This window comes from Musca vetustissima, unplaced genomic scaffold (genome assembly GCF_032173495.1).
Source record: "Musca vetustissima isolate MV318-11 ecotype Yass unplaced genomic scaffold, APGP_CSIRO_Mvet_v1 utg46481, whole genome shotgun sequence".
In the NCBI taxonomy this organism is placed as follows: Eukaryota; Metazoa; Arthropoda; class Insecta; order Diptera; family Muscidae; genus Musca; species Musca vetustissima.
In genome coordinates, this window is record NW_026876003.1 from 11,275 (window position 1) to 155,453 (window position 144,179).

The window sequence follows — 144,179 nt, forward strand, 5'->3', positions numbered from 1 at the left end:
CAAAATTTCTTTAATGTTAAACCAGTAAGGAAAGTAGTAAAGTCGGACTGGACCGACTATATGATCCCCTTCACCACTTTGGGTATATTCTACATATTTATCCCAACAGACGACGCGTTTTAGTTATATATCTATATCTGAACCGATTTCAGGGAAACTTGCCAGAGACTAATTTATATTACATCAGTACGTTGTATCAATCGGCATAGCTATGGATCATTTCACGAAGCTTAGCAACATCATTCTAGACTTAATTCAGTACCGTATACCAAAATCCGTGCAAATCGAAATATATATAGGGACTTTGGTGCACCAATTACATAAAATCGGATGAAAATATATATGGGAGCTATATCGAGATTGTCTCGAAACTTTGCACACATCATTCTAGATTTAATTCATTACGCTATGCCAAAATTCGTGCAAATCAAAAGCTTTCCAGGGACTTCAGTGGACTATTTACCTAAAATCGGGCGAAGCTATATATGGGAGCTATATGTAAATCTTAACAGATATTCACGAAACTTTGCACACATAATTCTAGAATTAATTCAGTGCGCCATGCCAAATTTCGTGCAAATCGAAAGATATATAGGGACCTTGGTACACAATTTACCTGAAATCGGGCGAAGATATATATGGCAGCTATATCTAAATCTGAACCGATTTTCATGAAACTTTGTACACATCATTCTAGACCTTATTCATTACGCTGTGTCAAATTTCGTGCAAATCAAAAGATATATAGGGACTTTGGTGCACCATTTACCTTAAATCGGACGAAAATATATATGGGAGCTATATCTAAACCGATTTTTCCCAATTTCAGTAGGGTTCGTCCTTGGGCCAAACAAATGAGCTGTGCCACAGGTCGCATTTATGATCCAATTCGGATCATAAATGCGACCTGTACTTGGTTTACAATGGATGATTGTGAAAAGCGACTTCTAGAGTTTTTTGCAAATATAGAGCAGTACTTCTATGAAAGAGGCATTATGAATTTACCTTTGAAATCATGTAAAATAGAGTCCTATAGTCCTTTAGCGACATAAGAAACGATGTGTACCATTTTTGTACCGTACATTCCATTTGGATTTACAAAACGGATTTCGTCGAAAAAAAAACTTGTGGTTTAAAATTGATATCATTAGCCATTAGGATGAGGGTATAAAAATGAGCTCTGTCAAATTGTATCTCATTCGAATAACAAATTTGTTTACAAGGTATGCATAAATCGATTCAAAAAGATCTATTACTTACTTCGTACAGGTAACATCATCATCGGTTTTATATGAACCCGTACTACCAGCATCCACACAAATTTGATTTGGATCACGAGGTTCTGTAGGTGCTGCCGGGGTAGTAGAAGTAGTAGTTGTCGTAGTTGTGGTGGTTGGTGTTGTTGTAGGAGCTGCTGTGGTAGTAGTTGTGGTGGTGGTTGTTGTAATTATGGGTTCGGGTGCAGTGGTTGTAGAAGTACTAGTTGTAGAACTTCCCCCTGGACAGCCTGGAGGTATTTCTGTTGAACAAAATTTCAGCACTGGATCAAAATATTGTCCAGTGGAGCAGGTGTTCAGCATACCCTTCAATGGATTACCATAGCAGACAACGAAGCTGCAAATTTAAAAAAATGTAATGTATGTATTAGTAATGTATTTGTTTCCGATTAATAGTTATTCCAAATATTTAATATATAGATTCCATACATAAGGTCCTGCATAGTTTAGGTAATTTGATCCTAGGTGTATTTTCCGTGCCGAAGTAGCTGTAATTTTTGCGTTCAAGGTTTTGGTGGTTAAAACACTCTTTTTGCAGACAATTTTTATATATCCGCCTATTTGCGATATTTAAATAATTTTAACAAAATTTTCCAAGCGATATATGTAAAAGTAGACAGTTCAGGTGTTAATGGACAGACTAAAATTAGGGGTTCCACCTCATCATCTGTATTTTTGACACATACCCGTTATAAAGTCCCTCCCATTTTCAATATTTTAATAATTATACCCTACACAACTATGTTGTCCGGGTATTATAACTTTGCGCAGCCCAAAAGTTTGTAACGCCGCGAAATATTGGCCCTAGACCCACCTTTAAATATACCGATCGTCATATCTCGAATAGCTGAGTCGATCTAGACATGAGTGTCCGTCCGTCTGTCCATTATAATTTGTAAACACGATACAGGCCACAGTTATGGACCAATCTTCACGAAATTTTGCATGTAGGATGGGTTCTGGCTAATGAAGACCCCTATCGTTTACATCCGATAACTTAATAGTATATCCAAGGGGAGTGGTTGACCTTTAAATTGATACCAATTACAGTGATGTATCTTTTCGGATGTAGGAATTATACTTAAATATTTACAGGCGTCTACGTATTCTGATATTATTTACAAACCTATTTCCACATTATAGGGCGGAAATGTTGCGCTTTTCGCTTTGAAATTTTACATGAAGTTCCGGTTATGGTCGCCTGCAGTTTTCGGTGATGTTGAGATGATAATTAGGGGTTGCAATGAACCGAAAACTTTATTTTTGTCAGAGTTTCTAGTCTCTCTAGAGGCCGTTTTTATATGCAGATCCTCACATATTTTACACGGTGAAGGGGATCTGACCAAATACTTAGAAGGGTTGTTTAAATAATTATCGGTCAATATTTCGAGGGTCAAATCAACCAAAACCTAAAGTTACCATTTTTTTTATTTTATGGCGGAAATATTCACCTCGGGTAAACAAGATTTGGAAAATATGCCAAAATTTAGAAAGTAAAGCAGTGGACCTATAATCTGTCATAATACCGCGAAATATTGCCCAGGCTCAGAATATAGAACCGCAGAAACCACATATGGTCGGCCTGTCCGACTCTTATTTCCAATCGAAGTGGCTTTTATTTGGGAATCTGGTTTTGGTGGTTAAAAACTTTGACATAACTGACCCATTTTCGATGTTTGGATGTCATAGCCGACCCCAGAGTCAGTCATGTGGTATTTCGTTTGTTCAGTAAGGAAAAGCTCCTAACAGACATTATCCAATGTAGGATAGGATGTAGACATTATTCATATAGGACCCCGAACTATTCTAAGTATTTTGATCTAAATTACTCACTCTGTGGAGGATATAAATTTCCTGTGAATCGTGCAATATTTCTATTATAATTGAAACTTACTTGGTACACGTTGGATCATCATCGGGTGGGAAAAATCCAGGTACTCCCTCGTCGAGACATATTTCATTTGGTGTACGTGGCCCGGATGGTGTTGGCAGCATCGTTGTGGTTGTTGTGATGGCTTCAGTGGTAGTTGTTGTGGGAACTTCAGTCGTAGTAGTTGTTGTGGTTGGTTCGGTTGTGGTGGTTGGCTGCATCGTGGTTGTTGTAGTGGGTTCTAATGTTGTTGTAGTAGTCGTTGGCAGCATTGTGGTTGTTGTTGTGGGCTCTATAGTTGTGATGGTGGTAGTGGGTTCTAATGTGGTAGTTGTAGTTGGTAGCATTGTGGTTGTTGTTGTGGGTTCCATGGTTGTAGTGGTAGTAGTAGGTTCCAATGTGGTAGTTGTGGTTTCCAATGTGGTAGTTGTGGGTTCCAATGTGGTTGTTGTGGGTTCCAATGTGGTAGTTGTGGGTTCCAATGAGGTAGTTGTGGGTTCCAATGTTGTGGTTGTTGCAGTTGGTTCCAGAGTTGTTGTAGTGGTTGTTGGCTGTAATGTGGTAGTTGTAGTTGGCAGCATTGTAGTTGTTGTGGGTTCCGTTGTTGTTGTAGTGATTGGCATCATTGTGGTAGTTGTTGTTATTGTTGGCAATTCAGTGGTTGTTGTAGTTGCTTCTGTGGTAGTTGTAGTTGGCAACAATGTTGTTGTGGTCGTTGGCATTGTGGATGTTGTTGGAATCATTGTGGTAGTTGTGATGGCTTCTGTTGTAGTTGTTGTTGGCATCATTGTGGTTGTTGTACTGACTGTAGTCGTAGTTGTTGGCATCACGGTAGTTGTGGTGGGTATCATCGTTGTTGTGGTTGTGGTAGGTAACATTGTTGTTGTTGTTATTATGGGAGTGCTCGTTGCAACATCAACTTCGCCGTTTCCTGGAATACAACTTGGCTGGAAGAAAAAATAAAAATGAAATAAGTAAAAATGATGTGTCGTGTCGAACTTTTTATTCCCCTTCGCCATGAGCTTAACATTTAAAATATCTAAAATTATTGGGGCTCCTAGGAAAAAACACATGTTATGACAGAAAAATATGTTTTAAATTTTCAAAGTATCGAGTAGAGGGGCTATATCGAGCTATATAAAACGGGGATAGATATTGCTTTACGGTAGTTATATTTGACATCCAATGAGAATAAAAAAATAGCATTGAAAATTCTATATCGAAATCTCAAAATAAAATATATATCTATGAAATGTTGAGAATATGGTTTTCCGACCGGAGTGACTTCAATTTGAAATTCGGGGTTCTTGATGAGTAAATAAAACTTCTTCGCCGAAAGTTTGCAATATTGGTCCATACATTAACAGCCCTCATATAAAGATCTCACCACATTTTCGGTATGTTGAAGATCCTAACTAAATTTGCAATATATATTTTGTTGTCATAGAGGCTAAACAAACTTCTGGTAGTTTACATGTATGTCAATATTTTCACCTAAGAATCCCGATCGATTTTAGGTATTTTGAATGCCCACCTCATGGTAGAGGATATCAAAATTTCGTTCTGTCCGAACTTGACGATTTATTTACTTGTTATTCAGATCCCTTAAAGAGTAGCTCGATATTGTATGACATCGAAACATGTTAGGATGTGGAAAGAGTAGATCGTTATTGTATGTCATTGAACTTCTTATAAAGAAGATATTAAGATGTATAACGTTTGGATCAAATTAAGGTAGCAAAAGCGTAAAATGCGAAATAAGAGACCTTTACGGTCTTTAAAAGACCACAACCTGCCTATAAAGTCCAATAAAAGGACTTGTATAGAAATCGCACTACTTTTCTATTAAAAGTACGCGCAAATATATTTTTAAATCTTAAAAAATGTCCTTCCTCCCCATACTTACCCGCGCAACTGATTTATCATTACAGAAACCATTTTCCAATGTGATATCACACACTGTTTTCTCCGGGCAATAGGATATGTGTCCCTCCATTGGCCGATCTTCACCAAAACAAAAGGCAATTGTGGTTTCATTGAGGCAAGCGAAAACTTTATATTTATCACAGACGCCACAGTTTTTACCATCATCCGGTGCAACATTGGTTTCATCAATTCGTTGACAACTTGGTGCCAAATTATGTTCACGCGGATAACATATCAAAAGGGCCGAAGTACAAACGAAATTTTCGGGACAAGTTTTATAGTCCTTGGTGGGTTGGCCTTGAAAGAAAACCAGAGTGATATTAATTCCTTAAAGGAAAATATTCAAAATACACACCGTTTACACAAGGCGAATAACGATTTTGACTATGACAGGCCACATTATTACCCGGCTGGCAGACATTACAGCTGGCATCGATAACAGCAACACACAGCGCAGCACCAAGTAGCTGAATTATTTCAGAAAATAATTAAATTGTTTCCATTTAAATTTTTCGGTATATTTTTCAATTCCTACCAATTTCAATAGAGGTAGCATTGCCCTGCTTAACAAAAATTTAATAAATATTAGCTGTTTTTTTTTTTTAATTTATTAACGGAAGTAAATTTTTGTACGTTCGTAATTCACCAAGTTTATTTTCACAACTAATTCTAATCATTTCTCCAAAATATATCATAGTAAAATTTATATTACGTATTTAACTGTTATATCTTTATGACTTGACATATGATAATTTTTTTGTTGAATTTAGCAAAATTAGAATCAAAATTAAGGTGTGTTCCGATACAGTAGATTGCCCTTCATAGATAAAAACAAAAACATATCCGAAATTTTGTTTATTTTTTATGACGATTTACTAAAAAAAAATAAACTAAACTAAAATTTGGGGCAATGACGCATCAGAGAACCATAATTAAAGATAAGGTGCTCTACATCTAAGAATATTAGGTATTCTGTCTGTAGAGGACCTTTAACCTTTAACTTTATAGAAGACTAGTAGATGTTATTATACCTCTGAAGAAGATATCCAGTTTATAGAAGAAATATAAAATATATCCCTTCTCTTGAGGAGCTATAGATTGTGACCACTACCTAGAGAACCTGTGAAAGGAATTCTGTCTATAAAAGGCCAGTGAATAAGCCTGTAGTAAGTCTCTTTAGTCTATAGAAAATCAGTAGAAGATTTTCTGTCGATAGAAAGTCTTGCGTCTATAGAATTCTTGTAGAATTTTTTCTGTCTATAGAAAATCGTAATAAGGCCTTCTGTTTATAGAAGTCCTTTGAAGGGTATTCTTACCCATAGAAAACCTGTATACGTTCTTTTGTCCATATATGATTACGAAAGAGTTTTAAAATTACTTTTGTCTAAAGAAAATCCGAACCTGGTTTGAATCATATAGATCTGGAAGATCATGCCGGAATATATTGAATTCGTTCTTTCCAGCTACATAACATGGTCAGGGTTACTTCCTGTGTGCATGGAAGTGTGCCTGCGTGAAGAGTGATCTGCGCTCGTATAGGTGCGTCTTTTTATAGTTCATGGAAAAGTGCTGGAAAGGATGGTTGTACGTCTTAGGGAATGCTACAGCGAAGGCACGATCGTGTATCAGTTCGGTTTTTGCCGAGGGTAGAGGTACGTGGACGTGTGGTGGCATGTGCAAGATAGACTGAGCGGGTCAAATTCCAAATACGTCCTTGAATCATTTGTCGATTTCAAAGGCGCATTTGACTTCTTTTTATGGGATAGCGTGCTCACAAGGTTGTCAGAGATTGGGTGCAGGGAGATTGCTCTACAGAAGACTTCTATTCTGAATTTTGTCTATAAAAAAAACTTTTAGATTTTGTTCAGTCTGTATAAAATTTCAATAATGTTTCCTAGCTGTAAAAGGTCTGTGAAATGTCTTCTATCCATAGAAATCCTGTGTGTAGACCTTACATAGGAGTTTTATAGCCCATAGATGTCCTGTGTGTAGACCTTACACAGGACTTCTATTGCCTATAGAAGTATTTCTGCCTATAGGGAACCTATGAGAGATTTTCTGTTTGTAAAAAAAATTGTATAGGTCTTCAGAAGAATAGTATAGGACTGCAAATTCTAAAAAGTCTCATTCTCCAGAAAACACCTGTGTGAGTTTTTTTGTCTATAGAAGTTCTTTTGTCCATAGGACACCTTATGTCTATAAAAGTTCAGTAGAAAAATTCCAAATTTTAAGACCGGTAAAGTTTTTCTGTCTCTAAAAGATTGTAGATGGTATTGTTTTTATGAAAACCCCAATTCTGAAGATCTTTTTTCCATAAAGGACCTGTCGAAGGTATTCTCTTTAAAGAGGATCTGTATATATTAAAACGGTGAAGGGTCTCCTGTGTATAAAAAGTTTTCCGTTTCTGTTAAAGTTTCTCTGGCTGCAGCAGACATGTAAAATACACCTTTTGTAAAAGTTCATCTGTGTTCATCTCGAAAATATTTTGCCTATAGAAGCCTTGTAGAAATTATTTTATCTATAGGGGATCTGTTAAAGGGTTTCCCTTTCAAGGTTTTCCCTCTTCGTACGATCCATATTCTTTACTTTACCTGCAATTTTTAAAATCTCCCCATAAGGGTCTCCATCTTCACATGAGGTTCCGGTTATGGGCAAAGCGACTCTATAATTTTCGAAGATGATCGGGGAAGAAATGGGTCGAAATTTTTTTTTTAGTTGATTTTCTATATTCGCCACAATTAAGCCGAACATAGAAAATTGAACTGAATATAGTAGATCCGCTGAAATTTAGACCTCAGTGGTAGTTAGGTAGGGTTTCATTTGGTTGGCCCGTCCTTCTCTCCAGATTCACTCCAGTAGATGAGCGAATTGCTATAATCCGTATAAAAGTGAAGTTCTTCTACATCAGTCTCATCTGCGCCCATGCTCCGACCGAAGATAAAGATGAACAGACCAACGACATATTTTACGAGAAACAGCCTAGAAACAGCATATGACCGTTGCCCTGGCCATGACATTAAAATTCTGCTAGGAGATTTTAATGCAAAAATCGGAAGGGAAAATATCTTTGGCCCCACAGTCGGAAAATTCAGCCTTCACGAAGAAACATCCGACAACGGCATGAGGTTGATTGACTTCGGGGCAGCAAAAAACATGGTAGTTAGCAGTACCAGATTCAAGCATCTCGATATACACAAGGCCACCTGGATCTCTCTTGATCAGCAACGTGAAATCAAATTGATCATGTTGTGATAGACGGAGGGCATTCATCCAGTGTTTTAGACGTCCGATCGATCCCTGGAACGAATATCGATTCGGACCATTACCTTGTGGCAGCCAAGGTACGCACCCGTCTTATGTAGCAACAAAGGTGCGATCAAAAACAACACGGAAACTCGACGTCGAAAAGCTGCAAACACAACAGGTAGCCGAGGCCTACTCCGCACAATGGCAAAGAATTACCCACTCCCTACAAACTGCAGCAAAAGCAACACTTGGGTACCAAAAACCACTACCAAGAAACCCATGGTACGATCAGGGGTGTCGTAATGCTACTGATGTGAAAAACGCAGCGTATAGGGCAACCCTGCAGACAGTAGCAACACGTAACGTGAATTATCGGGAGAAAAGGAGAGAGGAGAAACGTATTTTCAGAAAAAGCAGAAAGAACAAGAACGTGAGCGTGAGCAAATCGAGATGTACAGGAGTCAAAATAAAGCCATCTCTACGTTCGGCATCCCTGCAAAATTGTAGGGTTATGCAGGATAACTTTAACTGGCACAAGATCAGCAGTTAAAGTCGGAAAGGACATATCGGAGTCCTTCAATACCGAACGAGGATTCAGACGAGGTGACAGTTTGTCGTTTGATCTTTTTAATATCCTACTGGAAAAGGTCATACGAGACGCAAAGGTGAACAGAAATGGCACTCTGTACACCAAACAACACACTCGCCTACGTCGATGACATCGATATAATGGGTCGAACATTGCGAGCGGTAACAGCCACCTTTGAACAAATTGAAAAGGAGTCTGCCAAAGTGGGTCTGGCAGTAAACGGCGAGAAGACCAAGCTGATGGTATCAACGCCCAAGACGTCCAGTAGACTCGGACCAACTGTGGAACTTGAAAACTACAGCTTCGAGGTAGTTAAAGACTTTATATACCTTGGCACCGCCGTAAATAAAACGAATGACATCACTATGGTCTGAGCAAACAACAAAAGCAAGGCCACCTCCAGCCAAACCAAACTCACACATTACAAGACGCTGATTCTACCCGTGCTATTATATGGATCAGAAGCATGGGTACTTGCGTAAGCAGATGAGGCAGCTCTTGGAGTGTTTGAAAGAAAAATTCTTCGAAATATCTACGGGCCGATCTGCGTCGACGGTGAATATCGGCGTCGAATGAACCACGAGCTCTATAATTTATACGCGGACATCGACATAGTATGTCGTATTGAGCTGCAGCGACTACGGTGGCTAGGCCTTGCTATGCGGATGAATGAGAATGCCCCATGGTTCGCGTAGAAGGGGAAGACCACGAATTGGATTGAAAGACCAAGTAAGAAAGCATAGTTGTAATTTGGCATTTCATTTTTTCTTAGAAAAGTTCGAAATACAATACCGGAAAAAAATCCAAATTTCTTAATTACTTTGATATATAAACATTTAAAAAAATTCTTTGTTTAATTTTAATCTATTGATTTTATATTTATTATTTAGTTTATTTAAAAATAAATTTAAACAATACAACAATTTTCACATATTTTTTTATTATTCGTCGTCAATAAATTTCACCAATACGGCCCAAGAAAATATTTGAATTTAATTTCACGTGGTTTTTCTGTTTAACTTATAAATGTCAGACCTTTGTTCTTTTAGATTTATTTTAATCCAATAATAATGATAATAATTACAATAATGATACCTTCAATAGAAATGTTATATAATAAATGTTGCAAAATAATATGTGTATGTATTTACGTATGAGTGTTACGGTAATTGATTGATATTGAATTTCCATTTGCAATAATAATATTAATAAATATAATTTAAATAATACAAAAAAATAAATTTTTGATAATAACATGTCATTACAATAATTTTGTTATCATCATTTTTTCCATATGTATGTGTGTATATAAAAAATAAAATTATTAATTTTACATTATTTTTTCGAATTTACTAATAAAAATACATTTTGTTCTTATTAATTCTGTTGTTGGTAGTTTTTTTCTCCTTTCACTAATTAAATTATATGCCTCTGATTTATGTTTTCATTTTCCCTCATTTTCCTTATATTTATCATACATTCGGCTTTACAAGCCTATAACCTGACACTTATAGAGTAAACCACATAATAAATTGTACCAGCTTGTATAGATTTACAATGGGGAATTTCCATTTGGATTTCTCTTGGCGTCGACGATTCGGCACCAAACTGGGATAATGCACCGGTTTTGATATGTGACAATTCGAAATAAGCGTACCGCCAGGATAGTCGACAGACACCGCATTGCCAAGTTTTACGCCATCACAATCGGTGACATTGAGCGTCTTATCGAAACAGATACGAATCTCCTCCAAATAGCTTATGTCCTTTTTACTGTCATACAAACAGTGAATGGAAGGATTTTTGCCCAAACCCTTTACCAGGGCAGCGTGTATGGCCACCACGGTGTTATTTGAATCCGGGTGTATGCCAGAATTACCCAAAATATTCGATAGTTGGAAATCTTCACGCCACGTTATACCCTGAGAGAAATATTTCAGTTCATTGTTTAGCTCCTCCAGAGCAGCGGCACAGGTGCCATGTTTCAGCCATTCATGTTTCCACAACCAATCACCTTTCGATTCACCATCAATGTCTGGCCAGAAATGATTCAACTCATCCTTGATATCGTCCAGCAGATTTATATCGAAATTTGCCGTCTTATTACAGAATGAAGGTCCAATGTGACCTTTCTTCGTCGGCCACACACCGTGTACAGTCCAAAATTCCTTGGCTGCCGGCAATTTGCATTCATGATCTTTATCTTCTTCTCTCCAATGATAGCAGGTGGTCACCGGCCATTGTTGGGTAAATATCAGAAGATCCCATTCATAGTTGCCACCATTTTCCATTTCAATATCTAGATCATCATGATATTCCGAGGAGCTCAACTCATCGGAAAAGAATATGTTTTGTTCTGATTCTGGGATGCGTTTTAGAGGATCACCTTTGCGAAATTGCAGATCGGCCAATTCATCGCTGTCCACGGAAGATTCACTGAAATGAAATGGAAAATGAGAAAATTATTACCACGGTCAGGGCCTTAAATCGGTCGTTACATATTAGTAAAGTCAATTATCAGACCATAAAGATTTTATTTTTATAAACACAGTTTCTATTCGATGTTTTTCTATTCGTTGTTTTATTTTTCTATGACGAATAAAATCACCTGGCATATAACATAATTTACAATATATCTCCAGGTTTTGAAATTGTCCTCATAAAAGGTTTCCGAATAAATTAATGTATGGTGGAGGGTATAGAACGTTTACACAACTATAGGTGGATCAAATATCCTAGGAGTAGTAGAAATGTAATCAAAATTCTATCATAAATACTACGATCTCAATCCTAATTTCAATTAACAGGGGCAGATTTCTTAATCGACATACATTTTTTCGCTGATCAAGGATATTTTATGGAGTCTCCGATGAATATTTCCAGATGTTTCAAACGTACGTGACTCTCCACCTTATGGTGAAGGGTATACACATTGGGTACATAATTGTTGCTTTTGTTTATTCGTCACATTTCCTACAACTAATACTGTGTGACCTAATTTCTTTTCCTTATAAAAGCAAATTATCAGCAAATCCAACTTCAACAACAACAACAAAGGCTTGCAATATTTCTTTTTAATTGACACACTGAATTTGATATGTGAAATCACCGACATTCAAATCTGACATTGTAGTTGTGCCTTTGTTTATTTATAAAATGATTAGTATTATAATAAAACAAACGGCTGATGTCCATATAAAAATATACAAATTCTATTCTAAAGGGGAGTAAAATTAAACTTTGCTCACTTGGAGTTGAATTGCCCCACTTACAGTGGTCTGGGTATTTAGTTAAACAGGCATTCCATTCGCCTGATATTAGATTTATAAATATTGAAAATTTTAAACATTTGTGAACAGGAGGTACCAGAAGTTGTGGACCATTGGGTCCCAGCTTCGGACTTAATCTCAAAGTTTGGTTCAAATGGGATAATCCTTTCGCATGATATTATAAAATTAATATTTAGCATAATTTTGACATTTTGTATGGGAGGTACCAGAAGGAGTTGACCGATATTCCCCATCTTCTAAGTTTGGAAGAAATATTAAGATGCGCAAAGTTTGGATGAAATCGGTTACTACCTTCGATATTTAGCGTGCGCATCAGACGGCCAAACAGACATTCGACTCCAAATTGACGGAAACGATTTGGTCCAAAGAAACATGGGATCTAAAACCAATATTTCGAAGACGCACATGTGCACCGTCCCAAAGTTTTTATACCCTCATTAGCCATAAGGCTGAGGGTATAAAAAAGAAAAGGGTGTTCCGCAAGATGGTGTCATCTAGCCCTTACTCATCAACTTTTATATTCCATAATTTCCATATTTTATTTTCCTCCAGATGGCACCATCTTAATCTCTGGAGTTGACGACGGCGAAATCGAATAAAAAATTAAGAGTTAAAAGCCACCTTCGATTTTTAATGCACAACTGTATTATTTTTTTAAATATGTTTCGAAGATCCAAATATAAGCATGGATATACTATGTTGGGGAAAAAGAAATCCATTATTTTTATTGTGAAAATGGTCAACACGACTGCTAACATGCCGGTCGACTTCGATAATTTCTCCAATTTAATCGACATTTTCGACGAGGTGAATCTTTAATATCAAAAATTCCTGAACGGTATATAATTGGCTGTTACAGCATCGGAACGATAAACGCCATTCAAAATTTTAGACGCTTGACTTGTACCGAATTTTCTCTTTGTTCACTTTCGTTATACCCTACACAATTATGTTGTCAGGGTATTATAGCTTTGTGCAGCCTCAAGAGTTTGTAACGCCGCGAAATATTGGTCCTAGATCCTTTAAGTATACCGATCGTCATATCTCGACTAGCTGAATCGATCTAGACATGTGTGTGAGGCAAGTATTATATACAGAACATAGCATATTTCACAAGGTGAAGGGGATGTGACCAAATACTTAGAGCGGCTGTTTAGATGATGATCGGTCAATATTCCGAGGGTCAAATCAACCAAAACCTAAAGTGACCAGTTTTTTATTTTATGGCGTAAAAATTCACTTCAAGAAAAAATGGAAAATATGCCAGGGTTAGAAAGTGGAGCTGTTGACCTATAATCGAACAAGAGGGTGCAAATAACACGAAATATTGCCCAGTTTCAAAATATAGAACCGCAGAAAGATAGAGTTCCGTGGTAGTTGTGGAGGGTATAATATGGTCGGCCCGTAAGTCTATACTGCTCCGCTCACTGGTTTTTAAAAATTCATCAATTTCTATATCCGACACAGCTATGTTATCAGGGTATTATAGCTTTGTGGAGCCCCAGGAGTTTGTAGCACCGCAAAAAATTGGTCCAAGTCCCACCCTTTTGTATACCGATCATATCTCCACTAGCTGAGTCGATCTGTCCGTCCATCTGTCCATTATAATTTGTAAACACGATACAGGCCACAGTTATGAACCAATCTTCACGAAATTTTTTATGTAGGATGGGTTATGGCCAATGAAGACCCCCTATTGTTTTTAGTAATGATCGATTAACATTTAGGGGATTAAATGGACCAAAAACTTTATTTTATCTGATTTTCTGGTCCTCCCAGGGGCCGCAATTATGACCCAAAAATCTCATGGAGAAGGGAATCGGGCCAAAGAATAAGCACACTAGCAGCAAAATTTAGCGCTGATTGCATAGAAATTTTCCATGAGGATCCAGGTATGGCCAAGGACAACGCCTATAAATTTCGATGATGATCAGATAATAATTTTTGGATGAAGTGGACCTATAACTTGTTTATTTGTGCTTTTTCGAGCCCATCACAACACAACCCTCGGTGAAGGGAATTAATTAGAAGGGATGTACTGAATATTAGTAGTATTTGTTGATCTCTAGATGGTCCAGAGGGTACAAATATCACGAAATATTGCCCAAGCTCAGAATATAGAACCACAGAAAGTTATATTTTCGTGGAAGTTGTGAAGGGTATCATATGGTCGGCCCCGTCGGACTATACTGCTCCGCTCACTGGTTTTAATATATTTTTGGGCCAAATATAAGCGTGGATTTTTAAAAATTTTCTTTGAAGGTCCAAACAAAAGCGTGGATTTTTAAATATTTTAGATGGTCCAAATACAGGCATGGATTTAAAAACAAGTGAATAAACCGTTAAGTTCAACCGGGCCGAACTTTGGATACCCTCCACCATAGGTATATTGACAGATATTTGATATGAAAATATAGGGAATATACCAAAAATAACCTATACCGATAATTCTACAAACGGATTTATGTAAACCATTATGTACACCAAATATAAATTTCAGCAATTTTTAATGGGGATTTTTCTAAAATCTGAAACCCCCAAAGCGTGGACTGATACTAATAACCTGTGGTAGAATATAAAATCCACAAACCACTGCAATTTAGATTGCAAAGTTATACGAGACTTTGCTATGTAACTCAATTCTTTCCTTCCGGAAATATCATTATATGGAGGAGATGCCTGAATGCCTGCCGATATACATGAAATACAACTTTCAGAAATTTTTATGTATATTTTTCTCAAAAACCCCAAAAAGTGGATCGATATTGACGACGCATGGTAGGATGGAACATCTACAAAATACTGAAATTTAGAGGTTTCAGTTATATAAGGCCATCACCACAGTTTTTATGGGGACTACCCCTAAAAGGGGGCGAATATTAATAATTTTTACAAAGAATTTTGTTGATACACGCGTACAAGAACCGCAAAATATCGAAAATGGGGTGGTACCCTTATATGGGGGCTACCCGAAAAAATGGACCTATAGATATAATTTATAGTGGAGAGATTTGCTACCAAATAAGAACTCGAAGTACTAAATTACAGTCAATTCGGTCGAAAAATACTGTCAGAACCCACAAAATACCGAAAATTTGGGGGTACCGTTATGTGGGGACTACCAGAAAAAGTGGACCTATATTTATAATTTTTAGTGGAATAATTTGGTACCCAATAAGAACCCAATGTACAAAATTTCAGCGAATTCAGTTATAAAACGCGCCCAAGAAACCAAAATACCAAAAATTCGGGGTACCCTTATATGGGGGCTATTCGAAAAAATTGACCTATATTTATAATTTTTAGTACGGAGATTTGCTACCCAATATTAATTCAAAGTACCAAATATCAGCGAAAAATGCGATCAAAACCTCTTAAAATACCGCAAAATTGGGGGTAACCTTATATGGGGGCTATCCGAAAATATGGACCCATATTTATAATTTTTAGTGGAGAGATTTACTACCCAATAAGAACTAAAAGTACAAAATTTCAGCGAATTCAGTTGAAAAACGCGCTCAGGAACCTCAAAATACCAAAAATTGGGGGGTACCCTTATATGGGAGCTATGCCTAAATGTGGACCGATGTAGCCCATCATTCAAAATTGACCTGCCTGTAGACAAAAGACTCTATGCAAAATTTTGGCGATCTATCTCAATTCGTTTAGAAGCTAGAGAAATTACAACAGGCTTAAATCGCCATAGAATTTTACGCTGATCAAGAATATGTATACTTTATAGGGTCGGAAATAATTATTTCGATGCGTTACAAATGGAAAACAAAACTAATATACCCTCCATACTATGGTGGAGGGTATAAAAATATTAGAAAAAACACCAAAAATTTTTTGCAAAAAAAATCAGGATTTTTTCAATGACTAGTGGGTCATTTAAAAATATGTTAAAAATATTTTTTTTTTAATTCCAACATTCTCATTTTTTACGTACCTAAATGTAGTACCACCTATTACTCTTCCTACAATATTCATGTTTTGCGCCATGAATCTTTTGTACGGTTTTAGTGTACATTTCCAAAAACACGTTGGTGCATTCCGCATGCCGATCACTGTATGGATATGGATCTACCTACCCACAACAAATTTTGTATTGAGCACTGTTACAAATTTTAAAACCGAATACTGTGTACAACGTTGGGTTATTTAATTGTTTGTGTTATTAAGGGGTATATAGTGAGTGTGGAAGAGAGGAAGGGAGAAAGAGAGCACAAAAGAGAGGAGGGCCCACATAATGCTAATGATTTGATTGAGTATTAATTTGACATTGTTATTGTTTACAAACAATATTTAGTATTTCCAAAAATATTTCTTCAGCTGTACCCTCCATCCATTTAAGCAAAAGAGTGGTTAATAATGACGGAATTGCCCAACACATAACTATTTGCCAAAAAAAAACAGAAACCAACTTACCTGTACACCGTGGCAAATGTTGAAATCACACAAGAAAATAGAAAAATATTGCAAATATTTTGAAACATTTTCACCGAATCAGCAACCAGCTGAGTTGAAAATATGTGGAAGAAATTTTCTTAATTTTCACTGCTGTTGTTGTTTTCTTTTTTCACTTTGGAAAAATGCGTATGTGTTTTGGTTAATACATTGTGTTTGTCGCTATCGTAGATTCTTTCAAGGTTTTTATGATGTTTTCGTATTTGCTCTATATTTTTTTTGGCAAGATATGTTTCTTCTTCACTTGATTGAAATTATTTGTGGATTTCGTTTGAAGAATCGCTTACAATTGAACTCTTCTTTTTTCTAGATTTATTGAAATGACGTTTTCTTTTAATATGCCGATTATCATCATATTAGCTTATGGATATGGTCTTTTTATGTTCCTCTTTTTTCTTTATTTATTGTTTGCTTTATTTGTTTAAAATAAATTAAATTGTTGAACACACACTCATTCACATACTAACACAAATCGTTATGCAGTCTTTTGTTTGTTATAATATTTTAAATGGTATTATTATTCTTTTTTTTTTTTGCAAGCGGGTACAATCTCTTTTTGATTTCCTCTTTCCTTTTTAATATTTTTTTCTTAATGTTTAGTTTCGAGTGTTGTTATTTGTCGTCGCTTCTTGCTTTGTAGCGTCGTATGTTTTGCTGCTATTATTTCTTGCTGGCAGTTTGAAATGTCACATGTGTGTGTGTGAGTGTGCTAACCTATCAAAGTACTTAGACGATAACTAGTCGTGCTTCTTCTTATTCCATTTTAATGCTGTCATTTGATATTATTAGGAAATATATCATAGGAATTTCTGAATTTATTTTTTTATTTTCTAAAGCAAATTCATGTATTTTTTAAATAAAACATTTATAATTATTAGAAAATTAATACACTAATATATTGGATATTTTTTATTGTATTTCCTACGTTAAATGTTACTGAATAACAAAGCAACGAGTTACTTAGTTACAACTAAGGCGTCACTAAATATTATTTTTAAGATACAGCACTGCCATCTGTATGTGAGTGTACAACTAAATGGTATGTGGATATGATAAATGAAATCTTTGCTGTCAGAGATGATATAAATAATATCGTACTTTTTCTTATGAATACGAAAACAGTTAATGAGTTCAACACCCAGAGGCGGTCCGATAATATAAGTTCCGTTCCAGAACATAAAGATATCTAAAATTTTTGCAACATTTTAATCGAAATCCGTTCCAATACCCTGGATATTAGAAAATCCTTCACCCAAATTTAAGAGAACACCAACAAAAATCGCCCAAATGTTTTGAGTAAATAGATCTCAAAGATAACGATCTTTGTGATATATTTACTCAAAACATTTGGCCGAGTAAAAATGGGAACCAGGAATGCCAACTTCTGATTGGTAGGGATATTTACTACCCACAAAATCAAAATGAAAAATTATAATAAGAAGATTTGTCACCCAATGGGAGCTCAAAGTACCAAATTACAGTCAATTTGGAAAATACGTGCCCAAAATACCGACTAATGGGGAGTACCGTTATATGGGAGCTATCAAAAAAAGTGGACCGCTAAAGATCATTTTTAGTAGGGATACTTGCTAATCAGCGAGAATTCAAAATACCAAATTACAGCCAATTGAAAAAACATGTCCATAACTCCCAAAATACCGAAATTTTGGAGGTACCGCTTTATGGGTACTTACTTACTTAGCTGGCTTGTTAAAGAACGGTTGTTCCCTAAGCCGAACTTAAAAAAGATTTCCAAGCGCGTCGGTATCGAATTTTTCTTTCAAACACCCCAAGAGCTGCCTCATATGCTTGCGCAAGTACCCGGGCTTCAGATCCATATAATAGCACGGGTAGTATCAGCGTCTTGTAAAGTGTGAGTTTGTCCTGGCGGGAGGTGGCCTTGTTTCTAAACTGTTTACTTAGACCATAGTAGCATCTGTTCTCCAAATTTCAAAACTGATGTCATTCGTTTTACTTACGGCGGTACCAAGGTATGTAAAATCTTTAACTACCCCGTTCACGCAGCACGCTGTATAGCACTTTATATGCGATGGGAAGGAGACTTATTCCTCTATAGTTGGCACATATCGTCTTATCTCCTTTTTTGTGAACGGGACGCAGGATGCCAAGGTTCTAATCATTGGGCATGCATTCCTCTAGCCAAATTGTACTAATCCGCTGGTGCATGCTCCTGACCAGCATCTGGCCTTCGGTTTGGTGTTTTACTCGTTGATAAAATTTCCGGACTTCATTCTGACTCCTGTACATCTCGATTTGCTCACACTCACGTTTTTCTTGTTCTTTCTTTTTTTCTGAAAAGACGTTTCTCTTCTCTCCTTTTCTCCCGATAATTCTCCACCACGTTACGTGTTGCTACTGTCTGGAGGGCTGCCCTATACGCTGCGTTTTTCACATCAGTAGCATTACGAGATTCCTTGGGTTTCTTGGTGGTGGTTTTTGGTACCCAAGTGTTGCTTTTGCTGCAGTTTGTAGGGAGTGGGCAATTCTTTGCCATTGTGCTTCTATACTATTATCGGGACAAGAAGTGATTTCTTCAAGCAGGTGGGTAAGTTGAGCGGAGTAGGCCACGACTTTCAACGTCGATTTTCCGTGTTGTGTTAGATCGCACCTTTGCTGCTACATTTAGACGCCACAAGGTAATGGTCCGAATCGATATTCGCTCCTCGGATCGATCGGACGTCTAAAACACTAGATGAATGCTTTCCGTCAATTTGATTTCTCGTTGCTTGATCAGGAGAGATCCAGGTGGCCTTGTGTATATCGAGATGCTTGAATATGGTGCCGTTGTCTTATGTTTCTTCACAAGGGTGGGGCCAAAGATATTGTCCCTTCCGATTTTTGCATTAAAATCTCCTAGCAGAATTTTAATGTCATGGCCAGGGCAACGGTCATATAGTGTTTCTACCAAACAAAGGGAGAGGGGTAGTTGTACCAAACAGAGTCGGAGTAATAACAATGGCAGTGCAAAATTCCAGTTCTCTATCTCAAATATTGCGATATCTATCACAATTTCAATACACAACCGTACATGGCTAAAACGAAGACTGGGATGTATTCCGTTTAGAAAACAGAAGCTCTTCTCTTATAGAAGATCAGATATTTTATAGGATATCAGATGGTCGTTTTATTTAAAACAAATAGTACCTATATATCTGGACTTTTAATATCAGTTAAGCTGATATTATCAATGAAGACCCCAAGTGTTTCTCTTAGAATACCATAACATCTCCTTTATAAAATACCTGACAGTAGTTCATAGAGAAGACAAAGAGGTATACATACTTTAAAACAGGCGTTTTTAAATTAAACCAGTAAGGAAAGTAGTAAAGTCGGACTTGGCCGACCACTTAGGGTATATTCTACATATGTATCCTAACAGACGACGGGTTTTTGTTACATATATCTATATGAACCGATTTCAGGGAAACTTGCCAGAGACTAATTTATATTACATCAGTACGTTGTGTCAATCCTAGCTATGGATCTTTTCACGAAGCTTAGCAACGTCATTTTAGACTTAATTCAGTACCCTATACCAAAATTTCGTGCAAATCGAAAGATATATAGGGACTTTGGTGCACCGATTACATAAAATCGGACGAAAATATATGTGGGAGCTATATCTAATTCTGAACCGATGTTCGCGAAACTCAATCTAGTCTTAATTCAGTACGCTATGACAAATTTCGTGCAAATCGAAAAATTTTCAGAGACTTTGGTGCACCAATTACCTAAAATCGGATGAATATATATATATATATCTGAACCGATTTTCGAATCTTTGTACACATCATTCTAGACCTTATTCATTACACTGTGCCAAATTTCGTGCAAATCGAAATATATGTAGGGATTTTGGTGCACCATTTACCTTAAATCGGACAAAAATATATATATGGGAGCCATATCTAAATCTGAACCGATTTTTCCCAATTTCAATAGGGTTCGTCCTTGGGCCAAACAAATGAGCTGTGCCAAATTTCATTCAATTCGGATCATAAATGCGACCATTACTTTGTTTACAATTTAACATGGACAGACGGACGGACATGCATAAATCGACTCAGAAAGTGATTCTATGTATATTCTCAAAAGGAACCATGGGTCTAACTCGATTATTCTTGCCTGTTACAAACATATGCACTAAGACATAATACCCTGTACCACAGTGTGAAGGGTATAGGGTAGGGTACAGTGTTAAGGTATAGAAGACCTGGAGGTTTTTTTCTTAAAAATACCAGTTTTTTTTCGTAAAGAATATTTGCAAATGGTATTTTTATAGAAGATCAAAAGGCATTCTTATAGAAGTACTGCTGGTGTTCTTATAGGAGATCGTGAAAAATTATTATAGAGAATCAGTCATTTCAGCTTATAGAAGACCGGAAGGAATACGAATCAGAAGACCTGAAGGTCTTTCAAGAAATGTTCTTATAGAAGATGAGGAAAACTGCTTATAAAAGACCAGAATGTAAGCTTACAGAAGACCCATAGGTCTACGAACAAGAAGACCTGAAGGCCTCTCATGTGTCATATAAAACTATTCTTATAGAGTAAAGGATAATCATCTCATAAAATACCAAAAGGTATATACCTAGAAGTCCATTGAAATATCCTAAGTGGAGGCTACATGTTATATATGTAGAAGACCAGAAGATAATGTCATATGCAACAAAAAATTGGACTTATTGTATTATTTTAGAAGATCAAGAAGACCAAGACATCTTCTTATAAAAGTATGACCTGGTCTTTTATAACGAAGTTCTGAAGGACTTCTTGTATAATATCTGAAGATCTTCCTTTAGAAGATCTAAATGTATTCTCCTTACACATTCTAGTCATATTTTTCTATATTAGCTATATTAACAGAATTCTCTGACGTATACCAATGTACGATTGAACTAAAATTAAATATGGAACTTACTAAAAGACTTACTCTAATCGTTAGCTACTGAACTAATCTCAGCCTTAGATAAAAATCACTAGTAGTAAATGGCGCCAGATTGGAACCCGAAGATACGAAAAGTTGAAAAACTTAACCGATTGTGGGAATAAGAGGAGGAAGCTAAAGATTCGGTTAACAGAGACGGCAAGTGCCTTCTTAAGTCAGGAATTCCTTACCAGGATAACTTGCTGAGACGAGAGAATTTAAACAAAAGGGCTAGAATACATTCCGAGGACTACCCGTAGAATATCTAGGGAAGAAACATAGTAAACATAATAGAAGGAAATGAACACCGATGAGCATTCCTTCTACATTCCCCAACAGCAAGAGCCTGCGATAATCATATTAATAATCGCCATTATTTTCGAAGTTTTCTTTATAAATTTGAAAAGTTTTACCACTTTCTGGGTAAGGGAACAGACCAGTCGTGATCCATAGATAAAATCTACAAACCAATGAAGGAAGCTTAAATATCACGCTCACTTGTTTTTCATAAAAAAAAATATTACAGTAATCTACCGTTACTTATCATATCAATATCCTCAAACACATGCATACATAAATATAATTAACTGCATAAATTCACCTAATAAATTACAAACACAGAACAACAATCATGATAATAATGATGGATAATATTTTTTAATTGAAAGATAATTGACTTCCTCTTTTGTGTGTGTGTGTTTTTTTTTTGCCTACCTAAATGGAATGTCCCCAAGCTAACGAGTGTTATTGACATTCATTGCTATCCCTACATATGTACGCGGATGTACACTTATGCCAATACATCTGTTCGAAATTTGTCTGCATTATCGATCGGACTAAATTATTAATAGAAATATCAACAACAACAAAATAAACACGACTAATAATATCACAAATTGACAAGATAACAAATCGTTTTAATCAAATTAGAAATGCTACTGCAGCAGGGTTGAATTTATGTGACATTCAACAACAAAGCTACATACATAATGCACATATAATATTATGTACATGCAAAAAAAATGTTAAATAAATACCAATGAATTTTTTATACCCTACACAACTATGTTGTCAGGGTATTATAGCTTTTTTATACCCTACACAACTATGTTGTCAGGGTATTATAGCTTTGTGCAGCCCCAAATGTTTGTAACGCCGCGAAATATTGGTCCTAGACCCACCTTTAAGTATACCGATCGTCATATCTCGACTAGCTGAGTCGACCTAGACATGTGTGTCCGTCCGTCCGTCTGCCTAGACCCACCTTTAAGTATACCGATCGTCATATCTCGACTAGCTGAGTCGACCTAGACATGTGTGTCCGTCCGTCCGTCTGCCCATTATAATTTGTAAACACGATACAGGCCACAGTTATGGACCAATCTTCACGAAATTTTGCATGTATGATGTGTTCTGGCAAATGAAGACCCCTATTGCTTTTGGAAAAGATCGGTTAATATTTAGGGGATGAAATGGACCAAAAACTTTATTTTTGTCTGATTTTCTTGTCGCTCCAGAGGCCACAATTATTACCCAAACATCGCGAATTTTTGCATGGAGAAGGGGATCGGGCCAAAGAAAGGGCATGCCTGTTTTGATAAAAATCGGTCAATATTTAGCGGGTCAAATGGACCCTAACTTTTGTGTGAAAAATGACAAAATTTGTATTCTATAGCGTATATATTTACCACTGAAGGACATACACCCGAGAAGTTGAAAATATACCGTAGAGGTGTAATTGACCTTTAAATTGATACCAATTATATTGCCGTAGGTACTCGTATGCGGGAGTTACACTTAAATATTTACAGTTGCTTACCTATTTATATATATTACTTAGTAACCTATTACCACACTGGAGGGCGGAAATATAGCGCTGATCGCTTTGAAATGTTCCAGGAGGTTCCAGTGATGGTCAAGGACAACGCCCAAAATGCTAAGTGATGATCAGATAACAATTTTTCGGATAAAGTTTACCGAAAACTTAATTATTTGTGCTTTTCGAGCCGAAAGCCGAACATCACAACACAACCCACGGTGAAGGGAATCTGGACGGGTAATTAGAGGGGCTGTACTGATTATTAGTAATAGGCTAAACTGATAATAGATAACATATTCAATGGAAATGCCAGGAAGGAAGGAATTAACGACAAAAGTCGAATGGGACCGACTATGATATGTTCAGGTGAATAATGAATGATGGATCATATATAAAAGCTAAATCTAGATCTGAAACCGAAACATGTCTCAAGACAGCTAGACTCTCTCGAGTGTATGAGATAATTCCCTTGTGTTACTATTCACACAAATCACTCATTGAAATTTGTACTAAAGCCAATTCTTAGAATATTACCAAAAATAACGCTTAAATCACCATCTCCGAACAAAGTTCATAAATAAAAACTTATCGATGATTAAATAAATGTGTTCTGTTTCATTTGGCAATTGGATATTTTTTTTTTGGTTTTGGTTCACTTAGCTGTATTAAATCCCCATGAGTTGTGTTTATTAAACGTGACATTGCAAAACTTAAAGATGACACTTTAATTATATTTTATCACCACTTAGGGAAGAAAGACGAGACACAATGGTGACAGTCAACTTCGAATCGACAAACAAGCGAATTGGATTGCCAAAAAATAATAACAACGACAAGAGATAATGAAACAATTATTGAACAACTTTGTAATTATCGATGTTAAGAGATTTGTTAATTAAAACATACACAGACACACACATCCCCTGAAATAAAAATCCCCTCCGCAGAAAATAAAATGGAAAGACGATACAAAGAGTTATACCACATAGATGATAACAATAGTTCCGTTCCAGAACCTAAAAGAGTCTACTAATTTTATATGTTTTGCAACTTTTTACTCGAAAACCGTTCCTCAACCCATAAAACTGGTAAAACAGTGAATCAAATTTAAGGGGACCCCCCATTCTCGGGGTCAAAAATTTTTATTCAAGAATGTCGCTACAAAATTTCAAGTGAAAATCTCAAGAACTCTTGAAGATATAGCCGATTTATAGTGTCAACATCAAGTGACGGCTGAAGGGCTTCTCAAACTTTAAATGCGTTTTTCTCTTTTGCGAATGGCGGGCACGATAACTCAAAAACTAATAACCCAATCGACTTCAAATTTTTACACGTTTCTCTGTGAGTGTACAGCTATCGTATGAACTAGGATAAAGCCAATCGGTGAAGATCTTCCTTATTTTTTAAATTGGTTTTTGGTCAAAAATCGGCGATTTTCCAAAAATATTTTTTCAAAGGTCCGCCATTTTGTTAATTTTAAAGTAAAGTCAATAATCCTCGTTCATACGAGAGCTAGACATGTACTCTTTCTAACACCGTTGGAATTTTCGAATTCCGATGTTCCAGTGAGGAGTTATCATGCCCGCCATCAAAAATAAGGACTTTTCTTTAATTACAAAAAACAACAACAACACAATAACAAAATTTTTTTGTAAATTATTTTTCTTCTCTTTTAAATCTTCAAATATATATATGCAAAGTTACAAACCTTAACGAGCACTGGTATTGATTTATCAGCCCTTTGAAAAGCTTGAAAAATTAAAATCTAGAATGGGGGGGTTCACTTTAGAGAGCACAAAACAAAATGGCTTTCTCTTTGGCCGAGTAAAAATGGTAAACAGGAATGCCTACTTCTGATTGGCTGTTATGTTGATTTTGTTTGATTTTTTACTAGATTTGCGTTCCCGAACTTTTCAAATTATTTTGTACTCTGAGAGCGTATTTGAAATGTTTCCCTTTTACTAGCTTTAAGATTAAAAAAGTACTGGAACAGACCAAATGGTTTTGGGGAAATACTATATTGACAAATAATAATAAACATTGTTAAGAATGGTCTGGTCGAAAATTTTTAACGCTCCACTATAAGATACTCATTTCTAAAACATTCAGGTTGGAAATTTCATTTAGGATACCGAAAATGGGGAAAATGGGGAGGCTATGTCAAAACACACCAAGTACACGGATTGCTAAATACAATCCCCACGATTGAAATAGACGGCAATAACCTTAAAAATTCTGAATAACAAATCAGTACTTTTTGGAAAACATTCTCCTGATTTATTTTTTCCATTGTTCTTATATTTGTCGGGTATTTACTCGGGGGCCATTTACAACGAGGTAAGATATAAAGTAATTTTTATATATTTTATGATTATTCACGACCAAGTAGCGTGAATTTAGTGATACATAGCGACATCGCCATTCTAGACTATTTTACGAAAATAATCAGATAGCTGCTACAGACTTGCTACTTGGCAATCGGATGTCTGGTGATTTACTCCTTGTTGTCGACTTGAGGATAGTCGTCTAGTTACTGTGGCGTAGTAGCAACATATATGTATAATTTCATAGAGAGGCATGACTTGAATCTGATCAATATCCGAATATTTCGAGGTGTTCTATTCGGACAAATTTGAATTTTAACAAATTAAAACGCCGAACTTTTTGTAACCTCCACGATAAAGGTGACATTCAAATTATCTGAAATTAATGAGGTATCCTAGGAGAAAGCTTATATTTAGGTAAGACTTGAACATATCTAAAAAGACGTGAGGAAGATATGACTAAATTCTCAAAATACCCAAATAGTGAGGTTACCGTTATATGTGGCTATACTAAAACGAGGATCGATATTGACAATTTTTGGTAGTGAGATTTGATAGCCAATGAGAGTACTTAATTACAGTCATTTCGGTTGAAAAACGTGTCCAAAATACGGATTATTAATAATTAAGAATTTTTAGTACGTATATGTTATATAGGGCTACCCTCAAACTTGTGTCAATATAATAATTTTAGTACAAGGTACAAAATTACAGCCAATTTGATTGTAAAACTTGTCCAAAATCTCCAAAATACCGAATATTGGCCGGTACCGTTATATCGGAGCTACCCCGAAACTTGAGTCAGTATTAATAATAATACCAAATTACAGCCAATTTAGTCGAGAAACGTACCTAAAATCAGTAAAATACAGAATTTATAAGGAGGCTTCACCAACACATGGATATCCCATTTGCAATACCAAACATTCTGAATTCCATCTTAAATATTGCGATCTCTATCGCGATTTAAACAGATGGACAGACATTTTTATATATTCCATAAAAAATAAATTATCAAAGCACTTTTTTTACTACGACAGAAACCCCTTCCTAGCTTTGAACGCTTAAAACACATATTATGGCAGAACATCCGTCCGTGTATTTTTGTTAACAAAATACATCGCATTTGTGATCCGATTTGGATGAAATTTGGCACAGTTCACTTATTTGGCCCAAGGACGAACCCTATTGAAATTGGGAAAAATCGGTTCAGATTTAGATATAGCTCCCATATATTGTTTCGATCGATTTTACGTAAATAGTGCACCAAAGTCCCTATATATCCTTCGATTTGCACGAAATTTGGCATAGCGTTCTGAATTAAGTCTAGAAAGATGTGTGTAAAATTTCGTGAAAATCGATTCTGATTTAGATATAGCTCCCATATATATTTTCGTCCGATTTTGGGTAAATAGTGCACCAAAGTCCCTATATATCCTTTGATATGCACGAAATTTGGCACAGCGTACTGAATTAAGTCTAGAAAGATGTGTGTAAAATTTCGTGAAAATCGATTCTGATTTAGGTATAGCTCCCATATATATTTTCGTCCGATTTTGTGTAAATAGTGCACCAAAGTACCTACATAAGTCTAGAACGATGTGTCTAGAACGATTTAATTAAGTCTAGAACGATGTGTGTTAAATTTTGTGATATATATTTTGGTCCGATTTTATGTAAATGGTCCACCAAAGTCCCTATATATCCTTCCATTTGTCCGAATGCAAAAAACATACAGAAATAAGTGTAATCTATCATGTGGCAAGTTTCGATGAAATCGGTTTAGATTTCGATATTTTGCTTTAAATTTATTTACATAATTTTGTGCCATTGTAAGAAGCAACTCTATATCTGACCAAAATTTAGTATAGGTTGCAGATTGACATGTTTAATTTCATGTCATTGGTCCTTCAAAAATGCGACGTATGTTAGGATTCCATCTGTTGGATATACCCAAAGTGGTGAAGGGTATCATATAGTCGGCCCCGTCCGACTTTACTATTCTCCTTACTGGTTTATTTGTGATTTTTTTTTGGATTTTTACACGTTTGTCTCCAGAAGGATGCCGCTTAAAATAAATATTAGGTTGGAGAAAAATTAATCCATTATTTTTATATAAACTATAGGACTTTATTTAACAAGCTTCGGAATGTCCGATGTGGGCCTAATATGCATCGTTTTGTTGTATAATTTGTTGCCATTTTAAAGGCATTTCTCGGTCATTTATCCGATTTTATCGACAGTTTCGACGACCGGCCTACCTGTGCGAGGTGCAACATTAAAAATTCCTGAACGGAATCTACGAAAGCAAAATTGCACATAATTGGCTGTTACAGTATCGGAACCATAAACACCATTCACAATTTTAGACAGCTTGCATTTTCGCCTTTGTCAAAGAAAAACTGTAAAATGTACGGAATATTCGCTTTGTTGGCTTTCATTTTTAAGACCCTGTAACTCACAATGAATGCAATAAACCAAAAACGGCAAAATATTTTTTTACTTTTGTTTGATCGATACTTTACGAGAAATCTACCAGTACAGCCATCTACCGAAAAAATAATGGATTTTTTCCCCAACCTAATATAAGACTGTACAAAGTTAGGTTCTAATCCGATATTCCTTTTGCAAATAAGTTAAGAAGTCACTATGTTCGGAAAATCGAACTTCATCATGAGCTGGACATTTAATATACATAAAATCGATCGGAGCCTTTATATTGGGGCCATGCCATGGTAAATTGCTGACAGGAGAAAACAGCAGACACTCAAGTTGGAAAATAAAAATTGAAAATTTAAAAAATCAAATTAGGACCAACTATGTTGAAAAAAGTACCCAAAATACCGAATAAAGGGAGTATCGAATTATGTGGTCTTCCCCAAAGACATAAACCCTTATTAATTTTCGTAAGGAGATTTTCTACGCAAAGAGGATCCAAATTATAATAAAAACGTTTCAAAAACGTATATGGGGGCTACCCTAAGAAGTAGAACAATATTGGATTTGGTCCCAAGAAACTTCGGATTTCTTTCTTTCGGCGAATCACATTTTTTGTCGCAGCAAAGTGTATATATCTTCATTAACCGTAAGTCTGGGGCTATACAAATTTTTAGAATAGATATTTCATGAATATCTGAGCTTCAATATATCATATAGACATCAGGTAAACCATCCGCAATTTTCTATGTTATAATTTCGTAATTGCCTTAAAATGCATCTTCTATTCTCTCAAGGCATTTTTATAAATTTAAAAATTAAAACGACCCTGAAAATATTGGTTTATATTGTCACAAATACATACACACATACATAGTATATAAACGTTATTATACAATGGTATTCCCCAATGCTATGATCCCTCAATTTAATATTATAATTGCAACAATTATCATTCTCATGCCACAGAAACCAACAACAAGGAAAACAAAATGACAAAAAAACACACACACAAAACAAATTAATAAAAATTAACGACGACAGCCAACAAAGATACGCAACACCAGTACACCGGCATGGCAGCGGAAGAAGAATAAGAAAAAAAATAAAACTTCACTTGTGTATAAGAAAAAGAAAGAACTATAAGATATCCTTAAGGATACGCCCACATTGGTGACAAGCTCGCACATTTAACAAAAGGATATGTAGACTCTGGTTTTCTCTTTCCTTTGCAGGTTAATAAGGAAAGGGGGAGGTTTTTTCTCATTCAACGCATGCGTTTCATATTTACTCTCATCTTACCAAGGGAGACAAGAATCCAAGAAAAAAACAGCCACTCATTTTCAGTTTTTCACAGCATGTCAAACTGCAATGGTGGCAACAAAAATAGCAAAACGCCAAACATTCATCAGTCAGTCCTCACAAATTGACATTGTCATTATGGAATTACAAAAAAGGAGAAACACACATTTACACACACACACACACACAGAATTGTTAACAAAGGCAGCAATATCCTGGCAGAAGAGTCGTAATGCATTTGGGTGTGTGTGTGTAAATGTCTACCACTTGCTGCTGCGGCCATTATAAGCTGTTGTTCTCTGCTATTACCGTTATTTAATGGTGGCACTGATGCCACCGTAATCATTAAGAAAATTACAACAACGACGCGAAAGAAAAAAAAACGAAGAAAGAAAATTATCCACTTAATGCTTCACAATTTGTTGGCACTTTTTGTTGTTGTTGTCGTTGGAGTTGTAGTTTTGTTTTTGTTGCTCACTGTGCCATTAGCGTTGACACAGATGATGATAATGATGCTCCTCTGCTCTTGGATAATTACAAATGCCAATGGTGATGATTATGGCGAGAGTCAAAGATGGCGTGTCGTGTGTCAGCAGTTTAATCCCCACAACGAAATGATGATGGCTCTGCTGAAAAAATGAGCGTCTCTAAAGTTTGGGGAATACCATTCGTTAATGGCGGGTGTTCTGCTCTTGCCTTTTGGATTTTTTGTTACTTTACTACCCATCCAACAAAAATTAATGGTGAAAGTTTTTATTTCTTAATTCGTTTCTAGGTTTTTTTGTCTGTTGAACCATTTTCTTTTTTGTTTTATTTTTTCTTTTATATCAGCAATTAAGTGGAGATTAGAAGGAGAAGAAAATCAATATTAAAGTTTTGTTTCCTTATTTGTGATGTTATTAAAGTTTGAGGAATTTTTTTGTATTAATTCCCAAATTGTTGGTAATATTGTGTTTTCTAGTAATAGAAATTATTTTCAGGGACAAATTCATTTTTTTATTAATGTTTTAACGACAAGAAAAAATGATATAAACGATCCCTTTATGACAAAACGTTTATTGTTAAGTATCGACCTGCATTAGAATACGGATGTATTTTATGTTTCTCGTTTTACAGCTGTTATTCAAACTAACTGGATTCTGTCCAAACCCAATTCCTCCTATTTGCTCTTCCTATCGCTTAAAACTTATTGATCTTCCAACATTAGAACGAAGACGTTTAATGCTTAGAGCTGTATTTTCAATAAGACTTACGTGGTCAAATTGACTCAAACTTTCTAATTGGTGAAATAAAATTTAATATGCCTTCATGTCTTACCCGTAGTTATATGCCGCTAAATCGTCCTTTAGTGAGATCTAATTTGGAGCTAAGTAATCCATTTAGATCACTATACATAATAACTTGTATAATCGTATTTCCATGTCTAATCGTGTATATATTAAAACCAGTGAGCGGAGCAGTATAGTCGGACGGGGCCGACCATACGATACCCTACACAACTATCACGGAACTCTAACTTTATGTGGATGTTTATTCCGAGCCTGGGCAATATTTCGTGATATTTGCCCCGACTTGCCCGATTAGAGGTGAACAGCACATCTACCTTACACAGAAATATTTTCCGAATATTACTAATATTCAGTACAGCCCTTCTAATTACTTGTCCAGATTCCCTTCACGGTGGGTTGAGTTGTGATGTTTGGCTTATATTCGACTAGAAAACACAAAAAGAAATTAAGTTTTCGGTCCACTTCATGCCAAAATTTTATTCTGATCATTAACGAAAATTATAGGCGTTGTCTTTGACCATAATTGAAACTTCATGGAAAATTGCAAAGCGATCAGCGCCATATTTCCGCACTCTAATGTGGTAATGGGTTACTAAATAATATCTGAATACGTAAGCACCTGTAAATATTTAAGTGTAACTTCCACTTCCGAATATATACATCAATATATTTGGTATCAATGTCAATCACTCCTCTTGGATATACTACCAACTTATCGGATCTATATACTTCAGGAGTAAATATATAAGCCATAGAATTAAAATATTGTAATTTTTCACACAAAAGTCTGAGTCCATTTGAGCCGCTAAATAATGACCGATCTTTATCAAAGCAGATATACTTATTCCTTGGCCTGATCCCCTTCTTCATGTAAAATTTCGCGATGTTCGGACCATAATTGCGGCCTCTGGAGTGACCAGAAAAACCCACAAAAATTAAGTATTTGGTCCATTTCATCCCCTAAATATTAACCGATCTTTACCAAAAACAATAGGGTCTTCATTGGCCAGAATCCATCCTACATGCAAAATTTCGTGAAGATTGGTCCATAACTGTGGCCTGTATCGTGTTTACAAATTATAATGGACAGACGGACGGACACACATGTCTAGATCGATTCAGCTAGTAGAGATATGACGGCATACTTAAAGGTGGGTCTAGGGCCAATATTTCGAGGCGTTACAAACTCTTGGGGCTGCACAAAGCTATAATACCCTGACAACATAGTTGTGGGTATAAATACTATTCTACATTCACAACTATAGATTACAAGTAATTGCCACATGTTTGTTTGAGTCCTTCCTGTAGTTAGTTGAAGTAAGTTTATTTATTTTACCGTCTCATGTTTTACTGTAGCCGGAGTTTCCCTACATCACTAACCCTCTATAAAAACGTTCTACTTAAGTTATGGAAAGGTGACCTGGGGGTTAAGAGTGGCGTTGGGAAGGATCGAAAAAATAATATAGGGTCATCTGTATATGGGACCTACGTTCAAACTTTGACCTAAATTGAATATTTTCTGAAGATATGCTTGGCACAGAGATAGAAATGGTATTAATCAGAATTTTTGGCACGCCGGGATTTCTGAACGGCACGGTTTTTTTTCCTGGCCAAATTCTATTTTTTCGGCACAGATTTTTAATTTAAATATGGTATTCTATAGTAGAAATATTGAAACGAAGTAAGCCAGAAAATTAGTTCACAATACCAAAAGTTGTGGGCGTGACAATCTGTTTAAAACGACAAATGTTCCCCATCTTCTGGAGAACGAAATATCTATTTCTCGAAAACTATTGAAGATTTCTTCCTAAATAATTGAAATACCGTGTCCGCTTGTCTGACTATTAAAATCACGATAGAGATCGCAAAATTTAACACAGAGCTCTGAAATTTTGCACAGGAATTGCTAGTACTCCTAGGATATTTGGTATTGCAAATGGGACATATTGGTCCACGTTTTGGTGTAGCCCCATATTATGGAACCCCCCTATATTCGATATTTGTGTGATTTTAAGTATGTTAATCATCTGAATTGGCTGTAATTTATATTTTCATTGCCTGTCAAATTTCACTATCAAAAATTATCAATATCGGTCCCCGTTTTGGTATTGGCCCGTATGTCCGCAGACCCACTATTCGGTATTCGGAGAATATAAATCATATTTTTCACGTCGTTTTCGGTGTGTTCAAGGTCCAATTATAACATGAATTTTCTCCTAGGAGCCCCATTAATTTCAGATATTTTGAATGTCATCCTCATGGTAGATTGTATAAAAATTTTGGCCGGGCAGAACTGAACATTGTTTTTAATTGTTAAAATTCCTAAAAAAAACTTTCTGCGATAAAGTTTTTTTGCTCTTAAATAACACGGAATGCCAATTAAAGTCCCTTTTGGGGGAGATTTTGGCTAAAACCTTAAAATTGGAAAAACAAAACGGAACCTTCAGGATCTACATTGAACATATTCTTCGAAAAAGTGTTATGAATCAGCAAAGTAGTAAAGTCGGACTGGACCGACCATATGATACCCTTCACCACTCTGGGGATATTCTACATATGTTTCCTAACAGACGTCGTAGAAATGACGACGAACTTTGACATGAAATTGAACGAATTTAAATATGCGATATTTATCTATAAGTATATTGAAGCTAATCTGAACCGATTTCAAGGAAACTTGCTAGATATTCATTTTTATTCATTTCTGTACGCGTATGAGTCTGTATGGGCCTTTAGTGTACCACTTACTTAAAATCGGACGAAAATATATATAAAAGAAATAAGTAAATCTGAAAAAAATTCAAGAAAACTTGACACACGAAAGGTTATAGTAACAGTACATTGTACAAAATTGTGTGCCGATCGGCCAATCTTTGGGTATTTAGTGTACAATTTAAATTAAATCGGTCGAAAATATATATTGAAGCAATATCTACATCTGAACCGATTTTCACGAAACTTAGCACGTATCATTCTGGACATAATTCTGTACCCTATGTCAAATTTCGTGCAAATCGAAAGATATATAGGCACTTTGGAGCCCCATTTACCTAAGATCGATCGAAATTATATATTGAAGCTATATCTAAATCTGAACCGATTTTCTCGAAACTTAGCACACATCATTCTGGACTTAGTTCAGTACGCTGTGCCAAATTTCATGCAAATCGAATGATATATAGGGACTTTGGTCCACCATTTACCTTAAATCGGACGAAATTATATATGGGAGCTATATCTAAATCTGAACCAAATTTCTCGAAACTTGGCGCACATCATTCTGGACCTGAGTAAGTAGTCTGTGCCAAATTTCGTGCAAATCGAAAGATATATAGGGACTTTGGTGCACCATTTACCTTAAATCGGACGAAATTATATATGGGAGTTATATCTAAATCTGAACCGATTTTTCCCATTTTCAATAGGGTTTGTCAATAGGTTCTAAATTTTCCCACTTTCAATAGGGTTCGTCCTTGGGCCAATTAAGTGACCTGTGCCAAATTTCATCCAAATCGGATCATAAATGCGACCTGTACTTTGTTAACAAAAATACATGGACGGACAGACGGACGGACATGCATAAATCGACTCAGAAAGTGATTCTATGCATATCCTCAAAAGGAACCATGGGTTTATCTCGATTATTTTTGCCTGTTACAAACATATGCACAAAGGCATAATACCCTGTACCACACTGTGGTGAAGGGTATAAAAATATGGCTACACTACCATCTCACTACGCGATTTCCCGTGTTGTATAGTAAAACGAAATATGACACACAATGGCTTAAATACTTCAATTTACTTTATTTGTTAATTCCCGACACGAATCAAGTTCTAACAAATGTCAACATAGAATTGTGTTTGAATATCACTCACCAAATACTTGCAACATAAAAACTAAAAAAGACTCCACAAAATCAAACATGCATACAATCAAATACACACATGACATGATGGTACTGCAACTTCAAATTGAAAATTAAATTTCGCCATAAATAAAACTACAATCAATAATTATAAAATACACTTTTTAATAAAAATTACTTTGCAATAGAAAACTAAATTGACAATAAGCAGTATCAAAATATCAACGAGTGATTTTTTTATAAAACAAATAAATATAAATAAAAAAATTATTTATGTGCATAATCAATGATGATTTCCCATTTTGAAATGACAATTTGACAGGCAATTTATCAACAACATCGATGAAATAGAGAAGCGATGCACAAAGTTCAGGCCAAACTGTTACTCCCACAGTAAGGTGGAGCTAGCTTGATATACAATCAACCAAAAAGCTAAAATAATATATTTTCCGGTAAAAAATAGAAACAAAAAACAATAAATAAAAAAAATATTTTGAATTGGAGATGCGGGGCATCGATCCCCGTACCTCTCACATGCTAAGCGAGCGCTCTACCATCTGAGCTACATCCCCACGATGAAGTGAGTGTAACGATGTTCGTTCCCCCTTTAGGGTATTTTCGTTGTTTTCTGTGTATGCATAGAATAGTTTATGTTGTTTGGCGTCCCCCTTCCCCCACTCTTCGCCCTTACACCCACAATCTATAAACGCACATAAATGCCAACACTCAATCGGTCATATGTTTTTAGGGGGGGCTAACGTGGATATTTTGCGTATCTAATTTATTGACCAGCCGAATAGTTTTGTGTGAAGGTGAATGTGTGTGATAGGTGAGCAAAGTGTTGTTGTTGGTGCATTACAGTCCATCGGCTATTTAGTCTCCAATAAGACAAGGTGTAAACTAATTGATGGTGTATGTTTGGAATTCTTAATGATATCTTATGTTGTGTTGCGGGTGGAATTGAATATCTCTGTACACACATTTGCATGTATGTATGTTTATATGTTAATGTCGTTTTGTTGAGAACGTTTTTAATTTGTTTTAAAACGTTGCAAAAATAGGGGTTTCTTTTCAAAAATTTAGCGATGCGGATCTGTTTCTTGCGGACTTTTTTGGCATAATTAGATATATTTATCGTACATACTTGAGGCGATAATAAGGTTTTCTGAGCGGATAAAAGTGGAAAAGGAATATGAATTCCTTGTCTGCGGGAACCCCATTGAAAATAAAGACGAAAAAGACTTACACGGTTTGGAGATAGAAGGAAAATATATTTTTGAAAACATATTCCTTCTTCGATTCCACTAAAAGTTTGCGGAGTAAGGATGAAGTAAAAAGGGGAAAAGGACGATAAAAAAGGAATATGTTTTATCTAAGAGGTTTCGGATTTAAAGTTCGCTTAAATTTTCAACATAAGAAAATATTGACGGTTTGTGGGGGAGGTACAAGAAGAAGTTTAACAATTTGTCTCATATTCGGATTTGATCTAGGCTTGGTGCAGATAATAGATTGTACAAATTTTGTTCAAATCAGACATTTCATTTACCTGATGTTAACTATATAAATATAGAAAATGTTGACCACTTTTTGGGGGAAGTACAAGATGGACTTGATATTCCGACTTGATCTAGGCCTAGTAAATATAATAGGTTGTACAACATTTGTTCAAGTTTGATAGTCCGTTTACATGATATTAAATACATTTTTTGGACAATTTTGACCACTTTGTGTGGAAGGTACAGTAGGAGTGGACCGACAATTCCCATATTACAACTTAAACGGAATTTGGAAGAAATACTACAATGTACAAAGTTTGGATAAAATCGGTTACTCCCTTCCGATTTTTGCATTAAAATCTCCTAGCAGAATTTTAATGTCATGGCCAGGGCAACGGTCATATGCTGTTTCTAGGCGCTCGTAAAATATGTCTTTGGTCTGTTCATCTTTATCTTCGCTCGGAACATGGGCGCAAATGAGACTGATGTAAAAGAACTTCGCTTTTATACGGATTATAGCAATTCGCTCATCTACTGGAGTGAATCTGGAGACAAGGTCTTTTATTCTCCTGTTAACCATAAATCCGCAGCCAAATTCATGTCTCGTTTCATGGTAGCTATAATACAGGGTGTAATCGTCTGATTTACTTACGCCTGTTCCTTTCCATCACATTTCCTGTAAGGCAATAATATCGGCTTTGTACTTCTTGAGTATATCCGCCAAAGTGAATACTGCGCCTGTTCTGTACAACGTGCGCACATTCCAAGTGCAGATTCGCAGATCGTGGTCCTTTATACGTTCGCGGGGGTCGTCAACATTAGGGGGGTTTGGTTTTCTTTTTCTTTCCTTTTTCATAGTAGGTTGGGTTTTCCCAGAGTGAGCAACTAACCCGACGCCTCAACCCATTTTTTATAGTTCTTATGGGTGAACTCGCGGCACATATTAGCTCACTATTTCATCGGGTGATGAGAATAGCTCCCCAGGTGGCACCGCGGGGAGGTCAGTGTCCACAATTGAGATGAAAGAGGGACCAAGATAAGCCTGGACTTCGCCATGTTAAAGCCAATCAGAGCCGTTGCTTGGTATCTATCATCCCCTACGCCACCCAATGGAGTAAAGAAACTATATGGACCTAGAACTATATGGATCAAAGGAGCTATATGGAGCAAAGGGACTATATGGAAAAAACGGAAAGAACGATGAAAGAGGAGTCGAAACTATGTGGAGCAAAAGAACTATTTGGAGCACAGGAACTGTATGGAGTAAAGGAATTATATGGAGCAAAGGAGCTATATGGAAAAAAACGAAAAAAAGAACTATGAACGAGAGAGATTCAAAGGAACTATGTAGGAGTCGAAACTATATGGAGCAAAGGAACTGTATGGAGTAAAGGAACTATATGGACCTAGGTAGGAGTCGGAACTATGTCTAGCAAAAGAACTATTTGGAGCAAAGGAATTGTATGGAGTAAAGGAACTATATGGAGCAAAGGAATTATATGGAGCAAAGGAACTGTATTAAAAAGGGAACGAGAAAGATCGATCCGCTAAGTGAACTAGATTGTCCAACTCTACGCATATGTATTTTCCAAATTATTTCGATATAAATGTTAAATACAATATAGGTAGGTAATAACCATGGAATATACTATATGGGTCTTATAGATTTCGTTTATACATAGGAGACTTTTCATAGGGTTTTCCGTAGCGTGTTATCTATCGAAGAATATATACAAATCGGCCATCGATAACATAAGTGACGGCATCTATGCATTCAAAATCTAGATAATATTAGGCCATATATAAAACATTATTGAATTGATCCTTTAGATACATTATTGTTATTAGCACTTTCTTTCTTTCTACCTTCCGAATGTCTCCTATATTTTATTGTCCTTAGAAATTTTAGTAATAATGTCTACTATAAATTAGTTTATAACATAATTTGTCGATAATTTCCAAGTAGTTTTATGATTACAACTGTCACATAAATTTTATGACGTAACATTTATGGACCATTCTCGTCACCATCGCCGCCAGCATGCAACGCAATAATTTTTTAGAACCAATCAAACATTCCAATTTTTATTTGTGCAAAATAAAGGAGGGCAAAGTAACACAAACGTTTATTCAAATGTTTTCATTACACAACAAATTTCTCTTTTGATTAACTCTTTGGCAAGGGGGCAGCAGGATTGTCAGGACACTGTGGCATAATAAAACACAAGCAAAACACCAACAAAACTGCAATGATTTTCTTTTATGATGGACAATTGTCACATAAATTTGTGTGTGTGGTTCGAGAGGGCTTGAAGACAATTTCAACTCAATAAAAACAAAACCACACACGTACTTACATATCGTACTATTATTCGACTGGTGGGGATTAACATAAATTAAATTTTATTTCATTGACATTTCATCAATGAATAGTAATAAAACATCTTTTGTTTTGTTTTTACAACTCACTTTGAAAATAATATGAGGAGTCGAGGGCGGTTGATTTCGATTGAAATCCCTTTAGGATTGCATTTGTCCGCCCTTTCCGTCATAGGATAAACATAAAATAATCATAATGAACACCATTTGTCATGAATGTCGTATAGTGTGTCACACTCTCAGTTAAAGACGACAAGGACTAAAATAAATATTAGTAAATCATAAAAAATGTCGAATAGACTTTTCCAAAAATGCGTTTCCATGTAGCAAATATTTAATGGCCAAAAAATCAAGCAACCACATTGAGTAAATAGGTGGTAAATGGTACACAAACACACACACATAAAGATATTTATTTGGGCCAAAAAAAGAAAAGCATAACACCATTGGCCTAAAAATACGAACACAAATCCCCAGATGAAGAAAATTGAATGTTGTTAACATTGCGATAAAAATCAATCAACTATAAAATATGTCTGTCTGTCCGCCCGTCCATTCATCCATTCGACTACGTGCCATTCCAACAATTTACTTAACTTTGTTAACATTTTGTTGGCCACAAAAAATATGGGTCTTTGTAGCCATTTATTTACGGGGTGTGGTCGTTACGCAAATGGTGGGGGTGGTGTGGATTATTCTTGTTGTACTATTTTTATGGATCCACGCCATAGATTTTCCCTGGGCATTAATATTTACTTGTATTCCGTATAATGTTACACATTTTGTGGTGTTTTTTATTCTCCCCAATTATTTTTTATTTGGTTGAATTGTGGCTCTGCATAATTTATTTTTTAAGGAATATCATTGGCCATTTACCAGCTATCAATGATTTAGTTTCGACTTAATTGAAGCATATCGTGGACATTTATTTTTGGGATTTAGCAGCGTATCTGCATATTTTCCTTTTTTGAAAATTAGGGAACAGTTTCGGAAATGTAAGCAAACAAAATGAAATTCTTAGTTTCCTAGAGAGAGAGTTTTTGGTATTCTTATAAAGATCAAGCGGCACTAATAAAAGAACATGTTATAATAGTATATATAAGTCAGGGTGCGAATGATAAATCAGGTTGCGGAGAATGATTAAAGTACACTCTTTCTCGCGAATGCTCACGGCGAGAATTCGAATGTTTTTCAATTTATCGCGAACGAACAATAAAATTTCGCTGCAAGCGTCGTCGATTCATTCATTCGCGAGCATTCATTGCTGAAGAACATTCCTTTGAAAAACTCAAAAACAAGTTCGCGAATGCTCGCCAGTACTGTTAAAAACAACTACAAACAACCATATCATAAAACCAGAGAGCGGAGTAGTATAGTCGGACGGGGCCGACCATACGATACCCTACACAACTACGACGGAGTTCTAACATTCTAAAGAACTTTATTCCGAGCCTGGGAAATATTACGTGACATTTGCACCCTCTTGCTCGATTAGAGGTCAATAGCACATCTTCCATACACTGACATATTTTCCGAATATTACTAATATTCAGTACAGCCCTTCTTATTACTTGTCCAGATTGACTTCAGCGTGGGTTGTGTGGTGATGATCGGCTTATAACTGTGGCCTATATATCGATTCGAAAAATTGCAAACAAATTAAGTTTTCGGTCCACTTCATCCCAAAATTATTATCTGATCATCACCGAAAATTACAAGCGCTGTCCTTGACCATAACTGTAACCCCATGGAAAATGTCAAATCGGTCAGCGTTATATTTCCGTCCTCCAGTGTGGTAAGGGTTATTATATGTTATTTGAATACGTAAGCACCTGTAACTATTTAAGTGTAACTCCCACATCCGAGAACATACGACAATATAATTGGTATCAATTTAAAGGTCAGCCGCTCCTCTTGAATATACTATCAACTTCTCGGGTCTATGTCCTTTAGGAGTAAATATATACGCCATAGATTCCAAATTTTGTCATTTTTCACACAAAAGTCAGGATCCATTTGACCCGCTAAACATTGACCGATCTTTATCAAAACATGCATGCCTTTTCTTTGGCCCGATCCCCTTCTACATGTAAAATTGCACGATGTTCGGGCGATAATTGCGGCCACTGGAGCGACCAGAAAATCAGACAAAAATTAAGTTTTTTGTCCATTTCATCCCCTAAATATTAACCAATCTTTACCAAAAACAATACGGCCCTTCATTGACCAGAACCCATTCTACACACAAAATTTCGTGAAGATTGGACCATAACTGTGGCCTGTATCGCGTTTACAAATTATAATGGACAGACGGACGGACGGACACACATGTCTAGATCGACTCAGCTAGACGAGATATGACGATCGGTATACTTAAAGGTGGGTCTAGGACCGATATTTCGCGGCGTTACAAACTCTTGGGGCTGCACAAAGCTATAAAACCCTGACAACATAGTTGTGTAGGGTATAACAAGTAAACACACACAACGAATAAGAATACACATGTCCAACAACTATTGAGTTCAGGAACGTGTGTTGTTATTGTTGTTGCTGTTTTGAGTATATTCGAGAATTTGGGAAAGTTTGTATTCATTCGTGAGTGTGTCGCGAATGTTCGAACTGTACGAAAAATTCACGAAAGATAAAATTTCGCTCCAAGCGTCGTCGATTTATTCTTTCGCGAGCATTTGTTGTTGAAGAACATTCTTTTGAAAAACCCAAAAAAAACAAATGTTCGCAAATGCTCGCGAGCACTGTTAAAAACAACAACAAACAAAAATACCATAGAAAAAGTAAACCACACACAACGAAAGAATGTGAGTGTAGCAGAAAGTGTGTTGAATAACAAAACAATTGTCCAACAACTAATGAGTTCACGAACGTTTGTTGTTATTGTTGTTGCTGTTCTGAGCATTCGCGAGAATTCGGGAATGTTTGTTTTCATTCGTGAGAGAATGTCAGAAAGAATTTCAACTACCAAACGAAACGAACGAACGTTGTTGTGTGCTCTCGCTCGTTTGATATGTGTGTGCGAACATTCTTTGGCGAATGCTCGTTTGGTAAAGAATTTTTCGGCATAAATTCATTGGTGAAATGAGCACAAAACGTGTATTTTAATTCATTCACGAACGAATTTTTGCGCACCCTGGTATAAGTATACACGCCGTTATCTGCAGCCGACCCGAGTTGTTTATACCATTCATAATGTGATGGACATTCAAAATACCTAAATCGATCGATTATACCGTGGTAAGGTAGAAAACGAAAAACCATACTACAGACGCTCCGTATGAAAAATTGGGGCTAGATACGGTAAAAGAAATGTCCGAAGCTCTCAAAATACCGAAAATTGGCAGTACTGTTTTATGTGGACCATACGAAAACGTGGACGGGTGTTATTATTTTTTGGTAGAAAGATTTAACACCCGATGAGAACCCAAAATATGAAATTAGAGACAAATCGGTTGGTAAATATTCTCAAAATGCCTACTTATGTGATGTACATTTTATGTGGTATCTAGAATTTTCGGTAGGGAGATTTTGTACCCAACGAATATCCAAAGAATTACATCACATCCAATTTAATTAACAAATGTGCCCAATTTCCCAAAAATATGAAATTTAGAAGTTACCGTTATAGGGGGAATAAGACTCATAGAGTCTTCTTAAAAAAATACTGGCCTTAAGGAAGACACAGAATACCGACTATGAGTATTCAATTTATAAGGCCCTTCTCAGTCTTTCGTTTATACAGAGTATCTTTTATAGATACGCCTATACATTTTCAATAATAAAATGGTTTTCCATAAGACCACCAAGGTGTCTTATAATAAAATAAAGTAATAAAATACTTTTAATGTAATCTATCGGAATGCCTCCAAGGATCTATGTACGAATGTCGCTATATTCTTCTATACGACATTTCTGATATGCGAGAATTGAAAAAGAAGTCACCAGGTGACGGTATTCGAAATTTTTGGGGAATTTGGCTACGTTTTTCAATCAAATGCGCTATAATGTTGAGTTTTCATTGTGTGACACATCATCTCACCAAAAAGTTTCTGTATTGTTAACTTCTTATGATAGCTTCAATATAACGGCACTTCCAAATATTCGGAATTTTGGGGACTTTTGTCACATTTTTAAACCTAATTGGCTTCAATATGGTACTTTGAATATTCATTGGGCCCTATAGTCCCCATTTAACGTTACCCCCAAATATTCAGTGGTACTTTGAATATTCATTGGGTCCCATAGTCCCCATTTAACGGTACCCCCAAATATTCAGCGTTTTGAGGAGTTTGGGTAAATTTTAAACCAAATTACCTATAATTTAGTAGTTTGAATTTTTATTGGGTGGCAAATCTTTCTACTATTTATTTCAAATTTATTTATAATGGATAATTATACCTTCAGCATTATGGCTAATGAGGGTGTATACACTTTAACACGGTGAAAATGTGCCTCAGTGTCGTTCTAGACCCCATGTTTCTTTGGACCAAATCCGTTTCAGAAAATTTAGATTTCATCCAAACTTTGCCCATCTTATTATTTCTCCAAACATAGTTCAAATTCGAAGATGGGGAAAATCGGTCCAATCCTTCTGGAACCTCCACACAGAGACTAGGTCTAAATGCGGCTATAGTTCATTATCGAACCTTACGTTCTAATTTTTTATCTCGCTATCCTCCGCAGGAGAAATGATTACAACAGAGTTTTAGAACCAAACTCAAAATGCGGGACAAATCAGATAACTTTTTTAATATAAAAAAGGGGTTATATGGGGACTACCCCAAAAAGGGGGCAAATATCAAAAATTTTAGGTAGGGAGATTTGTTACCATATACGACTAAAATTGGGGGTACCCTTATATGGGGGCTATCCGAAAAAATGGACCTATACTCATAATTTTTTGTGAAGAGATTTGCTGCGCAATAAGAACTCAAAGTACCAAATTTCAGCGAATTCAGTTGAAAAACGCGCTCAAGAACCCCAAAATACCGAAAATTGGGGGTACCCTTATATGAGGGCTACCCGAAAAAATGGACCTATATTTATAATTTTTTTGTGGAGAGATTTGATACCCAATAATAACTCAAAGTACTAAATTACAGCCAATTCGGTAATAAAATGCGGTCAAAACCCCTCCAAAACTGAAAATTGGGAGGTACCGTTATATGGGGGCTACCAGAAAAAGTGGACCTAAAGTTATAATTTTTAGTTAAGAAATTTGGTATCCAAAAAGAGCCCATTTTACCAAATTTCAGCGAATTTGGTTGAAAAACGCGATCAAGAACCCCAAAATACTGAAAATTTGGGGCTACCCTTATATAGGAGGTATATCTAAACGTGGACCGATAAAGCCCATCTTCGAACTTGACCTGCCTGCAGACAAAAGACGACTCTATGCAAAATTTTGGCGATCTATCTCAATTCGTTTAGACGCTGGAGTGATTACAACAGACAGGCGGACATGCTTAGATCGTCATAGAATTTTACGCTGATCAAGAATATATATACTTTAAAGGGTCGGAAATGATTATTTCGATGCGTTACAAACGGAAAAACAAAACTAATATGATTGAAAGTCGTCTTGATAGTTAAAGACAAAAATTAAAAGGTCAGAAAATCGACTTTTTGGTCAGCAGCTACGTAACCCTATCTCCCCCTCTCCCACTACTAGCTGTTTGTTATTTTTACCGACTTTCCACTTACTCGATTGTGTGATTTAGATACTGTTACTGACCTCTGCATTGTGTTATAAAATTCGCATATGCATTTTCCAAATTACTTCGATATAAATGAAGCAATTGTTGGTACGAACAGCAATGAGGCAAGTCAAGAACATGTTAGGTAAATAAAAATAAACGAGACGAGACTCAACGAACTGTTTATATTATATACGATTTTTTTTCTGGAAATTCATCTTTGGATATGTTTTTCAGTGTCGAATGATATAAAAAATGATAGCATGAAGAGGTAATTGAATAGTATTGCCTAGGCTAGAATCAAGAATAACTCCATGGTCTGCTATAAGACTTTTGTGGGTGCAAAAGTGAAAAAAAAAACAGTGAAGTTCCGCCATGGTAAAACACCGATATTTGACAATTTTTGACTATTGTAAGTCTAGGATTAGGAAATTGCATTTAAATGCATTCCAAAAGAGGCAAGAAATCAATTCACTTAACAAAAAATTACTTATAATACTTACAAAAGCAAGCAATTGTCGGTCATTGATGATATGCAACTGATGAGAAATGATGGCAAATGATTAAAAGTCTTGGGGTTATGTAAAGTTACAATTCAGTGAACAAACTTGCTGGAGTCTGGTCGGTGTGAATAACAATCTATGGAAATTTAAATTACTCCCTCTCCTCCTTGCACAATAGATATATGCAATTCAATTTAGATTCTTTTGAAATAAAATTGCAAGTATTCTGCTATTCATGTGAAGTGCAGGACGTGTGAAGTGGGAACGTAGTCATGCTTATAAATATAGCTCTAAATATTATTGTCAATGAGAAAAGTACAACATTTGTTCTATTTTCAAAATATACGGCGTATTTTTTAGTATTTGAAATACAAAATTAAAATAATTGGTTATAGATTTCGAATGCTATAATTTCCCACCAGACTGTTTGCATTGCAATTGCAAAATACATATCATCTCGATTTGATTGGCCCGAAATGGTTATGTATTGATAGCATCTATGACTTTACGGAAATTCCATACATGCTGAAGTCGAAGATGAAGTGTGAAAAGTCAAGTTTGTTAAAAGTTTATTGGAACTTTGTGGAAAACCTCCCCCATCCCCCCTTCGAAAATATTTCCGCATAATAATGATATGTGTGTTCGATGCTTCTTCTCTTCTTTAACATTCAAAGAAACATGGGATGGGGTTAGTACGTTTGTGTGCATATCCAACATAAGACGGCAATTTACAGTGAAACGCATTTCTATCCATACACGCATTTTAACTTCCCACTGGGATTTTGAAACACAAATCGCATTATTTTATATTGGAAAAAATACTCAAACATTTAACTGTAAATACAAGTAAAAAAGTTTCATATAGGGGATGTATTTTAATCAAAAAGTTGATCATTTTCGGGCTTGATCTAGGTTTCGTAAAAGTAATACGTTTTGAAAAGCTTGTATAAAATCGGACATTCCATTCTCATGATACTGGATTAACAAATATTCATTTTGTTGGGAAAGTACCAGAAGGGTCTCATCTTCGAACTTGGTCTGTATAAGGGTAAACACACTACGATGTGATAACACTGCTGTGGACGATTTTTTGCTGCATATTCCTATTTCCCCATTACACTACTGAATCATAAAATCAACTTTCCCATCCCCGCCAACCATACATGTGAGTAATATTAGAAAACAATTCTTAACATAAAATTCTTACCTGGCCCATTTCCATACTCCCTCGAGAGCAAACGAGATCAGAAGAAGCTAATCAGCCAATCAGCCATATCGATCATAATTAAAATGTAAGTACCATTTAGTACCTTTGTTCTCTTATACTCATATGGTATGTATTTCCAAAACTACCTTCATATCTCAATCTAGCTCTATACTAAATTTGGTCCCAATTATTACCTTTTGTACTCTTGTAATACTTTTTTCCAAAATTAATTCCAAATTTCAGGATTCTACCTCTATTGATTCCCTTAAATACTAATTGTATCAAATTTAGTATAATTTACGCATTAATGCAAATTTCCATAACTATCTACATCATACAATCCAACAGAAATCATATTTCCCAAATTCAGGATTTCTGTTCACCAAATTTGCTACTATTTAGTACACAAAAGTACGACTTTCTAAAATGTCCAACATTCCCAAATCTACACTTCAACAGCAATCTTAATTTTAAATTTCAGGATTCCAGCCCACCTAATTTCAAATTGTGTTAAATTTACAACACATAAATACAAATTTACACTGCCGGTTCAACTAAATTGAAATTGTATCAAATTTAGTACCATATAGTATTCATTGGTGCTAATTTCCAAAACTTTATAACTAACTACAAATTTCAGGATTCCAGCTTTATCGTAACTTTATGGGTCCGATTAAAATCAAATTGTACTAAATTTTGTACTATTTAGTACACATAATCATTTTCAAAACAACCAGCAATGCTGTGGTAATCTTATTTTCATATTTCAGTGTTCCAGCTCTCTTTGACTTTTTGGCTATGCCATTTTATTTAATATTTACATATTAGGATAATTAGCTAAACCTTACATTAATCTATAAATAAACATGCTTAATGTGTACTAGCCTACTTTAAATCTTAACATAATAGTGCAACAGCGTGCTGTATACCCAACTTCCTTACTTAAATATACATATAAAATCATCCTATGCCCCCGAGATTTATTAAAAAAGGGCGATGTAAAACTTAACCTAACTTAGAAATATCTTAAAACTACTTTAAAACCAGTGAGCGGTGCAGTATAGTCGGACGGGGCCGACCATATGATACCCTACACAACTTCCATGAAAATCTAACATTCTATGGTTCTATATTCTGAGATAGGGCAATATTTCGTGATATTTGCACACTTTTGACTGACTAGAGGTCAGAAAATGTTACTAATAATTAGTATAGCCCCTCTAATTACATGTTCAGATTCCCTTCACCGTTGGTTGTATTGTGATGTTCGGCTTTCGACTCGAAAAGTACAAATTTCGGCCCACTTCATCCGAAAAGTTATTATCTGATCATCACATAACATTTTAGGAGTTGTCCTTGACCATAACTAGAACCTCATTGAACATTTCAAAGTGATCAGCGCTATATTTCCGCCCTCCAGTGTGGTAATAGGTTACTAAATAAAATATGACTACGTAAGCACCTGTAAATATTTAAGTGTAACTCCCGCATCCGAGTACCTACGACAATATAATTGGTATCATTTTGGATGTACTGTCAACTTCTCGCGTCTATGTCCTTCAGTGGTAAGTATACACGCTATAGAATACAAATTTTGTCATTTTTCACACAAAAGTTAGGGTCTATTTGACCCGCTAAATATTGACCGATCTTTATCAAAGCAGACATGTCTTTTCTTTGGCCCGATCCTCTTCTCCATGTAAAATTTCACGATGTTCGGGCCATAATTGCGGCCTCTTGAGCGACCAGAAAAACCGACAAAAATTTAGTATTTGGTCCATTTCATTCCCTAAATATTAACCAATCTTTACCAAAAACAATAGGGGTCTTCATTGGCCAGAATCCATCCTACACGCAAAATTTCGTGAAGATTGGTCCATAACTGTGGCCTGTATCGTGTTTACAAATTATAATGGAAAGACGGGCAGACGGATGGACGGGCACACATGTCTAGATCGACTCAGCTAGTCGAGATATGACGATCGGTACACTTAAAGGTGGGTCTAGGACCAATGTTTTTCGCCGTGACAAACTCTAGGGGCTGCACAAAGCTATAATACCCTGACAACATAGTTGTATAGGGTATAACTATGGTACGCACAATTTTGAGGGGGAGAAAACTTAAGCTAGCGCCACATGGAGCATCAGCGACCACCAAGCCTTGGCCTCTCCTTCCTCCGCGCAGATGTGCTTAAAGGTGGGCCAAAATGCCCTCAAAATGCGTTCCAATGTCCCCGAATTCCGGCGGCATCTTGCTGACTACCCGAGGATGTCTAGCTGTGCTCCAGAAGGAGCGGGAGCCGGACCACTACCGGCTGTTGAGGGGGCCTTTGGCGAAGAGCGCCCCGAGCAGCATCAGCGTACGATATCCCCGTACGCAAAGAGGAAAGGTACTCAGACCTTGCTGACTCCTTCGCCTCCTTCTCGGTCTTCCTCTGCTGCCTATTGGCGAGGATAGCCATCCTTTTAGGGCAGGGCAGCGAGCCGGCAGAGTGGCATTCAGTGCCACAGTTCACGCACTTCATCACCGCGCGTGGCTTATCCGCATTCGGGGCTTCCTTGGCCTTCCCCGGAGCCTCGCACATGTTGCTGGCATGAGGACCAGCACACTTAACACACACTGCGGAGGCATTCCGCAGTTGGCAGCGATGTGACCAAAGCGCTGGCAGTTGAAGCACTGGGTCACTCCTTTACGGGCATCCTTCCGTACCTTCAGGCTGCTGTTGAACAGCCGCTTGATGGCGTACACGCGGAAGATATCGGTTTGCCTGTCAAACCGCACCAACCACTTATCCGCAGCGATGTTGATGAAACTCCGGATATGTACCGGAAATCCCAGACCGCTGAGTTCCGCCATCGAGGATGACGCTGTACGGCAGACGGTCCTTCGGAGTGTGGGTATGGTGCTTATACCCACGTTGCTCCAGCATGGCTTTCACTTTGTCGAAAGCCTACAAATTCCGCACCCTCACGGAGTTGACTCCCTTACGGACCATCGTAAGGGTGAACTCCCTGGAGTCGATGGTAGACCGCAGAATCGCCGTCATTTCCTTCACTCCAATGTCGTAGGTGGTGATGGATGGATGGTGGCACTGCCGAGCTGCCCACTCTACCGCCGTTCGCCTGGCCAGATGCACCTCCAGCCGATGTCGCACTCGCCAGGTCCGCCTTCTTCCCCGGTCCTTTCCCTCCAGTAGCCTTGGCTCCGGCCTTCGCTGCAGTCGATGTAGACGGGACCTTAGCAACCGTCTTCGCCGCCGCAGATGTTGAAGGACCGTCCGTCCCTTCCACCTCCATCGACGAGTCCAGGTCACAAGCTGCATATACAGCCGCCCTCAGATTCGCCGCTTCCAACTGCGCCATTGAGCGCGCGTTGCTTTCCGTCAGGGATGAAACCTTGTCCTCGAGCATGTCGATGGTCCCATTTAGGTTCTTTACCGTGTTGTCTAACCTGAAGATTTGGAAGTTGTTGGCCTCCTCACATCCGCAGGTAACATTCCTCCTCTTGCGGTTCTCATTCAACCGCTCGCTGCTGCTTGCGTAGCTATCGTCGTCTGATGAGCTACACGACGAATCCTCCTCTTGTGTGCGCCTCCCAGGTAGCTGGCCTTCCATAGTAGGTTTTCCACTTCACTTTTTATTCACTTAAACACTTTTCACTTTTCCGCTGTAGGTATATTCACGTTGACGATCAGAACACAACTGATGATCGATCAATCGATGCAACTTTGCACTAAAAGTCACCCCAAATTTAAAGATTTTAGTTTCGTGTGGGCTTTGATGAATCGTTAAGTCAGTCAGTCAATCACTTTACTCTTTTACTAAAATTGGTGCCCTCCACCAAAGACTCGGAATGCGAAACTACAGCACCTTTGACTGGAAAATTCGGCTTCAAATTTCCAAAAACCTAGAATAGGTCGGGGCAATATGAAAACATGAACCTTTATTGATAAATGTTCCTCAGAACTCGGAATGTTAAACTACATCCCCATTAACTGGAACATGTACAGCGTGACCGTTGTGCCACTAAAGTATCAATTTTAAAAACTTTTTTTTTCGGCCTTGCCACTCTTGTGCCACTTTTTTTATTTTGATACAAAATGTGTCACTTTTTGAAATTTTGTGCAACTTCTTCCTATATTTTGCCACTTTGTTTTAAAATGCTCGTACACGAAGATATTTACTAAGGAAATATTCATGTGGACCGTTTTTATACCCTCCACCATAGTATGGAGGGTATATTAATTTTGTCATTCCGTTTGTAACTCATCGAAATATTCATTTCCGACCCTATAAAGTATATATATTCTTGATCCGGGTAAAATTCTATGACGATTTAAGAATGTCCCTCTGTCTGTTGTTATCACTCTAGCGTCTAAACGAATAGAGATAGATCGCCAAAATTTTGCATAGAGTCGTCTTTTGTCTGCAGGCAGGTCAAGTTCGATGATGGGCTACATCAGTCCACGTTTAGGCATAGCTCCCATATAAGGGTACCCCCAAATTTTCGGTATTTTGAGGTTCTTGAACGCGTTTTTCAACTGAATTCGCTGAAATTTGGTACTTTGAGTTCTTATTGGGTAGCAAATCACTCTACTAAAAAGTATAAATATAGGTCAATTTTTTCGGATAGCCTCCATATAAGGGTACCCACAAATTTTCGGTATTTTGGGGTTCTTGAGCGCGTTTACAACTGAATTCGCTGAAATTTGGTACATTGGGTTTTTATTGGGTACTAAATTACTCAAATAAAAATTATAAATATCGGTCCACTTTTCTGGTAGCCCCATATAACGGTAACCCCAAATTTTCGGTATTTTGGGGGTTCTGATCGTATTTTTCGACGGAATTGCCTGTAATTTAGTACTTCGAGATCTTATTGGGTAGCAAATCTATCGACTAAAAGTTATAAATAAAGGTCCATTTTTTCGGTTACCCCCATGTAAGGGTACCCCCCAATTTTCGGTATTTTGGGGTTCTTGAGCGCGTTTTTTAACCGAATTCGCTGAAATTTGGTACTTTGAGTTCTTATTGGGTAATAAATCTCTCCACTAAAAATTATAAATATAGGTTAATTTTTTCTGGTAGTCCCCATATAAGGGTACCCCAAATTTTCTATTTTTTGAGGTTCTTGAGCACGTTTTTCAACCGAATTTGCTGAAATTTGGCATTTGGTAGTCGTATATGGTAGCAAATCTCCCCGCCAAAAATTATTAATATTTTCCCCCTTTTAGGGGTAGTCCACATATAACCCGCTTTTTTATATTAAAATAGTTATCTGATTTGTTCCGTGTATTGGGGTTGTGTCCCCATTCTATTCTACCATAATATGGGGGGTAGTCGTTACTGGGAATAGTTAGTTTTTAACCTAAAAATATTGTGGAAATAAACTCAACCCTGACAATAATGAAATATATCGACAGACATTTAGGCATCTCCTCCATATAATGATACCTCCTGAAGGAAAGAATTGAAATAACAAATTATTGAAAATTGTGTTTAAAATAGCATTTACCGGTCATTAATTAGGCATATTCCTCATCTAATGATGTCCCCAAATATTCACTTCTTCCTACCCTATGTAATCAATATGGGTCCCCTTTAGGCATAGCCTACATAACTTTATAATCAAAATTACAGAATACTCTACAATGCGTTATCAGTATCGGTCCACATGTTGGAGCTTTCAGATTTTAGGAAAAATCCTCACTAAAAATTGTTCAAATTTGTATTTGGTGTACATTATGGTTTATAAATGTGTTTTGGTATATTCCCTATATTTTCATTTCAAATACCTGTCAGTATACCTATGGTGGAGGGTATCCAAAGTTCGGCCCGGCCGAACTTAACGCTTTTTAAACTTGTTTCAATTGTTTTTGTCGAAATTATTTCGAAACTATCTATTATAATTTTTACATCCTGTGGTACAGGGAATTGTTATTGTGCATTTGATGACATACGGAAAGTATTTTTGTAACCCAAATGAAGGTAACAGTAATTATCCGAATGATGCAATATAGTACGTCTCATTTGTTTAGCCTATCCAAATTGTTGAGAATCGGTGAAGATTAGTTACCGAGGCAAAATTTTCCATTGGGAATCGAATAAAGTCTACAATGACTTTTCATGGGATGTATTCTTGTGATGAGAATAATGTAGATTTTGTTAAAATCGTCTCAAATATTGAAATATTTGAACAAAAGACTCAGCTTTTGTCCGATTTTAAAATTTGTAAGCACCGTCCATATATAATTTCATCAGATTTCATGTTAATATGTAGCAAAACAGTGTACCACTTTTTGTGCCACCTTTTGAAAAGATTTGTGCCACATTTTTCCAAAAAATTATACTTTCTGTGATACTTTTAGTGGTCACGCTGAACATGTAGTTAAAATTCATTTCGTAAAATGTAATGAATTTTATTTACTTCTAGCGATCATTATATTTTAGTGGAATTGTGTGGGTACATATTTCACTTTGGTTGATCTCACAAGCTTTGTTCAAATATATGACATATGGCAACACTTATTTCTCTTACTGATGTCAAACTTCAGTTTGAGATTTATTTTCTTTTCAATCGGGAGCTTACCGTGTTTTTTTGTGATTTTGTGTGAATAAACGGGAATTTTATGATTATAAAAAGTTATCAGAAACAAGGAGCAGGGATAATATTTAAACAAAATTCAAAATTTTTATTGAAACTAAAGTAATTGTGAAGAAAAAAGTATTTTAAGTTTTGCCAAATTGCAGTTGAAGTGTGTTTTTATTACCACATGAAGTTAGTGGTGAATAGAAAATGTAAACAAATAATATCTGTGAGAGCGAAAGAGATATAAAAGCATTGAGCGAGAGAATCAAATAGATCAAGTGAGTGAGTAATAACTGCAACAAATGTAAACACGAATATATTTTAAAAGAGAAAAAAAAAAGAAAAGTCAAAGTGTTATTGAATTGCGATGTTTATTTTTAGAGTTTTCATAAAATTTATTAAAAAAAATATTTAAATTTGAAATTTTTTAATAATAAAATAATGAAAATGTACTTTTAATATTTTATTTTTTAATCTGCCTTTAACCAAGTGTAATTAAATTTTAGTTGTGTTTTGTATTTTTGAAGAAATTGGGAGTGGTGGATAAAATGAAGACTGATGAAGAAATGAATCAAGCAGTAAGGAAGTAAACATGGAAGAGGAAGAAGATGAGGTAAGTAATCAAATATTCTGTTTACGGCTTCATTATAAATTTCTACTTTTAGTTACCCATATTCTTTATTCAAAAAACATTTCATTTAAGAATTTAAAGACATTGAAATACTTTTATCCTAGAGTGTAGCAAAAAGCAACCAAGCATTCATTTCGCATTGTTACTCAAAACTTTTACAAACAATGTGCCAAAATATCCATTCGTACACATATCGACGGACATGTTTCACTACTCCACAAACTTCGCCCAGCAACACCATGCAAATCCAATTCAATAGCATCTAATAGACACTTTATTAGGAATATTCAGAGCGTGATCTCCATTTCGTAACGAAAGCTTTTTCAATTCTTGTGTCTGTTCTTGCAATTTTTGTTGGAGTCGTAGTTGTTGTTGCTGCTGACGGTCGTCTCATCAATTTGTGCATAATTTTCGGGTAGCAATTTGTAACTTTTCGACATTTGGGGAATTTGAACAATTCTTGTTTTCATTTCGACAAACACACACACACACAAAACATGGTAAGGCAAATCGAAGTGGAAGAAGAATGAAGAGCTAGGAAGTTCTAAAGAAGTGGATAGTGAATGGGGTTAAAAGCAATGAATTTTGATTGTCATATGATAATGATGTGACAATAGTGATACAATAACAACTACCAAAGTTGTTTACTAATTGAAACAGGTAGACAAATTGCTTAAATTATGATAGATAATTATTGCCAGGCCATTGTGGTTCAATGAAAGATCGTTTATATTCTATTTGATTGATTTTTAAATGATGGAGGAAATAGGTATCATAATATGGGCGGCCAGGGTATTATCTTGATGAATGATTACAAAGGACTATCAAAGCGTGAATTAAAAAACAAATATTAGGTTGGGGAAAAAGAAATTCATTCTTTCTGGCTGTACTGATAGATTTCTCGTAAAGTATCGATCAAACAATTTCAGATTTATGCTCGATGGAAGGGTGACATTTCGCAGTAAAAAAAATATTTTGCTTTTTTAATTGGTGCATTCAATTGTCAGTTACAGCGTGTTAAACTTGGAAGTGAACAAAGAGAAAATTCGGTACATTTTACAGTTTTTCTTTGACAAAGACGCAAATGCAAGCAAAGCGACTAATATTGTGTGTTTATGGTTCCGATACTGTAACAGCCAATTATCTGCAATTTTGGTTTCGTAGATTCCGTTCAGGAATTTTTGATGTTAAAGATGCATCTCATTCTCTCAAGGACTATAAAGAATATTTTTTCAAGGATTATCAAAGCGCGTATTTGTAAAAAAAAAATCTTGTAAGGACACTCAAGGACTATCAAGGGGAGTATTTTTAAAGAAATTATTTTCTGAAGGACTATCAGGGTTTGGATTTAAAAAAATATATTTTTTCAAAGACTATCAAGTGGTGGATTTTTAAAAAATTATTTTCTCAAGGCTTGGATTTAAAAAGAATATTTTAATTTTCTCAAGGCTTGGATTTTAAAAAAATATTTTCTCAAGGCGAGGATTTAAACCAGTAAGGGAAGTAGTAAAGTCGGACTGGGCCGACTATATAAGATACCTTTCACCACTTTGGGTATATTCAACATATGTATCCTAACAGACGACGCGTTTTTGTTATATATATATATATATATATATATATCTGTACCGATTTCAGGGAAACTTGCCAAAGACTAATTTATTTTACTTCAGTACGTTGTGCCAATCGGCCTAGCTATGGATCTTTTCACGAAGCTTAGCAACATCATTCTAGATTTAATTCTGTACCCAATACCAAAATTCGTGCAAATCGAATGACATATACGGATTTTGGTGTACCAATTACATAAAATCTATAAAAAAGGCTATATCTAAGTCTGAACCGATTTTCACGAAACTTAGCACACGTCATTCTAGCCTTAATTCAGTACGCTATAACAAATTTCGTGCAAATCGAATGATTTTCAGATACTTTGGTGCACCAATTACATAAAATCGGATGGAAATATATATGGAACCTATAGGGTGTGGATTTAAAAAAAAAACTATTTTTTTCAAGGACTATCAAGGGGATTTTTAAAAAATTATTTTCTCAAGGCTTGGTTTTAAGAAAATATTTTCGCAAGGCGAGGATTTAAACCACTAAGGAAAGTAGTATAGTCGAACTGGGTCGACTATATGATACCCTTCACAACTTATATCTGTACCGATTTCAGGGAAACTTGCCAGACTCTAATTTATTTTACTTCAGTACGTTGTGTCAATCGGCCTAGCTATGGATCTTTTCACGAAGCTTAGGAACATCATTCTAGACTTAATTCAGTACCCTATACGAAAATTCGTACAAATCGAATGATATATACGGATTTTGATGCACCAATTACATAAAATCGGACGAAAATGTATATGGGAGCTATATCAAAATCTGAACCGATTTTGACGAAACTTAGCACATGTCATTCTAGTCTTAATTCAGTGCGCTATAACAATTTTCGTGCAAATAGAATGATTCTCAGAGACATTGGTGCACCAATTACCTAAAATCGGATGAAAATATATATAGAACCTTTGCACACATCATTCTAGACTTAATTCAGTACGCTTTGCCAAAATTCGTGCAAATAAAAACATTTCCAGGGACTTTAGTGGACTTTTTACCTAAAATGGGATGAAACTATATATGGGAGCTATATCTAAATCTGAAACGATTTTCACGAAACTTGGCACACATCATTCTAGATTTAATTTAGTACGATATGCCAAATTTCGTGCAAATCGAAAGATATATAGGGACTTTGGTACACAATTTACCTTAAATCGTACGAAACTATATATGGGAGCTATATCTAAATCTGAACCGATTTTTCCCAATTTCAATAGGGTTCGTTTCATCCAATTCGGATCATAAATGCGACCTGTACTTTGTTAACAATTTAACATGGACAGACGGACATGCATAAATCGACTCAGAAAGTGATTCTATGCATATTCTCATAAGGAACTATGGGTCTATCTCGATTATTTTTGCCTGTTACAAACATATGCACAAAGACATAATACTTTGTACCACAGTGTGGTGAAGGGTATAAAAAATATATTTTCTTAGGGAAGAGTTTTTAAAAGTATGTTCTCAAGGCGAGGAGTTTTAAAATATTTGTTCAAAGACTATCAAGGTGTATTTATACCCTACACAACTATGTTGTCAGGGTATTATTGTTTTGATAAAGATCGGCCAATATTTAGGGGGTCAAATGAACCCCGACTTTTGTGTGAAAATTTACAAAATTTGTATTGCATGGCGTATATATCAACTCCCGAAGGACATAGACCCGAGAAGTTGAAAGTATATTCAAGAGGAGTGGTTGGCCTTTAAATGGATACCAATTATTTGGTCGTATGTACTTGGATGTGGGACTTACACTTAAATATTTACAGGTTCTTACGTATTCAGATATTATTTAGTAACCCATTATGACACTAGAGGGCGGAAATATAGCTCTGTATGGTCAAGTACAACGCTTATAATTTTCGCTGATGATCAGATAATAATGGATAATGGACCGAGAACTTAATTTTTTGTATTATTTCGAGTCGATCTATAGGCCACAATTGAAGGACAACCCACGGTGAAGGGAATATTGCCAAGAAATTAGAAGGGTTGTTCTGAATATTAGTAATATTGGTTGACCTTTAAGCGGTCAAGAGTGTGGAAATATATCGAAATATTGCCCATGCTCAGAATATAGAACCACAGAAACTTAAATTTTCGTGGAAGTTGTGTAGGGAATCATATGGTCGGCCCCGTCCGACTATACTGCTCCACTCACTGGTTTTTTTATTAATTTTTTAACTGATTATTAAATGAACGTGATATTTTAACAAATATTTGTTCTCAAAATTAATCAAGGAGAAGATATTGATTTATTGATTATCGTTAGAAATATTTTCTGAAGAACTATTAGGGCGTGAATTATTTTAAAAGAAATATTTTCTCAAGTGTAGATAGGCGTCGATATGAAAAAATTATTTTTTTTTTTTTCAAAACAAAATTTCATTCCAATAAAAGTTTTCATTTTGATTTAAGAATCGTTTTGTTTTAAATTCCTTTTGAAATTTTCTTTCTCAGTGACAAAAAAAAAAAAAAAAAAAAAAAAAAACAAATCCAAGAGTAAAATGTTATATTAATTTTAAAATTTTATCCGCATTTTCAGTTTTCTTTTAATTCCTTTCCACATATGTATGTACAGGGTGGCCCAAAAAAGACTGAAGGATTAAAAATAACTGTATTTTTTGTTTTTTTATTTTCTTTTTATTTTTTATATTTTTAAATATTTAATTCATTGAAATGTTTTACATTTATAACTTCTCTCAAATGGTGTCCATTTCCTTGCAAGCAAAAATTACAGCCTCCATGAATGCTTCATTGCGCACAGATCGACCTCTTCCTCTTCCTGGAAGATCTGACACTCTTCCATATGTATTCCTCAAAACGGGAGACTAAGTTCCTGATCATGTTGTGACTGGGTACTATTCGGACATTAAAATGACGACGATAATTTCGTTGAGTTGTAATAATTGACCTTCCAGAAAAATAATAAAATTCAACGATTTTGACGCGTTTCTGCACATCATATGTAGCCATGATTTATCTCCAAAAACCAGTAAATATCCTGCAAAAGACAAAAATAAAAAATTATTAAAAACAAAAAAATATAACCATTTTAAATCCTTCAGTCTTTTTTGCGCCATCCTGTACTACGTACGTCTGTTCAAATTTTGCCAAGTTATTTAAGCTAAAGTGTCAACAACACAGCCATAGTAGTACCACTACCATCAGCTTTTAGTTGGTTAAGCTCAGTACTAACTTGACCATTAAATGTAGTCAATTTAGTAGACAAACATCATGGTAGCCACATCCTCCACCCTCTAGCCCTGGTCTTAGCACTCTTTCATTTCAAAGAGTTTTGCTATCATTCCGAAAATTTCCCTTCGTTAAGGAGTTGCAAATGCAAACATTCGACAGTGTCCACTGAGAGTGTGTGAGCGAACGAACGAACGAGTGAGTGAGACTCATGTTTATTTAAACATTCCCTAAAGTGTAATTAATATGTAAATGATCGTCTACAAATCAAATTGCAGGATATGTACATTAACAAGAATCAAAAAGGGAATGAGTTTGTGTGTGTGAGTATGCGTGTAATACTTGTCAATGGGTAGGACAAACACATTTTGATTAATGTAAGATGTGATATATTGAGTCTGGAGGTTATTCGCAAGACAATGACAAGAAATTTGGGTAGGATTGTATAGGTATATTTCAAGAACTAAAAACGCCGTTAAAACATAGCGTAATATTAATAATTTTTGGTACGTATATGTTATACCCAAATTAGAGTCAATTTTTTTTTTTTTGTAAATCGACATCGAAATTTATTCTGATCTATAATATTTAAGCACTATAGAGTTTCCTACGAATATTTCGAGATGTTGCAGAGGAATTTCTTTTTGGAAATTAGTAATCCTCACAAACATAAATATTAATTTGCAATCTTACATAGAAATATTTAACTTGCTTAAAATGTCCTTGTTGCAGATATTGTGGATCAAATTATTTCTGTATCAGTGAACTTTTCTCCACTTTTCCAGGACTCAGTTTTTAGTTCTGTTTTTGCTCTTAATTATATTTTCCGCCACAATTAAACCCCAACCCGTTTAAATACCAATACCAACTTATTATTTGTTCCTTCCATTATTTGTCTCCGGTTTTCTTCCAATGAAAACCATATAGCGTATTCCCTGAATCCTTATCATTGTTTTTGTTGTTCTTACTGCTGCTGTTTATTTGTCATTGTCGTTGAGTAATTGGGGATGGCATCAAAAGTATATTTTATTTTGTAACGACTGTTCATTTGGAATACAAATGCGTTGAAAATGTTTTGTAATTTTCCTCAAAATGTCGAAGATTGAAATTAATTACTCCCCCTTGGATGTCACGACGGGAATGTGGTGTTTGTGTGTGGCTCTTTCACTTCAACGAGGATGTTTCAGTATTCATTGTAGCTTCTTCTGCTGTTTATTCCCATTTGATTGTCTTTCTCTCAGCATTTATGTGTGTATGTATCAGTATGTACGGTCATTGGGTGGTATGACTGTCGCTGGCTGCTGGTAATGATGTTTTCACTTTTGCCCTCTCTGTCCGTCCGTCCGTTCGTCTGCCTGATGTTGATGGTTAATTTCCAAAATGAGCAACAAAAAGTTAAACGGGTTGTTGATGTGCGTAATTAAAATTTACTAATTGGATCATTTGTGAGCGGTTTCGAAATGGTATTCACAACAATTGTCATTTGGTAGACACCAGGGTATGGTGGGGTATAATACGATTGTATATACAGAAGAAGACTCCATATTAAAAACATTATTTTATTATCTAAAAAATCTTAAAAATATTTATTTCAAAACATATTTTTGAAGAGAATTTTTGTAAAAAAATTTATGTTTTCTAAATATAATTTCTGCGTGGATTTTTTAAAAAATATTTTTTCAATGTATAATATAGGCTTGGATTTATAAATATGTTTATTTATGATCCAATATAGGCGTTGGATTTTCTAAAATAGTCTTTTTTCCAAGGTGGATTACCCTACACAACTATGTTGTTAGGCTATTATAGCTTTGTGCAGAGTGTCCCAAGAGTTTGCAACGCCGCGAAATATTGGTCCTAGACCCACCATTAAGTTTACCGATCATCTTAACTCGACTAGCTGAGTCGATCTAGACATGTGTGTCCGTTCGTCCGTCGGTCCATAATAATTTGTTAACACGATACAGACCACAGTTATGGACCAATCTTCACGAAATTTTTCATGTAGGAAGAGTTTTGGCCAATGAAGACCCCTATTGTTTTCGGTAAAGATCGCTTAATATTTAGGGGATGATATGGACAAAATATTTAATTTTTTCGGTTTTTCTGGTCGCTTTAGAGGCAGCAAATATGACCGAACATCGCGAAATTTTACATGGAGAAGAGGATTAGACCAGAGAATATGCATGTCTGCTTTGATAAAGATCGGTGATTATTTAGCGGGTCAAATGGACCATGATTTTTGTGTGAAAAATGACAAAATTTCTATGGCGTATATATTTACTCGCGAAGCATATAGACCCGCGAAGTTGAGAGTGTTTCCAAGAGGAATGGTTGACCTTCAAAATGACTCCAATTACATTGTCGTATGTGGGAGTTACACACAAATATTTACAGGAGCTTACGTATTCAGATATTATTTAGTAACCCATTACCTCATTAGGGGACGGAAATTTAGCGATGATCCTTTTAAAATTTTCAATGAAGTTCCAATTATGGTCAAAGACAACGCCTATAATTTTCGATGACGATCTGATTTTTTGGGATGAAGTGGACCGGAAACTTAATTTTTTGTGTGTTTTCTAGTCGAATATAGGCGAACATCACAACTCAACCCACCGTGAAGGGTAAATATTTGAGGTAAATATTGCATCAAAGTCCCTATATATCCTTCAATTTGCACGAAAGTTGGCATCATGTACTGAATTAAGTCTAGAAAAATGTGTGTTAAATTTCGTGAGAATCGGTTAACATTTAGATATAGCTCACATATACATTTTTGTCCGATTTGAGGTAAATAGTGCACCAAAGTCCGTATATATCCCTCGATTTGCACGAAATTCGGCATAGCGTACTAAATTAAGTCTAGAATGATGTGTGCAGAGTTTCGTGAAAATCGGTTCAAATTTAGATATAACCCCCATATATATTTTCGTCCGATTTAAGGTAAATAGTGCACCAAAGTCCCTATATATCCTTCGATTTGCACGAAATTTGGCATAATGTACTGAATTAAGTCTAGAACGATGTGTGTTGAATTTCGTGAAAATCGTTTCAGGTATAAATATAGCTCCCATATATATTTTCGCCCGATTTAGGTAAATAGTGCATCAAAGTCCCTATATATCCTTCGATTTGCACGAAATTTGGCACAGCGTACTAAATTAAGTCTAGAATGATGTGTGCAGAGTTTCGTGAAAATCGGTTCAAATTTAGATATAGCTCCCATATATATTTTCGTCCGATTTGAGGTAAATAGTGGACCAAAGCCTCCATATATCCTTCGATTTGCACGATATTCGGCAAAGCGTACTCAATAAAGTCTAGAACGATGTGTGGTAAATTTATGGTCAAGGACAACGCCTATAATTTTTGCTGATGATCAGATAATAATTTTGGGATGAAGAGGACCGAAAACTATTTGTTGTGTTTTTTTTCGATTTAATATGTAGGCTACAATTATAAGCCTAACATCACAACACAACCCACCGTGAAGGGAATACGGACAAGTAATTAGAAGGGTTGTACTGAATATTGGTAATATTCGGAAAATATGTCAGTGTAAGGAAGAGGTGCAGGTGACCTGTAATTGGCACGAAGTTGCAAATATTACGGAATAAAAATCCGCAGAAAGATAGAGTTCTGTGGTAGTTGTGTAGGGTATCGTATGGTCGACCTCGTCCGACTATACTACTCCGCTCACTGTTTTAAAATCTTTTTTTTTTCATGCTATAATAAAGGCGTGTATTTTTAAAAAATATTTTTTTCAAGCTATAATTTTTTAAATAATTTGTTTCAAGTTGTTTCTACTGTATTTAAATTAAAATACATAAATATATCGTCAATTAAGGAAAACATAAGCAAACGTTTCTCCGTGTGTGTATGTCATTGTATATCAATGACAATCTTCATCACCCAAAAATACAACACCATGGTCATCAGCAGGCAACATTGGCATCACCGCCACCGTCATCATCATCATCCTTGCGGCATTTTGCGTTTATCGTCATCAGCAGCGCAATCATTGTTTTATGTACTCATCAGCAAAAATATTCCTTTCGTAAATTTACACAGCCACAAACAACATGCGAAAGTAGCCATTTGCTGCAAGACTTTCGAAAACTGATTCAGTCTGTTAAGCAAGTCAACTCTATCTTTAATTTGGAAAACACCAGCAACCACCCACCCCGATGGCTGTTGCTCTGTCATCAGTTGGTGGTGGTTGAACGGAGCTGTAGCATCCACCACCCACAACCCAGTTGCCAGCCATTAACGTTCTCAAATACCAATGGCCAGTCAGTCAGTCGGAGTGGGTGGGTGGTTTGGTGGCAGCATGACTGGCTGATTCAGTCCTTCAGTCATTAAACATTTTGAAAACGTATTAAAACACCCCATCATTGCCTTAATTAAGAGCCATAAAAGGACATTTACTTGTATTTGTGAGACGCATTTGTAAGTGCTGCTGCTCCAAATAAAAATCCATATTTACAGACACTAAATGCCACGATTACGAGTGAATGAATGAATGGCTGTTCGGATGGTAGGTTGTTTGGTCGGATGGATGAAAGGACAAAGGACATTATAATGGACTAGGAATGAAATGATTGGGGCATTTCATTCATTATGGCTCAACTGAAAAGTGTTGCTTTAATTTTCTTGCCAAATAAAATGATCCAGCAAACAACACGGCCAAGAACAACACCAACAACAACAAGACCACGAATTGTATGGAATTAAGTGTACTTTACTCGTACGTTGAGTACATGTTAAAATGCCGGAGGTTGATAATACGGCAGTCTTCGTTCGTTATGGGCTGGCTTAATGTTTAATTGTCTATTTGGTATATTGTAGGCCGATTAAGGACAGACATTTTGTTTCTCCCTTTTATTCTTTATATCAATTTCCAAGTATTTATTTATTTCAATGATGTGGAAATGGTAGGAGTTGTTATCTCAGGGAGGGAGGAATTGGAGTTCGGTAGAAGGAAGTGCTGATAATTAGCACAATGTATTTTATTATATATTTAAGTTTATTTATAATGCTGGTTAATTTGTATTTTGTGGTTGTTAAATTGTCTACGGGTTGTTGCGGGTGATTTAAATAATATCCAACGGAATTGAATAATGTAATCTAGACTTAATCTTTCCAATTTTGGACTGACATTTTTAAAGAATTATGGCTGGTGTTATCAGTAATGTTCTTCAAACGACCAATAAGGCGTGGATTTTTAGAAATAAAATGTTTTGAAGTGTGCGTTTTTAAATAATATTTTGCAAACGTAAACCAGTAAGGAAAGTAGTAAAGTCGGACTGGGCCGACTATATGATACCCTTCACCACTTTAGGGGTATTCTACATATGTATCCGAAAAGACGACGACGTTTTGAATTAATTTTGACATGGAATTGAACGAACTTAAATATGTCATTTTTATGTCTTTCTGGAATCTATGCTAAATTTCATTTCATTTAGGCAAGTTTGGTGTCGTTTGCGCATCATGAATAAGGAATTATATATGGACGCTATGCTATATCCATATCTGACGCGATTTTGAAGAAAACTTGCCAAAGATTAATTTATATTAATTTCAATACGTTGGGACAATCGGCCTAGTTGTGGATCTTTAGTGCACAATTTACTTTAAATCGGACGGAAATATATATATATATATATATATAGGAGGTGTACACATCATTCTAGACTTAATTCAATACGATATGCCAAAATTCGTGTAAAATCAAATGATTTTCAGAGACTTTGGGCGAAACTATGTGTGGAAGCTTTATCTAAATCTGAACCGATTTTCATGAAACTTAGCACACATCATTCTAGACTTAATTTAGTACGCTATACCAAAATTCATGCCAATCAAAAGATTAACAGGGACTTTGGTGCACCATTTACCTAAAATCGGGCAAAACTATATATGGATGCTATATCTAAATTTCAACCGATTTTCACGAAACTTGGCACACGTCATTGTAGACTTAATTCAATACGCTATGCCACAATTCGTGAAAATCAAAAGATTAGCAGGGACTTTGGTGCACCATTTACCAAAAATCGGGCGAAACTATATATGGAAGCTATATCTAAATCTCAACCGATTTTCACGAAACTTAGCACACGTCATTCTAGACTTAATTCAATACGCTTTGCCAAAATTCGTGCAAATCAAATGATTTTCAGGGACTTTGGTGCACCATTTACCTAAAATCGGACGAAACTATATATGGGAGCTATATCTAAATCTGAATCGATTTTCACGAAACTTTGCACACATTATTCTAGACCTAATTCAGTAGGCTATACCAAATTTCGTGCAAATCGAAAGATATATAGGGACCTTGAGGCACCATTTACCTTAAATATGGCGAAACTATATATGGGAACTATATCTAAATCTGCATCGATTTTCACGAAACTTAGCACACATTATTCTAGACCTAATTCAGTAGGCTATACCAAATATCGTGGAAATTGAAAGATATATAGGGACTTTGGTACACCATTTACCTTAAATCGGACGAAACTATATATGGGAGTTATATCTAAATCTGAACCGATTTTCCCCAATTTCAATAGGGTTCGTCCTTGAGCCAAATAAGTGACACGTGCCAAATTTCATCCAAATCGGATCATAAATGCGTCCTGTACTTTGTTCAAAAAATTACATGGACGGACGGACAGACGGAAATGCATAAATCGACTCAAAAAGTGAATCTATGCATATTCTCAAAAGGAACCATGGGTCTATCTCGATAATTTTTGCCTGTTACAAACATATGCACAAAGACATAATACCCTGTACCACAGTGTGGTGAAGGGTATAAACAAATTAAGCGAGGGTTTTTCTAAATATTTATTGGTTGGGTCAATAGAGTTGAGAACATGTTTGTAATATATGTTCATAATACTTTTTCAATGTATAATACAAACGTGAATTTTTTAATCATATTTTTTCAATCTGTAATACAGGAGTGGATATTTCAAAAATATATATTCAAGCTTTAATACAGGCTTGGATATTTCAAAAATATATTTTCAAGTTTTAATACAGGCGCCGGATTTTTTAAATTTATTTTCATGGTATAATACAGACGTGGATTTTAAAAAATATATATGCATTAAAAACCAGTGAGCGGAACTGTATAGTCGGACGGGGCCGAGCATATGATACACTACAAAACTTACACCAAAATCTAACTTCCTGTGGTACTACATTCTGAGATTGGGAAGTATTTCGCGATATTTGCACCCTCTTGATAGATATTACTAGTATTCAGTACATCTCTTCTAATTACTTATCCAGATTCCCTTCACTGTTGGCCGTGTTGTGATGCTCGGATCGAAAAAACACAAAAAATTAAGTTTTCGGTCCACTTCATCCCAAAATTATCTGATTATCACCAAAAATTAAAGGCGTTGTCCTTGACCATACATGGATCATCGTGGAAAATTTCAAAGCAATCAGCGCTGTATTTCCGCCCTCTAGTGTGGTAATAGGTTACTAAATATATCTGAATACGTAAGCACCTGTAAATATTCAAGTGTAATTCCCACATCCGAGTACATACGACAATATATTTGGTATCAACTTCTTTGATCAAATATATATTCATATTTTATAATTTTTCACGCAAAAGTTAGCCCGATCTTTGATCCCGTTCTCCATGTAAAATTTCGCGATGCTCGGGCCATAATTGCGGCCTCTGGAGAGACCAGAAAAACGGACAAAAATTAAGTATTTGATCCATCTCATCCCCAAATATTAACCGATTTTTAACAAAAACAATAGGGGTCTTCATTGTCCAGAACCCATTCTACATGCAACATTTCGTGAAGATTGGCTCATAACTGTGGCCTGTATCGTGTTTACTAATTATAATGGACAGGTGGACGGACGGACACACATGTCTAGATCGACTCAGCTAGTCGAGATATGACGATCGGTATACTTAAAGGTGATTCAAGGAACAATATTTCGCGGCGTTACAAACATTTGGGGCTGCACAAAGCTATAATACCCTGACAACATAGACTTTTTAAAAATATGTTTTGAAGTATAATACAGGCCTGGATTAAAAAAAATAATGGTATAATACAGACGTGAATTTTTTAGAAAAAAATTTCAATGTTTTATACAGGTGTGGATTTTTTAGAAATATGTTTTTCAAGTTATTGTATAAGAGTGGATTTTTTTTAAATATTTTGTTTCAATGTGTATTCAGCTTTTTCAAAACATGTTTCTTACGCCTTCAAGAAAACATGATGTCATTGTTTGTTTTCTTAATATTTATATGCAGTAATTTGTTTAATGACATTAGCATTTCCATCCTTTAACACAACAAAAAACAACAATGGCGAAAAAATCTATTATCCTTACAATCATCAACTTAAGTGCAAATGCCAGTTAAAAAATTAAACGCAAACGATACTACTACCCCTCCTATGCACCTCCATACCAATTGTCATTAAAGGACATTGAAATTGTGATTTATATTTATGGCCCATTGTCATAATAATAACACAAATACAACACAGATTACAGTATCGTCTTAAGCTAATATCCAACAACAACTAAAATAAAAAAAACGAGGAAACACACACAACAATCAAAAGAAATCCCGACATTATGTCAAATAGTGTTAAGATGTCACACTGGACACAGTGTACGTAAATTATATAAGTAAATTATAAATAATTTATGTTCAAATTAAAGCAGTAAAGAAAGTAGTAAATTCGGGCTGGGCCGACTATATGATACCCTTCACCACTTTGGGTATATTCTACATATACATATTTATAAGTGAACCGAATAACATAAATCTATACACATGCCTTTCTGCAAATTCCACTTCATTCGGACAGATTTTGAGTCGTTTATATAAGACACATTTATGTAAATTCATTTATAGCACACTTGATACACGCTATTTGGTATGCCGCGCTGATCAAAGTTTAAATACCACAACGACATTCTACATACATCAATTTGATTTGTTGATTCAGTACGCCATGCCAAATTTCTTCAAAATCGAAGGATATATAGGCTACAACATTTACATTAAATTGGACGAGATTATATATGGGAGATATATCTAAAGCTGAACCGATTTTTACGAAACTTTACAGCCATAATTCTACACTCAATTCAGTGCGCTATGCCAAAATTCTTTGGACCTTAAAACATATTTAAAAAAAATCTGAAAAAATATTTTTATTTAATTCGAGGCTATAGTGGACCTATATAGGACATTGAAAAAATAGTTTTAAATAGTCCACGCCTTTGGTGGACTTTGAAAACATATATAAAAAAATGCCACCTTGAAAATATTTTTATGAAATCCACGCTCATGTTGAACATTGAAAAATATAAATAAGAAATGGACCTTAGAAAATATTAAAAAAATCTTGCTCATACTTTATTTGTGGATAGTGTAGTACATCAGTCAAAAATGTGTGTGTATGCTTGTCTCTAAAAAATAGATATAGCCAATAAAAAATCATAAGCACGCATTCAAATCTGACAGTAGAAAAATGTCAAACTACACTAAGGGAATCCCTTGTGTATTCATGTGTGTGTGTGTGTGAGAATATGTCTTCAAAAGGGATGGAGCCTTCTTGAGCTTGATTTTGTTTCCGTTGTCATATTACTACAATATTTTCTCATACACCCTGTCAATGTATTTGTATTTACATTTCGCTTATGTGTATGTGTGTGCGGATATGCCTATGCCTTTTTGAAATTTCTCAAAAAGGATAAGCATTTAACTTTTTTTTTTCTAGTATTTGTTTATGGTAGAAGAATCTGTACAAGTTATTTTACACATGTTCACATTTAGAATTGTCTTCTTATGTCCCGTCCCTTCCATTTCCACTCTGCTTTGTTTTTTGATATACGTTTATTTTGTTTTTCTTTTCGTTTGTGGTGTTTTTTAAGAAGAAATCCAAACAAAAAAACAAAATCACAATCATAATATGTACGCATACATACGAAGTGCAGACATACATAGACAATGTGACATCAGAGGACTAATGACATGAATTGCAGGATGATGCTGATGATTGGGGTTGTATTTATGGTACGTGATATTTAGATGAAATAAAGTATGACATGTCATATTTGTATCACAAAATGTAAATATTAAGTCCTTGAGATGTTTCACACACACAAAAACATAACATGATGAAAGAGTGTTTTGATTTAGAATATAAATCTACTAAAATAGCAGGGGTGAAGAGCAGTGTTGCCAATTTAGCACTTTTAGTGCTAGATTTAGCACTTTTTAAACTCGTTTAGCACCAAAAAAATTGATCTAGCACCTAGCACTTTTTTTAGCATTTTTTATTTTTCAGTAATTTTTTATAATTTTTGTTTCATCCCAACAAATTTTCCCGTTTTTATACCCTCCTCCATAGTATGGAGGTTATATTAATTTTGTTTTTCCGTTTGTAACACGTCGAAATAATCATTCCGGCCCTATAAAGTATATATATTCTTGATCAGAGTAAAATTCTATGACGATATAGCCATGTCCGTCTGTCTGTTGTAATCACTTTAGCGTCTAAAAGAATGGAGATAGATCGCCAAAATTTTGCATAGAGTCGTCTTTTGTCTGCAGGCAGGTCAAGTTCGAAGATGGTCCACGTTTAGGCATAGCTCCCATATAAGGGTACCCCCAAATTTTCGGTATTTTGGGGTTCTTGAGCGCGTTTTTCAACCGAATTTGCTTAAATTTGGGTTCTTATTGGGTACTTAATATATCCACAAAATATTATAAATATAGGTCCACTTTTTCTGGTAGCCCCCATATAACTGTACCTTCTAATTCGCAGTATTTTGGGGGTTTTGCTTGTATTTTTCCGCCGAATTAGCTGTAATTTAGTATTTTGGGTTCTTAATAGATACAAAATATCTCCACAAAAATTATGAATATAAGTCCATATTTTCGGATAGCCACCATATAAGGGTACCCCCAATTTTCGGTATTTTGGGGTTCTTGAGCGCGTTTTCCAACCGAATTCGCTGCAATTTGGTATTTTGTAGTCGTATATGGTAACAAATCTCCCAACCGAAAATTATTAATATTCGCCATCTTTTTGGGGTAGTCCCCATATAACCCCCTTTTTATATTAAAATATTTATCTGATTTGAGTGAACCGATATTCCCCATCTTCGAATTTAAACTAAGTTTGGAAAAAATAATAAGATGGGCAAAGTTTGTATGAAATCTAAATTTTCTGAAACGGACTTTGTCCAAAGAAACATGGGTTCTAGAACCAATATTTCGAAAAGGCACATTTTCACCGTGTTAATGTGTAAACACCCTTATTAGCCATAAGGCTGAGGGTATAATTATCCATTAAAATTTTCTGAAATTTGTATTATGGTTTACATAATACAATTTTTGGTATGTTCCCTATATTTTTATTTCTAGTACCTGTCAGCACATCTATGGTGGAGGGAATCCAAAGTTCGGCCCGGAATTTGTGCATAGAGTTATGAATTAAGGCTAGAAAGACGTGTGTTAAATTTCGTGAAAATCGGTTCAGATTTAGATATAGCTCCCATATATATTTTCGTCCGATTTAATGTAAATGGTGCACCAAAGTCCCTATTAATTCATCGATTTGCACAAAAATAGCGAACTGAATTAAGTCTAGAATGATGGGTGGTGAGTTTCGAGAAAATCGGTCCAGATTTCGATATATGTAGCTCCCATATATATTTTCGTCCGATTTTAGGTAAATGGTGCACCAAAGTCCCCACAGGGAGAATCCGAAATACAAAACCGCATATTAGGTTGAAAAATGTGCCCAAAACCTTAAAAAAAATCAAATATTGGGTATGGTGTACACAAAAAAGACCGATATATTTAATTTTCAATACCAAATTTCTTAGGAGTAGTGCAATATATGAGCAAAATTCCAAAGCTCTGTTTTCAATATTGCGACCTCAATCGGATGGACATGGATAAATCGACAATGAGTAGCCTTTAAGAATAAACCGGGTCTCTGATGAATATTTCATTATTACATATTAACAATTTTGTTCACTTAATTTTTTAGCACTTTTTTCTGGCACTTTTTTAAAATTTCTAGCACTTTTTAGCATTTTTTTCAACAAAATCTAGCATTTTTTCTCAACAGAGTTTTGGCAACACTGGTGAAGAGCTATGCTTTATAATTATTTACTTATACCTTATGGACATTACTATATTTACTTGTTTTATTCTTAAAAATAGATTTTATTGGATTGAACTTACTCATAAAGTTGCAATGATGTAGAATACAATTTACTCGGCCCCCTCTCCCTCTCTCTCTCTCTCTCTCCCTCTCTGTCAATTTAAATATTCCATTCATAGCTATTTGTTTGTTCTATTCTTAGTTTTAAAAATTCATTTTAACCAAATTCGACTTCTACAATCAGTTGTTTATGTGACTGACTGGCTGACTGACTGTCAGTATGCTTGTTGGGTGGGTCGTATCACATCTATGGTATCGTTATTTTACCCTCGCTATTTTATTGACTGTTTACATTCATAATTTTAAAATCAATAGAAATTTATACGTTTACCAAGTCAAATCAGTCACGTCAGCGACCCCCTCCGATGGAAATTATGAGGGACATGATTGCTAGCGATATTCTTGTGCAGCAACATTGTATTCTGTCATATCATACCTCGTATTGTAGGTGGCATCGACTGGTGGTTCTTTACTTCAACCGTTACCGTTGCCATCAACATCATAATTGACAATTATTTGCCATAGCTTTGGTTTGAATATTAACAATGGGGAGACCAAATCGGAGTATTTTTTGAACAACTATTATTAAAAAATATTTCAAATTTTAAGCCCGAATACATTTTTATACCAGTAAGGAGAGTAGTAAAGTCGGGTGGGGCCGACTACATGATACCCTTCACCACTTTGGGTATATTCAACAATGAATGTCGAATTCTGCAACCTATACTGAATTTTTCATTTGTTCATATATAGGGTTGCTTCTTACAATGGGAAAAAATAGAAAATATATAGAAACTCTATCCAAATCTGAACCGATTTCAAAATTTTCCACATTTCAAAACTGTGTAAATTGGACGAAATTATATATGTAGAGGCTATATTAATATCTGTACCGATTTCAATGAGAATGGCAGAGATTAACTTATATTAACTACAGTTTATTGTACAAAATTGTGTGGCAATCGGACAAACTTTGGGTCTTTTGTGCACAATTTACATAAAATCAGAAGAAAAAATATATAGGAGCTATATAGAAATCTGAACCGATTTTCAGGAAACTTAACACACATCATTCTAGACTTAATTCATTACGCTATGCCATATTTCGTCCAAATCGAAAGATATATAGGGAATTTGGTACTCTATTTACCTTAAATCGGACGAAAATATATATGAGAGCTATATCTGAACCGATTTTTCCCAATTTCAATAGGGTTCGTCCTTGGGCCGATTAAGTGACCTGTGCCAAATTTCATCCAAATCGGATCAAAAATGCGTCCTGTACTTTGTTAACCAATATACATGGGTGGACGGACAGACGGACATGCATAAATCGACTCAGAAAGTGATTCTATGCATATTCTCAAAAGAAACCATGGGTCTATCTCGGTTATTTTTGAATTTTGTTACAAACATATGCACACCACAGTGTGGTGACGGGTATAAATAGTTGGTGGTACGATCAGGAGTGTCGTAATGCTACTGATATGAAAAACGCAGCGTATAGGGCAACCCTGCGAACAGTAGCAACACGAAATGCGATGGAAAACTATCGGGAAAAAAGGAGAGAGGAGAAACGTCTTTTTAGAAAGAAAGAGTAAGAAAAACGTGAGCGTGAGCAAATCGTGATGTACAGGAGTCAGAATGAAGTCCGAAAATTCTACCAACGGGTAAAACACCAAACCGAAGGCTTTGGTGCAGGCACATCTTCCTGTAGAGATAAAGAAGGAAACATGGTGACAGATATAGACATCGTGCTGAGTATCTGGAAGGAGCAAAAACTTCTAATATCAAATAGTAGCAGTGAAGTTGATACTCCAGAACCAATAATAGATGACGGTATAGAATGTATACCACCAATCCAAGATGAAGTCAGAATATCAATCAATCGATTGAAAACTAATAAAGTTTTTTCAAAGTTTTTTGTGTCCCGTGCACAAAAAAAGGAGACAAGACGATATGTGCCAACTATAGAGGAATACGTCTCCTTCCTATCGCATATGAAGAGCTATCCAGCGTACTGTGTGAACGACTGAAGCCAATGGTCAATGACATTATTAGACCATACCAATGTGGCTTCAGACCTGGCAAATCCACCATTGACCAGATTTTCACTCTGCGCCAAATCCTGGAAAAACCCACGAAAAACACATCGACACATTCCACCTATTCGTCAACTATAAAGCCGCATTCGACAGTCCTATCCGTTCAGAGGTGTATAAAGCCATGTCTGCGTTTGGCATTCCTGCAAAATTAATTCGCCTATGCAGGATAACTTTAACAGGCACAAGAGCCCTTTAATACCGAACGAGACAAGGTGACAGTTTGTCGTGTGATCTTTTTAACATCCTGCTGGAAAAGGTCATACGAGAGGCAAAAGTGAACAGAAATGGCACTCTGTACACCAAACAACACATGTTACTCGCCTACGCCGATGACATCGACATAATGGGTCGAACACTGAGAGCGGTAACAGCCACATTTGAACAAATTGAGAAGGAGTCTGCCAAAGTGGGTCTGGCAGTAAAAGGCGAGAAGACCAAGCTGAAGGTATCAACGCGCAAGACGTTCAGTAGACTCGGACCAACTGTGGAACTTGAGAACTACAGCTTCGAGGTAGTCAAAGATTTTATATACCTTGGTACCGCAATAAATAAAACGAATAAAACGAATGAAATTCGGAGAAGGAAAGTGATGGCCAACCCATGATACTATGGTCTGAGCAAACAACTCAAAAGCAAGGCCACCTCCCGCCACACCACAAACTCACACTCTACAAGACGCTGATACTACCCGTGCTGTTATATGGATCTGAAGCATGGGTACTTACACAAGCAGATGAGGCAGCTCTTTGAGTGTTTGCGAGAAAAAATCACCGAAAGATCTGCGGGCCGATCTGTGTTGACGGTGAATATCGCCGTCGAATGAACCTTGATTTGTACCAGCTATTCTCGGACATCGACATTGTTAGACGTATTGAGCTGCAGCGACTACGTTGGCTAGGTCATGTTGTGAGAATGGATGAAGATGCGCCAGCCCATTTTTTTAAGGCCCCATACAGGATTGGAATGTTTGAAAAATATTTTTTCAAGGTCGTAATTTTTTTTAAAAATATTTTTTGTCCATTATTAATCTTTCAGTTCGGTCACCTTTTCATTCAGGCCAGTTGGGTATTTCGTATTTACCTACCAATTGTCTGTCTGGCTTCCTTCCACATTAATAGCTTATTGTGTGTGTGTGTGGATGGCCAATGGAGGTAGGGAATTATTTAAATTGAATTTATCATCGATGACTTATTTCTCCATAGGCATTAAATAAAGTGGTTGACAGAACCTAATGCCTTGCAAATATTTCAAATGACCAACTGACAATGTGGCGAATTTTAGTTAAAGAAAAAACAAGGAATTTAAAAGCCATGAATATTTTTCATAACTCATGAAATTTGTTTAAATTTAAAGGACTCCACAGGATACAGGTTATGGTCTGATGACAACTTCATTCAACTCAAAAACATTCATCAGTTATAAATCCTAAATAAATAACACGTAACCACAGCCAAAACTTTGTCTAATGACATTGATTTGACATTTCTTCATAAGCCTTAGGTTGTTGTTGGCGTTGTTCGGAGTTCAAATTTATGCGTAACCGTTCCACGTAGATGACATCATAACGAACATGTCAATATTAAAATGGAAATTTTGCGCTAGAGAAAAAAATGTCATCGTCAACAACAACAACATTTTAGTCACCATAACAATAAACAATTTTCATTAACCCTTTTTCCGGATTACGGGAACGAAGGCGAAGGAGGGAAAGAAGCAAAAATGGCTTCCACTACAAGAAAACAAAGTTTGAAAATATGTCGTTATCAGCAGTATGTTTGAACGTGGGACACAAAAGACTCTAGATGCCGATGGACCGATGGAGGATATCAAAAATATTTTTTATTTGTCTTCTCAAAAATAACCTACAATTGCCGTTAACAAAGATATAAATCGTTTTCTTCAGGAATCCTAGAGTTACTATCAATAAATGTATTCCGGCATAACTCAAAAAATTGACCAATGGTGAATTTGCCTTCAGCGTTTCATAATATACTCGACAACTGATTTCATACCCCATAATAAATTTTCCTTCACCTATACCATAAGCTCCATGTTGTGGTATAGTGGATTATTCATTATACCCTTCACCATACTGAGGTACAGGGTATTATCTTTGTGCATATGTTTGTAACAGGCAAAAGGAAACGAGATAGACCCATAGTTCCTTTTGAGAATATGCATAGAATCACTTTCTGAGTCGTTTTATGCATGCCCGTCCGTCCGTCTGTTGGTGTTAAATTGTAAACAAAGTACAGGTCGCATTTATAATCCGATTTGGATGAAATTTAGCACAGCTCATTTGTTTGGCCCCAGGACGAACCCTATTGAAATTGGGAAAAATCGATTCAGATTTAGATATAGCTCCCATATATTTTTATACCCTTCACTACACTGTGGTACAGGCTATTATGTCTTTGTGCATATGTTTGTAACAGGCAAAAGGAAACGAGATAGACACAGGGTTCCTTTTGAGAATATGCATAGAATTACATTTTAAGTCGATTTATGTATGTCCGTCCGTCTGTTGGTGTTAAATTGTAAACAAAGTACAGGTCGCATTTATAATCCGATTTGGATGAAATTTAGCACAGCTCATTTATTTGTCCCAAGGACGAACCCTATTGAAATTGGGAAAAATAGGGTCAGATTTAGATATAGCTCCATTATTTATTTTCGTCCGAATGGTGCACCCAAGTTCCTATATATCTTTCGATTTGCACGAAATTTGGCATAACGTACTGAATTGAGCCTAGAATGATGTCTGCCAAGTTTCGTGAAAATCGGTCCAGATTTAGATATAGCTCCCATATATATTTTCGTCCGATTTCATGTAAATGGTGCACCAAAGTCTCTATATATTTTCCGATTTGCACGAAATTTGGCATAATCTACTAAATTGAGCCTAGAATAATGTCTGCCAAGTTTCGAGAAAATCGGTTCAGATTAAGATATAGCTCCCATACATAGTTTCGGCCGATTTTATGTAAATGTTGCTCCAAAGTCTCTATATATTTTTCGATTTGGACGAAATTTGGCATCACATATTGAACTGAGCCAGGATGATATCTGCCAAGTTTCGAGAAAATCGGTTCAGATTTTGATATAACTCCCATATATAGTTTCGCCCGATTTCATGTAAATGGTGCACCAAAGTCCCTATATATCTTTCGGTTTGCACGAAATTTGGCGTGACGTACTGAATTTATCCTAGAGTGGTGTCTGCTAAGTTTCGAGAAAATCGGTCCAGATGTAGTTATAGCTCCCATATATAGTTTCGCCCGATTTCATGTAAATGGTGCACCAAAGTCCCTATCTATCTTTCGATTTCCACGAAATTTGGCGTGACGTGCTGAATTGATCCTAGAGTGATGTCTGCTAAATTTCGTAAAAATCGGTCCAGATTTAGAAATAGCTCCCATATATAGTTTCTTCGGATTTCATGTAAATGGTGCACCAAAGTGCCTATATATCTTTCGATTTGCACGAAATTTGGCATAACGTACTAAATTGAGCCTAGAGTGATGTCTGAAAAGTTTCGTGAAAATCGGTTCAGATTTAGATATAGCTCCGATATATATTTTCGTCCGATTTAATGTAAATGGTGCACCAAAGTCCCTATATATACTTCGATTTGCACGAAATTTGGCATAGCGTACTGAATTGATGCTGGTGCATCAAACTCCTCATGTTTGTCGGATTGACATGAAATTTTGCACAACTTATAAAATTGAGCATAGAATAATGTAGTTGCGGATGACCTATTGATATTTGTTTGAAGTCGATTTACATACTTTAGTCCCATTGTAACAAACGAATGACATGTTAATGTATGTCGATTCACATTTAGATAAATATCACGTATTTCAGTTCATCCAATTTCATGTTAATAGTCCCGTTTAATATACCCATAGTGGTGAAGGGTATCATATAGTCGGCCCCGTCCAACTTTACTGCTTTCCTTACTGGTTTTAATATATATTTTTTACCACTTTGTAAACAAATAGTTAATTTTTATAGTATGTAATCATATTATTTATTGCAGTTACCTTCTTATGATTTATTATTATTATATATTTTTTTAATTTTATCGTTACTTATTTTCTCTCTAATTGCCTATTATCATTTATTACGTTTTTTTATCTTTTGATTTTTTTCAATTGTTTAATGTTTTCCTAATTAAAATAGCAGCTATCATTAGACGTGGATGATTAAAAGAAAACAAAAAAAAAAACGACCCTCCAACTACTTCAAAAAAAAAAAAAAAAAAACAGAATACAGTGGCAAATGGTATTATCAAACAAGACTCATTACTTCGTTACAAAACATGTTGCTGCATAGACCCAACTGCAACTGTACTCGATATGTTTACACACACATGGCTATACACTGAAAGAAAAAAAGAAGATCAGGACCGTCTGCAGCAAATTTAGAAATTCTTAAGATATATCCTCCACATAACAATGACCTTCAAATTGCGGTAAATTGAGGATTTTATATTCTTGTTCCACATCCACCAAAAATTATCAATTATGATCCAGATTTTGAGGTTTTAGAAATAACTCCTATCAAAAATTTCCAAAAATATCAATACACCTATCGTTGAAATTTTCTATTTCGGGGTTTCAGCGGGTAGCAAGACATTCAGCATAGGCCCACTTCTTTGTTATATTCTCTTTTTCATTAAATCAAAATTTTTAGCCATATTATCCAAAATCATCCGCTGTTCCAGTATACAAATGATAGGGGTACTTAAGATATTTTTTCTTGATTTATTTCGATTAATTTTTTTTCGCAGTGTAAGTGTGTGTGTGTCATATGTCAAGTCATTCATTGTTTACAATTTTTTACCATTGCCACAATAAAAAATTTGACGCATGTCCCAGATAAGGACTCTCATGGAGGGCATTGTCATTCCAGTTCAGGTATTTTATCGATTTTACATCTGTTTATAATTGAAAATGCGGCTACTGGTATCGTGAAATATTTCACCTCTGTTATCTAATTGTAATGAATATAATTACTTCGTTTCAAGAACAGTGTGACAAAATGATCCCATTTATCCAATGAAGATTTTTAGGAGGTATTCCGCAATTTCCCAAGGGTGTCTAGGTGTATAATTTAAAACGTTATATGAGGTATTTAATTCGGGCATTTCTGATATATCTACTATAGAAAACCTACAGGTAGCCTTCATTTAAGCTTAAGCAAATTACTAATCTCACCTATAAAAAAAATGGTCCAATGGAGCTTAACTGTACCTTCTTCCTCTCTTTCATTCTCGATTATAGAATAACCAGTAAGGATAGTAGTAAAGTCGGACTGGGCCGACTATATGATACCCCTCACCACTTTGGGTATATTCTACATATGTATCCTAACAGACGAAGCGTTTTTGTTATATATCTATATCAGTACCGATTTCAGGGAAACTTGCCACAGACTAATTTATATTACTTTTAACGAAACTTTGTACATATCATTCTAGACCTAATTAATTACGCTGTGCCAAATTTCGTACAGATCGAAAGATATTTAGGGACTTTGGCGCACCATTTACATAAAATCGGACGAAAATATATATGGGAGCTATATCTAAATCTGAACCGATTGTCACGAAACTTTGCACACATCCTTCTAGACTTAATTCAGTACGCTATGCCAAAATTCGAGCAATCAAAACATTTCCAGGGACTTTAGCGGATTATTTACCTAAAATCGGGCGAAGCTATATGTGGGAGCTATATCTAAATCTGAACCGATTTTCACACACCATTCTAGACGTAATTCAGTACGCTATGCCAAATTCCGTGCAAATCGAAAGATATATAGGGACTTTGGTACACAATTTATATATATATATATATATATATATATCTGAACCGATTTTCACGAAACTTTGCACACATCATTCTAGACTTAATTCAATACGCTATGCCAAAATTCGAGCAATCAAAACATTTCCAGGGACTTTAGTAGACTATTTATCTAAAATCGGGCAAACCTATATATGGGAGCTATATCTAAATCTGAACCGATTTTCACGAATCTTGGCAAACACCATTCTTGACCTTATTCATTACGCTGTGCCAAATTTCGTGCAAATCGAAATATGTATAGAGACTTTGGTACACAATTTACCTTAAATCGGACGAATCTATATATGGGAGCTATATCTAAATCTGAACCGATTTTCACGAATCTTGGCAAACATCATTCTAGACCTTATTCATTACGCTGTGCCAAATTTCGTGCAAATCGAAAGATATATAGACACTTTGGTACACCATTGTCCTTAAATCGGACGAAAATATATATGGAAGCTATATCTAAATCCAAACCGATTTTTCCCAAATTCAATAGGGTTCGTCCTTGGGCCACAAAAAAAGAGCTGTGCCAAATTTCATTCAATTCGGATCATAAATGCGACCTGTACTTTGTTTACAATTTAACATGGACAGACTGACGGATGGACGGACGGACATGCATAAATCGACTCAGAAAGTGATTCTATGCATATTCTCAAAAGGAACCATGGGTCTATCTCGATTATTTTTGGCTGTTACAAACATATGCACAAAGACAATACACTGTACCACAGTGTGGTGAAGGGTATAAAAAGTATTCGATACTCAGAATTCCTTAATTTTGGAGGGACATTCAAAATCTGTTCTGGATCCACTGTTCTCAATTGTTTTGTCTTCATTTCAGCTTCTACTAGTCACAAAAACGACGGTGAGCAATAACCTTAAGAGTGATATAAATTTGACATGAAAATTGACGCCAATCATGCCATTAGTGTCAACAAATGTGGCAAACAAAATGATGACGGACTGACTGCATGGCATACCTGCCTGTCTACCTACCTCCTCCTAAATGCAGCACAATCTTCTTTAAACAAAACTGCAACGAAAAACGTGAACAGAACAAACAAAAAATAAGAAATTAATAATTTTGTTGTTTTTATTTTTTGTTTTGTTTCAATGTTTACGTTTTATTTGGGGGATTCATTTTTCCCCGTTGAACTATCATAACCAAACGGTAGCTGTCAACCGATGAAATTAAATGCGTTTTTCTCTGTTGTCTTCTTGTTCGGTTAGTATTTGTTCAGAGATAACTTCGATGTATCTGCAGCTCATTTGGTGTTGACGTTCTTCCCTCTCAGATAAGGAATGTGGCTTGAGAAGTGTCATAACCGATATGAAATGATATTAACGATATTGAATCCCTGAATTTACTCCGAACCTATAGTCGCTGTGTTTGCTTTAAAGGTTGCAGTGTGTGTTTTTTTCGTATTATCTTCTTACACAACAAACAAAAGTGAAGAGTTAAATTATCCAAAAATGTAATTATCATTGGTTAATTCTAAAGACATACATACATGCATACCAGTCTGAAATATGTTTCTTATAGAGTTACAGTTGATTGTCCGATTTTTTTGGAGAATATTTATGAATGTGTCATAAATACAATTTTGAAATGTCAATAATATTAAATGTAGCATGAAATTTTATCAGTGATATTTTTCTACTATAAGGTTCGGAGTATAACAGTATGGACGATGACCAATAAGCAATAAATTTATATTCGATTTGTAATTATTGATTCTCATATAAAAATGATACCTCAGATTACTGCGGATTTTTTTCTCTATACCAAAAATGTCATCTGATTATTGTTTTTTTTTTATAGAAAAAAGAGTCTTCACAGTAAGCTGAGTAATTTTTTTTTTAAAGAAAAAAAGAGTCCTCAGTTTATTGAGTAATTTTTTCTATAAAAAAGATTTCTTAGATTACCGAGGGTTTGTTTCTATAGAAAAATGTGACCTCAGATTATTGAAGATTTTTTTCCTATAGAAAATGGAGTCTTAAGCTTATTGATGAAGTTTTTTCTATAGAAAAAGAATTCAGATGACTGAGAAATTTGTCAATAAAAGAATTCATCAGATAACTGAGGATTTTTATACCCTACACAACTATGTTGTCAGGGTATTATAGCTTTGTGGAGCCCCAAAAGTTTGTAACGCCGCGAAATATTGATCCTACACCCACCTTTAAGTATACCGATCGTCATATCTCGACTAGCGAGTCGATCTAGACATGTGTGTCCGTCCGTCCGTCCGTCTGTCCATTATAATTTGTAAACACGATACAGGCCACAGTTATGGACCAATCTTCACGAAATTTTGCATGTAGGATGGGTTCTGGCCAATGAAGATCCCTCTTGTTTTTGGAAAGGAATAATTAACATTTAGGGGATGAAATGGACCAAAAACTTTATTTTTGTCGGTTTTTCTTATCGCTCCAGAGGCCGCAATTATGGCCCAAACACACACTGCATGGAGAAGGGGATTGGGCCAAAGAATAAGCATGGCTGTTTTGATAAAGATCAGTCAATAGTTAGCGGGTCAAATGGACCCTGACTTTTGTGTGAAAAATGACAAAATTTGTATTATATAGCGTATATATTTACCCATGAAGACCAAAGACCCTAAAAGTTGATAGCATATCCAAGAGGAGTGGTTGACCTTTAAATTGATACAAATTATATGGTCGTATGTACTCAGATGTGGGAGTTACACTTAAATATTTACAGGTGCTTACGTACTGAGATACTACTTAGTAACCCATTACCACACTGGAGGGCGGAAATGTAAAGCAGACCGCTATGAATTGATCCATGAGGTTCCAGTAGTGGTCAAGGACAACGACTATAATTTTCGGTGATGATCAGATAATAATTTTGGGATGAAGTGGACCGAAAACTTATTTTTTTCGAGTCGATCTATAGGCCACAATTATAAACCGAACATCACAACACAACCCACGGTCAAGGGAATCAGGACAAGTAATTAGAAGGACTGAACTGAATATTAGTAATATTCGGAAAATATGTCAGTGTAAGTAAGAGTGCTGTTGACCTTTAATCGGGCAAGAGGATGCAACTATCACGAAATATCCGCAGAAAGTTAGATTTCCGGGACAGTTGTGTAGGGTATCGTATGGTCGGCCCCGTCCGACTATACTGCTCCGCTCACTGGTTATGTATAGATTTCTATAGAAAAGAGTCCTCAGATACCTGAGGATTTTTATATTTCTATCAAAAAAATCCTCGGTAAAAAAACCTCGGTAATCTGAGGACTCTTTTTTCTATAGAAAAAAATCCTCAGTTATCGGAGGACTCTTTTTTCTACAGAAAAAAATTCCTCAGTAATCTGAAGATTCTTTTTTCTATAGAAAAAAATCCTCAATAATCTGAGGACTCTTTTTTCTATAGAAAAAATTCCTCAATAACCAGTTTCTCAATTTCTATAGAAAAAAATTCCTCGGTAATCTGAGGACTCTTTTTTCAATAGAAAAAAATCCTCTGCTCTTTTTTCAATAGAAAAAATTCCTCAGTAATCTGAGGACTCTTTTTTCAATAGAAAAAAATCCTCAGTAATCTGAGGACTCTTTTTTCAATAGAAAAAAATTCCTCAGTAATCTGAAGACCCTTTTTTCAATAGAAAAAGAATTCCTCAGAAATCTGAGGACTCTTTTTTCTGTAGAAAAAAATTCCTCAGTAATCTGACGACTCTTTTTTCTATAGAAAAAAAATCCTTAGTAATCTGAGGACTCTTTTTTCTATAGAAAAAATTCCTCAATCTGAGGACTTTTTTTCTATAGAAAGAAAATTCCTCAGTAATCTGAGGACTCTTTTTTCTATAGAAAGAAAATTCCTTAGTAATCTGAGGACTCTTTTTTCGATAGAAAGAAAATTCCACAGTAATCTGAGGACTCTTTTTTCTACAGAAAAAAAATCCTCAGTAATCTGAAGACTCTTTTTTTCTACAGAAAAAAAATCCTCAGTAATCTGAAGACTCTTTTTTTATAGAAAAAAAATTCTGTAATCTGAAAAAATCCTTCTTTTTCTATAGAAAAACATTCCTCTGCAATCTGAGGACCCTTTTTGTTTTTGAAAAAATTCCTTAGTAAATCGAGGACTCTTTTTTCTTTCAGTTATCCGAGGACTATTTTTTATCTGAGATGGGAACAATACTGAAGATTTTTTCTATAGAAAAGAGTGTTCAAAATAAGTCTCCACTTCAATGGTCAGATGTGCTAATGAAAATGAAGAGTATTTTATTTGGAAAATCTTTGACCGAAAAACATTTTTTCTTTTTTAATACGCAATTAATTTTATTTTATAAAAATCGTCTCTCTATTAAGAAAATGTATTCAATTATCATTTAATTAGAAAATTGGGTTAAACCAAAGATAATTGTCCATTAGAGACTATTCACAGTACACTTTTTTATATATTCTATTAACCATTTTAATCAAATTTCTAATTATAATTAGAAAAACAATTATTAATCAGTAATAAGTCTGGTACAAACGTCATTCTATTGCGAGACAATGACAGTGTATTTATGCATATGTGCGTATGTATGTGTACCTTTGGGGGGAAACCAGTGATTAGAATTGAATAACTAATTATTTGGTTACAAAGCAGTAAATTAAAATAAAAGCCAACAAAAGATAATGCTTCATAGATTTATGAATTTATGGCACAAATTGGTTAAAGCAAAGTTATCAGAATTAATTATGATTTCTATTAAAATTTTATGATGGCCAGGAAGCCAGCAAGCCATTAACCGTAATGAATTATATATGAAATTAACTTATTGCTATTGATTAGAATTAAGTTGCTCTATATTATTTGTGGTTGTGTGGAAATCACAATACTTTAAATATAATTTATTGAAATAATGTAAATAAAGTTAAGAATAAAATAGGAATTATTTAAGTTAAATATTACATATCTAGGAATTTTCATGATTTATACCCAAAGAGAACTTGTAATGACTAATTGCTGCAAGAAAAATGTTTTTAATTCTCTAAGAAACCGCAATCCAAATTTCAGTCACTTCGGTGCAAAAATTTATTGAAAACTTGCAAATGGTCATTCTAGAGGTCACAATTATGACCCGAACATCACGGAATTTTACACAGAGAAAGAGATCTGACAAGCATGACTGTTTTGTTAAAGATCGGGTAATATTTAGCGATTCAAATAGACCCAGACTTTTGTATGAAAATTTTCAAAATTTGCATACTATGGGGTATATATTTAAGCCTGAAAGACATATACCCGAGATGTTGATTATATAACCAAGACAGTGGTTGACCTTAAAATTGCTACCCATTATATTGATATACGTACCCGGATACGAGATTTATAATTACACTTTGTTTAGTACTATGCTTACCACTAATATTACCATTAGTGTTTGAGGGCGGAAAGGTAGCACTGATGGCTAGGAAATTTTGCAGGTGGTTCAGGTTATGGTCATGAACTATGCCTTTAATTTGATCAGATGATATTTCGGGTATGAAATAGACCGAAAAAGTTACTTTTGTCTGTTTTCAAGTCGGTCTAGATGCCGCAATTATAAGCCGAGCATCACAAAATTTCCATGGGGAAGGCGATCTGACCAACGAATGCCTGTCACGATAAATAACATCAATATTTAGCGGGTCAAATGATGCAGCAGAGGAACTGTTGACATCTAATCTGTAAAATATAGATAGATAAATATAGATAGTAGTTTTCTAGGGCATATGGTCGACCTCGTCCGCTCCGTTCACTGCTTATACCCTACACAATGTTGTAAGGGTATTATAGCTTTGTGCAGCCCAAGAGTTTGTAACGCCGCGAAATATTGGTCCTAGACCCACCATTAAGTATACCGATCGTCATGTCTCGACTAGCTGAGTCCATCTAGACATGGGTGTCCGTCCGTCTGCCCACTATAATTTGTAAACATGATACAGCCCACAGTTATGGACCAATCGTCACGAAATTTTTTTTGCATGTAGGATGGGTCCTGGCCAATGAAGATCCCTATTGTTTTTGGTAAAGATATGTTAATATTTAGGGGATGAAATGGACCAAGTATTTATTATTTATTTATTTCTTTTTTTTTGTTTTTCTGTTCGCTCCTGAGGCGGCAATTATAGCCCGAACATCGCGAAATTTTACATGGAAAAGGGGTCGGGCCAAAGCATGCCTATTTTGACATAGATCGGTCAATATTTAGCGGGTCAAATATACCCTGACTTGTGTGAAAAATGACAAAATTTGTATTCTACGGCGTATATATTTGCCCTTGAAGGACAAAGACCCGAGAAATTGATAATACATCCAAGAGGAGTGGATGTATTATCAATCAATTATGGAGTGGAACATATAATGTATGTTTTTCTAATAAATAAATGAAAAATATGTATACATTTTTTATTTGAATTTTAAATGGGGTAGGATTGATGACAATAGGTATACAGACATCAACGACTGTACAAACGACAGGGTAAGTGAATCTGTCGTTAACGAAAAGTAGGGAGTTTAGTCGCCGAAGTTGTCGTTAACGACAATATCGCTTACCTTGTCGCCCAAGTTGTCGTGCACAAATACTGCGACACTTGTGTGAAAATTTCGTCAACGATTTCACATTGTTGTCTGCAAAGTGTCTTCAAGGAATTGCCATTGTCTTACACGATTCGTTAATGTTGTCTGCAAGACACTTTCGACTGGGTGACTAATATATAATTACAGTCTTATACAGAATAGAGATTCACTTGAGCATTATAAATTGTTCTTATAAAGAAGTTCAACTGTATCTAACTTCATCTATATATGCCAGAAAATTTAAATTAAATTATGATTTTGTCGGGTGGAATAACTGTACCATCATGTTTGATTAAGAAATTAAATTAAATTCGGTCAAAAACCAAAATGTGGGCCTACTTCCAAGATAATCTGCAAATATGATTTCACTACGGTGGGGGAAATTCGGCTATAATTTTCAAAATACCGAAAATGGGGTGGAAATTTTATATGACGACTATTTCAAAAAATTAACCCATATTGGCATTTCGCGATAAGGATAGAATGTCACTCTATTCGAAGGAATATGTAATAAATTCTACATATTTTTGGTACGGCATAAACTGAAATCCATTTTAATATAATCAGCATTAATTCAAATTATTGTCCCTTAATCCATAATGTAGGCATGTGTAATGAAGTGTTTTGTATTCCATGAAAATGCCCCTTATCATTATAGATGTTTTCCATTTAATTTCACTATCACCGAACAGTAGCTATTATTATAATATACACCTAATTGGTGTAATGGAAATGTCACATATTTTCCTAGGAAATGTATTACTCATTCAATCTGGCAAATATTATCTCTTCGTTTTTGTTGTTTTGTCATCATAAATGGTGTTTAACATTCAATAACTATCGGGGAATGGCGATAAAGAGACCTTTCGCGATAAAACAGAAACCAAAAAGACACATTTAACGTTAATTAATGATGATTTGTTTAGTATCGTTGAAATGCATGTTTTAGTAGATAATTAATTTTACCGATACCACCAGCGCTAACGACAAGGCTCCCCTACTTGTAACATATTCCAGTTTGTGTACACAACACCATTGGCAGGATGGGTGTGGGGTAAACAATGTTCATGTGCCCTTCCTCACAGAGTAGGTGCTTTAATGGCAACACTCGATATCCTAATTAGCGTTCAAACCGCTGCTATCACCAACGAGAATCATTTATAACTTTACCCATAATTTGGATAGAGGTTAATGGTCCTACTCAAACCACCCCTCCGGCACACTTTATTGCGGGACAATAACACAATAAATTTTGCAGATTGTATATCATTGGTAGCAGAAGATTTGTATTTCAATACATGCATAACTCAATTATAGATTTCATAGATTCTCATAGATTATTATTTTATTACAGCAATTTACTGGCCGGAAATGACATTTTTGTATCTCGTTTAAAATTCTTGGTAGTATGGGAAGAAAGAAGTAGGCCGAGAGGACCACTTTGGAGGTTTATGTAGTGTTAGTTTATGCAATGTGTAGAGGGAGCACATTAAATTCGTGGTCATCAGGAGTACAAGGTGAAATGCAAAAATCATTTAGAAAATGCGGCTAGGAACTTTAGAATGACAAAATATCCTATTTTACCGTATTGACATATAATAAAAAGATGCTTGTCAGGAGATAATTTACCCACTGAAATATTAGCCCTATTAGCCATTACAAAGTATAGCCCTATTTTAATAACAAAAATCCCAGCAGAAATGGCAAAAATTCATAAATATTTAAAACTAGCATATGCCCGCAACTATGTTAGCGAATGTAGGAAATATTTAAACATTAACATATTATTTAACATATTATTATTTTATTTTCAAACCAAACTGCATATATCTGAAAAAACAGTCCACACATTAATATGGACCATAAATTAAATTTGAGTAACATTTAGTACAAAATTTCATGATTCGAGCTCTAAAGGTTCACCCAAATCCAAATTTTCCATTTAGCACACAATATTTCGATAAAAACTGCCTATATACGCCCCCCCCCACACAGTGATCCTAAATGCAAGTTTCAGGATTCAAAATGTACCAAATGTAGTACACAGTAGTACTTATTTCCATAATCCCATTCCTACCCCAAACCTACACTCCCACAGTGATCCTAAATCCAAGTTTCAGGCTCTCTATTGAAACTCTAATGGTTCACCCACAATTTAAATTGTACCAAATTTAGTACACAAAACGTACATACCCCAATCCTACACCCCCACACTCATCCTAAATTCAAGTTTCAGGATTCCAACTCTATATGTTCACCCACAATTCAAATTGTACTAAATATAGTACATAGTAGTACCAATTTCCAAATCTTCCTACGTACCCCAATCCTACACCTCCACAGTGTTCCTAAATCAAAATTTCAGGATTCCAACTCTTTCGGTTCACCCACAAATCAAGTCGTACTAAATTTAGTACATAGTAGTACCAATTTCAAAACCTTCCTACATACCCTACATACCCCTCTACAGTGATCCTAAATCAATATTTCTATCGCTTTACTCAAAATTCAAATTGTACCAAATTTAGTACACATTAGTACTAATTTCTAAAACTTCCTACATATCTCAATCTTACACCTCAACAGTGATCCTGGCTCCAAATTTCATGATTCTAGCTCTATTGGTTCTCCTAAAATTAAAATTGTACCAAATTTAGTACCGTTTAGTACACATAAGTTTTATTTTCTGAAACTGAATCCTGACCCCAATCCCACACCCCTACAGTAATCCTAACTTCAAATTTCATTGTTCCCGCTCTATCGGTTCACCTAAATCCAAACTGTACCGATTATAGTACGATTTAGTACTTTTCGTACACAAAAGTAACAAATTTCTAAAACTACGTTCATATCCCAATCCTACATTCCGACGGTACTTTTAATTTCAAATTCTATAATTCCAGCTCGATTTGTATCTCCAAATGAAATTTGTACCAAATATAGTACCATATAGTACTTTTCGTACACATGAGTACACACATCCAAAACCATCTCCTTACATGGACTCTACTTCTCAACCATAATTCATTCCGCTACGCGCTATGTTCAAATGCTATAGAATTGTACCAAATTTAGTACAAAAGTCTAAGTTTTCGGATAGTTATAGTTCGAATTTCCAAAAATCCTTCGGTACATCTATCCTACACTCCATCAACGACCACCAATCAAAATTTCAGAGTTCTAGCTCTACCGGTTCGCCAAATACAAATTGTATCACATTCAGTACTTTTTCAAGATTCTACCTTCAGCCGTTTCGTCTGGGCGCTGATGAATCGTTAAATCAGTCAGTGAGTCAATCACTTTACTCTTTTATTAGTATAGATACTTCATCTGTTTCGCCCGCAATGTTAAGTCCCATTGGAAGAAACACCAACAAAACATAATGTTTCCTAATTGTATTTTGGCAATAAAATATTGTAACGGAAGCATCATTACCATTAGAGATTGACATAAAACCCATTTATTCAATATCCAACCCATTACTTGTTTCGACCAAACTCCCCCTACCACACACACACACAAAACAACAATAACAAGAACCAAATTGAAAACAATATCACTACCCCTCTCATTCACTGATACTGATTTGATAAATGTTTGGTAATATCATTAACAAATTGAATCAGCATCAGTAAAACCCTCTCTTCCCCCCTCCCATAACCTGCATGGCGAACGATTCAAATTTGTAACCATAAACCTCAATAAAATGGAAAATAAAAAAAAAACAAAACAACAACAGCAGAAAAAAATCAAAGTCTATTTCAATAAAAATACCAAATAGTATTCCGAAAAAGGGTGAAACGAAACAACCCTTTGTCTGCCCAACACCCATGAGAACTTCCACCGATACCACCCACCTTCAATGCTAGAAGTCATTTTTTTTCGAACAAAAAAAGAATTACAAGTGTATAACAATTTTTCAAATATTTACAATAGCAAAATGAAGAGCAAAAGGGTTGAAATTGATTGCAAATGATATCGAAATGCGATGACAACAGTGAAGCGATGTCGCCCGCTAAGCCCCCCTTGTCAAAAAGGTATTGAGTAACTTTACTCCAATTTTTTCTTTATTTTTTTTTTTTTTTTGGTTTTGTATCCTCGCCTTCAATTTATTCGTGGTGATTGTTTCCATGATTGATGTTGGTTATGTAAATGACAATAATCCAAATAAAAGAAGAATCATTTTTGAATATGAAACCAATATGGAAGTTATGTTTCGAAAAACAATTGTAGCTTGGGGTGAAAAGGAACGTCAAAATTAACAACAGAAAAAATGAAGTGAAAAAAACAACTTATAGCACAGAGGAGGAGGGAGGATGTAAGGATATATACATTTTTATACTACGTGTCTGTCTTTTGAAATAGCGACAGAGATCGCATTGCTATTAATCCTGAGATGTTTGGATTAGTTTTTGGAACAGCTCTGTTGTAACGGCATCATCACACTGTAGGATAATAACTTCCGATGATATGCATATTAAGTTTAATAGATTGATTAAGAATCGGGTTTGTTATCTAAACATCCGGTTCAAAATTTTGGGATCTAGATATTTCTCCCGCAAATTAATGTTATTACAGTGTTTAATTAATGTACCATTAATTTGAAGGTAAAAATTGAAACGGACGATGCAAATATCTTAATATAGAATTTCTCTTTTTTTGGGTCCCTATAATAAAACCTTATCAATGACGTTTCTGTACAATATTTGGAGGTAAAAAATGTCGTCTTGTGATATTTAGTTTGCGGATCAAGAAAAAAGGGCAGAAAGGGCCAGCAAAAACATATGTTTGACAAAAACATTTTCTGCTTCACCTCAATAAGCTGGATTCAAAAAGAAGATCGATGTTTGGGTGCCACACCAATTAACAGAAAAAAAACAGTAGGGAAAGTAGTAAAGTCGGACGGGGCCGAATATATAATATCCTTCACCACTTTGGCATATTCAACATATGAATCCTAACAGACGTCGATTTTTTGAAGGACCATTAACTAAATGTTTCATTTGGTCAGATATAGGGTTGCTTCTTATGTTATAGTAACTTCAGTTCGTAGAGCAATATTTTGTGCCGATTGGACCCGCCTTGTTGAAGCATTTATATCCTACCTCTAGTTTATACTAACTTCAGTTCGTTGTGCAAAATTTGTGTCGATTTGGCGTTAAATCGGACGAAAATATATATGTAGAAGCTATATTAAAATCTGAACCGATTTCAATGAGACTTGGCAGAGATGAAGAAAATATATATGGAAGCTATATCTAAATCTGGACCGATTTTCAGGAAACTAAACACACATCATTCTAGACCTAATTCATTACGCTATTCCAAATTTCGTGCAAATCGAAAGATATATAGGGACTTTGGTGCACCATTTACATTAAATCGGACGAAAATGTATATATGGGAGCTATATCTAAATCTGGACCGATTTGCAGGAAACTTAACATACATCATTCTAGACCTAATTCCGTACGCTATGCCGAATTTCGCGGAAATCGAAAGATAAATAGGGACTTTGGTACACCATTTACATTAAATCGGACGAATATATGGGAGCTAAATCTAAATTTGGACCGATTTTCAGGAAACTTAACATACATCATTCTAGACCTAATTCCGTACGCTATGCCAAATATCGTGTAAATCGAGAGATGTATAGGACTTTGGTGCACCAATTACATGAAATCGGGCGAAAATATATATGTGAGCTATATCTAAATCGGGTTCGTCATTGAGCCAAATAAGTGATCTATGTCAAATTTCATCCAAATCGGATCATAAATGCGACCTGTACTTTGTTCACAAAAATACATGGACGGGCGGACGGACAGACAGTCATGCGCAAATCGACTCAGAATGTGATTCTATGCATATTTGGTTCAAATCGGACAATCCGAAATTTTGCATGTACGATGGGTTCTGGGCAATGAAGACCCCTATTGTTTTTGGAAAAGATCGGTTAATATTTAGGGGATGAAATGGACCAAAAACTTTATTTTTGTCGGTGTTTCTGGTTGCTCCAGAGGCCGCAATTATGGCCCAAACACATCATGGAGAAGGGGATCGGGCCAAAGAATAAGCATGCCTGTTTTGATAAAGATCGGTCAATATTTAGCGGGTCAAATTGACCCTAATTTTGTGTGAAAAATTACAAAATGTGTATTCTATAGCGTATATATTTACTCCTGAAGGACATAGACCCGAGAAGTTGATAGTATATCCAAGAGGAGTTGTTGACCTTTAAATTGATACCAATTATATTGTCGTAGGTACTCGGAGTTTTACTTAAATATTAACAGGTGCTTACGTATTCATATATTATTTAGTAACCTATAACCACCCTGGAGGGCGGAAATATAGCCCTGATCGCTTTGAAATGTTCCATGAGGTTCCAGTTATGGCCAAGGACAACGCCTAAAACGTTAGGTGATGACCAGATAATAATTTTTCGGATGAAGTGGACCGAAAACTTAATTGTTTGTAATTTTCGAGTCGAAAGCCGTACATCACAACACAACCCACGGTAAAGAGAATCTGGACAGGTAATTAGAGGGGCTGTACTGATTATTAGTAACATTTGTTGACCACTAGACAGTCAAAAGTGTGCAAATATTGCCCAATCTCAGAATATAGAACCATAGAAAGTTAGATTTTCATAGAAATTGTGTAGGGTATCGTATGGTCGGCCCCGTTCGACTATACTGCTCACTGGTTATTTATTTTTGTTTTTATAAAATTACAAGCAAATTCCACCAGCATAATATGTAATGTATTTACTTAATAAACTACCACCACAGAAAATAAAGGTTTTCCACATCTCGATTACCGGTTACTCTCGAAAAAAAACGATAACTTTTCTTCAATAATTCGGATCGGATGGTGTCATACTGTAGGTATGATCGTATCGAAATTGTTTGTCGAATAAAAATCACTCGATATCGAAACTCATAATTTGACCCATGTACAAATCCATTCTACTGTCTTGAAACTAGTACATTACTACAGTAGACCACGGATATAAGAACACCTTATATAAGAAAAACACGGACATAAGAAAAGGTTACCCGCTTATAAGAACAAATGTCTCGATGTTTGGATGTTCTTATATCCGTAGTCTACTGTATATGATATACAAACCAAATGTAATTCCTATAAAATAAAACATTAAAATTATTTATGTATTCGAAATAAATTAATAAAACTTCATCAATTAAAGTAATTCCGAATAGCAAACTTTGAATAGTTACGATTTATTAATTCCCCATTTTAGTAATAAAGAAATTCACATAGATACTCTTGCATGCATACGATATACTAAGCTTCTCAATCGTATGCATACACATGTAGCCATAACAAATATTTCTAAAATTTTCCCCACACCGGTATACACATATACATATTTATCCATGTTTCTATATTTATCCCCATTGAACCTCTTAAGGTTTCATGTTCCAAACATGTTTTCTTATTTTCTATTTTCCACACACGAGTATACAAGAAAAATGTCTTAACAAATTGTATTTAAGTGTAGATAACTTTTTCTTCATCTTCTTCTTCTTCTTGTTCAACAAATTGTAAAGTGATTTACGACAAGACAAGCCATTTATAAGCATTTGAATTAGAATATTATGGTTGTGTGCGAATGTGGGTGTGGGTTGGGGATGAGGAGATACCCTGCGATTTAACTTATGCCAAGAGATGGGCAAACCAACCAACCAAAAAAGTGACTAAGAATACAATTTTACAAATTGTTGTAATATTATATCAGATTATATATCCATATAAAACAACAACAATAATATCTGTAAAACAAACAAGATGGGAAAAAGCTCACTCACATTAGCAGCAGCCACCCAATCATTTGTGTTCAACTAAGGAGGGATACTTTTACAAATGAAATCGACATACATACAAACATACATATGTACATTCATACAAAATACTTGGAGTCATTATTTATTCGACATGTTAAAAGAATCAACGACCCAGAAACTGATGAGTGCACCACTGATGTGATGGTAAAGTTGAAGGAAAAAAAACGACGTAACCTTTGGTAGAAGAAGTAGCATGAAAGAAAATTTGAGCTAAACGTTACCGGATTGTAAAAAAAATATGGTAATAGCCATCGTAATATAACAAATATGTTTCCGGTAATTTTCTACGGTAAATTGTGTATTGTCTCAGTTTTATTTGTAGGGATCTTGCATAAGATTCAAAGACAGATTAATGCCACATCCTCCACACACGGTTAATGAAGAGAAAAATTTTCGAGTTGGCTCAAAATGTTCATATTATTTACTTAGCTGGCTTATGACAGAACCGTTGTTCCATAAGCCTTAAAAAATGATTTCCAGGCGCGTCGGTTTTGTGCGCATCTCATCAAATTTGAAAGATCACTTTCCGAGATGTTGTCTTCTACTTTGCTATTTGCATTGGATTCGTGGCGTTCCTCTTCTGCGTGAATCATCACTTGGCTCGCTTTTATATGCCTTTTGAGCTGGGGCATCTTCATCCATTCTCACAAGATGGCCTAGCCAACGTAGTCGCTGCAGCTCAATCCGTCTATGTCGATGTCCGAGAATAGATGGTATAGCTCATGGTTAATTCGACGGCGATATTCACCATCGACGCAGCTCGGCCCATAGACCTTCCAGAGATTTTTTCTCTCAAACACCCCAAGAGCTGCTTCATCTGCTTGCGTAAGTACCTATGCTTCAGATCCATACAACAGCACGGGTTATATCAGTGTCTTGTAGAGTGTGAGATCGGCCCATAGGCCTTCCAGAGATTTTTTCTCTCAAACACTCCAAGAGCTGCCTCATCTGCTTGCGCATGTACCTATGCTTCAGATCCATACAACTGCACGGGTATTATCAGCCTCTTGTAGAGTGTGAGTTTGTCTGGCGAGAGGTGGTCTTGCTTTTGAGTTGTTTACTCAGACCATAGTAGCATCTGTTGACCAACACTATTCTCCTCCGGATTTCAAAGCAGATGTTATTAGTTTTATTTATGGCGGTACCGGAATATATAAAATCGTTCACTACCTCGAAGCTGTAGTTTTCAAGTTCCACAGTTGGTCCGAGTCTACTGGACGTGTTGCGCATTGATACCATCAGCTTGGTCTTTTCGCCATTTACTGTCAGTCCCACTATGACATACTCCTTTTCAATTCGTTCAAAGGTGAATGTTACCGCTCCCAATGTTCCACCCATTATGTCGATGTCGACGGCGGGTAACATGTGAGGTTTGGTGTACAGAGTGTCATTTATGTTCACATTTGCATCTTGTATGACCTTTTCATGTAGGATGTTGAAAAGTTCACCCGACAAACTCTCACCTTGCCTGAATCCTCGTTCGGTATTGAAGGGCTCCGAGAGATCCTTTCCGACTTTAACTGATGACCGTTCCACTTAAAGTTATCCTGCATAGCCGTATTAATTTTGCAGGAATGCCAAACGCAGACATGGCTTGAAGCACCTCTGAACGTATAGGCTGTCGAATTATAGTCGACGAATAGGTTGAATGTGTCGATGTGTTATCCGTGGGTTTTTTTCCAGGATCTGTCGCAGAGTGCAAATTTGATCAATGGTGGATTTGCCACACAGCACGCTGGATAGCACTTTATATGCGATGGAAAGGAGACTTATTCTTCTATTGTTGGCACATATCGTCATGTCTCCTTTTTGTGCACGGAACACAGAATGCTGAGGTTCCAATCATTGGGCATGCATTCCTCTAGCCAAATTTTACAAATGAGCTGTCGAATGTTCCTCTATATTTGGCAAATATCGTCATGTCTCCTTTTTGTGCACGGAACACAGAATTCTGTGGTTCCAATCATTGGCCATACATTCCTATAGCCAAATTTTAGAAATGAGCTGTCGAATGCTCCTGACCAGAATCTGACCACCGGTCTTGAATAGTTCGGCTGGTAATCGGTAATCGGCACATATAGTTGGCAAATATCGTCATGTCTCCTTTTTGTGCACGGAACACAGAATGCTGAGGTTCCAATCATTAGGCATGCGTTCTTCTAGTCAAATTGTACTAATCAGCTGGTGCATGCTCCTGACCACCATCTGCCCACCGGTCCTGAATAGTTCGGCTGGTAATCCATCGGCACCTGCTACTTTATTTGTCTTCAGCCGATTAATTGCTACGCTGACCTCATCTTGGCTAGGTGGTGTACACTCTATACCGTCATCCGTCATTATTGGGTCTGGGGTATCTTCTTAACCGCCACTATTTGATACCAGAAGCTTTTCAAAATGCTCCTTCCAGATCCTCAACATGATGTCTGTATTTGTCATCAGGTTTCCATCTTCATCTCTACAGGAGGATGTGTCTACACCAAAGCCATCGGTTTGGTGTTTTACTCGTTGGTAAAATGTCCGGACTTAGTTCTGACTCCTGTACATATCGACTTACGCTCACGTTTTTCTTACTTTTTTTCTGAAAATACGATTCTGCTCTCTCCTTTTCTCCCGATAATTCTCCATCGCAGGGTTACCCTATACGCTGCGTTTTTCACATCAGTATCATTACGACACTCCTGATCGTACCATGGTTCCTTGATGGTGGGTTTTGGTACCCACGTGTTGCTTTTGCTGCAGTTTTTAGGGAGTGGCCAATTTTTTGCCATTGTGCTTCTAAATTATTATCGGGACAAGAAGTGCTTTCGTCAAGCAGGTGGGTAAGATCAGCGGAGTAGGTCCCTGCAACCTGTTGTGTTTGCAGCATTTCGTCATCGTGTTTCTGTGTTACATTAGATCGCACCGTTGCTGCTACATTAAGACGTGTGCGAACCTTGGCTGCCACAAGGTAATGGTCCGAATCGATTTTCGCTTCTCGTATCGATCGAACGTCTAAAATACTGGACGAATACCTTCCTTCTATCACAACATTGTCAATTTGATTTCGTATACAATACCTTGATTTCCATTTATACTAAATCAACTTCGAATTTTGGTTAACTCATTCTGAAATCTCCACTCCCAAAGATTTACAAAATCCTGAAGTTAACAAAAATGATGGTTGTACGTCTTTCGATTAACCGGAGCTTGTATTTTTTTTTACTCTTCACCATGAAATGGAGTATTTATGAAATGCCTTTTTCTGTTTTTAACGCTTACAAATGTGGATTAAAACGGGATATATCGATCCACATTTTGGATATATCGATCCGCAATTAAAGTTTCCTTTCTATTTTCTGGTATGTTTGGCCGCAGTTTTCCTACCGAATTGATATTGATTTGATATTCCGAGTTCTTTTCATATATTTTCCAAAAAAAAAAAAAAAACTCAGCAGGTGGCAACTCTCCCTATCCTGGGGTTTCATCGTAATTCACTCCATTCTACACTGGATTGGAATGGTGAGAAATAAATTCTGGAAATTGATTTAAGTAGTGGTGTTTACAGATAACTTTACAAACGCAAAGGATCAACACGAATGCAGAATAGGACACTTCGAAAGATGCATTTTATACTGCTTGTCACAAAAAAAAAAAAGCAAAACGTGTTAGAAGGGCAAATGCTACAAAAATCCAAATGGCAGAATTCAGAAGGCACATCATGATAAAGATTATGATGATGAGCATTACCACCATTGTTATCGGCAATGGAAAGCTTCAACACCGTCGCCATCAAAGAATTCACACAAAACAAAAATCAGTGGAACAAATGCTTCAAAAAATAAAAGAAACGAAGCACAACCCTGATGAAGGGCACACATGCAAAGAACATCAACAGAAAAACGGACCACTTACTGCAAGCACCAGGGATTAGTTTGGAGATTCAAGTTCTAAATGGCTCAAAAAGAGCCAGAGCCGAGAGGGGTTGATTCCATTGGTGGGTGTTAAAGAAATAAAATGGTATTTGGAAAAGTTGCCAGACAAACTTTGTCTTTCAATATGGGGTTTTCCGATGTGAACAAAATTTACTTTCCTGGGGTTGTAAAGGAACATTTTAAACGTCATTTACCTTTTGTTCCTTGCTCTCACAATGAAAGCCCCGCTCTCTCCCTCAAAACTTGACTAACTGACAACAAAAAACATCTAAAAAAGTTGTAATTGCGTGGGTGGGTAGTTTTGAAATAATTTTTCTTTCTCCATTGTTCTAATTTGACTTTTCCAAATGGTTTTTGGGTTTGAGTGGATTTGAGAGTTTTCCTACCACCCTCAAACCCTAACTGCCAGTCATCCTGCCTTTTTAACAATAACTTTTTTAAGTGTATTATGAATTTTATGCGTTTTTTATGTTAATTCCTTTCTTCTTTCATGGCAATGAATAAAAAAGCAAAAGTAGCAACAACTACAGAAAAGCAAAACTACTACAGAAAAGTCGTTAAAAGTTGTTTTCTTACATTTTGGCAGATTTGTGGAATATAATTTATTTTTTCTTTTTTTGCATTTAATTTTGTGCAAATATTTTTTGGCACACATTTTTGGTAATTATATGAATGTTAAGTGCGTGTTCAACATAAAGGTTGAAATGCTGAGATTGTTTTTTTCTAGTGGTATTGTAAGGGGAGGTAAGAAATAAATTGCTAGCTCTCAAGGGAAAACGGGTTATCAACTAGATATATATGAGAACCCTAGAAAGCATCTAAAAACATATTAAAAATAAACAATAAAAAATATTCAAAAAAAAATCTTTCCATCCACTCTTAATATCGGGAGTAAAATCTTTCCATCCACTCCTAATATCGGGAGTAAAACATGACCTTTATATTTTGGTTTTTTAAGAGTTCTTATAAAAACGATATTAAAATTACTCTACCAGAGAAATCTTATCATCTGAAAATGTCTAAAAATCATATCGCTTAGAAAATGCACCTATGATCATCAACATTCAAAATTAAAATTTTTCAGCGAATATGTTTTTTATGCACTAAGAATCCGTATTTTTCGGTTGAAAATACACCGGCGGAAATTTTATACATTGAAGCTTTTCTGCAAAAATAATTTCAAATTTAAAGAACCCAGAGTGCAAAAGCCTCATTACCTCTTCGGTTAGAAAAAAAACTTGTCTAAAATCTTCATCTGTAGACTTGGTCAAAACGTGGACCAATTTTCAAAACTATATCTTAAATAATAATATCTCTATCGAGTAAAATTTTAAATGGAGTAAAAAATTTAACTCATAACTTCTGTAACCGTCCAATTTATTTTCTCACTTCTAAAAAATTCAAATTGTTTTTTGAATTTTTTAGAAGTGAGAAAATAAATTGGACGGTTACAGAAGTTATGAGTTAAATTTTTTACTCCATTTAAAATTTTACTCGATAGAGATACTATTATTTAAGATATAGTTATACCCTACCAGTGTTGCCAATTTAGCACTTTTAGTGCTAGATTTAGCACTTTTTAAACTCGTTTAGCACCAAAAAAATTGATCTAGCACCTAGCATCTTTTTTAGCATTTTTTATTTTTTTCTGGATATTTTCAAAATTGTCCGTCTATTTGGTTTCATACCAAAAATTTTGCCGTTTTTCGATTTTTTTATGTTTCACGATATGAGTTTTATTTAAATGTTAAAGAAGTGTCAGTAAATCTGTTAACAAGTAAAAATCCCGACCCGGCCGAACTTGTTATAAACACCATGTTAAACACCACCCTGCACCACGTGGTGTTTATTAAAATTTTCTTAAAACATGGTTCGGTACCCCATATGGTGATTGTGACATTGTCTGGTATTAGGTTGCTTATTTGAAAAAAAATCATGAGGGCGGAAATTTTATATGGAGTATATAATCAAATATTGAAATTGTCCGCATAAATATTTTCTAACCTAACAGAGCTAAACCCATCAAAATACCGAAAATAGGTCGATACTTTAAGTCAGCCTCCAAAAACGCGCAATTTGATATTATAATATATTCTATTAAAAAACGTCCCCGGTCGCTCCCTGGAGGCTATCTATCTAACACGGCCCAATATTGATAATTCTTGGTATGGAGATTTCCTTCCTAATGAGAATCAATAATATCAAATTGAAACCACTTCGGTTGAATAACATGCCTAAAGTCACCAAACCACCGAATAATTGAGGTACCGCTCTATACCAAAACGTGGATCCACATTGATAAGGTTTGGTAGACAGTTTTTATATAACTGCCATAAGGCTGAGGGTATATAAAAACTGATACTGTGATACAGTGAATATGTGCCTCATCGAAAATTTGGAGTCTATTTACGCATGTCCGTCCGTCCATAGTCCGTCTGTCTGTCTGGTTGGTGCGCACGATAACTCTCGAAGGGAATAATCGATTTCATCTAAACTTTGCACATCTTAATATTTCTTCCAAACTTAGTTTAAGTTCGAAGATGGTGAGTATCGGTCCACTCCTTCTGGTACCTCAACCACAAAATGGTCAAAATTTGCTGAAAATTAATTTCATAATAATATGCAAACTGACCGATTTTAACGAGACTTTGTACAACCTATTATCTTTACCACGCCCAGATTAAGTATGAAGATGGGTCCACTCCTTCTGGTTCCTCCCCCACAGAGGGTCAAAATTTTCTATATTAGTAAATCCAATATCAGGCTAATGGAATGTCCGATTTGAAATAAACTTTGTACAACCTATTATCTTCATCAAGTCAAGGTCAAGAAGGAAGATGGGTCCCATTGGTCCACTCCTTCTGGTACCTCCCCCACAAAGGGTCCACATTTTCAATATTTATAAATTCAATATCAGGCGAATGGAATGTCCCATTTGAAACAAACTTTGCACAACCTATTTTCCTTACGAAGTCTAGTTTAATTTCGAAGATGAGACCCATTGGTCCACTCCTTCCGGCGAATTATTATTGCATTGGTATATTATCTATACGAACCCTATATCAATTCCGAAGGTTGGACCCATTTGTTTATAAAATTTTATCAACATTAAATCTGAAACCTCTTTGATAAAACATATTTCTTATATAAATCTAATAATAAAATCTATGTGTAATTCCGAAGACCTCCGCAAGCCATAGGTTGGGGCTATATATCTGTCGGCAACACCAACTGACACTTTTTTACTTGTTTCCAATGAAAATCCAAAATATGAAATTATAGCTATATATATTTCATATATTTCATTATTAGCTATAAGCGAAATTAATTTTATATACTTTTTAGCACTTTTATTTGGCACTTTTTAACATTTTTTAGCACTTTCTAGCATTTTTTTAAACAAAATCTAGCATTTTTTATTGACAAAGTTTTGGCAACACTGTACCCTACACAACTATGTTGTCAGGGTATTATAGCTTTGTGCAGCCTCAAGAGTTTGTAACGCCGCGAAATATTGGTCCTAGACCCACCTTTAAGTATACCGATCGTCATATCTCGACTAGCTGAGTCGATCTAGACATGTGTGTCCGTCCGTCTGTCCATTAAAATTTGTAAACACGATACAGGCCACAGTTATGGACCAATCTTCACGAAATTTTGCATGTAGTATAGGTTCTGGTCAATGAAGACCCCTATTTTTTTGGATAAAGATCGCTTAATATTTAGGGGATGAAATGGACCAAAAATTAAATTTTTGTCTGATTTTCTGGTCGCTCTAGAGGCCGCAATTATGAACTAAACACCGCGGAGAAGGGGATCGGGCCAAAGAATAAGTATGGCTGTTTTGATAAAGATTTGTCAATATTTGGAGGGTCAAATAGACCCTGACTTTTACGTGAAAAATTACAAAATTTGTATTTTATGGGGTATATATTTACACCTGAAGGTCCTAACCCGAGAAGTTGATAGTATGTTCAAGAGGAGTGGTTGACCTTTAAATTGATACCAATTATATTGTCGTATTACACATAAATATTTACAGGTGATTACGTATACGTAACCCATTACCACACTAGAGGGCGGAAATATAGCGCTGATCGCTTTGAAATTTTCCATGAGGTTCAAGTTATGATCACCGACAACGCCTATAATTTTCGGTGATGATCAGATAATAATTTTGGCATGAAGTGGACCGCAAGCTTATTTTTTGATGTTTTTTTTTCGAGTCGATCTATAGGCCAAAATTGAAAGCCGAACATCACAACACAACCCACGGTGAAGGGAATCTGAACAAGTGATTAGAAGGGCTGTACTGAATATTTGTAATATTTGTTGACCTCGAGTCGGTCAAGAGGGTTCAAATATCGCGAAATATTGCCCAAGCTCAGAATATAGAACCACAGAAAGTTATAGTTTCGTGGAAGTTGTGTAGGGTATCATATGGTCGGCCCCGTCCGACTATACTGCTCTGCTCACTGGTTTAGTATGGTTAAGGATATACGGTTTTGCCCTAATCTTCTCAAATATACGACGCTTTCTTCTGCAAATTCTTTATGATGATTGTTAAATATCGGTAGATTCATCTGATAAGAGTTTCGACGTTAAAAATGACTAAATATATTGCACTTACAATACATAAAAAATATGAATATTGGAGAGCATACAATTCGCGTATGTGGAAATCAGTTGTTGCGCATGCGGTTTTCGTATAAACCGAATCAATCTCTTCCAATAATTATGAATTTTCGATGTTTCATTAAGCGGCCAAAGTGTGCCGCTCGATGCACTTTACTATGCAAAAACCATAAAAAAGGCTAAAAATGACGCAACGTGCATACGATTTTTATGCGCATCAAATTTCAGTAATCTCCAATGAAAATACACAAAAGTACATCTTCTTTAAATTAATTGGTTAAGAACCGCGGATGTGCCACCACAATCAATTTAGGATAAAATAGGCATATTATTCGTGTATTGATGTATTTTTAACCTGTTTTCACAGATTCGCAAATATGGTAATACAACCATGAATGTACGTAAAATCAATACGAAGAATAACGCGAATTAGTCAAAATAAGTTTTTGCAGTTTTTTCTACATTCAAGGTACCTATATCCGCCGTTTTATTGGTCGGAATTGAACATAACTGAGCTCATTAGATTCGGCAAATAAAAAAAACTAAAATCATGCGGGGTTTTTTGAATTTTTCTTATAATTAGGACGCGCATCCAGATAATGAGCTAAATTGATTATAGGATTGTAGAACTCGTGATTTTGCTTCGTTTAGTGTATATCTCATGAATGTGCTCACCATATCTTATTTGCAATCGGGTTCCAAAAACGAAAATTTGTTGCGTAAATTTTTATAAAAAACCTATTTTTTGAGTCTTTATTTAATAAAATCCACTCAAATGCCGTGAGTGGATTTTATTAAATAAAGACTCAAAAAATAGGTTTTTTTATAAAAATTTACGCAACAAATTTTCGTTTTTGGAACCCGATTGCAAATAAGATATGGTGAGCACATTCATGAGATATACACTAAACGAAGCAAAATCACGAGTTCTACAATCCTATAATCAATTTAGCTCATTATCTGGATGCGCGTCCTAATTATAAGAAAAATTCAAAAAACCATAGAAAATCCGGCTTCAAAATGTCAGCATCCTTTTTGGGTAGATACAATGAAAAATTCGGCTAAGACCTTTAAAATATCAGGAGTAAAATATGACCTTTATATTTGGGCTTTATAAAAGTTACTATAAGAACTATATTAAAATTACACCGCAAGAGAAAATGTCTACAAAAATCATATCGCTTAGAAAATGCGCCTAGGATCATCAACATTCAACATTTTAAAATGTTCAACGGATACATTTTTTATGCACTAAGAATCCGGATTTTTCGTTTGAAAATGCATCATGGGAACTTCATAATTGAAACTTTTCTGCAAAAACTAATTTCATACTTTAAGAACCCTAGATTTCAAAAGACAAACAAACATAATTAAATCGAGTAAAAATTTGGCTCCGTCTAACCCTGTAACCGCACATTTTTACACAATTCTTCAAAAAAAAAAAAAAGATTCTGGTGCCAAAAATTTTTAAACTATTGGCAAATGTTTACTGCATGCTTTTCCTAGCAATAAGTGGTATTTGAAACATACGGCATACGGTCTAAAGGCGGGCTTGTTTGTATCTGACGAATTACTTATCTTTATAGAAAATCTATAGAAAGGTTTTGTTTCACCGATCAGTATTAAACAGTCCTTCTAATTAGTTGGCTAGATTCCTTTCCTATGAATAATTTTAGATGTTTGGGTTATTATTGTGGCGTCTAGAGAGACCAGAAAACCTGACAAAAATAAAGTTTCGGTTCATTTCATCCACGACATATCAAGCGATCATTGCTTCGCCCTCGACCATAACCACAACCACATGCAACATTTCCTAGCCATCAGCGCTACATTTCCGCCATCTATTGTGGTAATGTTAATTCTAAATAATATTAGAATGCATAGACACCTGTAAATATATGAGTATAACTCCCACATCTGAGTTATGTATGTACTTGGCATCAATTTAAAGGTCAACCACTCCTCTTGGATATACGATTAACTTATCGATTCTATGTCCTTCCGGAATAAATATATACAACTCAGAATGTAAATTTTGCCATTTTTCACACAAAAGTCTTGTTCCATTTAACGCGCTAAATATTGACCGATCTTCATCAAAATAGTCATGCTTATCCTTTGGCTAAATTCCATTCTTCTTGTAAAATTTCGTGATGTTCGGGTCTGTGCAATATTTCGTGATATTTGCCCCCTCTTGTCCGATTAGAGGTCAACAGCACATCTTTTTCACACTGACATATATTATTTATTATTACTAATATTCAGTACATCCCTTCTAATTGCTTTTCTAGATTCCCTTCACCGTGGGTTGTGTTGTGATGTTCGGCTTATAACTGTGGCCTATAGATAGACTCGAAAAACAAAAACAAAATTAAGTTTTCGGTCCACTTCATTTCAAAAATATTATATTTTCATCACCGAAAATTATAGGCGTTGTCCTAAAAAATAAGTGGAACCTTATGAAAAATTTCAAAGCGATCTGTATACGTAAACACCTGTAAATATTTAAGTATAATTCCCAAATCCGAGTACAAACGACAATATCTATGTCCTTCAGATGTAAATATTTAAGCCATAGAATACAAATTTTGTATTTTTTCATACAAAAGTTAGGGTCCATTTGACTCGATAAATATTGACCAATATTGATCAACATCATGTTTATTCTTTAGCCCGATTCCCTTCTTCATGTAAAATTTCGCGATGTTCGGACCATAATAGCGGCATTTGGAACGACATTTCATCCCCTAAATATTAACCGATCACTACATGCAAAATTTGCAAATTATAATGGACTCATATGTCTAGATCGACAAACTCTTGGGGCTTTACAAACTCTCCCTACAAAGTTGAATAGTTAACTAATGATCCAAATTACAGCTAACCAATATTGATCATTTTTGTTAGGAAGATGTATTATCCTATGAGAACCCAAAATACCACATAACAGCCAATTCGGTTGAAAAACGGCGTCAACCCCATTTTTAATATCAAACATCCTAGGAATATACAGTAGATATCGGATATAAGAAACTCAAAAGAAGCCGGAGATTTTTTGCTTATATGCCTTTCTTTCTTATATGGAATTATCGGATATAAGAAAGTTGTTTCTTATTTGAAATACCTTTTCAGCTTTGGTGTTTGACAAACATTTCTTATATTAGTGTTTTTCTTATATGAAGCAATTTTTACACTGAGGAAATGAAAAAAGGCTCAGTGTTTTTCATAATCTTTCTTATATGCAATTTTTTCTTATATGAGATGTGCTTATATCCGATATCTACTGTATGGGCAAAAGTTCTAAGCTCTATTTCAACAGACAGACGGACATGGTTAAATCGGTATAGAATTTTATTATGATCTGGTTAATATTTCGAGGTGAAATTTTTTCATTGCTAGTCCATACAAAAGTTCGTGCCAATTGCATAAGCATTGTGTCTTTTATGCGCAATTTACATGAAATCGGATGAAATCTTCATATGCTCAAAAATACTTATGGGTCTATCCTGTTTCCTTCTGCATGTGATGTATGATATAGTAAACACCGTAAACATTCATTGTAAATTCCAATGACCATATAAACTGTTATAAAATCAATATCGAAATTATTCTAAACATGCAATTTAATTGACCTAAACCATTGATGGAATATTAATGACAATAAATCCAAAATAAAACATAAAATGCAACTATTCCAAACGAAATGAAATGTTTACATTTTTTCAACAAATTTCAAACATGTGTAAATCCTATGTAGAACAAAAATTGTTTTCCAAAATTACAACAAATGTGAATGACGATGATATATAAACAAATAAGTAGATAAACAAACAATAACAAAACAAATGACAATAAAAAATATTAAATTGTAATCCGCTTAAATTAAAACGAATTACAGCTCATTTGCATAATTGTTCCGCCAACTAGAAAACCCATGACTCACATTTTTTAGGAAATGTGTGTAAACCTCTAAAATAACAAAACATTTTCAAATGTACAGCAAGGACATTGCGCACACATACAATAAAAATAAAAGCAATAACAACGAAGAAGGGATGCTTCTAAGCTGCCTAACATATCCGACCGACCACGAATTTTGGCTGACAGAGGAAATTAGCGTTTGACGCATTCATTCGTTCATTCACAGCCGAACAAATGAAGTGAGCTACGTGATGACAATATTAAATTGTTTTAATTTGCATAATTAACGTGAGTGTTTTTATTATGGGGAACGGGGACAAATTCCCTATCCAGTTTCCCCTCTGCGGTGTTCTACCTTGATGTAGAATAAAGGTGCTGGGTTTTATGGCAATTAAAACCGACTGGTGTTTTTTTATTCTTTTGAATCCCGCAACTGCCCTGAGTGATGATGTGTCTAATCAACCCTTAACATTTCGAGGTTAATTTCATTTCAGTTCTGCCCCCTTTTGGCTAATTTAATGACAACACTCTCACTTGTCCTTGCCACACCAAATTGGATTATTTATTTGTCACGATTGTTGGCATTGTTGTTGTTCTGGCTGCTACCTACCATATAAATAAATAAAAAAATCATAAAATTCTCTTTTACGCCTTATTGTTCCAATTAACAAATCAGCCACCTTTCGCTATGTGAGTGTGTGTGTGTGCAGTCTATGTGAGTTCTGTTGTCAAAACATTACACCATTTATTGTTTGCATCCTCCCATCTGACCATCCATCCTGATTCAAGGATAAATTTTCTTTGAGGTATTTAATATGAGAAATGATATCGTCGTGGTGGAGCATAGCATCAGATTCCCCCGAGATTTAAATGCGTAAATTTCAATTTATTATTAGTTTGCCGCTAATTGGCTTAACAGCCTTAAGAGAGGACGAACGGAAAGACGGAAAAGGAAGCATTGCCCGAAAACCCAAACAAAATAATCATCAAGCATTCATTACAAATACATGCTGCCGGCAAAACTTGACGCTTAAGTATTTACAATGGTTATCCACGGCGGTAGTTGTTGTTTGGTGTGTGTGTTGTACCCTACACCATTAGATGGAGGGTATATTTATTTAATTGGTACATTTGCGATATCCCGAAAGGAATAGGTGTTATGTAGATAGAAAACCTCACATAGGACTTCATTACCTGAAAATCCTTTTTTCATCGGGATTTTATCAGTAGAAGGCATTCAATAGGTCTCGTAGGGTAAAGGAACTTGAAGGTCTTCAGAAGGTATTCAATGAATTGCAAACTTCCTAAACAATAATTATTATATAGATCGTGTTCTATAGAATACCTCCAATATGACTTTATAGGCATTCCTTATATGGAAGCAGCAGACCTGGACGTAAAAATGTTTTTTGTCATTGAATTGACCAACTCCCAATAAAGCTCGTAGATTGGTACAAAGAATTTTTGAAACAAAATTATCCCGATATAAAACGGCCGTATGGGCCTTCGAAGACGGGGTAAGTTCAATTATAGTTGTTACAGAAAGGAGCACTTCCAATTAAATTGTCGCGTATACATTCTGCAAAATTCGTCATGTGCTCCGATTGAGCAACGAAGACGGCTAATTCAGAGTGATACATCACAATTTGTTAACTTGAAAACTTCGAAGAAATACGAAAAAATTGAACAAAAAAATCATGTATCTCACATCGGCTTAAACCAGCGCACTTTTGACGGATCAGAACGTAGAATTTATGGATCATCCTGCGCCAAGGCGGATGATAGTTTATTTTTAATCCCGCACATTAAGAAACAAGTTTTGTCAATTATTTTCGTCGTAAAAATATACGTAAAAAAAAACATTTTTTGCAGTTTGTAGCCTAAAATTTATTGGAAAAATATTGTTAAAAATCCACCCTAGTAGTATAGATGGAAGTTTAAATTTCATGGAAAATGTAGGTCTTTAAAAAATTCAAAAAATCCATCTAGGATAATATATCTGGAAAATATTGTTTTAATAATTAAATTGTAGCCTAGAAGGTCCCAGCCTAGATGGACACAGGAAAAAGTATTCTTAGAAAATTGTACTCTGTTAGCTTAGGGGCTCCAAAAAATATATATTAAAAATGTACGAATGTAGTCTAAAAGATCTTAGGAAAAATATTATGTCCTCGGAAAATTATTCTTAAAATAAATCAACCCTAGAAGCCTACAAATGCCAACAAAATCCACACTTGTAGCCCAGACGTTCTCAGGAAAATATTCCTTAAATAAGCTATGCCTAGAAGGTTCTAAGAAGAAAACAATTCTACTGTGTTAGCTTAGGAGCTCCATTTTTAAAGGACCACTAAAATGAAATTGGATCCATAAACATGTCATTCTGACATTAAATCGGATGAAAACATATATGGGAGCTATATCTAAATCTGGAACGATTTTCACGAAACTCACCACACATCATACTAGGCTTAATTCAGTACGTTGTGCCAAATTTGGTGCAAATCGAAAAATATTTAGGGTCTTTGGTGCACCATTTAACTTAAATCGGACGAAAATATACATGGGAGCTATATCTAAATCAGAACTGATTTTTCCCGATTTCAATAGGGTTCGACCTTGGGCCAGATAAGTGATCTATGCCAAATTTCATTCAAATCGGATCATAAATACGACCTGTACTTTGTTCACAAAATATTCTTTAAAACCAGTGAGCGGAGCAGTATAGTCGGACGGGGCCGACCATATGAAGGTAGAGCTTGAGCAAAATTTCGCGATATTTGCAATCTCTCGACCGTCTAAAGGTCAGCCAATATTACTAATATCCAGTACAGCCCTTTCAATTACTTGTCCATATTCTCTTCGCCGTATGTTTCAATTGTGGCCTATAGATCGACTCGAAAAAACACAAAAAAATTAAGTTTTCGGTCCACTGCATCCCAATATTATTATCTGATCATCACCGAAAATTGTTGACGTTATCATTGACCATACCTGGACCATTTCTTTTACAAGATAATAATTTTTCTTTTACAAGATAATCGTCCTAAAGGTCCTAAGAAAATTGTTCTTTAAAAAATATACGCTAGTAGCCACAAAGAAAATTCTTCAAAAAACCACGCTTTGATTCTAGAGATCACAGAAAAAATATTCAACGAATAGGCTTGTACCCTAGAGATTTTAGAAAAAAATCTTTAAAAAATCTACGTTGTAGCCTAGGAGGTGCAGAAAAAAGACTAGATGGTCCTGTGTTAAACATTTTTGTTTAAACCACGCTAGTAGACTGAGATGTCCTAGGAAATTTTTGTATTAGAAACTCCATGCTTGCAGCATAGAATGATCTAGGATATATTTATTTAAAAGTTTGCGGTTGTTTCCTGGAGTTAAGAAAGCATTCTTGAACAAATTATAAGATAATTTGCCTATGAACCTTCCAACACTTTTTTAGACACAAGATGTTTTGTAAGTATATTTTATAGAATTATTCTATAAATCAATTACCTCCTCTATGTATTTTATGTATCTATGATCTAGGTATCTATCTAGGTTTCCTATATAACAAAATTCCTAAATAGGGTATTTCCTCATTCGACTTTGCTCGTATTCCTTTAATATCGCCTCGAAACCATAAAACCACAAATACGAACAACACACTTGCTTGAATTTCGTATATCTTCTGCATTGTTGTTGCTGTTTTTGTTTCGGCTCTGAGTTTTGTTAACAAACTTCAAAAAGTTTCCATTTTCTGTTTTTTTTCCTTTTGTTTGGCTTACAGCCAAAATTTTCGCCCTTGCGGCCATAGCAAATAGAAATGCTGGAAGTAGCAACAAAATGGCAATCAAGAACACCAAAACAAAAACAGGGCGAGCCAAAGTTTATTTGATTTTAAAAAGTCCAGACGTAATGGAAACCCAACAATTAGGTTGCAATCAACGTACAATGACAAAGTGAGCTCAGCGTCTGGATGATGGTGTATCGAACAATGGTAGTAGTAGTAGGAATAACAATTACATATTGCGGAGTAACAAAACGTGAGATAAAAATGGATATGATGGTGGAGGATAAGGCATCTGGAAATGTATTATTTTTATAGAAGCTTTTCTATAAGATTTCTACAGAGATAATATTTTCTATTTTAATAATAATAATAATATTTTATATTTAAAAATTTAAAACTCATAGTTAAGGTGGAACAACTGTTGGATATTAGTCATTGTTTTGTATTTAATTGTAGGGTGTCATTCATTCATTTTGTTTCAAATCAAATTACCTCCCATAGTTTAAATCTATTTTCAAATTAAATATTAATTTTCCTTTAAATGCTGCAAATTAAAACCCAAAAGGAACAACACCGATTTAATCAAAACAATTCCAGTTATATTGGCCTAACCAGTCATCAGAACTCCCTCCCCACTCTATAAAGATTGCAACTTTCAAAAAGACAACAACAAATTCATACGCATTCATTTACACCACCGACTAAATGCCAGACACAAAAACACTGCACCACCCCCTCCATTAGTGAAATTAAATTGGGAAATCCTCAACGGTCAATTGATGGAATTATTTTTCTGGTGAATTATTGCGTGTCGACGCATATGGTGACAATTTACGTTATCTTCTGCAGAATGTGTGTGTGTTCGGGGTATCCTTGCGCCGCCAGTAAGCGTATTTGTGTGCCTGTCTGATTTTTTGTTTTGCTTTTTGACAGCTCAGCATCGGTGATGGTTGAAATCGGATGAATGAGTGAACGCATGACTGCCAACACTTCCACACATACTATTGCTGGTCGTAGTCGGCGACATGTAATTCTTACCTAATACGCTTAACGCTAAGCATACAGATCGAACAATCGCATACAGGACATGTGTATAACCTGCCATAGAGTGTCGCAAAGTCTACATCTGTCCTCCAGTGTATCCAATTGAATGCAATGACAACGACTAAAATCCGCGACAAGCCACTTTGTTTACATTTTAGCGGTAATGTAAAATGAAAATGCATCTAAGAATGTTTATCATTAAATCTGATAATAATCATAAAACCAGTGAATGGAGCAGTATAGTTGGACGGCCGACCATATAATACCCTACATAACTACCACGAAAATATAACTTTCTGCGGTTCCATATTCTGAGCCTGTGCAATATTTCGCAATATTAGCACCGATTATAGGTCAACAGCTCCACATTCTAACCGTGGAATATTTTCCAAATCTTGGTTTCCCCAAGTGAGTATTTACGTCATAAAATAACAATTTGGTCACTTTAGGTTTTGGTTGATTTTACCCTCGGAATAGTGACCGATCATCATCTCAACAGCCCCGTGTATAATATGCGATCTTCTGCATATAATAAAGGCTTCTAGAACGGCAAGAAAATCTGACCAAAATAAAGTTTTCGGTGTATTGCACCTCCTAAATATCATTTCAACAAAACCGAAAAATATAGGCGTCGTCCTTATCCATAAGCTGAACTTCATGTAAAATAAATGTCACATGCGAGGAGATTCAACAATGCAATTAATATAAATTTAAAGGCCAACCACTCCTCTTAGATATACTATACTTTTCGGTTCTATGTCCTACAAGAGTAAATAATATGACCAATAATACAATTTTTTCATTTTTGAGTCCATTTGACCCGCTAAGTATTGACCGATCTTCATCATTCAGCCATGCTTATTCATTGTCCAGATTCCCTTCCTGGTGTAAAATTTCTTGGAGTTCGGATCATAATTGTGGTTCAGTCGCCCATTTCAATTTCATAGGGGTTTTCTTTGGCCAGAACCCAACCTACATGCAAAATTTCGTGACAGTGGGCCATAACTGTGGCATGTATCATGTTTACAAATTATAACCACTGAGCGGAGCAGTATAGTCGGACGGGGCGGACCATACGATACCCTACATAACTACCACGGAACTCTAACTTTCTACTGATGTTTATTCCGAGGCTGGGCAATATTTCTGGTACACGCAGAAAAATATATGTTAGAAATATGTTTGCATCCAAACATATTTATGTTTGGGACTGGTTGCAAACAAATATATGTTTGGATGCAAACATATTTTGTTTGGATCCAAACATATATTTGTTTGCAACATTTTGTAACATATCTTTATTTTATATGTTTGGGTACTAACATATTTTTTATGTTAGAACATATTTTGTATAGTTTGACAGAACATTTTTTTCGAAGAGCGTAAGAACAGTGCTCTCTCTCTCTCTCTGTGAATGGTGGATTATGAGATGCAGAACGGGCGAGGGGAGGGTAGTTGCACTTTGGTGGTCTGTATGCGGGCAAACGCTTGTGTTTAGTTCTATGTTGTTGCTGCTGCGAGGGGACGCGGTTTGTTTCACAAGCAGGCCGGTTTTGCATGACGGTACCTGCGAGTCAAGTTTTTTTTGGTTCTTTTTGTTTGGTTTATTCTTCAGCTTCTATAGCACATTACACGATTTCGGTTGACATAAATCTCTCATCTCTCATTCAGTTCGTCACTGTCGGAGCACGCACAACTACTTTTGTGCTTAGAGAAAAATAAGTGTTAAATAAAGTTTACTAAATTGTTAAATAAAGTGTAAGGAACAAAAAAAGGATAACATAAATTATGTACAATATAAATAATAAAAAAATTGGTAAGTGTGGGCGTATGATATGTAAGCGTCCGAAGAAACATATGTGTTCTATGTTTTGTTGTTGTGGCACCGATATTTTTCCATCGCCATGCAAAAAAGCCTGCTTTTTAAAAATGGTCGCAACAACAACAACTGGAATACATTGCCTGTCCTCTAGTAAGTGGATGCGTGAGGGCACACGGCCGAAGAAACGCATGTGTTATGTGCTTTGTTTCCATCGTCATGCAAAAAAGGGCCTGCTTGTTGTGAAACAAATCGTCACAACAACAAACACAGAACACATGCGTCTCTTCGGCCGCGTCCCCTCTCGCACATACTTGCCTATGAGTCAAGTTTTTTGGTTCTTTTTGCTTGTTACATTCTTTTTTTTAGAATTGTACAGCCTCTCAGAAGACCAGTTCGAAAAAATTCTTCTTCAGTGTGTGTCAACACCAACATTTCAAATTGAGTTGCAGATTGGAGGTAAGAATATTGCATTTATTATTTTTTTTTGAATAATATATTTACATATTTTATTTTCATATAGGTTTTGTACGATTTAATAAGATATGGTAAATATCTCAAAGGCCATAATTGACGAATGAAAGACAACCCCAACAAAATTTTAATATAGATATAAAGGTAAATATATAAATTCAAATATAAATAGACATTGAAATATATATATATATAGGGTCTATTTATATTTGAAATTATATATACATATATATATATAAGTTTATAGATACTTATAATCATATTAATATATGTAAATTTATGTTTATAATTAAAATAATATATATATAGATATATATATATACATATATATTTGAAATAAACTATGTATAAGATATGAATTTATTTAAAATTTGTTTTTCCTTATATATGGCTTAAGTATACAAATACACCTAAAATTTCTTTATTTACATCCAAACATATATATGTTTACATCCAAACATAAATATGTTTGGATGCAAATGCAAAAATAAATATGTTTGGATGCAAACATAAATATGTTTGGATGCAAACATATATTATGTTTGGGACCCAAACATATGTTATGTTTGGGACTGTTGCAAACATATATATGTTTGCTGCAAAATAAGTTTGGGACATATGTTAGACAGGCGTTTTTTTTCCTCCGTGTATTTGCACCCTCTAGCCCGATTAGAGGTCAACAGCACCTCTCCCTTACACTGACATATTTTCCGAATATTACTAATACTAAGTACAGCCCTTCTAATTACTTGTCCAGATTCCCTTCACCGTGGGTTGTGTTGCGATGTTCGGCTTATAATTGTGGCCATATCGACTCCAAAAACACAAAAAAATCAGTTTTCGGTCTACTTCATCCCAAAATTATAATATTATCATCACCGGAAATTATAGGCGTTGTACTTGACCATAATTGTAACCTTATGGAACATTTCAAAGCGATCTGCGCTATAGTTCCTTCTCTAGTGTGGTAATGGGTTGCTAAATAATATCTGAGCACGTAAGTACCTGCAAATATTTAGGTGTATCTTCCACATCCGAGTGCATACGACAATATAATTGGTATCAATTTAAAGGTCAACCACTCCTCTTGGATACTATATCAACTTATCGGGACTTTGTCCTTCAGGAGTAAATAAATACGACATAGAAAACAATTGTTGTAATTTTTCACACAAAAGCCAGGGTCCTTTGACCCGCTAAATATTGATTTATATTATGAAAACATTTATGTTTATTCTTTGGCCCGATCCCCTTCTCCATGTAAAATCTGGAGCGACCAGGAAATCAGACAAAAATAAAGTGTTTGGTCCATTTTATCTCCAAAATATTAACCGATCTTTACCACAATAGGGTCTTCGTTGGGCAGAACACATCCTACATGCAAAAATTCGTGAAGATTGGTGCATAACTGTATTATCGTGTTTTCAAATTATAATGGACGGACGGACGGACACACATGTCTAGATCAACTCATACTTAAAGGTGGGTCTAGGACCAATATTTCGCGGCGTTACAAACTCTTGGGGCTACACAAAGCTATAATACCCTGACAACATAGTTGTGTACGACACATATGTCTAGATCGACTCACCTAGTCGATACCTGTATACTCAAAGGTGGGTCTTGGACCAATATTTCGCGGCGTACAAACGCTCGTAGCCTAGATGGTCATTCAAAAAATCAATGATTGTAGCTTAGAAAGTCTTACGAAGAATGGTTTCAAACTTTACTTTTGTAGTCTAGAAGGTCCTTGGAAAAATATATCTAAAGACATCCACGCTGGTAGCCTAGAAGGTCCTCTAAAAAATATTCTATATAAAATTCACGCTTGTATTCTAGATCATACGAAGAAAATTGTTTCAAATTGTTTCCTTGTAGTCCTTTAAAAAATATTCGCTTGTAGCCAAGAAGGTTCTATAAAAAATTTACGCTTGTAGCCTTGAGAGTCCTAGAAAAAATATTATTTAAATACCCACACTTGTATACAGATTGTGGCAGAAAAAAAATTTTCGTTAAAAAATCCACGCTTGTAACCTAGAAGGTCCTACGAAGAAAAATGTCTAAATATCCATGCTTTAAAAATCCAAGCTTGTTGCCTAAAAAGTCCTAGAAAAAAATATTTTTAAAAAACTCCACACTAGTAGAATAAAAGATATTAGGGAACGAATTTAAAAACTTCCACGCGAGTTGCCTAAAATGTCTTACTATGGCAATTGGCCAGTAGCCTTGAAGGTCTTAGAAAAATCCACGCTTTTAGACCAATAAGTATTAAGATACAAATAGGAAAAATATTTTTTAAATAAAAAAGCCATTTAGTCCAGACGGCCAGAAAGTCCTGGGAAAAATATTCTTTAATTAAAAAAATAAACTTTTGAGGCATATAAACTCATGTCAGCAAAATAAAAAAAAACACTTATAACCTCATGGGCCCTGGGAAAAATAAGGTCCTAGATGAATATTCCTCAAAAAATCCTAGAAGGTTCTCAAAAAAAAAAAAAAAAAATCCAAGTTTGTAAGCCTAGCAGACACTAGAACGAATATTCCATAAAAAGTCCACGTTTGTAATCTTGAAGGTCCTAAAACAGATCTTAAACAATACCAAAAGATCCAACGAATAAATTTTTTTAACGTCTTGTAGCCTATAATGTCCGTATGAAAATATTCTTAAACCAATGAGGAAAGTAGTAAAGTCGGACTGGACCGACTATACGATACCCTTCACCACTTTAAGTATATTGTACATATGTATCCTAACAATTGCATGTCTATGTTCCCTCTTTCTCCAACCTATCCTAACTTTAATTTCATTCGAGCAGATTTAGAGCTGCCTGCGTAACATGGGGAAAAATTATGGAAAATGATTTATAGCAAAATTGATACACGCTATTCGGTACGCCGCGTTGTTAAAAATATAATCTATATGTGGAAGCTATATCTAAATCTGAACCGATTTTCACGAAAATTAACACACATCTCTCTAGACTTAATTCAGTACGCTATGCCAAATTTCGTGCAAATCGAATTATATATAAAGACTTTGGTACACCATTTACCTTAAATCGGACGAAAATATATATGGGAGCTATATCCAAATCTGAAGCGATTTTCATGAAACTTAACACACATCGTTCTATACCTAATTCATTACGCTGTGGCAAATTTCGTGCAACTCGAAAGATACATAGGGACTTTGGTACACCATTTACCTTAAATCGGACGAAAATATATATGGGAGCTATATCCAAATATGAACCGATTTTCAGGAAACTTAGCACACATCATTCTAGACTTAATTCATTACGCTGTGCCAAATTCCGTACAAATTGAAAGGTATATAGGGACTTTGGTACACCATTTAGCTTAAATCGGGCGAAAATATATATGGGAGCTATATCCAAATCTGAACCGATTTTCGCGAAACTTTGCACACATCATTCTAGACCTAATTCATTACGCTGCGCCTAATTTCGTGCAAATCGAAAGATATATAGGCACTTTGGTGCACCATTTACCTTAAATCGGACGAAAATATATATGGGAGCTATATCCAAATCTGAACCGATTTTCACGAAACGTTGCACACATCAGTCTAGACCCAATTTATTACGCTGTACCAAATTTCGTGCAAATCGAAAGATATATAGAGACCGTTTACATTAAATCGGACTAAAATATATATGAGAGTTATATCTAAATCTGAACCGATTTTTCCCAATTTCAATAGGGTTCGTCCTTGAGCCAAATAAGTGGCCTATGCCAAATTTCATCCAATTTGGATTATAAATGCGACCTGTACTTTGTTTACAATTTAACATCGACAGACAGACGGACGGACGGATATTCATAAATCGACTCAGAAAGCGATTCTATGCATATTCTCAAAAGGAACCATGTGTCTATCTCGTTTCCTTTTGCCACAGAGTGGTGAAAGGTATAAAAATGGTCGATAGTGACATAGAAGGTTCTAGAAAACAATTATTAAAAAAAACATGCTTTTATCTTAGAATGACATAAAAAAATAATCTTTAAAAATGCAATGCTTGAATCCTAGAGAGTCCTACGAAAATAAGTTTTTAAAAATCAACGCCTGAAGGCCTTAGAAAAAATATTCATTAAAAAAATCCAAGCTTGTAGCCTGAAGGGATGTTGAACAATTATTGTTAAAAACCAGTGAGCGGAGCAGTATAGTCGGACGGGGCCGACCATACGATACCCTACACAACTACCACTGAACTCAAATTTTCTACGGATGTGTATTCCGAGCCTGGGCAATATTTCGTGATATTTGCACACTCTTGCCCGATTAGAGGTAAACAGCACCTCTTCCTCACACTGAAATATTTTCCGAATATTACGAGTATTCAGTACAGTTATTGTCCAGATTCCCTTCACCGTGGGTTGTGTTGTTGTAGATCGACTCGAAAATAACACAAAAATTAAGTTTTCGGTCTACTTCATTCCAAAATTAATATCTGATCATCACCGAAAATTATAGGCGTTGTTCTTGACCATAACTGGAACCTATGTTCGGCTCTCTAGAGTGATAATGGGTTACTAAATAACATAAAAATACGGAGATACCTGTAAATATTTAGGTGTAACTCCCACATCAGAGCACATGCAACAATATAATTGATCTTAATTTAAAGGTGTACCACTCCTCTTGGATATAATATCAACTTTTCGGGTCTATGTCCTTCAGGGGTAAATATATACGCTATAGAATACAAATTTTGTAATTTTTCACACAAAAGTCAGGGTCCATTTGACCCGCTAAATATTGACCGATCTTTATCAAAACAGGCATGCTTATTCTCTGCCCCGATCCGCTTCTCCAAGCAAAAATTCACGATGTTCGGGCCATTATTGCGGCCTGTGGAGCGACCAGAAAAACCGACAAAAATTTAGTATTTGGTCCATTTCATCCCATAAATATTAACCGATCTTTCCCAAAAACAATAGGGGTCTTCATTGGCCAGGACCCATCCTACATGCAAAATTTCGTGAAGATTGGTCCATAACTGTGGCCTGTATCGTGTTTACAAATTATAATGGACAGACGGACGGACGGACGGACGGAGGGACACACATGTCTAGATCGACTCAGCTAGTCGAGATATGACGATCGGTATACTTAAAGGTGGGGCTAGGACCGATATTTCGCGGCGTTACAAACTTTTGGGGCTGCACAAAGCTATAATACCCTGACAACATAGTTGTGTAGGGTATAAATATACGTTTGTAACCTGTCATGTCCTAGAAGGTCCTCTAAATAATATTACTATTTCATAGAATGTCTTAGTAAAAACTGGCTGGTAGCCAAGTAAAATCATTCTTGTAGCCTGACAGGTCCTCGGATATGAATTCTTTAAAACCCCATTTGTATCCCGACATGTCCTAGGGAATTTGTGAAATTTAAAAACTCCACAATTGTAGACTGACAAGTATCAGCAAAAAGTTCTCAAAAAATCCATGCTTAAAACCTGGAAACTCCTAAGAAATTTGTTTAAAAAAACGCTTGTAGCCTAGCAGGTCCAAGAAAAAAATATTCTTTTAAAATTGACCATTGTAGCCTTGGTGGCCTTAAGATATATAATACACGGTTTAAAATTCTTTATTTTAAGCCGAATGTTATTAGAAAACATATGGAGGACTTATAAAAGGTCTGGCTACAGTCTCCTCTAATTGATACCCTTTATAAATCTTATATCTGTCAATTCATTGTAAATGTTCCAATTACAATTAGCAAGGACATATGATACCAAAATAAGAACATTATGTTTGCTAATGCACACTCACACACAATAAATATGTTACTCTAATGAGAGGAGGAGGTAAATTCAAAACCAAACACCAGCACAATTTTCAAATTGTTGTTGCGAAAAAAAAAAAACATTTTCCTAACGATTAAATGGAAATCAGAGATAAATTTTCTGCATCAATGTTGCATCATTTGTAATTTCAATGTTGTTGTTATTGCCGCCATGCTACTGGCAATCGCGTTGGTGGTGGTTGGTGACAACTGGTTGTTGATGTTATTATTGTTGCTTTTAACTAATGTTTATTTTTCTTTGGTCTATCTGTATCCGACCATATGAACCAACGACCGTACCCAAACTCTACCTCTAGAGTGCGTACGCCGCTGGCTTTGTCTGGCTGTGTGTGCGCAAAGTAAACAACGTCATCGGACATCATATCCCGCGATATCGAACGGACTGTTGATGTGTTTAATTGTTTTCCTTTATGACTGAATATCGGCGCAAGGATAACTGCTGCATGAATGAATGAACGAACGAATGTGTCGATAGATAAATGAAACGGCTACTCCACACTGCAATTTTGTGAATAGATATTTTGAAGATTAAATTGTTGGATCTATGTGTGTGCGTCTGTGTGTTTTCCATAATTTGTTTTCGGGCAAGAAATTTGAACAGATGTATTGGGTAAATACATATATGGAAAATATGTGCAGTTTAATGGAAAATGATAAATTATTAGAATTATTATTATTATTGTCATTAATATCTGTGTACACATACACACCGCATACACATTACCCATATGTACAAATGGACAAATTGATAAAAACGAATTTTGGAATTTTGTGTTGATGTCCTTTTTTGTGTGTGTTGTAAGTGTTTTTTTTTCAAATTATCATTAGTGATGACTGGTGATTTCCAATAGGAAATTAAATTGAACCATTGGACAGAGGGAGGACTATAGGATACATTACCACTGGATATTTAAAGAATGTAACCTAGAAATATATCAGGAAAATCATATGAGTAATATATGGTTCCAGGATGGCACTAGGAAAATACTCCTTCAAAATCGACACTAAAACCCTAAAATTTTGACATATATTATTAACGCATGGTACGGTGAAACATGTGTATAAAATCCTGAAAATACTTTAATTTAGAGGGCAATATTATATATGAGGCATACTAAAGCGGGACCGATATTGAAAACATTGTGTAGGAATTAGCAACTACTTGGTGTTTTTATTATATAATGGGTTAGGCCTAATTAAGCTCAAGTTCCAAGCTAATATTTTAGTTGTGAACCCCAATACCGTCCATCATGCTAAATATTAAATAGGTAGGATGTTTTATATAGGACCTGGTTCTAAAGGCGGGTCGATACAGTTCATTCTCAAACCTCACGTTTTAGTTTTTATGTCGATATCCTCCGAGAGAAATAAAATCATTACAACATATGGCTAAATCGTTTTAGAATTCCATTCTATGTGGGGTATGAACTGAAAATTTCGTCTACCGAATATTCCCCCTACTATGGTGGAATACAGCTAATAACCCCAACACACGGAAAAATCAGCTAATTATTTTAAAATAAAAAGGGGGTTATAAAGGGACTACCCCTAAAAGGGGATGGATATTAATAATTTTTGGTAGGGAGATTTGTTATCATATACGACTACAAAATAACAAATTACAGTGAATTCGGTTGAAACCTGTTCTCAAGAACCCCAAAATACCGAAAATATATGGGGGCTAACCGAAAAAATTGACCTATATTCATAATTTTTAGTGGAGAGATTTGCTACGCAATAAGAAATCAAAGTACCAAATTTCAGCGATTTCGCTTCAAAAACGGGCTCAAGAACCCCAAAATACCGAAAATTGGGGGTACCCTTATATGAGGGCTACCCGAAAAAATTGACCTATATTTATATCCAATAAGAACTCAACGTACTAAATTACAGCCAATTCGGTGGAAAAAATCCGGTCAAAACCTCCAAAAACTGGAAATTGGGAGGTACCGTTATATGGGGTTACCAGAAAAAGTGGACCTATATTTATAATTTTTAGTGGAGAGATTTAGTATCCAAAAATAACCTATTTTACAAAATTTCAGCGAATTCGGTTGAAAAACGCGCTCAAGAACCCCAAAATACTGAAAATTAGGGGGTACCCTTATATGGGAGCTATGCCTAAACATAAACCGATATAACCCATCTTCGAACTTGACCTGCCTGCAGACAAAAGACGATTCTATGCAAAATTTTGACGATTACAACAGACAGACGGACATGCTTACATCGTCATAGAATTTTACGCTGATCAAAAATATATACTTTATAGGGTGGAAATAATTATTTCGATGCGTTACAAACGGAAAAACAAAACTAATATACCCTCCATACTATGGTGGAGGGTATAAAAAATCCACAATAATAACATGGATGGTCCTAGGAAATATATTCTTATACAATTACAGCCACGATGTTCCCGCGAAAAATATTTCATACGTGTTCATATTATCCACGTGTTTAGCCAAGATTTAAAAATCCAAATTTTTTTTTAGAAGTTAAAAAAAACTTTATTAAGTATTATAATATTTATATAAAAAATATTTATATAAATATTAAAAAATGTGTTTTAAATAATCCACACCCTTTATAGACCCGGGAAAATATTTTTTTTTAATCTAAAAAAAACAGTGAGCGGAGCAGTATAGTCGGACGGGGCCGACCATATGATACCCTACACAACTACCACGGAAATCTCACTTTCTGCGGATTTTTATTCCGAATATGGGCAATACTTCGTAATAGTTGCACACTCTTGCGCGATTAAAGGTCAAAAGCACCTCTTCCTTAAACTGACATATTTTCCGGATATTCCCAACATTCAGTACAGCCTTCTACACACTTGTCTAGATTCCATTCACTGTGGGTTCTGTTGTGGCGTTCGGCATGTGGTCTATAGATCGAATCGAAGAAACACAAAAAATAAGTTTTCGGTCCACTCCATCCCAATATTATTATCAGATCATTACCCAAAAGTATAGGCGTTGTCCTTGACCATACCTGGATTCTCATGGAAAATTTTAAAGCGATCAGCGTCATATTTCAGCCCTCTAGTGTGGTGATGGGTTACTAAATAATATATTAATACGTAAGCACATGTTCATATTTAAGTGCAACTCCCACATCCGAGTACATACCACAATATAATTGGTATCAATTTAAAGGTCAACCACTACTCTTGGATATAATATAAACTTTTCGGGTCCAGGTCCTTCAGGGGTACATATATACGCTGTAGAATACAAATTTTGTCATTTTTCACACAAAAATCAGGGTCCATTTGACCCGCTAAATATTGACCGATCTTTATCAAAACATGTATGCTTATTTTCTGGCCCGATCCCCTTCTCCATGCAAAAATTCGCGGTGTTTGGTCCATAATTGCGGCCTCTGGAGCGACCAGAAAAACCAACAAAAATAATGTTTTTGGTCCATTTCATAACCTAAATATTAACCGATCTTTTCCAAAAACAATAGGGGTCTTCATTGGCCAGAACCCATTCTACATGCAAAATTTCGTGAAGATTGGTCCATAACTGTGGCCTGTATCGTGTTTACAAATTATAATGGACAGGACGGACACACATGTCTAGATCGACTTAGCTAGTCGAGATATGACTATCGGTATACTTAATGGTGGGTCTAGGACCAATATTTCGCGGCGTTACAAACTTTTGGGGCTGCACCATAGTTGTGTAGGGTATAAAAATACCTGAATTTTATAGGCCTAGAAAACGTGTATTTTATAAAACTATAGTTTTTGTAGGCCCTTTTTTTTAAACAAAATAGCACGCTTTCAAAGACCCTGTAAAATATTTGAAATGAAATGAATGTTTTTTTTAGATTCTAAAAAAATATATTTTTCTTGAAATCAGGCTTTGTGTAGTCCTTGAAAAAATCCTTGTCTTGTATGTCCCTTGGAAAAAATATTTTATCACATAAATCTAGGCTTTGTCTTAATTTGAAACCTATTAAAACTTAAAAATCACGCGTTTCATAGACCCAGTAAAAAATATTTTTAAAGAAATTCCTTGCCTTTGTGAACATATAAAGTTTTTTTTTTTTAAATTCAACTCCTTTGAACTTTGGAACGAAGTTTTAAAAAATCCACATTAAAAAAATATGTTAAAAAAATCTATGTATGTATGTTTTTTATCATACTATGAAAAATATTCAAAACTAATTAATCTCCGAAAAAAAAACAATTTTTTCTTTACAAAATCCAAAAATTAATTTATTTTCTCCGCTTATCATTTCATCAATCCCAAAAAAAAATCCCGGCCATAAATCTAAATATATCACACAACCATATGATCGAAAAATTTCAAAAAAGAAAAACAAAAAATGGAATTACAACAATTTCTCGGTTAAATACTCACAGATAATAAAGAAATTATCGCCGTAATTAGAAACACATGCTATGAAAATTAGGAACAGAATAATCCTGTCTGTACAAGGGATGATTGTCAAGGCAGGAAAAAAGGACATTTAATATTCATAATGCATAAAATACCAGAAAACAGAACTAAAATCCTAAATGTCAACAATAAAATACAATTTGAATATGACTAAGGGTGGGGGACAACGAGAGAGAGCAAGATTGTCACCGGCACACACAGGCGAACCGATATAAAAATGTGATCATCTGTGTTGACACAGAGATCAACACTTTAATTGTAAACAGTTAAGAAACGAAATCTCTTGTCAAATTTATGCCCGACACTTGGTTTCAATTCAATTGAGGGTTAGTTTTCCACATGGCGAAACGAATTGTCATAATTACAAAGTCAGTGTTTGTGACGCAGTCAACCTGAAAAAATTACGTGGAAAATTTTTATTTTCTGAAGGTATGCCCATGAATTTTGTGTGAAAAATTACACAATTTTTGACATTTATAGACCCTGAAAAAAATTTAAATATAATTATTCATTTATATGCCTGAAGGACATAGGCCCGAAAAGTATTTGTTATAATATCCAAGAGGAAAGAATTATTGGTTTTTTCGATTCAATGTATATTATAAGCCTGAACATCACAACACAAGCCACTATGAAGGAATCTGGACAAAATTTAGAAGGGTTGTACTGACATATTGTTTTTTGTAAAGATCGGTTAATATTTAATGGATGAAATGGACCAAAAACTTTATTTTTGTTTGATTTTCTGGGCCGCAATTATGGCGCAAACCTCGCTAATTTTTACATAGAGAAGGGTGCAAATATTAAGGATAGAAATATTTGGAAATGACTTTTGTGTGAAAAATATGATATAAAATCAAGAGGAGTGGTTTGTTTTTTCGATTCAATGTATATTATAAGCCGAACATCACAACACAAGCCACGGTGAAGGAATCTGGGCTGTGCTGAATATTAGTATACTGCTACGCGAGGATCAATCCTTAAATTTAGCATAGAAAATTTATTTTTTAGAAATCGATGCTTATATCACAAACATATTTTTAAACCAGTAAGCGGAGCAGTATACCCTATGCAACTACCATGGAACTATAACTTTCTGCGGATGTTTATTCCAAGCCTGGGCAATATTTCGTGATATTTGCACCCTCTTGCCCGATTAGAGGTTAACAGTATCTCTTCCTTACAATGACATATATTATATACTACTATATATATTATATATATGACATATATTATATACAGTGCGTTTATATACTACTATATATACTACTCGAAAAAAATAAGTTTTCGGTCCACTTCATCCAAAAATTATTATCGGATCATCACCTAAAAATTATAGGCGTTGCCCTTGACCACAACTGGAATCTCATGGAAAATTTCAAAGCGATCAGCGCTATATTTCTACCCTCTAATGTTAATGGGTTACTAAATAGTGTCTCATTACGTAAGCACAGGTAAATATTTAAGTGTAACTCCCACATCTGAGTACATCATCACATCACGACCATATAATTGGTATCAATTTAAAGGTCAACTACTCTTCTTGGGGTCTATGTCCTCCAGGGGCAAATATATACACCATGAAAGGTCCATTTAACCCGCTAAATATTGATCAATCTTTATCAAAACAGGCATGCTTATTCTTTAGTCCGATCCCGTTCTTCATGTAAAATTTCGCAATGTTCGGGAGCGATAGGAAAAACGGAAAAACATTTTGTATTTGGTTCATTTCATCCCATAAATTTTAACCGATCTTTACCAAAAACAATTGGGGCCTTCATTGGCCAGAACCCGTCCTACATGCAAAATTTCGTGAAGATTGGTTCATAACTGTGGCCTGTATCGTGTTTACAAATTATAATGGACAGACGGACGGACGGACACACATGTCTAGATCGACTCAGCTAGCCGAGATATGACGATATACTATATATACTTCCAATCCAATATTTCTGCGTACGTCCCTGTTGTAGGGTATAAAAATCTACCCTGTGCCTTTTATAGACACCAAAAATGATTGCAAAAAATGTACGCCTATTAAAGATCCAGAAAAAATAATTTTATAAAATTCACGCCTATTAAAGACCATGTCAAAAGTTTTTAAAAAATTCAAATAATCACTTTTCACCGTGCAAGATAAGTCAGAACCCATCCTACATGCTAAATTTCGTGACGATAGTCCATAACTGTGGCCTGTATCTTATTTACAAATTATAATGGACAGACGGACGGACCGGACTAGGACCAATATTTCTCGGCGTTACAATCTCTTGGAGCTGTACGTCCCTGTTGTAGGGTATAAAAATCTACCCTGTGCCTTTTATAGACACCAAAAATGATTGCAAAAAATGTACGCCTATTAAAGATCCAGAAAAAATAATTTTATAAAATTCACGCCTATTAAAGACCATGTCAAAAGTTTTTAAAAAATTCAAATAATCACTTTTCACCGTGCAAGATAAGTCAGAACCCATCCTACATGCTAAATTTCGTGACGATAGTCCATAACTGTGGCCTGTATCTTATTTACAAATTATAATGGACAGACGGACGGACCGGACTAGGACCAATATTTCTCGGCGTTACAATCTCTTCGAGCTGTACAAAGCTATAAGGCACTGACAACATTGTTGTGTGGGATACAAAAATCTATTTCTTTTATAGACCCTAGAAATCGTACACATGTTTCTTACTCTCCGCCGTTAAAAATTAAACATTTCGGCACTGAACTCTTCTTGTAAATCTCTTAATGTCCAAGTGTTAGTAAAAGACCTTTATCGCTTCCGAAATGTCATTATCCTTATTTGTACATGTGTGTTGTTGTATTGTTGAACATTTGTTTAACCAAAGTGTAACAAACACAACACATCCACACTTCCATCCGGTTGGTTGTCCGTCCGTCCATCTGAACAATTTACTCTACCGAGGAGGGTTAGGGTATTAAAATTACCCTTATCATGCATTATTTACAGCTATTAACGCAAAGAGATCATCAATTAATTCCATTCATAGTTTGCCCTCCCCGCTTTGCCACCCCTCTTAAAACAAAACAAGTATTTTTAGTTTCCTTTTTGCTCGATTTCATTCGGTTTCCCGACGTGGTTGGAAGGGTATTAGAAAGTCGCGAATACTTCGGCTTTAGCATTATGTTTCTGTGTGTGTGCGTTTGTGTGAGTTCGTGTGTTTGCACGTCTGTCTTTATTTCAATTCAATTGTAATTTGTAGGGTGTTGCTGTTTGACGCCCACTTCTTTTATTCGAAAATTAATTTGGCAATTTAACGCGCTTTACATATCGCGTCATTGCATTGCAATTTCTATTGTTGTTCGTGTTCGTGTATTTTGTATCCTGTTTAGATTTATTGGCAACCAGCGAACGGTGTACGAGTCGCATTAACTCAAATGAAACAGATGCGGGTGAAAAAACATTTGTCATCGCCTTTTTAAATTGTTGGGTTATTAAGGTCTCATTAGGACAAATGCTGAAGTGAGATTCTATTCGCTGGCCTACCTTTAGGGTGTTTGGGTAAATATTGAATAATATGAAATTATTAAGTAGCGAGTTAATGGAATTTAAATATTTGAAAAAAAAAATTTTTCATAGAAATTTTGATGCAAAACTTGAAAAAAATTTTAATCTATGCCTTGTATAGCCTCTGGTAAAATACCTATTATACAACCTAGACAAAATATTTTTAACCAGTAAGGAAAGTAGTAAAGTCGGACTGGGCCGACTATATGATACCCTTCACCGCTTTGGGTACAGATAAAGGGGATAGATTGTACATATATATCCTAACAGACATCGCGTGTTTGTTATATATCCATATCTGAACCGATTTTAGGGAAACTTGCCAGAAACTAATACATATTACTTCAGTGCGTTGTGTCAATCGGCCTAGCTATGGATCTTTTTACGAAGCTTTGCAACATCATTGATGACTTAATTCAGTACCCTATACTAAAATTCTTGCAAATCGTAAGATATGTAGGGACTTTGGTGCACCAATTACATAAAATCGGACGAAAATATATGTGGGAGCTCTATCTAAATTTCAACCGATTTTCACGAAACTTAGCACACGTCATAATAGACTTAATTCAGTACCCTATACTAAAATTCTAGCAAATCGAAAGTTGTATAGGGACTTTGGTACACCATTTACCTTGAATGGGACGAAGATATATATGGGAGCTATATCTAAATCTGAACCGATTTTCACAAAACTTAACACACATCATTGTAGACTTAATTTAGTACGCTATGCCAAAATTTGTGGAAATCAAAAGTTTTCCAGGAACTTTTAATGTACTATTTACCTAAAATCGGGCGAAACCATATATGGGAGCTATATCAAAACCTAAACCGATTTTCACGAAACTTTGCACACGTCATTCTAGACTTAATTAAGTACGCTATGACAAATTTCGTGCAAATCAAATGATTTTCAGAGACTTTGGGGCACCAATTACCTTAAATCGGATGAAAATATATATGGGAGCTATATCTAAATCTGAACCGATTTTCATGAAACTTAGCACACATTATTATAGACGCAATTCAGTACGCTATTCCAAATTTCGAAAGATATATAGGGTCTTTGGTGCACCAATTACCTTGAATTGGATGAAAATATATATGGGAGCTATATCTAAATCTAAACCGATTTTCCCGAAACTTTGCACACATCATTCTAACCTTAATTCAATACGCTATGCCAAAATTCGTGCAAATCAAAAAATTCCCAGGGACTTTTAGTGGAATATTTACCTAAAATCGGGCGTAACTAAAATATATATGGGAGCTATATATAAATCTGAACCGATTTTCATGAATCTTTGCACACATCATTCTAGATCTTATTCATTACGCTGTGCCAAATTTCGTGCAAATCGAAAGATATATAGCACGAAAATATATATGGGACCTATATCTAAATCTGAACCGATTTGTCCCAATTTCAATAGGGTTCGTCCTTGGGCCAAAAAAATGAGCTGTGCCAAATTTCATCCAATTTTGGATCATAAATGCGACATGTACTTTTTTACAATTTAACATTGACAGACGGACGGACGGATGGACATGCATAAATCGATTCAAAAAGTGATTCTATGTATATTCCCAAAGGAACCATGTGTCTATCTTGATTATTTTTGCCTGTTACAGACATATGCACAAAGACATAATACCCTGTACCACAGAGTGGTGAAGGGTATAAAAACCAACGCCTAATATTTTTTTCCAATTTTTCAAAACCTTCTTGTAGCATCTGTCATTGTTCAAATCTTGCAAAATCTCTCCACTAATTATTGCCAAATATATTTGTTATTGTAGCAAATTATAAGTGGCCGTTAAATTATAATTGAGTGATAAAAACTGTCAACCACAAATGCTATTTTTCGCATTCAACAGCCTTTCTCCTAAATAAGGGGACAACAATGAAACAATTCGCAAATACCCAAACAATGCGAAAACAGCTTGGATGAAATCCACTTGAAAATAATTTGAACAAAGCAAAGGATCTAAGGAAGCATGCAACAAATGTCTCCACGGCCACTTAAGTCCCATTGTTCAATGTCACACTACAACCACAAATATTTTCATTTGACAGACGGTGTGAAATGCTGTTGATGAATTGTGTTGCCAGGAAGCGATGAGAGAACAATGACGAAGATGATTTCTGATTGGCCCCTTTAAATGAAAACAGATTGTGATCTTTTAACACTTCAAAACAATTCAAAAAAAAAAATTGTCATAAATAATAGTCATGATTTGGAGTACCATCAATGTTATTATTATTAGCATCATATGCATCATTAAGTAACATCTTTTTTCAGATTCTTCGGGCACAGTGGGAAGAGAATATTAAAAAAAATAAGAGTCTTGATAAATCTTTAAAATGTTTTTCACCTCTATAAATTGTTGTTGTTTTTAACTTATAAATACTTCAAACCAGTGAGCGGAGCAGTATAGTCGCACGGGGCCGATCATATGATACCCTACACAACTACCATGGAAATCTAACTTTCTGCGGTTCTATATTCTGAAACTGGACACTATTTCGTGATATTTGCACCCTCTTGATCGATTATAGGTCAACAGCTCAACTTTCTAACCCTGGCATATTTTCCATTCTTTTTCTTGAAGTGAATTTTTACGCCATAAAATAAAAAAAAAACTTGTCACTTTATGCTTCGGTTGATTTGACCCTCGGAATATTGACCGATCATCACCTAAACAGCCGCTCTAAGTATTTGGTCACATCTCCTTCACCTTGTAAAACATGCGATCTTCTGCATATAATAATTGCTTCTAGAGCGACTAGAAAATCTGACAAAATTCATTGCACCCCCTGAATGAAATCTCAACATCACCGAAAAGTATAGGCGTCGTCCTTGACCATAATCCGAACTTCCTTTACAATTTCAAACCGATCAGCGCGACATTTCCGTCTTCTAATGGAGTAATAATAATACTATGCACATAGTCCCATTTACCTTATTATGCATAACTCCCATATCTGAGCACATCCGACAATAGAATTGGTATCATTTTAAAGGTTAACCACTCCTCTAGGATATACTATCAACTTCTCGGGTTTATGTCCTTCAGGAGTAAATATATACGCTATAGAATACAAATTTTGTCATTTCTCACACAAAAGTCAACGGTCCATTTGACCCACTAAATATTGACCGATCTGAAAACAGGCATGCTTATTCTTTGGCCCGATCCCCTTCTCCATGCAAAAATTCGCGATGTTTGGGCCATAATTGGAGCGACCAGAAAAACTGACAAAAATTAAGTATTTGGTCCATTTCATCCCCTAAATATTAACCGATCTTTACCAAAAACAATAGGGGTCGTTATTGGCCAGAACCCATCCTACATGCAAAATTTCGTGAATATTGGTCCATAACAGACGGACGGATGGACGGACACACATGTCTAGATCGATTCAGCTAGTCGAGATATTACGATCGGTATACTTAAAGGTGGGTCTAGGACCAATATTTCGCAGCGTTACAAACTCTTGGGGCTACACAAAGCTATAATACACTGACAACAAAGTAGTGAATTGTAAGCAAAGTACAGGTCGTATTTATGATCCTAATTGGATGAAATTTAGCACAGCTCATTTGATTGGCCCAAGGACGAACCCTATTGAAATTGGGAAAAATCGGTTTAGATTTAGATATAGCTCCCATATATATTTTCGTCCGATTTAAGGTAAATGGTGTACCAAAGTCCCTATATATCTTTCGATTTGCACGAAATTTGGCACAGCGTAGTGAATTAAGTCTAGAATGATGTGTGCAGTTTCATGAAAATCGGTTCAGATTTAAATATAGCTCCAATATACATTTTCGTCCGATTTTAAGTAAATGGTGTACCAAAGTCCCTTGAAATCTTTTCATTTGCACAAAATTTGGCACAGCGTACTGAATTAAGTCTAGAATGATGTGCGCAAAGTTTCCTGAAAATCGGTTCAGATTTAGCTCCCATATATATTTTCGTCCGATTTAGGGTAAATGGTGTACCAAAGTCCCTATATATCTTTCGATTTGCACGAAATTTGGCACAGCGTGCTGAATTAAGTCTAGAATCATGTGTGCAAAGTTTTGTGAAAATCGGTTCAGATTTAGATATAGCTTCCATATATAGTTTCGCCCGATGTTAGGTAAATGGTGCACCAAAGTCCCTGGGAATCTTTTCATTTGCACGAACTTGGCACAGTGTACTAAATTAAGTCTAGAATGATGTGTGCAAAGTTTCGTGAAAATCGGTTCAGATTTAGCTATAGCTCCCATATATATTTTCATCCGATTTTATGTAATTGGTGCACCAAAGTCCCTTGAAATCTTTTCATTTGCACAAAATTTGGCACAGCGTACTGAAATAAGTCTAGAATGATGTGTGCAAAGTTTCCTGAAAATCGATTCAGATTTAGCTCCCATATATATTTTCGTCCGATTTTAGGTAAATGGTGCACCAAAGTCCCTGGAAATCTTTTCATTTGCACGAATTTTCGCATAGCGTACTGACTTAAGTCTAGAATGATGTGTGCAAAGTTTCGTGAACATCGGTTCAGATTTAGATATAGCTCCCATATATAGTTTCGCCCAATTTAGGTAAATAATGCACTAAAGATCCATAGCTAGGCCGATTGACACAACTGAACTGAAGTTAATATATATTAATCTCTGGCAAGTTTCCTTGAAATCGGTTCAGATATAGATATAGCATAGCTTCCATATATAATTTCGACCTATTCATTTTAATTGTACACCAAGTAATCAGTGGATGTCTGATTGAGATTAAATTTTAAACAGTGCATTATACCAAATAGCGTGTGTCAAGTCGACCCAGTTCGACTTTACTACTTTCCTTACTGGTTAAAAATGTGTTTAAGAAATCTACGTTTTTGGTTACATATTTCTTACCACTTACAAAAATATTTTTAAAAAATCTACCCTTTGCTACATCTCTACAAATATTGTTATGAAATTTGTCTAAATTTAACATCTTTCGTTGCCTCTTATAAAAAACTGATTGATTAATTAAAAATTGTCTTTTTCCCCACTGTGCACAGTAGCAGTGTCACAAGCTAATTTACAAATGAAAACACTAAACGACGCCCGAACGCAATTCCCAGTTTACTTTATTTCCACTTATTTTTTCTCATTGTTCTCACACACGTTTCACCACTTTTCATTCATCATTCAAAAAACACTTCCCGTTGAATGGCAGTGTGGTGGTGACATCCTTAACTGGCCAACTATTTGTTCTTATCAATCGGTTCACGCACTTCTTTTTAAAGACTGTTGCGTCTAACATGTCATTCGCTACGACAATTAGATGCCAGAGTCTATATCCGAATTACGTGCTAAAGTGGATTTTTATTGAAAATTCGAAAAGAGTGTCGGGAAAAATAATTTCTCACTCTTCTCTCCGGTTATGTTTTTATAATTGTTATTATTGTTGTTGTTTTTACTCTTGTGTGGTTTTAATCCACGTTCAGACGTTTTGGACGACTCAATTGAATTGTCCATTCATTGAATTCAGCCAGTTAACCCCTCATTTAATAATGTTTATGTGTTTTTTGTTTTCAAATGATTGTTGTTGTAAGAATTCTGTTTTGATGTCTCCCATTTTTAGTTTTTAGGCAATTAATATTATTATTATTATTTCATATCATGATTATAATACCATTTAAAATAAATATTTACCTCCATCTGTCATAATTTCATTCGAATCTACGATACGACACGTACACTCGGTTAGGAATTTTTATTATTTCTGCTTGGTTTGTTAAATTCAATTAACTGCGAAATTGGTTAATATCGAACTCCCACAAGAAGCACGCTCATCATTACTCAACAACTTTGTTTTTTGTTTTCGATTTGTTCGTAATTGAGGCTAACTACTATTAAATGGAATATTTTCTTAATAAAAAATACCATCCAAAAACATAACAACACTCCGCAAAGTATTTTAAAGACTATTATATGTCAGAAGAAGAATACACAGTGTTAACTTCGGAATATGAAGAACTTTTCATACACTTCATTAATTCAAAGGAAGGTGGTCACAATATAGAAATGATTAAAAAATTGTATCTTCATAAAAATATGTACCTGTGGTATTTAATGGAAAATCAGCAATTCTCGTATACCTTTGAAAAATGTTGCTAAAAAGCTCTATTAATATTAGCCCTTAAAAAATATTCTTTAAACCAGTTAGCGGAGCACTATAGTCGGGCGGGGCCGACCATATGATACCCTACACAACTACCACGGAACTCTAACTTTCTGCGGATGTTTATTCCGAGCCTGGGCAATATTTCGTGATATTTGCACCCTCTTGCCGGTTAGAGGTCAACAGCTGCACAAAGCTATAATGACAACATAGTTGTGTAAGGTATAAAAATCTATGCTTCTGGTAGACCTCTAAAAGGACATCGGATAAGTATTTTTTTAATATTCCACGCCAGGAAAAGACTTAAATTAATATTATTAAAGAATCAAAAGAAAGAAATTCTCGCTGGTTTTATTCCTTTACAAATGGACGCTTGTGGTAGCATTATTTCAAAAAATCGACACCTCCAGGTACACCTTAAAAACCAGTGAACGGAGCAATATAGTCGGACGGGGCCGACCATATAATACCCTACACAACTTTCACGAAACTTTTGTGATTCTATATTCTGAGCATGGACAATATTTCGCGATATTTGCACCCTCTTGAACGACTAGAGGTCAAAAAATATTACTAATATTCAGTACAGCCCTTCTAATTACATGTCCAAATTTCCTTCGCCGTGCGTTGTGTTGTGATGTTTGGCTTTCAACTGTGGCCTATAGATCGACTCGAAAAAAAAACACATAAAATTAAGTTTTCGGTCCACTTCATCCCAATATTATTATCTGATCATCACCGAAAATTATAGGCGTTGTCCTTGACCACTACTGGAACCTCATGGAAAATTTCAAAGTGATCTGTGCTATATTTTCGCCCTCTAGTGTGGTTATGGGTTACTAAATAATATCTGAATACATAATCACCCGTAAATATTTACGTGTAACTCCCACATCCGAGTACATACCACAATATAATTGGTATCAATTTAAAAGCCAACCACTCCTCTTGGATATACTATCCACTTTCCGGCTCTATGTCCTTCAGGAGTAAATATATACGCCATAGAATACAAATTTTGTCATTTTTCAAACAAACGTCAGGGGCCATTTGACCCGCTAAATATTGACCGATCCTTATCAAAACAGGAATGCTTATTCTTTGGTCCAATCCCCTTCTCCATGTACAAATTTGAGATGTTTGGGCCATAATTGCGGCCTCTGGAGCGACCAGAAAAATCGACAAAAATTAAGTATTTGGTCCATTTTATCCCCTAAATATTATCCGATCTTTACCAAAAACAATAGGTGTCTTCATTAGGCCTAGATAGACTCAGCTAGTCGAGATATGATGATCGGTATACTTAAAGGTGGGTCTAGGACCAATATTTCGCGGCGTTACAAACTCTTGGGGCTGCACAAAGCTATAATACTCTGATAACATAGTTGTGTAGGGTATAAAAAGGTCTACCCCTGTGGTTTTAACTTTAATAAGTAAATAAAAAATCTTCAGCCTTTTTTAACTTTAACCAGTAAGGAAAGTAGTAAAGTCGGGCTGGGCCGTCTATATGATACTCTTCACCACATTGGGTATATTCTGCATATGTATCCTTACAATTGCATGTCAATGTTCCCTCGAAGGAACATTCTCATGTCTTTCTGCAACCTATGATAAATTTCATTCGGGCAGATTTAGAGATGGGACACATTTAGCAAAATTGATACACGCTATTCGGTACGTCGCACTGTTAAAATTTTAATCTCAATCAGGATGCATCTGCACCAATTTCAACAAAACACGATAACGATATTAAATTTGATACGTTGTGCAAAATGTCGTGTTAATCGGACAAACATTAGGAGTTTGGTGCACCATTTACGTCAAATTGGACGAACATATGAGGGTTTATGTGGGAGGTATATCGAAATCTTAACCGATTGTCAGGAAAAATAGCACACATCATTCTTTGGTGCACCATTTACCTTAAAGCGGACGAACATATATATGGGAACTATAACTAAATCTGAAAAGATTTTCACGAAATTTAACACACATCATTCTAGACCTATTTTAGCACGTTATGCTAAATTTCGTTCAAATCGAAATATATATAGTGGCTTTGGTGCAGCATTTACCTTAAATCGGACGAACATATAAATGGGAGCTATATCTAAATCTGAATCGATTTTCACGAAATTTAACACACAACGTTCTAGACTTTATTCAAAACGCTTTGCCAATTTTCGTGCAAATCGAAGGAAATATGGGGACTTTGGTGCACCATTTACCTAAAATCGGACAAACATATACATGGGAGCTATATCTAAATCTTAACCGATTTTCAGGAAACTTAGCACACATAATTTTAGACTTAATTCAGTACACTATGCCAAATTTCGTGCAAATCGAAGGATATATAGTGGCTTTAGTGCAGCATTTACCTTAAATCGGACGAACATATATATATAACGGAGCTAAATCTAAATCTGAAACGATTTTCACGAAATTTAACACACATAATTTTAGACCTATTTTAGTACGTTATGCCAAATTTCGTGCAAATCGAAAGATATATAGTGGCTTTGGTGCAGCATTTACCTTAAATCGGACGAACATATATATGGGAGCTATATCTAAATCTGAACCGATTTTCAGGAAACTTAGCACACATCATTCTAGACTTAATTTGTATTCTATACCAAAATTCATGCCAATCAAAAGAATAGCAGGGACTTTGGTGCAGCATTTACCTTAAATCGGACGACCATATATATGGGAGCATATCTAAATCTTAACCGATTTTCACGAAATTTAACACACATCGCTCTAGACATAATTTAGTAAGTTGAGCCAAATTTCGTGCAAATCTATGATATGCACATTCTCAAAAGGAACCATGTGTCTATGTCGTTTCCTTTTGCCTGTTACAAACATATGCACAAAGGCATAATACCCTGTACCACAGTGTGGTGAAGGGTATACAAATGTGGACTGAAGGGTATAAAAATATGATTTTTATAATATTTTTAAAAAATCTACACCTTTGGTTAAACCCATAAAAAGATTTGTAAAAAATCTACCAATTTGATTTTAACTTTAATAAGAGAGTTTAATAATTAAAAAATAAATTTAAAATAATTTTTATGAAAACTACGTCTTTGGTTGCATACTCTATTAATAAATGTTTAGCAATTTTACAACATTCTTAAAAAGCTCAAAAACTCCTCTCGTGTTAGCTTTTTTAAAATATTCTTTACCAAATCCACATTTCTGATAGCCTCAGATTCTTTATTCTTTAAATATCCAACCCTTGGAAGTCCTTTAACGATTGTTTTTTAAATCCACATTTTTTGATTGTCTTACTCTAAAAACCCATGATGATTTTTGAGGAACCACTAACCCTTAAAAAATCCACGCATTTGAAAAAAATATTCTTAAAAAAAAATTAAAATCAAGCTCACAACCTAATACAAAATTTAATAATTAAAAAACATTCAAAATTTCAATATTATTTTTTTATGTTTTCTTTTTATTCATTTCTTGTTCTTTGTTTTCTTTCTATTCAAAATTCAATAAATTGTACCTAGGACTTATTCAATAATACACAAATATTAATTAATAGTATTTTTTTAGTTTGGCTTTGTTTTGTTTTTGTTCAATTTTTACAATAAATATTTACAATGCACACGAGACGACAAACACGACGACGACTGAGCTGTGCTGTGTATCGTGTCAAATATTGAAAATCGTAATTTCCATGGTTATTGTTTTTTGTTCTTGCTTGTTGCAGTTGTTGAATTTGGATTTGATCACATAATGCGATTTGTTGGCGATAATTACAAAATAGCATCGCTGTTGTTGTTATTGGTGCTGCTAAAACACCAATTGTTGCAATCAGATTGAAATATGTTGGTATGCGGGTATGTTGATAACGTTTCTAAATATAAATAAGCAATTTTACACCTCCAACCAGCCAACAACCATCAGCAATGATGCGTTTTGCCTTCCAAAACCGAATCAAATCAAACGAAATTGAAACTAATTGCAAAAACACATAAGTAAATAAATATGGCAACACCATCCATACAACACTCTTTGCTGCATGCCACTGGTATTGATTTAAGTAAACCTCATTAGCTAATGTAAACTGTGGCCATTAGAAGCGTCATCATCAGCAGCATCCTCTTCCTCCTCCGGTGGCTAATCATGGTAATAATACTGAATGACCGAGAGTAGTATTGTTGTAATGACACAGGTGTTGGTAATGAAAACACAACAACAACAGCAACGAAATATCAACATTCTCCATTGCATGACTTGACACCAACACGGTCACACACAGGAGCAGCAGTCGCAGGAACCAGGACAGTCACATAAATGACCCCTCATTAGAATTTGCAAGGCAGTTTGTTTTGTCCATAGGGTCAGCATTAAGAGGGAGGGAGTTGGGACGGATAATTGTGGCTATGTTGACTCAAAACGGTATTTGTTTGTTTGGTTTTGTTAGTGTTGTATTCAGCCATGGTTGTGACTAGAATTGGTAATTCGACTGATTCATGCAAGTCTTCCAGTTGCAATTAGAATTAATTTTTTTCTCTCGCTCTTCTTCTTCTTCTCATCTTAATTCTTCCTTGGTAACGACTCTTGTTGTTGCTGCTGTTGTTGTTGTTGATGATGGTGTTATGACCGGTAAAGTGCAGCAGTTGTTGTTGCCACCACTGCTCGCACTCATTAGCTGATTATAGTGCGGGTGATACTAGTAAAAACCCACAGCCTCTTTGGCCAAAAACTAACTGACTGTGTTGGGTGGTGAATTCTGTTGCTGTTGTTGTTGCTGCTGCTGTTGTTGTTTTAGCCTCTCCTTGGCTTCTTGTTGCGCCTTCTTTGAACGTTTCCATTTCATACGACGATTTTGAAACCAAATTTTCACTTGAGTCTCCGACAGCATTAAACCGCTGGCAACCTCAAAACGTTTCGGGCGGGATAAGTATTTATTCTGTTTAAATTGTTTCTCCAATTCGAGTAGCTGTTGTGAGGTGAATGCAGTGCGAGGGCGGCGTGTCTTACCCAAGATGGCATGATGAGGATAAGCCGCAAGTTCGGGTATACGATGATGCAGCATACCGGCACGAGCCAAAAATTCAAATTGTAAATGTGATGGCATAAAATGTTGACCCATTGGAATCTGGAAGGGGGAAAAAAGGAGAAATGGGGGAGATTAATAAAAGCTAATTAAGGAAAATATTAATTCTTAAAATAATATCTGATTAATTTCAAGTCGTTTTCAATCCTCATGCGTGAATTAGAAAAAAATATTTTTTTAAATGTTTTCCAAGAACCTGCATAGCCTGATGTTAAGATTTTTTACGAATATATTTCCAAGTACTTTCAAAATCAAAAACGTGCATTTTCCAGCAAATATTTTTAAGAACCTTGAGAATTAAAAGCTAAAATTGTAGATTTTTAATCCATATTCTTCAAGACCTTCAGACTATTGATTTATACAACATTTTTTTCCGAGGACCTTCTGAGCTGTAACAGTGGATTTCAAAATAATATTTTTAAGGACCTTCAGAGCCGAAAGCCTGGATATTCAAAGAATATTGTTCAATGACTTCAGTAGTAGAGCTTCGGACTGTTGACTTTAAAAGAAAAAATCAATGACAATGGAGTTTACTATAAGTTTTTAAGGACCTTCAGGTGCTTTTAAGGAACTTTTTAAGGAATATTGTTTAAGGACCTGCAGAGCTAAAACAACAAATCTTTGTAAAATAGTTTTCAAGGATTTTCAATGTAAAGACGTTAGAAGTTAAAATATAATTTTAGCAAGGACCTTAAGAGCTATAAGGATGACTACTATTTCTTTCAAGGTCCTTTAAAGTAAACCTTCAAGTCTATGATTTTTTAAGGATATTTTTTAAAAGGACATTTTTATGTTAGATTTGGACTTTTTAAGGAATATTGTTAAGGGCCTTCAGAGGCAAAACACCAAATGTTTGAAGCATATTTTTCAAAGATTTTCAGTGTAGACGGTGGATATTCAAATATAATTTTAGCAAGGACCTTCAGAGCTAAAAGGATGACTAATAATTTTTTCAAGGACCTTTAAAGTAAACAATGGGGATTTTTTTTAAACATTTTTAAACAGAGTGAATATTTAATGAAAATTATGATCAAGGACCTTTATATATATATATATTTTTTTTTTTTTGAGAAACTCCTCCACCAAAAACTAGGAGTTTTTATAAATATATTTTTTAGAGCCTTAAGGACTAAAATCGTGTATTTATAAAGAATATTTGTTCAAAGAACTTCTGAACTAAAATCAGAGATTGCTAAGGAAAAAAAGGAGAATTAAGTAAAAATATTTTTAAGGACATTTAGATCTAAAAGCTTGGATTTTGAAAGAATATGTTTTGAAATAATATTTTTCAATGATAATCAGATTCTTGACCTCATTTTGTAACCGAGCAAAAGTTTGAATTTTTAAACAATATTTTTTGAGGATCTTTATTGCTAAAAGCTACGATTTTTTTACCAATGTTTTGAAGGGGTTTCGGAATTAATAACGTGCATTTATAAAGAATATTTGTTCAAGGAACTTCTAAACTAAAATCATGAAATTGTAAAAGAAAAATTTTTTTCAAGGATCTGCAGAGCGAAAAAATATTTGTATGCGTATTTTGATCCATTAGCGCAGAAGGAATACCAATGCCGCTAACTTTGATGTTTTAAAGAATCTTTTCGTGGACCATTTCAGCGAAGGGAATCCCTCAAAAGCGGAGATTTTTTTAAATAATTTTCAAGGAAGTTTTGGGCTTAAACAAATATATTTTTTAAATGTCCTTTCTGGAAAGAATTTAATTCAAAAATTTTTTGCAAAAAAAAAATATATTTAAAAATTCAATTTTAGTGGAAGAAGTCCTTAAAAAGCCGAAGGATTTTTGAGGACTATTAAAGCGGTATTGACATTGACAAGGGCTTTCAGACCAATAACCCTGCATTTTCTGTCGAAAAAAACCGCATTGGCAGGGTCTGATTGTGCTATAAAAGTGAATGGTTTAAGGGAACCCCACCCATTCCCGATTTTAATTTTTCTAGATTTTCAATGGGCTGGTAAATCAATACCAATGCTTGTTAAGGTTTGTAACTTTGCACATATATATTTGAAGATTTAAAAGAGAAGAAAAATAATTTACAAAAAAAATTTTTGTTGTTGTTTTGTTGTGGTTTTTTGTAATTAAAGAAAAGTCCTTATTTTTAATGGCGGGCATGATAACTCCTCACTGGAACATCGGAATCCGAAAATTCCAACGGTTTTAGAAAGAGTATATGCCTGGCTCTCGTATTAACTAGGATTATTGACTTCGCTCTAAAATTAACAAAATGGCGGACCTTTGAAAAAATATTTTTGGAAAATCGCTGATTTTTGACCAAGAACCAAGTTAAGAAATAAGGAAGCTCTTCACCGATTGGCTTTATCCTAGTTCATACGATAGCTATACACTCACAGAGAAACGTGTAAAAATTTGGAATCGATTGGGTTATTAGTTTTTGGGTTATTGTGCCCGCCATTCGCAAAAGAGAAAAACGCGTTTAAAGTTTGAGAAGCCCTTTGCCGTCACTTGATGCTGACACAATAAATCGGCTATATTTTCAAGAGTTCTTGAGATTTTCACATGCAATTTTGTAGGGAATTAGTGTAGAATTAGTGTAGATTCGAATTAAATCAAAAAAAATTTGACCCCGAGAATGGGGGGTCCCCTTAATATAATCTTTTCAAGGACACATTTATCTATAATGGTCTATAGGCGAGGATTTCTATCAATATTTTTGTAGGAATCTTGATTTTGGATTTGACTATATTTTCTGTTGAGTTGTTCGATTATTTTGTAATTTTTTTTTTTAAGTTGAAAGCTTTATATTTTTATAAAAAAATTTAAATAAACACCTACCGGTATTGGTTTTCCCGACGGGTCCAATGGCCTATGGAACGCTGAACCGCCATGTGCCAACAAATGATACGGGTGGCCGCCGGCATATAAGGGGAAATCTTGTGGCCGGATGGGACTATGTGGAGGCACTGGTTTTTTAAATTCATCACCCAATTCCATGCCGTGCATACCCAAATGCTGCTGATCCTCACAGCCGGGGCTAATGGGTGGACTAGAACGATGCGATGATGTGGGAGATTCTGATCTATAAGAAAAACAAACAATAAAAAAAAATTGTTAATATTTGTTTTATGATTAATCTTAATATTTATCTTTAGTTATACTAAACAATTAAAAAGTATAATTAAATTGGAAAAAAAATTCAATTTCCTTCGGCAAACACTTGACACTTGAATGGTCATTAACATTTACAAAGTATTGAGTACAAAGTCATCGTTTAAAAACAATTATAAATGATAAAATGTTTTTCTTCTTCTTCTTTCTTTGCAATATTTTCCTGTGATTTTTTCTGTTACATTTTTGTATTATTATAACAACAATGTAGTTTATTTTTTTTTTGTTGTTTTTTTTTCGACATTGTTGTGCGATTTTTTTTTTTGTTCATTTTTTTAATGAAATATTTCCATGGAGTATTGCTTTGGGTAGATTGAATAATGTGTGTGTGGAGTATGTCTTAGTTTTGAAGTGACATTTAAGATGTCTTTCTTTTCAATTATAGCATTTGTTAATAATTTCGCATTTATTTATTTAAGCATTTTTAATGGCATAATTGACTGACCACTAACCCAATTTCTATTGTTGCAATTAACAACATCGCACAGAGATTGCTTACAAAATATTCGAAAAGTGGTTCATAACAAATTGTTAATATTGTTGTTATGAAATACATATTGAATGTGACCTCAAAAAGATGTGAATAAAATTGTAACAAAATAAAAAAACAAAAACAATTAATTTTTGTAGGTGTAAATATATACAAATGATTGTATTGTACCCATGCACACTTAATATCGGATTTAAAAGGATTCTCAATACACCGAAAAATAAATAGGACTATAAAACTACGGGACCTAAAGGACTCACATCTAAAAATTTGATATTCATCGTAGAATTTTTTATTAGAATATCGACTATGAAAGGGTATGAATATTTTTCCAATAATTTTTTGGTCTTGGTGGAGTTGTAAGCCGATTTTTATGATTTATTTTTTTTTCAGAATATATTTTCAAGGACTAAAATTTTTTAAATATTATTGATAGAATGTTCGTCTTTTTTGGAAGGACCATCAACAACTTTTTAATAAATTTTTAAGCTTCGATTTTATTAAAAATTTATTTTTTTTAAGAACTTCGAATTGTCACAAGAGACATTTGGGTTTGAAAGGTTTTTTGTAAAGAAGCTATTAATAGCTTCTGGGGAGAATATCCCAACAAAAAATTAAGGGAACTGATAAGGATCAGTGGCGAGATCCGAAACTATGGTCTTCCCTGCCTTACCCCTCGGTGGACAATGCCATACATTCCCCACTAATAAATAGTTGTTTTTTTTATAAAAACAACAAACTGGGATTAAGCCTGACTATTTTGCAAAAAAAAAACAAAATAAAAAAGGTCGTGAATTTCTAATGGGAACATTATGAAGTATTTGTATTAATGGGACCCCCCCCCCCCATTCTCGAGGTCAACATTTTGTTTGATTTAATTCGAATCTACACTAATTCAAGAATGTCTCTACAAAATTTCAAGTGAAAATCTCTAGAACTCGAACCGATTTATTGTGTCAGCCAAGTGACGGCTAAAGTGGCTCTCAAACTTTAAACGCGTTTTTCTCTTTTGCGAATGGCGGGCACGATAACTCAAAAACTAATAACCCAATCGATTTCAATTTTTTACACGTTTCTCTGTGAGTGCATAGCTATCGTATGAACTAGGATAAAGCCAATCGGTGAAGATCTTCCTTATTTTTTTTTAACTTGGTTTTTGGTCAAAAATCAGCGATTTTCCAAAAATATTTTTTCAAAGGTCCGCCATTTTGTTAATTTTAGAGCGAAGTCAATAATCCTAGTTCATACGAGAGCCAGACATATACTCTTTCTAACAACGTTGGAATTTTCAGATTCCGAAGTTCCAGTGAGGAGTTATCATGCCCGCCATCAAAAATAAGGACTTCTCTTTAATTACAAAAAAGAACAACAAAACAATTACAAAATTTTTTTGTAAATTATTTTTCTTCTCTTTTAAATCTTCAAATATATATGTGCAATGTTACAATCCTTAACAAGCATTGTTATTGATTTACCAGCCCATTGCAAATCTTGAAAAATTAAAATCGAAAATGGGGGGGGTGGGTATTTCGGTTTTTTTTTAACAAGAATAGCTGGATGACCTTGGGACAATAAACCTGTGTATATAATATTTTTTGAAAGAAAGTTCGACCTATTTTTAAATGCCTATTACAGAATTTTCCTTACCTCATCTATTTTACGAAAAACTCAAAAACATTTTGTAAATTCAAATATTAATTCCTTTCATATGAAATAGGAATATTTTCCAAGACCCTTAAATTTGAAATTTTATTAGGACACCATAAATTAATTTTGTATTGACCTGACGAGGGAATATTTAAACAAATTTTAAAAGTGCCGAAGTCAGCCAAAAAATTCGAAAATAATTCGTTTGAATGAATCCATTACAAAAATGTGACTAGAATATCTAAATTTGTGATAAAATTTGGAGCTATTAAATACTTTGTTTTAAATTATTTTCATTATCAGAAACTACTTTTCATTCGCATCTCAAAACAATTAAATAGTTTGGAAACATACCACACATGCAATTCCCATGTAATTACAGACAGAAAAAACATTTGCCCAAGTTATAGGCACCAATTCTTAATTTCTTGGATACTAATGGGGAACAATAAGCCTATAATGTCCTTCTACCTTAATTCAAATAGGAGCGAAATTTAAATGAGACACCTATATCTCCAAAAACCAAGGTTATTTAAAAACCAATTTTTTATTCCAATTTTTAGTTATCCAACCAACGTTTATTTTTAATTAAAAATAAAAAAAAAACTTCTCCCACAACTCACCTTGACATACCGTCGGGTGACGGTGAATCATAATCACGTGACTCGTGTATACGCTGTAATGCCTCCTGTTCGGACATACCACCCGTCGCCGCCGCCGCTGCTGCAGCAGCTGCCGCCGACATTTCACGGGCATATTGTAAACTAGCGGCGGTTAGGCGATCATCCATATGCGAGTGTTGTTTCATCGATGTTTCCATTGGCGATTGTTGCGTATCATGAGTATTTTGATTTTTCGCCAAAAGAGCATCGATGCAAAAGGATTTTTTCGGTTGAGTTTGTTGGATGACAGGCGGTGATATCGATGTAGTGGGTGATGGAGGTGGCGGAGTCAATTGTGGTGTACCGTTTAGCATGACGGCACCTAAAGGTAATCGTGGCATTGGATAGACACCGTTGGGTAATGACGATGGTGGCGGGGGAGTAGGATGTACCACCATATGTGTGGGGGGAGGTACCCCTTCATAGATCCTTGGCGGCGGTAATGTGTTGGGGAAGATGCGTTGATCTCTTAAATTAAGCGGTGATGTTGTTGTCGATTGTGGCGGCGGTAATTGGGCAAGTGGATGCATATTGGGTACGGGCTGCACCAATAATGGCAGGGGAGCTGCGGTTTGTTGATGAGCCTCTTCTTGTGTGGTGGTGTTTGATGGGTGGCTTAAAGGCTTGGGAGAATTTGAATTGGAATTTGTTGGCGGTGGTGTTGATGTGGCCGAACGCTGTGGACTGTGATGTATTGATCTGGGAGATCGTGGTGATAGCGTTGAACGGCTATTGGTATCGTGTTGATAATCACTGTGGGATGGGGAGCTAATGAGATCAGATTGTTGTTGCTGTTGTTGTTGGTGATGTTGCTGGGCCGCCGCAATGTGATTAAGGAACTGTGAAAGATGTTGCTGTTGTTGTTGCTGCTGCTGTTGTTGTTGTTGATGTTGCTGCAATTGTTGCAGCGTTGGTGGCTGTGATACTTGTGCACTTGACATTATTATAATTTCTTTCTTTAATA

At 35.3% G+C, this 144,179-nt stretch overlaps 3 protein-coding genes and 1 non-coding gene across 4 annotated transcripts; all 4 read right to left on the reverse strand.

Annotated features, from left to right (window-relative positions):
* Positions 1–1,256: 1,256 nt before the first annotated feature.
* LOC133338545 (mucin-2-like) lies at positions 1,257–5,629 on the reverse strand. The gene is made up of 5 exons (XM_061546718.1): positions 5,609–5,629; positions 5,429–5,540; positions 5,054–5,370; positions 3,172–4,094; positions 1,257–1,614 (listed from the first exon to the last, which is right to left on the reverse strand). Exons 1-5 carry the CDS (start codon positions 5,627–5,629, stop codon positions 1,257–1,259), a joined length of 1,731 nt encoding a protein of 576 aa, XP_061402702.1.
* A 4,776-nt stretch (positions 5,630–10,405) lies between these two features.
* Positions 10,406–49,560, reverse strand: LOC133338546 (uncharacterized). The gene is made up of 2 exons (XM_061546719.1): positions 48,935–49,560; positions 10,406–11,344 (listed from the first exon to the last, which is right to left on the reverse strand). Exons 1-2 carry the CDS (start codon positions 49,558–49,560, stop codon positions 10,417–10,419), a joined length of 1,554 nt encoding a protein of 517 aa, XP_061402703.1. The 3' UTR covers positions 10,406–10,416.
* Trnaa-agc (transfer RNA alanine (anticodon AGC)) lies at positions 35,152–35,224 on the reverse strand. The gene has a single exon. It is a non-coding gene; the product is annotated as a tRNA-Ala (tRNA).
* Positions 49,561–136,853: 87,293 nt separating the features above from the next.
* Positions 136,854–144,174, reverse strand: LOC133338543 (homeobox protein Nkx-6.1-like). Its single transcript, XM_061546716.1, has 3 exons — positions 143,177–144,174; positions 140,084–140,327; positions 136,854–137,313 (listed from the first exon to the last, which is right to left on the reverse strand). Exons 1-3 carry the CDS (start codon positions 144,154–144,156, stop codon positions 136,918–136,920), a joined length of 1,620 nt encoding a protein of 539 aa, XP_061402700.1. The 5' UTR covers positions 144,157–144,174; the 3' UTR covers positions 136,854–136,917.
* Between the last annotated feature and the right edge of the window lie 5 nt (positions 144,175–144,179).

Excerpts from the sequence above, each read along its gene's own strand:
- LOC133338545 (XM_061546718.1), bottom strand. The coding sequence starts at position 5,629 with ATGCTACCTCTATTGAAATTG. Across the intron at positions 4,095-5,053 it reads ATGATAAATCAGTTGCGCGG|CCAAGTTGTATTCCAGGAAA; the intron begins GTAAGTATGGGG and ends TTTTTCTTCCAG. Across the intron at positions 1,615-3,171 it reads GATGATCCAACGTGTACCAA|CTTCGTTGTCTGCTATGGTA; the intron begins GTAAGTTTCAAT and ends TTAAATTTGCAG.
- LOC133338546 (XM_061546719.1), bottom strand. The coding sequence starts at position 49,560 with ATGGAAGGCCAGCTACCTGGGAGGCGCACACAAGAGGAGGATTCGTCG. Across the intron at positions 11,345-48,934 it reads GTTCACCCTTACGATGGTCC|TGAATCTTCCGTGGACAGCG; the intron begins GTAAGGGAGTCA and ends ATTTCATTTCAG.
- LOC133338543 (XM_061546716.1), bottom strand. The coding sequence starts at position 144,156 with ATGTCAAGTGCACAAGTATCACAGCCACCAACGCTGCAACAATTGCAG. Across the intron at positions 140,328-143,176 it reads TCACCCGACGGTATGTCAAG|ATCAGAATCTCCCACATCAT; the intron begins GTGAGTTGTGGG and ends TTTTTCTTATAG. Across the intron at positions 137,314-140,083 it reads CGTCGGGAAAACCAATACCG|ATTCCAATGGGTCAACATTT; the intron begins GTAGGTGTTTAT and ends TCCCCCTTCCAG.